Raw genomic sequence first — 112,510 nt, forward strand, 5'->3', positions numbered from 1 at the left:
ATGTATATGATAGATATGGAGGATGATTTATACTAGGTAATATCTATATATGATGTATATAAGGTGATATATGTATATGGTGGATATTATGTATCTGATGTGATATATGTATATGATAGATATGCAGGGTGAGGTATGCGAGGCAATATCTGCATATGATGTATCTGAGGTGATACATATACACCTTGGTCAGTATTTTGGTCTCCTCCCTGCTCCTGGCTGTAGAACCGGTGAGACCAGCTCAGGTGTCGCCTCCCCCGGTCCCTCCCCGCCTCCTCCCTCCTCACTCCGGTCCTCACTCTCCAATGTGACCGCGGAGCAGCAGCTGTCAGCGGCCGGAGCGGAGGTGAGGAGGGGGCAGTGTCCGGGGGCACTGTGGGTGCTGAGGGGGCTGTGTGCGGGAGGGCACTGTGAGTGCTGAGGGGGCTGTGTGCGGGGGGCACTTGGGGTGAGGAAGGAACTGTGTGCGGGGGCACTGGGGATGAAAGGGTGAGGAAAGTACTGTGTGCGGGGGCACTGGGGGGTGAGGAAGGGACAATGTGCGGGGGCACTGGGGGTGAGGAGAGTGCTTTGTGCGGGGGCACTGGGGGGTGAGGAAGGGACAGTGTGCGGGGGCACTGGGGGTGAGGAGAGTGCTGTGTGCGGGGGCACTGGGGGTGAGGAGAGTGCTGTGTGCGGGGGCACTGGGGGTGAGGAGAGTGCTGTGTGCGGGGGCACTGGGGGTGAGAAAGAGACAGTGTGTGGGGGCACTGGAGATGATGAGGGGGCTGTGTGCGGGGGCACTGGGGATGATGAGGGGGCTGTGTGCGGGGGCACTGGGGATGATGAGGGGGCTGTGTGCGGGGGCACTGGGGAGAGGAGGGGACTGTGTGCGGGGGCACTGGGGGTGAGGAGGGGGCTGTGTGCGGGGGCACTGGGGGTGAGGAGGGGGCTGTATGCGGGGGCACTGGAGGTGAGGAGGGGGCTGTGTGCGGGGGCACTGGGGGTGAGGAGGGGGCTGTGTGCGATGGTGAGGGGTGCTCTGCAGGTCAGGCAGTGACTGGTAGTTATTATATTAGGTACATTAGGGGGCGGCTGCAAGTGGTGAGGAAAGGGAACAAGAAGTATATAGGATTCATAAAGATGGGGCAGATATATGGGGTGCTGGGTGAAGGGTAATGGAGGCAGGCAATATATGGATAGTAAGTAGGGGGCAGGTATTATATGGGCAGTAGGTGATGGAGGCAGTATTATATGGGCAGTGGGTGATGGAGGCAGTATTATATGGGCAGTGGGTGATGGAGGCAGTATTATATGGGCAGTGGGTGATGGAGGCAGTATTATATGGGTAATGGGTGATGGAGGCAGTATTATATGGGCAATGGGTGATGGAGGCAGTATTATATGGGCAATGGGTGATGGAGGCAGTATTATATGGGCAGTGGGTGATGGAGGCAGTATTATATGGGCAGTGGGTGATGGAGGCAGTATTATATGGAAAGTGGGTGATGGAGGCAGTATTATATGGACTGTGGGTGATGGAGGCAGTATTATATGGGCAGTGGGTGATGGAGGCAGTATTATATGGAAAGTGGGTGATGGAGGCAGTATTATATGGACTGTGGGTGATGGAGGCAGTATTATATGGGCAATGGGTGATGGAGGCAGTATTACATGGGCAGTGGGTGATGGAGGCAGTATTATATGAGCAGTGGGTGATGGAGGCAGTATTATATGGAAAGTGGGTGATGGAGGCAGTATTATATGGGCAATGGGTGCTGGAGGCAGTATTATATGGGCAGTGTGGGATGGAGGCAGTATTATATGGGCAGTGGGTGATGGAGGCAGTATTATATGGGCAGTGTGGGAAGCAGGCAGTATTATATGGGCAGTGGGTGATGGAGGCAGTAGTATATGGGCAGTGGGTGATGGAGGCAGTATTATATAGGCAGTGGGTGATGGAGGCAGTAGTATATGGGCAGTGGGTGATGGAGGCAGTATTATATGGGCAGTGGGTGATGGAGGCAGTATTTTATGGGCAGTGGGTGATGGAGGCAGTATTATATGGGCAGTGGGTGATGGAGGCAGTATTATATGGGCAGTGTGTGATGGAGCAGTATTATATGGGCAGTGTGTGATGGAGGCAGTATTATATGGGCAGTGGGTGATGGAGGCAGTCTTGCATGGGCAGTGGGTGATATAGGCAGTATTATATGGGCAGTGTGGGATGAAGGCAGTATTATATGGGCAGAGGGTGATGGAGGCAGTATTATATGGGCAGTGGGTGATGGAGGCAGTATTATATGGGCAGTGGGTGATGGAGGCAGTATTATATGGGCAGTGGGTGATGGAGGCAGTATTATATGGGCAGTGGGTGATGGAGGCAGTATTACATGGGCAGTGAGTGATGGAGGCAGTATTATATGGGCAGTGGGTGATGGAGGCAGTATTACATGGGCAGGGTGATGGAGGCAGTATTATATGGGCAGTGGGTGATGGGGGCTGTATTATATGGGCAGTGGGTGATGGAGGCAGTATTACATGGGCAGTGAGTGATGGAGGCAGTATTATATGGGCAGTGGCTGATGGAGGCAGTATTATATGGGCAGAGGGTGATGGAGGCAGTCTTGCATGGGCAGTGGGTGATATAGGCAGTATTATATGGGCAGTGTGGGATGAAGGCAGTATTATATGGGCAGAGGGTGATGGAGGCAGTATTATATGGGCAGTGGGTGATGGAGGCAGTATTATATGGGCAGTGGGTGATGGAGGCAGTATTATATGGGCAGTGGGTGATGGAGGCAGTATTATATGGGCAGTGGGTGATGGAGGCAGTATTACATGGGCAGTGAGTGATGGAGGCAGTATTATATGGGCAGTGGGTGATGGAGGCAGTATTACATGGGCAGGGTGATGGAGGCAGTATTATATGGGCAGTGGGTGATGGGGGCTGTATTATATGGGCAGTGGCTGATGGAGGCAGTATTACATGGGCAGTGAGTGATGGAGGCAGTATTATATGGGCAGTGGCTGATGGAGGCAGTATTACATGGGCAGAGGGTGATGGATTGTACCTGGGGGGGACAATCTATGGAGGTTAATAATGTGTTTATAAACGACACATTACACATAGATGTAAGTATTGCGCACACCCCGCATACATGTAGGCACCTGCGCTCATCATCAGGCGTTCCCAAGCCATGCATCATTCATGAGTCTGATGGGGACTGATAGTGATGGAGGTAATGGGGTGTCAGCAGCGATGGGGCACACTGCCGATGCAGCAGAGCTGAGCTTGTCTGATGTAGCAGAGCTGTGTTTGTCCATGATAACAAATCTAGGCTTCTTACAAGTAGTAAGACTGATTATCCTACAGCTGAACGTTTCATATGTAGGAGAGCTGAGCTTGTACAATGTAGCAGAGCGGAAAGGATCAGATGTAGTAACACCTGCACATGTCAGCGAAACTATATACTAGATGTTTCTACAGATAAACCTTTCAGATATAGCAGAGCTGATCTTCTAGGATGTTGAAAAGCTTGAAATGGCAAATACGGAAGAGAGGACTTGTTAGATGTAGCAGAGCTGTGTTTGTCAATGGAGCTATACTCCTATAGCTGAGCTTCTCGTTAGAGCTGAGCTCATCTGATGTAGTGAAGTTGAGTTTTTCAGTGCAGCAGAGCTGAGTTTGACATACTCAACTCTGCTACAACTTACTAGTCCGCCTTTCAGAGTATCATATAAACAGGCAGCGTTGCTGTGCCGGGGTGGAGTAGTATCACTGTGCCGGATATGTAATAATAACAGCAGATTGGAGGTAATATATGTATATTTATTGGCTGGGACTATGTAAATCATTAGAACCAGCGGCTCCACTTGGGCTGCACTACACAGTCCTGCTGGCAGGGCCTTCTGAGACTTGTAGTTCTGCGGCAGCTGTACATCGTATTTCTGGGCAGTGCCCACACGTGACGCCCGCGTGCTGGAGGTATTACAGGTATGTGCAGCATTTGGGAGAGATGTTTTTGTTAGTGAGGTCAATGGTGGCATTCCTGCCATTCCCCGGTAATTGTCAGTAATCACTCTCTCCTTATCTCCCCTCCTTATCTCCCTGCTGCTCCTCTTCTATCTCCAGCAATATCTGCTGTTTCATTTGATATACAATTCAATGCAATCTATTGTTCCCTGTTATCAGCTACTTGAGGCTAGTCTTGTAGAGTGGATAAGGCTCCACATAAGTCTCCTTTTACAGGGAGCCAATATATTGAGCGTGGGATACAGAGTTCGCTAGAGCGGCCCGTAGATCGTTCAGACGTTCGCCGTAGCAGTGAATGTGAACTAATAAATGCCCGCTGTCACGCAGCGACCGCGCAAACGATTATTTTTATGCCTGCATAAGATAAACGAGAAGCGGATGCTCATTGGTCGTTCAATCACTGGCCGTTTACACTCAACGATTATTACTCCAATTCGCACGATCCAACGCTAATCGTGTTGTGTAAAAGGGCGCTGAGGCAAGATGGCCGTGGCGTAGAAGACGACAGATGTCTCCCTGTTAGTCTCCATCTCCATTTACTGAACGTTTGTCGCCTCTGTGTAAAAGCGCAGCAGTGATAGTCGTCCATATAAAGGTACTTTATGTCGGTTGGACTTGTTTCCTTTGTCTGCTCGGGCGGATTATTTGCAGTATGGGGATGGAGTATCATTACTACAATCATTGGTCCCCGTACAGCTATCATTGGTCAGCCACATATTTCCCCGTTTTCACGGAGAGATGTGCGGTTGACCAGCGAGCATTAGGCCTCATGCCCACGGCCGTGTTGGACTCCGCCAGCGGAATATCGCAGCAGAGTCTGACACAGCGCCCCCCAAAGACCCCATACTCACCTCTACGGATCCGCTGCGCAAATCCTGTCTGGCGCGCATGCGCAGTACACACGCCATTATGCTCTCATAAATTAACAAATCAGCTGGTAAATGAGCATTTGCTCGTTTGTCAGCTGATTGTGGGTATATTTACACAGTCCAATAAATTGACTAATTTTTGTCTGCCGCAGCCTCCTCAGCTTGGGAGTCAGTATAAATATGTGCCCTTCCATACTGTCTCCTGGCCCATGTGCTGTCATTCCTGTCACTGCTTAGGACTTGACTTCAAATGACTCAAAAAGACTAAGAGTTTTACCAGCATTTTCCTCTTAGAGCAGAAAAACACAAAAGGGGACCGCAGTGGGGTCTGCATAAACCCCTGTAACGTCATTCAACTAAATGGTTGTTACTACAGATTATTTATTGCATTAAAGTAACATTTCTGATCCTTCGTACGGAGGTTCTATAGCTCCAGGTAACATAACCAACAGTTGTTGCTATATTCTATGTACAGATCCCTGATATGTTGTCCGTAGTCTTCTATATGCCCATTAGAGGTAGTAGGGAAGAACAGGGCGCCTCATGGGATTTGTGTACAATCTACACCATGCCAAGAAGAGTGTGCCTAAATAATAACATAATGATAGCTCTGAGGATGACCTTGATTAATGATGATATAGCTCGTTTGATCGGTTCATCTACAACATCAATGAGTATAGACATTCCTCTGAGTCAGGGCATAGTTAGCTATTTGATTGATGAGATTACTACTGGGCTCCTGTGATGACTTAGGGCCCACTGGAATGTTTTACATGAGGAAGATCATGAGATAATGATGATATTGCACTAGATCACCATAATATCTATCAATAGTATAGAGCATTGTGGATTGGTAATACAAACTATGCCTGATATGCTTCATATCCTGCACTGTGTGCTTGCCTCCGCCATGTTTGGTGACCCTGAATGTCGGCTCCTCCGACCTCCTTTGTCTGGTGACTCCGACCGCCGTCTTTTTTATTCCCGTCAGATGCGACAAGGACTCCTGTCTCTGACACCCATGGGGGGCACACGCACGCCCTCCTCTTATTCGCTCATTAGTCGGCTGATCTTGGTCATATTCACACGGCCCGATGATCAGGCAAACAAAGGTTTGGGTGATAATTCTATCCCAATTATCAGGCCATGTAAAAAGCCCACAATGGTGGTTTTACACGGATCTGCCCATGGTAACGAGCGCCACCAGAAGGTAAGCATGTCGATTGGGGATTGGTGATTATGGTTACCCCGGAAGATAAATATATGATAGTAATTTGGCAACAGACCAGCGCTGCTACGATTGTTCATCTCAGTACACAGTGCGTTCGTCGCTGGCACAACTCCCCGTTTCCACATACAGTGCTGCCAATGAGACAACCTTCCCCGCGGTTACCCACTGGCAGCTTTCAAACCCGCCTTTGCCGTGCATCCTGTGGACTATATAGGTGTATGCTATGTAGTCCTCCCATTCTGTGCACACAGTGTAGTCTGCCGGAAGGGTTCAGCTAGGGGACTGCGGGAAGGGTAAGTATAAAACCTACATCCGCGGACTTGGCATGTCAGCTACTTTGAGCTAATAAGTTAAGCTCCTAGGAATCAAAGTAGTTTACAGATTCCCTATAGGGAACTTTTTCTGTGAATGGTGATTCTAGATGTGATACAGGCGGGCATGGAGGCTCTAGTACCCTGTTGTACCGCCTCTTGCTTGGATACTGGATGTGATACAGGCGGGCATGGAGACTCTAGTAGCCCGTTGGGCCACCTCTTGCTTGGATGCAAGATGTGATACAGGCAGGCATGGAGGCTCTAGTACCCCGTTGTACTGCCAATATCTTGGATACAAGATGTGATATGGGTGGGCATGGAGGCTCTAGTACCCCGTTGTACTGCCTCTAGCTTAGATACAAGATGTGATATGGGTGGGCATGGAGGCTCTAGTACCCTGTTGTACCACCGCTAGCTTGGATACAAGATGTGATACGGGTGGGCATGGAGGCTCTAGTACCCTGTTGTACCGCCTCTAGCTTGGATACAAGATGTGATACAGGCGGGCATGGAGGCTCTAGTACCCTGTTGTACCACTGCTAGCTTGGATACAAGATGTGATATGGGGGGCATGGAGGCATACACGTTCTGAATGGTATGCTGTGGCATATTGCTGCACATTTGTTCTAACTGAGCCTCTAGATCGTGAGAACTCGTAGGCTGTGGAAGTTGGCGTCCCAGATGGTTCTGTACTTGTTCTATCGGCAATAAATTTGGTGACTAGGAGGCCATGGAAGTGTGACAATGTTGTGGGGGCTTCCTGTGACCCCCTTGTCTGTGCGGCCGAGCATTATCCTGCTGGAAGCTGCCATGACAGGAGCACATGTGGTTGCAGGATGTCCTGAACACATCGCTGAGCTGTCATTGTCCCTCGTACCTCTACTAGGGGGGACCGACTGTCGTATGCGATGTCCCCCCAGACCATCACACTAGCAGGGGGCAGTGTGCCTCTCCAAAGCAAAGGCAGGATTGAGGCGCTCACCCCGAGGTCTCCAGACACGAACATGGCCGTCATCATCAGCGCCTAAACTAAACCTGGATTCACCGCTGCAAACGGAGATGATGATGGGTGTCAAAGACAGTACACATAATGGGTGCAATGAAACCAAATGTCCTTCAAACGGTTCCAACGGACACAGGGGTGTAATGGCGGCGCCCCCTGTCTCTGGATGATGGACAACAAAACAGTTGGAGCTGCTTGTGCTTGTTGGATGATCAGATGCTCCTCTCTACTGTTGGTCTGTCAGGGGTGCCCTGCGCCCGGTCACCTTGTGTGCCCCTATCCAATAGTAGCAAACATCTTAAGAGTCTGGTCAGAATGGTCTAGGTGTATATATTAGGTCAATACAGTTTTTTAAGCTTTCAACTTAAACAAGAATGTTTACCATTCACTGACAGCAAGCAGATTGCAAAAATAAGCATTATAATGGGATGAAGCTGGACTCGGTGGCTGCTGTCCTATGAGGCCATAAACGTAGGGCCTGAGAGATTCCTTTTATGGAAGAACTTGTGGCCTTGTCTGCTATATCCTTCTCAGCTTTAGGCTTCATTCCCACGAGCGCATATACGCCTGTGTTTTCACGCCCGACGAATATACACTTCCCATGTGAAGCATTGGTTTCCAATGCATTAGTTCACACGGACTATTATACGGCGTGTAAATACGTCAGCACTGTGAAAGATGGAACATAAGCGGCCGAAATACGTCCGGTGTATATACGGTGGCCAAAAAGATAGTTCTGGAACTATCTTCTGACCACTATACACTGGCAGGTCCCATAGACTCCTATGGGAGCAGGAAAAAAGAAGGGAGGGGGAGACATTTTTGCAGCGTCCAACACTGCGAAAAGCTTACAGGCTGTCTTTACACTGAATGATTATTAATCAGTTTCGCTCATTTAAATGATTTTTTAACGCTAGCCATTCTGTGTAAAAGGGCCTTTAGAGTCGGTATAAATGTGTGCCCTTCCATACAACTCCAGATTTATATATAAGTACAAACACCTGGTATTGTCTCCTGCCCCCATATGAACACGTTCCCGTCACTGCTTGGGACTTGACTTAAATTTGTCATTAAATAGTCAGAAAGGTTTTACCAGAATTCCCCTTTTAGAAAAATAAAACAAAAAAGGGGACCGCAGTGGGGTCTGACTAGACTCCTGTAATATCATTCATCAAAACAGTTGTTACTAGGACTACTTATTGCATTTTAAGTGACATTACAGATGCTTTCCACTGAGGTGCTATAGTCCCAGGTAACACAACCAACATGTGTTGCTATATTCTGCATTAGGGTCTATGTACAGATCCCTGATATGTTGTCTGTAGCCTTCTATATGCCCATACCTAGAGATAGTAGGGAAGAATAGGTTGTCTCATGGGATTTGTGCACAATCTACTCCACCCTAATAGTGCATAAATAGTAACATAATAATAGTTCTAAGGTTGACCTTGATTAATGATCTAACATCCGGTTTGATTGGTCCACTTAAAACATCAGTGAGTATAGACGAGGCATTCCTCTGAGTCAGGGCATTGTCATGTACTAATTGACCCCTGTGGCCCAATAGAATGTTTTACATGGGGAAGAAAATCACATAATGACTATATTCCACTAGGACACCATAATATTTAGCAATAATATACAGTATGGTTTGTTTATAGCACACATTATGCCTATATGTTTCATATTGTACACGTATGGTTGTTCCTGTCATGTTTGGTGACCCTGGAATACGTCTCCTCCTACCTCCTGTCTGATGCAGCAAAACTACTCAAGCATTATACCTGGAGTACGTTTGGTTTTGTGGCACCGGACGCTAACTGGCAGGGTAGCCATAATACAATACTGGAGGCATAGACACAGATGAAGTCGGCCGAGGTCAGGGCAAGCAGCAGACAGAAAAAGCAGGAGGTCAAATAAGCAAAGGTTAGGAGTGGAGAGGATGGGAAAGCTGAGAACAGGCATGGGTCAGACCTGAATACAGGACAATACAACATCTTTGCACACCAGACGGACTAATTGCTTAGACACCTCTAGTGGGAGAATACATATAAGTGCCGATAGCAATCTCAACGAGTATTGCCCCTGTGCTTTCACACAGGAGTAATAGTCGTTCCATGAATGGAGGTGGAGCGCGCCAGAGATCTCTTCCAGCTTTCTGCCTCCATTCACTGCAGGCAGTTATTCATAGATGAAGGACAGCCTGTTTACACAGACCGATAGTCACTTAGCTTTTAGGCGAGCTAATAACCAAGCGACTCCGACAGGTGAGCAATGTCTCGCTCAGTGTGCTGTCGGTGACCAGGTGTACACGGGCTACCGCTGAAAAACATGGTTTACAGCGATTATTCCACTCAAAATTGCTTCATGTAAAGGTACCTTCAAATAGGCAAAGACTTATTGGCCAGCAATGGAAAAGCTTGGTGTGCACTGGGTCCTTAAGAGGGGCAGCAGAGGCAGGAGGATGTGATGTCTGCCATATCTGACAGGAGAGCAAAGGCTGTGACCGCCCAACAGAGGAAGTGGGAGGAGTCGGCAACCGCGGTCTGTAAGTGTGACCGTTCCCAGTTCTACACTGGAATTATTGGGGCCCTGCATTCCCCATAGTGGTGTGAGCGATGGGAGTAGAGAGTACAGGTCCTCATGTTGCCCTTTTTAAAAAATTCCCATTTGCTACTTTGTGGCAAATAGTAATTTAATGGGAACCTGTCAGCAGAACCAGAAACATTAAGTTAGTATTAAGATTGTATAGATGCCCCTTAAATACTAAAATAGTTGGAAAATGAATCAGCACTAGAGATGAGCGAGCGTACTCGGTAAGGACAGATACTCGGGCGAGTATCATCCTTACAGAGTACCTGCCTGCTCGCCCGCAAAGATTTGGTAAGCGGGGACGGGAGGGAGATCTCTCTCTCCCCCCGCTCCTTCCTGCTCCCTCCCGCAACACAGCGCTCACCCACGCTGGCACCCGAATCTTTGCAGGCGAGCAGGCAGGTACTCGGTAAGGACGATACTCGCTCGTCTCTCATCAGCACTGTAAGGACATGTCACAAAAGTCATCATTTAAAGGGGACCCATCACCTTGAAAATGTGGTCAGCTCTGCAAGCATCATGCTACAGAGCAGGAGGAGGTGAGCAGATCGGTCTGTAGACTAACGGGGAAAGATTTACGCCATATTTATATGGGGGCTCACCATATTGGATAGTGAAAATTTCTGTGGTTTTTCATGGAAGTGGAATGCGTTGTTTTCGTGCTCCCATAGAAAATAATCACTTAAAAATAGGAAATGCTGCAATTTTTCATTGTAAGACTATTGGTCCCAGAGGAAAGTCACCCATGTTATTAACCCATTGAAATCAATGGGTTCTTTCAAGTCAGAACAGAGTTAAGATAACTTATTTATTAGTGTAAATCTCTGCTCTTTCTGGGCTTAGGAGTCCAGTGGGCGGTCCTATCAGTGATTGGCTGCCTGTATGACTTTGCATTCAGAGATAGCTGTCAGTCACTGATTAGGACCGCCCACTGGACTCCTAAGCCCAAAAGGAGCAGATGTTAGATCAACAAATGTCAAGTATTATTGAATCCTTCCCATAAACTATATATCCATCTCCTCAGCTCCTCCGGCTCTGTAACATCCCGCCTGCAGATCAGACCGCATATTCAACATGATGGTTCTCTTTAAAGAGGTGTGACAACTGAAGAGTCTAAATAGGCAAACCCTCCTGTATAACTGTAGCGTATTGTTTGTTTATGGGCACTGAGCGTTTGGAGTAACACAAAACTGCCTTACATAAAATCTGACCGCCATGCTGTAACTACCCACAAACACTGTCCCTATTGTCACTGAGCCACCTGATCCTGTCCCGGTGTCCCCTGCAAGGCATCCTCTATTGACATCTATGAAACTAAGTTGTCACAACCGGTAATTCAGAAAGCATTAAGGAACAATTCTTAGTTTACGGTCGGCTGGCTGCTCCTGATGGGAGTTGTAGTCCGCATGCTGATGAGCATGTGACCAGTGTTAAAGTAATGGGAGAGTTTTCTTCTCCTCTGCCCCAGAGTCGTCTCTTCTGTCAGGTTGGTAAAAAGTTTGTCCAGTCACTCCTTGGTAATATTTGTTACTGAGAAAGTTGGGGGAAAACCAGTGTGAAGAACCAGATCCAGCTATAGTCACCCGGATCTTACAAGCTGGGACTTGTAGTTCCTTTGCAGCAGGATTATAAACCAAGGCTTCAGAGGTATCATGGCATCAATAGAAGTATGGAAATATGGGCAACTCCATGAACCTCCTGCTGTGTGGTGGTACGTTGGTATTGTGCTGGGCAAGACATGGCACAGCTTCCCGGGCCTAGACCTGCGCTGTGCAGGTGTTCTTCACCCCCTCCCTCTACCTGCTCAGGTTACTCTCTCCTTACAATGGGCACACAGGTGACTGCTGGCACTTGTGTGCCTGTTTACAGCAGCGGGCAGGAATGTGCCTCCTACCGGATCTGCTCTCTGGTGTCAGGGTGGCATCGCTGCCAGCCACAGCCTCAGATATTTGGATGCTGCTGAAGGGTTAGGATTAGGCCAGGATTAGATTTGTGTTAGTTTTGCTGCCCTGTCAATTCTTTAATCTACAATTTCTGGTTTGTGCGTCTGGGGCGGTCAGCGGCGGGGAGGGGGGCTCCATACATCACCACATAGCTATGCTACCAGGCTGGGAATGCTCTGCAGAATCTGGGGTATTACAGGCGGTCGCCGGGGCTGTTATTGAAGAGAGAAGTCAGGGCCTGTGATGTCATCAGTGAATGGGGCATCTGCAGCAAAGCATCATGGGTGGGAATTTTAGGGACATGAAAAATTCATTTATTGGGGACTTTTTGAATTGACCGTCATTGTTATGTCTATAGATAAAGAATGTTTGCCGTGATGGATAAATATTATCTTATGGGACATTTTAAAATAAAAATTAAATACTCAGCTATCCCAGCGACTTCCTGTCCAGTGCTGCAGTCCCGATGCCCGCCTTATGGAACCCGGAAGAAGCGGCGGGCGGTCATGTGCCATTCATTGTAAGATAGGTATATCTCTTTAAGTGAAGCTGACGTAAAGGATCCGGCACCCTAGAAGATACAGTGTCGTGGTTTACATTGTAGTTGGCCCTGTTATAGGGACATTGTTACTGTCACCTTTATGGGGGCACTGTGACTGGCAAAGGGTCTATTATGGGGGTACTATGGATGTCACTGTAATAGATGTCACTATTATAGTACAGCTATCATCAATAATGTAAGCAGCAGTAGTTACACATAAACATGGCACCAACCAGTTGATGAGCGAGAAATTGCTTTCAGCTCACCTAAAAGTAGTCGCTGGTTGATTATCGTCTGGTGTAAACAGGTAATCGTTGTCTTTCGAGGATTACCTGACAACTCTGCAGGGAGGCGAGCCCTGGTCCGGTGTCCGCCTCCCATCGAACACTGAATGGTCCCGCCTTTTTTGAACATTTGTTCCTCCCACTTAACACTCATTGGTTCCTGAAAATACATAAGTAGGTGTTAGTGATCCTCGACTGAACAGTCCCTGCTGGTCTTCGAGAGAATGCTCGCTGCTGCGGTCAATGGCTGGTTTGGCCTTTGACGGAAGAGTCGGTGCTTCGGCCTCTTACGGCAGCCAGTGTTGACTCGAAGACCCTCGCATATATTTATGTGCATTCAGTGGACTCGGCAACCAATGAGAACCCATTGGGGAGGCGTTGCAATTTCAAATACATACTTACTAAAGAACTACATGCCCGTAACGAGTCGACTAACGATCTCCTTATTGCGCCTTTTGCTCCGGGGCCCCTACTTATGTCCTCACTTGAAGCCCCACATACAGTCTACAGAAAGCCTCCGGTAGGGGGAGAACATACAGACTCCATCATCATCTTACCCCGCTCAGATTTGCATGGCATCAGTGCCAACCACTGGAGCGGGTAGCTCTGTATAGATGCCCCTTTGCCTTACATTTCTGAGCGTCTTAGTAACATAGTATGTAAGGCCGAAATAAGACATAAGTCCATCTAGTTCCGCCTATTACCCCCCAATGTTGGGCATGTTAGTTGGCCTATATAAGTACAAATATGTGTTTGTTACATCTTGTGGTATAATGTGTGGGGCACAGTCACATGATCTGCATATCACACATTCCTGGAGGATATGGACCATGCAGAAACAAATGGCCTGCACACAGTTCAGCATTAACCCCTTTGGTGCCACACTCGGCTCTATTCTCCTAGCTGGTCATAGTCTGTAGTATTCCTTGTAGGGTCACCTTCATTTATGGGATTGTCCATGCGCCATCCGCCTTCATTTGCCCCTTGGACATGACACAGTTCTGCTCTGCAACATGCTGACTAAACCTAGAAATTTGTGGCTGTGGCACATGTGTAGAGATTGGGCATGCAATTCAGTGGCAGGAAAAGGGTTAAGATGGAAATATACCGAGTGGGCAAAAGAAGACAATGTGCTGATATTTGTAAGGAGCTCTTACCTAGCAAGTATTATGGGCACATCCCTGTCATTGGTGAAGGTCATAATGAGAACGCCTGGTACTGACAGAACTGCTAATACTATACAGGATAGCTGTCCGAGTGAAGGGACAGGAAGTGTTGTCATGGGCACACAGACAGCTTTTACAGGAGGACTGAAAAGTTAAACTCTATTAATTCAGCTCAAGAAGATATTTAGAAAGTGGGGGTCTTTTGGTTCTTCTACATCCCAAACGTATGCCTGACTGCTGTGGGATAAATATAATTACTCTGCTTGTAGCATATAGGATTTATAGGAAGGTATAAGAAGAGGATAATATTGTATGAACTCAATTCAAACCCAAAGCAGCAGAAAAATCATATCATCAGTGGCAACATAGATTTATGGGATTGGCAGGAGAGGGTTAACTGTATACAGGTTGTGTAGAAAGTGCATAGAGGGCAATATAGTAGCTGATAATCTGAAACTCAGGATCCGTCTGTGAAGACCTAGCCTGGAATAATCTGAGATTAGTTCTGGTCACAATCATATTATCCTCAGTGCAGTGATCATTACATGGTAATTATATGATAAAGACATATGGAACTGTACAGTGTATGACTACTATAATACTGCCACCTATGTACAAGAATATAACTACTATAATACTGCCCCCTATGTCCAAGAATATAACTACTATAATACTGCCACTATGTACAAGAATATAACTACTATAATACTGCCCCCTATGTACAAGAATATAACTACTATAATACTGCCTCCTATGTACAAGAATATAACTACTATAATACTACTCCCTATGTACAAGAATATAACTACTATAATACTGCCCCCTATGTACAAGAATATAACTACTATAATACTGCCCCCTATGTACAAGAATATAACTACTATAATACTACTACTATGTACAAGAATATAACTACTATAATACTGCCCCCTATGTACAAGAATATAACTACTCTAATACTGCCCCCTATGTACAAGAATATAACTACTATAATACTGCCCCCTATGTACAAGAATATAACTACTATAATACTGCCCCCAATGTACAAGAATACAACTACTATAATACTGCCCCCTATGTACAAGAATATAACTACTATAATACTGCCCCCTATGTACAAGAATATAACTACTATAATACTGCCCCCTATGTACAAGAATATGACTACTATAATACTGCTCCTATGTACAAGAATATAACTACTATAATACTGCCTCTATGTACAAGAATATAACTACTATAATACTGCCCCCTATGTACAAGAATATAACTACTATAATACTGCCCCCTATGTACAAGAATATAACTACTATAATACTGCCCTCTATGTACAAGAATATAACTACTATAATACTGCCCCCTATGTACAAGAATGTAGATCTATACAGGAGGATTCTGCTCTGGTTGTACCTTGTTAACCCTATTATTTCCCAGTTTCGGATGGGTGTAGCGGGGATGTATAACACTGATGGTTGGTAGTTATGACTGACAATGGTGTAATTATGTTTTCATCATACTGTCCTTCTCACCTCTACTGGTTACTGGTTCTCATGCATGTATGGAGTCAGTGTTGGGGTGGCGGAGGGTATGATCTGGTTAGATATAATTGTGCGTCGGTGCTCTGCCTGGGAGGGGTGATGATATGTATATGAATGTATAGACATTATATGTTCCTGTATTGACATTATAACTTCACGATGTGAGTCTGTTCAGTGTGGAGCGCTACAACCAGTGGCGATGATATGTACATCAATGGGCCATAGAGTTCCCCTCCTATGGTGGGCTTGTTGTTGGATAGTGCCCCCCTACGTTGTTATGCAGTGTGTTACCTAATAACCATCCTGACAAAAGACAGCCACTTACTGCCAGGGAAAGAGGCCACCAGTACATCCGCCAGCACTGATGTGTATACGCTCTCTGTATTACTTGTGCAGCGGGGTTATGGGTTTTGGTAAGCGCTCTGCCAGGAAGTGGTGAGGCTTCAGTACATTAATAATCTTCTGCTTCTTCTGCAGCATCAAGATGGGGGAGACGCAGATCTACAGCCAGCGCTTACATGGAATTACCGTAAGTAATGCTGTCTTGAAGAGCTTACAATCTATTGCACAGATATTCCCCGGTACAGTATAGGAAGGGAGGGAAACGTAACCTGGTCAGCAGAGCTGACACTCTAATATTCAGAAGGCCCAGAATATACCCAGCCAGCTGCTGAGCAACAGAAGTAATGATGTCAGGAGAAGGTGGACACTCTCCTGCAGAGCTGACACTCTAAGGGCTTTTACCCACTAGCATTTTTTTTCTTCAATGAATGGGTAAGTGCTGCCTGTAATTGGCTGAGCGCTCAGCCAATCAGCACAGCCCTTTCAGGAGGCGGGGATTTTTAAATCCCTGCTTGCTGAAAGAGCTTGACAGCAGTGTCAGGGAGCCAGCCGGAGGACGCGCCTGAGCAGCGGAGAGATGAGTATATCATTTTTTTTTTTTTTTCACCAGCTATTGACGATTTTCAGGGAAGGGCTTATATTTCAAGCCCTTTCCCGAAAATCATCGCTGCAGGGGTTGCCTACAATCCACTGCTTTTAATGGGGCTGGCAGCATTGAAAGCAATGGGATAGCATCCTGGACTTCTGCCACAGCTGTTACAGCTGTGGCAGAAGTCCGCAATATCCTCCCTATAGTTTCAATGGGGTTAGCGCTGCTGCCGCTGGCCCCATTGGGAACACTGAGCGATATCGCAGATTTCTTCTCTGCGATGCGAAGCTCTGCTGAAACATCGCAAATGAGTATGAAACCATTGAAAATGAGTGATTTAATAATCATCGCTGTCGCATCGCAGGGAAAAATATAGCTAGTGGGTAAAAGCCCTAACACTAGCTCACAGAGGCGGGTATATTACCTGCAGGAGAGGGAGGGGGGTATATTACCTGCAGGAGAGGGAGGGAGTATATTACCTGCAGGAGAGGGAGGGGGGTATATTACCTGCAGGAGAGGGAGGGAGTATATTACCTGCAGGAGAGGGAGGGGGGTATATTACCTGCAGGAGAGGGAGGGAGTATATTACCTGCATGAGAGGGAGGGGGGTATATTACCTGCAGGAGAGGGAGAGAATGTATTACCTGCAGGAGAGGGAGGGGGTATATTACCTGCAGGAGAGGGAGGAGGTATATTACCTGCAGGAGAGGGAGGGGGGTATATTACCTGCAGGAGAGGGAGGGGGTATATTACCTGCAGGAGAGGGAGAGAATGTATTACCTGCAGGAGAGGGAGGGGGTATATTACCTGCAGGAGAGGGAGGGGGTATATTACCTGCAGGAGAGGGAGGGGGTATATTACCTGCAGGAGAGGGAGGGAATATATTACCTGCCGGAGAGGGAGGGAGTATATTACCTGCAGGAGAGGGAGGGGGTATATTACCTGCAGGAGAGGGAGGGAGTATATTACCTGCAGGAGAGAGAGGGAGTATATTACCTGCAGGAGAAGGAGGGGGTATATTACCTGCAGGAGAGGGAGAAGGTATATTACCTGCAGGAGAGGGAGGGGGTGTATCACCTGCAGGAGAGGGAGGGGGGTATATTACCTGCAGGAGGAGGGGGTATATTACCTGCAGGAGAGGGAGGAGGTATATTACCTGCAGGAGAGGGAGGGGGGTATATTACCTGCAGGAGAGGGAGGGAGTATATTACCTGCAGGAGAGGGAGAAGGTATATTACCTGCAGGAGAGGGAGGGGGTGTATCACCTGCAGGAGAGGGAGGGAATATATTACCTGCAGGAGAGGGAGGGGGTAAATTACCTGCAGGAAAGGGAAGAGGTATATTCCCTGCAGGAGAGGGAAGGAATATATTACCTGCACGATGGGGAGGGGGTTGATTACCTGCAGGAGAGGGAAGAGGTATATTACTTGCAGGGAGGGAGGGGGTATATTACCTGCAGGAGAGGGAAGAGGTATATTACCTGCAGGAGTGGGAGGGGGTATATTACCTGCAGGAGTGGGAGGGGGTATATTACCTGCAGGAGAGGGAGGGGGTGTATTACCTGCAGGAGAGGGAGGGGGTGTATTACCTGCAGGAGAGGGAAGGGAATATATTACCTGCAGAAGAGGGAGGTGGTATATTGTCTGCAGGAGAGGGAGGGGGTTTATTACCAGCAGGAGAGGGAGGGAGTATATTACCTGCAGGAGAGGGAGGGAATATATTACCTGCCGGAGAGGGAAGAGGTATATTACCTGCAGGAGTGGGAGGGGGTATATTACCTGCAGGAGTGGGAGGGGGTATATTACCTGCAGGAGAGGGAGGGGGTGTATTACCTGCAGGAGAGGGAGGGGGTATATTACCTGCAGGAGAGGGAGGGGGTGTATTACCTGCAGGAGAGGGAAGGGAATATATTACCTGCAGAAGAGGGAGGTGGTATATTGTCTGCAGGAGAGGGAGGGGGTTTATTACCAGCAGGAGAGGGAGGGAGTATATTACCTGCAGGAGAGGGAGGGAATATATTACCTGCCGGAGAGGGAGGGGGTGTATTACCTGCAGGAGAGGGAGGGGGTGTATTACCTGCAGGAGAGGGAGGGGGTATATTACCTGCAGGAGAGGGAGGGGTATATTACCCGCAGGAGAGGGAGGGGGTATATTACCTGCAGGAGAGGGAGGGGTATATTACCCGCAGGAGAGGGAGGGGGTATATTACCTGCAGGAGAGGGAGGGGGTGTATTACCTGCAGGAGAGGGAGGGGGTATATTACCTGCAGGAGAGGGAGGGGTATATTACCTGCAGGAGAGGGAGGGGTATATTACCTGCAGGAGAAGGAGGGGTATATTACCTGCAGGAGAGGGAGGGGGTATATTACCTGCAGGAGAGGGAGGGGTATATTACCTGCAGGAGAGGGAGGGGGTATATTACCTGCAGGAGAGGGAGGGGTATATTACCTGCAGGAGAGGGAGGGGGTATATTACCTGCAGTTTCCAGGTCCCATTTTCGTCCGTAAAAGATGGCCAACACAATTTTCAGACTAGTATTGGATTACAGCAATGGCCAATCAGAGAGCAGCGCACAGTGTGCATTAGGTAGAAAATTCTGCAACATCTTGAAACATCTGGCAGCATGAAATACTAAAAACGGGGCTTGGAATTGGCAGATTGGTAGGGCGGCAGAGAAGAAAAACTGCAGGTACTATACCCCTAGCCCCCTCTCGACAAAATCTTGTCCCGAGACTGGAGGGTCACTTTAAGGGTTAACATCCCTGATTGAATAGATCAGTGTATGGATGTAACACCAGGAGGGGGCGCCATTCTGCATGTTTCAATGGGACCACGCTGGATGAAATGATATGATGTGAAAATACACAAGGGAGGGGTCCCCTCATCTGTACTCAGGTATCTGGGGACTTGGTAACCGAAATGATCCGTTCCTGAAGAGCCTACGATTGGATAGTACAATATACTAGAAAGCCATTCTGGTCTGCAGAGCTCACAGTCTACCGGTGTTCTGGAATGAAAATGTTGATGCAATCTATAGCATGTATAGAATGCAAGATATTGGAGCAATCTTGCCCACAGAGCTGACTCTCTAATAAAAGGAGATACTCATCTCACGCTTTCTGTTGCTGTGGTAGGAAAAGCGCAGGATTCTGGGTGAGGTGGACTACATTCAGAGGGAGCTGGAACTGCAGAAAGTGAAGCTGCAGCAACTTAAGGTAAGGAGGTCGCTATATGACACTCTGTTGCACTTCCTGTCACCACGCCCCGTATTGTTACTGAGGATAATGCTATACAAATAGGAAAGATTGGAACAGATGAAATTACCAGTCAGGTCCTCAATAAAGCATGCCACCATTTCTGCTCACTTTTCTGGAACAATGTCTTGCCATAGCAGCACTAGATGACTACCACATTTCCCCGATAATAAGACCTACCCTGGTAATAAGCCCTACCTCGGTTTTTGGAGAAGGCTTGAAATATAAGCCCTCTCCAGAAAATAAGCCCTAGCTAGCCTGCATTAAAAAAAATCAATACTCACCTGGTCCGCGGCGTCCCGATCATTCACAGCCATTCAGTGAATGACATCAATCTCGCCCACAGCCATTCACAAACATTCAGTGAATGACATTACTGAATGGCTGTGATTGGCTCATCGAGTGCTGGCTGTGATTGACTGGCGCTCGATCCAATCACAGCGCTCGCTTTGTTGGAGGCGGGGTATTCAAAGCCCCGGCACCAGAAAGAAGTTGAGATGTCAGCGCGGAGGACTCTGCAGCTTGCCGCAGCACTGCCGGAGACCATTGCGAGACATCGGGACGCTGCGGACCAGATGACTATAAGCCCCCACCCTCCTCCACCGCAAAAAATAAGACACCGTGCTTCTTTTGGGGAAAAAAAATTATAAGACAGTGTCTTATTTTTGGAGAAACACAGTATTGTTTATCACTGGCCGCGTCAGTAATGGCACCTTGTACAGCACATGACTGCTGACCAGTGATTCGGTGCAGTGGGCACATGCCAATGGGGTATATAATTGCTCTGGGATATTGAAAAAAGACCACCGCGGACTCATGGGCCATTTTTGCTGGAGCAGCCGGGGGTTTAACTGGTAAGTAATGTTGTATTTCCTGCGGCTGATTTAGTTGCTTAAACTCTTGAACAACACCTTAAAGGGGTTATCCAGGGAGGAAAACACTGTGTGACGTGGTGTGGAGTCTTCATCCGCTTTTATTGTTGGTGGCATTACTGCAGGGGGCCGGCTGTTCGGGTCATTTCAATAACTAAACCAGCCCCCTCTACTGCCGCAGCCGCTGCAGAGACTGAGAAAGGGGCTGGCTTAGTTATTGAAATGAGCCAGTGAGGCAGCCTCGACAATGACATCCCCATCCATGAGCGTTTCCTACCAAATGAACCAATGTTGGAACCGGGCCAGAAATGGAGGTGCTGGAACCACTGGACCCGGACTGGAGTGGAATAAGTACAACCCCAATTACACAAAAGTTGGAACGCTGTGTAAAATAAAAAGCAGAATGTAAAGATTTGGAAATGTCATGTAACCATATCTAATTCACAGTAGAACATAGACCACAAATCAGAGGGGAGGGGGACATTGTTCCATATCATTTTAAAAAAGTGACTCATTTAGAAATAGATGGCAGCAACACATCTCACAAAAGTTGTGCCAGGGCCGAGTCCACCATTGTGTAGCATCAGCTCTTCTGGGAAGTGAGGAGACCAATTGCTGGAGTTTTGGGAGAGGAATGTTGTCCCATTCTTGTCTGATGGAGGATTCTAGCAGCTCATCAGTTCTGGATCTTCTGGTTTCATAATGCACCAAATGTTTGCTCTTGGTGAATGGTCTGGACTGCCGGCGGCCGGTTCACCACCTGTCTCTTCTGTGAAGCCGTGCTGCTGTGATGGATGCAGTATGTGGTTTAGCATCGTCTTGCTGAAATATGTAAGGCCTTCTCTGATGGAGACGTTGTCTGGACGGAGCATATAATGTTCTACAACCTCCATATACTGCTCAGCATTGATAGTGTAAGCTGCCCATCCCATAGGCACTAATGCCACCCCATACCATCAGACATGCAGGCTAGTGAACTATGTGCTCATAACAAGCTGGTTGTTCCCTCTCCTTACGTCGGCAGGACACGGCGTCCGTGGTTTCCAGAAAGAGGTTCAAATTTTGATTCATCTGACCAAAGAAGAGTTGTCCATTTAGCCTCAGCCCATTTTCAATGCATTTTGGCCCAGAGAAGATGCTGTTTTTCTTCTGGATTGTGTTGATATATGGCTTCTTTTTCACATGATACGACTATAACTTGTATCTGTGAATTGCACGGCGAACTGTGTTCACAGACCATTATTTCTGGATGTATTCCTGAGTCCATGCAGTGATTTGCGTTACAGAATCATGCCTGTTTTTAATGCAGTGACGCCTGAGGGCTGGTAGATCTCCAGCAACCAATATTGACTGTCGGTCTTGTCCCTTGTGCACATGAATTTCTCCAGATTCTCTGCCTCTTTTGATATTATGACTGTAAATGCTGGGATGTTCAAAGTCTTCACAATTTTACATTGAGAAACATTTTTCTGAAATTGTTCCACAATGTTTAGATGCAGTTTCTCACAGATTGGTGAACCTCTGACCATCTTTGCTTCTGAGAGACTCTGCCTCTCTAACATGCTTTTTTTATACACAGTCATGTGACTTAGCAGAAAAGTGACTCCAGCTTTTTCCATTTGTACCACTTACTTTTCTAGCCTTTTGTTACCCCTGTCCCAACTTTTGTGAGATGTGTTGCTGCCGTCAGTTTCTAAGTTATTTTATTTTAAGTGAAATGGAAAAATGTCTCACTTCTCCCTTCTGATGTGTTCTATTGTGAATAAAATGTGGTTACATGAGATTCCAAATCATTGCATTCCTTTTTTATTTACATTAATTAAAATTTTACACAGCGTCTCAACTTTTTGGGAATTGGTGTTGCATAAGTTCTTCTCAGGACAATTGACATGATGAAAAAGTGATAATTCTTCTATCTGTTATGAAATTGTAAGCATCTATGACACAAAACCCATATTGTGGATCTTTTTTTCTCTTGTTTTTGTTCAGAGGAAGTCTCTGCGGGATCGATGGCTCATGGATGGCATGGTCCCTGCTCCAGGTGCAGAAACAGAAAATCCTCTGAGTGAGACAGAAGATAAAATAAAGAAGCTGGAAGATGAGCTGGAGGGGTGAGTCAACGGTGGCCATAGAAAATTACCATAAAGTAAACTTTAGTGAAGTAAGCTCAAGCGTTTTTAATGACCGTGTCCTTTTCTTCTAGCCTCCAGTTACAGCTGCTTTATTTGGAAAACCCAGAAATGAAAATCCAAAACCTGAAGAAGCAGCAGGTAGTGTCACTAATTTCTTGAATACTTTTGAACAGTAATCTGTGTTGTCCCATAGGACATCTGAGAAGTGATCTTATATGGCTTGATTCTAATTACTGTGTTATATTTGTATAATTTTAGGGGTCAAACCTGCAGGAACCAATTGTAAATGGTGACCAAAGCCAGCAGACCTCTGACCTGAAAGCCCCGACCCCTGATGAGAGAGAAATTAAAAACGATATACAAGTAGTCAAACAAGAAAAAAACTTACAGTCTAATGGAGAAGATGAAAAACAGGGAGAAGCTGTCGACCCAACACAGCTAGATCCTACACCAAGTAAGAATGTGGTGGTAAGACATCCCATACCAGCTCCTCGCGGCATAAGAATTTCAGGAAATTATCTGATGGAGAAGAACCAAGACCAAATATCTCCAGATCAGAAACCTGATATTGTAGACCAAAGAAACGAAGAAGAACATGACAAGGACATTCAGAATTTAAATCGTAGTCTAGAACCTCAGGATGATGGCTCTGTAATTCTTGGTCCAAGTGAGGAACAAAAAGGTTTAAATCGTAGTCTAGAACCTCAGGATGACGGCTCTGTAAATCTTGGTCCAAGTGAGGAACAAAAAGATGAAAGCCCTGACCAGGAACTTGTGTCTACAGACCAAGATGTTTTAAACCAGGATTCCGAATTTGTAGACAAAAGACTGGAGATTGAGGAGGAAAACGTGGAGCATCTCACTAAGAGACTGGAACACGTGGATCTTAGCTTCAATGCAGAAGGTCCTAACGTGGATGACTCACAACTAAGTGTAGCAAATGAAGACGGAAGGAATGACTTGGACAATGAATATGACATGGTCAAAGTAATACTGTTTGGTGGAAGTGAAGAACATGAGAGTGAGATACAACCATCTCCAGTTATGGGGAAACAGTGTGAGGACCAAGATGAACCATTTGTGAAGGCCAACTTGGGCGACAATAGCCAAGATGTAGAAGAGAAGTCAGTGTTGGTATCAATTATTCAAGATCAGAATGAAGAGATTACAATACCAGTTGGAAATCAAGAGCAAAATGAAGAATATACACTCCCAAGATGCCAAGTGGTACCTGTTGACCCTGTGCCTGTATTGATAGGTCATGACAGAGACCAAGATTTGGAGTCAACCTCATTTCCTGTACACCAAAGCCCAGTACTATTGTCCTCCGACCAGGAACACAGTACACCACTGCCATGTAATGACCCAGATCCCAACATATCACTGCCATGTGAGGACCTAGTTAGTCAAGTTCAGATATCCCAGGTAGTAGTCATATCAATCCCGGAACACACATCTTCTGGAGAACTAGTCCAGCCTTCTTCCAACTCTCAACAGGGTCCATCAACCGACCACCTTCACCAACCTAGGACAACTGAAGCAAGCACTCCGGCAGAAGGCCAGCCCCTCTTGCACAAACCACCAGGGACTGACGCCCAAGCAGGTGAACGTGCGACTAACACAGCAGAGACACGGGATAAGAACCCACCTGTGAAAAAGAAGAGTTGTCAGTGCTGTGTGGTCATGTGAGAGATTGGACACTAACAAAAAGAAATCAAGAGTTCCCAGCGCAACATCATCTCTGTGGTTTGATATGAAAATTTGTGTAACATAGGTCATCAGAGAAGAAACAATTTGTAGTAAATTCTTGGCAGTAGCATCAGGGCTATGACTACCCAATCATGAATTAAGAGAATATATTGTATATAAGTGTATACGACACCCGACAACAGGGCATGCAGCCATTTTGTAGGCTTGGACCATTACTCCTGCAAGAAAGGGTAAGTCACCCACAAAATGGCTGCTGCTTCCACTGTGCCGAGGCAACGGCTGCACTTTAAGTATTTTAATGAGATTTTTTTATTGCACAAAAGTAGATAAAGAAAAGGATATATGTTAAAAATTGTATGAATTTATTATGAATTAAACAAAACCTGTATTTTTCAATCAGAACCTCGTGTGACACTTCCTTTTTGCTGTGGTGCAGTGTGAAATGTATCGTCTTGCATCTCCCTCTCCCCTCTCACAGTATTCAGTCTCACAGACACAGAATAAGAGAAACTGCAGCTGCATCTCCCTCCTTCCTTCTAAACCGTGCTTCATACTAGATTATATTGTTGGGTTACTGAGGAGGTTTCAGCACATTTTTAAAGAGCCAACTGACCAGGAAAGGGGGGGCTAGAGGCTGCTGGAAGGTGAGCAAGATGCCACTTTCTCATTTAACCCTTTCCAATCCACTGTCTGACCTCTGAAGACATTATGATTTAAGGCTGTACAGCTCCGATGCTGGAAGACGTCCGTCGGGGTTCTCTTACTGTATATTGCCAGCCTCTCTGCTGTCAGAGCCTATCCAACGTGTCACCTTATGGCAGTACTGGCTTTAGCCAGCATATAGCGCTATTGTATAACGGAAGAAAAAGAGTAAGCCCACTAGGAAAACCAGGATAGAAATTGGATTGGGAAGGGTTAATAAGTAGTACTCTGGCATTTTAAATTCTGTCTTTACACCGTGAAATCTGTTAACTGAAAAAAGTTGTAAAGGTTTAGAAAAGCATGGCCGTCTTCTGCAAAAAAAACCCAGCAACTTAGTTCCAGTTACTTCACTGGAGCTGAGCTACAATCGTGTCCATCGTCAGCTCTATGCTACCTGTGTGGTCAAACAAGGTGCCGACCACCAGCTTGTAGAGGACGCATAAGGTAGATATAGGTTGAGGACAATCGTCTCCCTTAGGCCAGTTTCAAACAACCGAGACACAAATATGAACCCCATTCATTTGAACGGATTCTTACACATGAGCGATGTTTTCCTACATTGCACGGCGATGCTATGCGGGAAACACATTGCAGCATGTTCTATCTTCCTGGAATATCGCCCATCGTCTTCAGTGGGGCTGACGGCAGTAGCGTCGGCCCCATTGAAAGCAATGAGAGAACTCAGCGATCCTTTCATTCCCGACGTGGAAATCCCTTCAGCCTCTGCAGGGGAATCCCTTTATGCCCGGCAGGGGAATCCCTTCGTCCCCGCTGGGATGAAGGGACTCCCTGTAGCGATGCAAGGCTGTTTTCACATTGTGGAAAATACGATATCGGGCCGTGATTCTTTGCCCAATATCGCCCTCGCCCATGTGAAACTAGCCTTAGGTCCGTCCGGCCAGACAATCTTCCTTCATGCAGTGGCGTCTTGTGAAGCTACATGAATCATCCTTCTCCAGGCTCTGTCTCCTTGCTTCTAGTGTTCTGAAGCACTGTTGTCAGCCCGTTGGTGCCCCAGCAACACAATTGCTTGGTTCTGCCACTGTATGTTATGAGCTTGATTCTGTGTCAATGTTAGGGGCTTGGTTTTGATATTGTGCCTATATACCAAGGCTGGTTCTGGTGCTATATTTATGTACTGAGCTTGGTTCTGGTATTGTGTCTATGTACTTAGTTTTGTCGTGGTGCTATATTTATGCTATGAGCCTGATTCTGGGCTTGATTCTAGTGCTGTATTGATGAACTGTGATTGGTTCTGGTGCTGCATTTATTTTATGAGCTTGGTTCTGGTATAATATTTTCACTCAGCTGTTCTAGTGTGGGTATACTGCTAACTTGTTTTCTGCAGAAGCAGAGTACAGGCAGACTTAATTTTAGTGCAATAATATATATATACATAGCGTTTTTCTTATGGGGCGAGAAAGGCCAAGAAAAATAAAGTGCAGGGTGCTGCCTAACCTGAGGACAGCACTGGCTACAATATGAGATACAACCCATGTAAAAGGGCAGCCATGTTTCTGTCGTGCCAGACAATACCTTCCAATGCATGTAGTATGAAGTTTAAAGAGGAGGACTTGTGACAGCCTGAAGCAGAAAAGATAATTTACTGATTTGCAAATTACAATATTCATCTAGAAACTTGTCCCAAAATGCAATTAAGAAAACTTTTTGCTGTCATTTGAAGTATTTTAGGTTTTCATACACATCTAATGCTAGGAAAGTGAGATGAGCAAATTTAGAGATATTAGTCAATTTAACGAGCATCTTCCTGTTATAGACCTCTACAAGGTCACATGACAGGATGCCCATGCAGAGGTAGTCCATAAGCATGAACACAGAAGTCCTGTAGTGCTTGAGTCTACACTCTACACATAGCAGGTGCCTTCAGGACCGTAGAGGTATTAGGATTTGATGTGGAGTAACAGCAGCTAGAGCGGTTACAACTACAGATGGGGTCCAATCTCCGTAGCCCCAACTGCTGCAGACAATGAGGTCCCCCTAATAGTTGTTCTTCGCTGTGTGCCGTGTGCAAGAAACGCGTGTGAGCATGCAGCTAGTACGCAATGACGTGTACTTGCTGCATGCTGCCAATCACCTTGCACTATATTGGCGTGTAAGCACGTGTAATACGCTCCAAGACAGAACGTGCTGTGATTTTTTGCTTCACGTATTTTGTGCAATTTGTGTAGCAGCCACATGGCAGCGCAAGCGAGATAGGTAAAGCGTATTACGTGCGCGAAACCTGCACGCATAGTACACTGTGACCATATGCTCATGTGAGCCCGGACTTAGGTAAAGCTGACACTGTGATTATGTCCTGGCTAGCGGCTGGCTATGTCTAGTGACAGGCTTTGGGGAATGGAAGAATCGTAGTCTCATCCTCCACTCCTAAATATTATGTCCACTTTCATAAGCAATTATTTTTTATTCCTCCCATGCATCTAAAATGAGAAATACAACTTTTCATTATATCTTAATTTATTATTTCCTACCATTTAGTGTCTGCAGCTGCTATACAAATCAATGTGTCTCCATGGTAACAGACTACAAACAAACCCAGTGTAGTGTAATCCTTCTGGCTTACTTCCTTTCATCTGTCTCCTACTTTTAATGTGCATTTGATAGGTAGGCAAGAAGTAGAGGAGAGATATAAGAGAGTATAACTGCCGGACCAGACTACGCAGGGTAGTTTTGTAGTCTGTTACCATGGAGACACATAGGTCTGCATAGGAGCTGTAGACACAAAACAGTAGGAAATATTGAGTGAATACTATTTGCAAATTTGCTTTGCTGTTCATGCACTGGAACAATAAAACCATTTGTTATAAAGGTGGGAGTCCCTCTTAGCATTACATGGGGTAAACGTTTGATCTGGAGTGTTGAGTTTACTAATACATTTCTTGAACTAATGTTACATGAATTCATTGAATATTTTCGGTCAGCTGGCAGCCAGGATCACACAGTGAGTGCGATGCGCCAGTTGTGCCATCTGAAGATAACAGTTTTAATTGAGTTTGTCAAAGGAAATCTCTGCTTTATGGAATATTAAAGGAAGGAAACTGCCGCCCTTGGTTGTTTGTGGTCCGGACAACAGTGCTTGCTGAGGACTTTGTCCCCGATGTTAATGAGGCTGGTCCCCGGATAGGGAGCAGTTCTGGTAACAGTGACTCAAATCAACAATTAAGCAGTAAAGAAGGTTAAAACTTGGGAAAAGTAGATTTTACCAAATACCTATTTTATTTTTCTGACTCCTATTATGTCTCGGAATCAAGCAACAATATCTATATACAATGTAATGCGTGTTGTCCTGTGCTCCCTGCTGCCCCCTGCTGCGTATTACAGTCAGTTGTGTTAGGCATCGGTCTCATCAGTGACAAAGACACCATTTAGAGCCTCCATCGCTGATTTCTGCAAAAATTCTAGGCAAAATAGTGCGGCATGTAGCGCTATTTGTATGTGAAAGGGTAAGAGTGCATAACGAAAGACAAAACCCATTATAGTCAATGGATTCCATCCAGCAGATGACAAAGTAGAGGTGACAGCAGCGGTCCGGTCTTGTCGTGTCGGAGGTCCCTAGTTTCCTTCACATGTATCCCCTTATGATGCATATCTAAAATTTTCTAAAATTTACAAGACATGAGGGTTGGCATAATTCATGTAATACTCCAGTATTGGGGCAGCAACATAGTAATAAAGAGATAGGTAATGTTTTATTGACATAGGATGCCAACCTTAAAATATGTATATAATGTACAAGAGATGTTGGTAGTTGCTGCTGAATGATATGCACAGAGTTGATCACACTGAGCATTGTGGGATACCGCGCATGCGCACCAGTTATACATGTACGCATAGTTGGAAGGGGCAAGTGCCATAATAGCCCAGGGTCCAGGTGGACATAACTACAGTTATGTTGTATGCCATTTTAACGTTTTGAGGAATAAAGGAGATATTTTAATCGCACTGTGCATGTTGTCACTCTACTTTGTCATCTACTGGAACAAGTGGGTCTTATTTGGATCAGACCTGGTATGGTGACTCTGCATCTTTACCTGTCCAGCCATATTCTGGTGAAAAATTGTGCTGCTGGCATCTTTCCTTTTTTGCATTTACTCGATTCCATCCAACGTCATATGGATATAATAATAATAAACTTTATATAACATCAACAGTTTGGATCAGGCACAGGAATATAACTTCTATAATACTGCTCCTATGTACAATAATATATCTACTATAATACTGCCTCATATGTACAAAAATATAACTACTATATTACTGCCCCCTATGTATAAGAATATAACTTCTATAATACTGCTCCTATGTACAAGAATATAACTACTATAATACTGCTCCCTATGTACAAGAATATAACTACTATAATACTGCTCCTATGTACAATAATATATCTACTATAATACTGCCCCCTATGTACAAGAATATAACTACTATAATACTGCTCCTATGTACAATAATATATCTACTATAATACTGCCTCATATGTACAAAAATATAACTACTATATTACTGCCCCCTATGTACAAGAATATAACTACTATAATACTACCTCCTATGTACAAGAATATAACTACTATAATACTGCCCCTATGTACAAGAATATACTATAATACTGCTGCCATGTACAAGAATATAACTACTATAATACTGCCTTCTATGTACAATAATATATCTACTATAATACTGCCTTCTATGTACAAGAATATAACTACTATAATACTGCCCCCTATGTACAAGAATATAACTATTATAATACTGCCCCTATGTACAAGAATATAACTACTATAATACGGCCTCATATGTACAAAAATATAACTACTATATTACTGCCCCCTATGTACAAGAATATAACTACTATAATACTGCCTCCCATGTACTAGAATATAGCTACTATAATACTGCCCCCTATGTACAAGAATATAACTACTATAATACTGCCTCTATGTACAAGAATATACTAAAATACTGCTGCCATGTACAAGAATATAACTACTATAATACTGCCTCCTATGTACAAGAATATAACTACTATAATACTGCCTCCTATGTACAAGAATATAACTACTATAATACTGCCCCCTATGTACAAGAATATAACTACTATAATACTGCCTCTATGTACAAGAATATACTAAAATACTGCTGCCATGTACAAGAATATAACTACTATATTACTGCCCCCTATGTACAAGAATATAACTACTATAATACTGCCCGCTATGAACAAGAATATAACTATTATAATACTGCCTGCTATGTACAAGAATATAACTACTATAATACTGCCCCCTATGTACAAGAATATAACTACTATAATACTGCCCCCTATGTACAAGAATATATCTACTATAATACTGCCCCCTATGTACAAGAATATAACTACTATAATACTGCTCCTATGTACAATAATATGTCTACTATAATACTGCTCCTATGTACAAGAATATAACTACTATAATACTGCCCCCTATGTACAAGAATATAACTACTATAATACTGCCCCCTATGTGCAAGAATATATCTACTATAATACTGCCCCCTATGTACAAGAATATAACTACTATAATACTGCCTCCTATGTACAAGAATATAACTACTATAATACTGCCCCCATGTACAAGAATATAACTATTATAATACTGCCTGCTATGTACAAGAATATAACTACTATAACACTGCCCCTATGTACAAGAATATAACTACTATAATACAGCCCCTATGTACAAGAATATAACTACTATAATACTGCCTCCTACGTACAAGAATATAACTACTATAATACTGCCCCCTATGTACAAGAATGTATATACTATAATACTGCCCCCTAGGTACAAGAATATAACTACTATAATACTGCCCCCTATGTACAAGAATATAACTACTATAATACTGCCCCCTATGTACAAGAATATAACTACTATAATACTGCCTCCTATGTACAAGAATGTATATACTATAATACTGCTCCTATGTACAAGAATATAACTACTATAATACTGCCTGCTATGTACAAGAATATAACTACTATAATAATGCCCCCATGTACAAGAATATAACTACTATAATACTGCCCCCTATGTACAGGAATATAACTACTATAATACTGCCCCCTATGTACAGGAATATAACTACTATAATACTGCCCCCTATGTACAAGAATATAACTACTATAATACTGCTCCTATGTACAAGAATATAACTACTATAATACTGCCTGCTATGTACAAGAATAGAACTCCTATAATACTGCCCCTATGTACAAGAATGTATATACTATAATACTGCTCCTATGTACAAGAATATAACTACTATAATACTGCCTGCTATGTACAAGAATATAACTACTATAATAATGCCCCCATGTACAAGAATATAACTACTATAATACTGGCCCCTATGTACAGGAATATAACTACTATAATACTGCCCCCTATGTACAAGAATATAACTACTATAATACTGCCCCCTATGTACAAGAATATAACTACTATAATACTGCCCCCTATGTACAAGAATATAACTTCTATAATACTGCTCCTATTTACAATAATATATCTACTATAATACTGCCTCATATGTACAAAAATATAACTACTATATTACTGCCCCCTATGTACAAGAATATAACTACTATAATACTACCTCCTATGTACAAGAATATAACTACTATAATACTGCCCCTATGTACAAGAATATACTATAATACTGCTGCCATGTACAAGAATATAACTACTATAATACTGCCTTCTATGTACAATAATATATCTACTATAATACTGCCTTCTATGTACAAGAATATAACTACTATAATACTGCCCCCTATGTACAAGAATATAACTATTATAATACTGCCCCTATGTACAAGAATATAACTACTATAATACGGCCTCATATGTACAAAAATATAACTACTATAATACTGCCTGCTATGTACAAGAATATAACTACTATAATAATGCCCCCATGTACAAGAATATAACTACTATAATACTGCCCCCTATGTACAGGAATATAACTACTATAATACTGCCCCCTATGTACAGGAATATAACTACTATAATACTGCCCCCTATGTACAAGAAAATAACTACTATAATACTGCCTCCCATGTACTAGAATATAACTACTATAATACTGCCCCCTATGTACAAGAATATAACTACTATAATACTGCCTCTATGTACAAGAATATACTAAAATACTGCTGCCATGTACAAGAATATAACTACTATAATACTGCCTCCTATGTACAAGAATATAACTACTATAATACTGCCTCCTATGTACAAGAATATAACTACTATAATACTGCCTCCTATGTACAAGAATATAACTACTATAATACTGCCTCTATGTACAAGAATATACTAAAATACTGCTGCCATGTACAAGAATATAACTACTATATTACTGCCCCCTATGTACAAGAATATAACTACTATAATACTGCCCGCTATGAACAAGAATATAACTATTATAATACTGCCTGCTATGTACAAGAATATAACTACTATAATACTGCCCCCTATGTACAAGAATATAACTACTATAATACTGCCCCCTATGTACAAGAATATATCTACTATAATACTGCCCCCTATGTACAAGAATATATCTACTATAATACTGCCCCCTATGTACAAGAATATAACTACTATAATACTGCTCCTATGTACAATAATATGTCTACTATAATACTGCTCCTATGTACAAGAATATAACTACTATAATACTGCCCCTATGTACAAGAATATAACTACTATAATACTGCCCCCTATGTGCAAGAATATATCTACTATAATACTGCCCCCTATGTACAAGAATATAACTACTATAATACTGCCTCCTATGTACAAGAATATAACTACTATAATACTGCCCCCATGTACAAGAATATAACTATTATAATACTGCCTGCTATGTACAAGAATATAACTACTATAATACTGCCCCTATGTACAAGAATATAACTACTATAATACAGCCCCTATGTACAAGAATATAACTACTATAATACTGCCTCCTACGTACAAGAATATAACTACTATAATACTGCCCCCTATGTACAAGAATGTATATACTATAATACTGCCCCTATGTACAAGAATGTATATACTATAATACTGCTCCTATGTACAAGAATATAACTACTATAATACTGCCTGCTATGTACAAGAATATAACTACTATAATAATGCCCCCATGTACAAGAATATAACTACTATAATACTGCCCCCTATGTACAGGAATATAACTACTATAATACTGCCCCCTATGTACAGGAATATAACTACTATAATACTGCCCCCTATGTACAAGAATATAACTACTATAATACTGCTCCTATGTACAAGAATATAACTACTATAATACTGCCTGCTATGTACAAGAATATAACTCCTATAATACTGCCCCTATGTACAAGAATGTATATACTATAATACTGCTCCTATGTACAAGAATATAACTACTATAATACTGCCTGCTATGTACAAGAATATAACTACTATAATAATGCCCCCATGTACAAGAATATAACTACTATAATACTGTCCCCTATGTACAGGAATATAACTACTATAATACTGCCCCCTATGTACAGGAATATAACTACTATAATACTGCCCCCTATGTACAAGAATATAACTACTATAATACTGCCCCCTATGTACAAGAATATAACTACTATAATACTGCCCCCTATGTACAAGAATATAACTACTATAATACTGCCCCCTATGTACAAGAATATAACTACTATAATACGGCCCCCTATGTACAAGAATATAACTACTATAATACTGCCCCCTGTGTACAAGAATATAACAACTATAATACTGCCTCCTGTGTACAAGAATATAACTACTATAATACTGCCTCCTATGTACAAGAATATAACTACTATAATACTGCCCCCTGTGTACAAGAATATAACTACTATAATACTGCCTCCTGTGTACAAGAATATAACTACTATAATACTGCCTCCTATGTACAAGAATATAACTACTATAATACTGCCCCCTATGTACAAGAATATAACTACTATAATACTGCCCTCTATGTACAAGAATATAACTACTATAATACTGCCCCCTATGTACAAGAATATAACTACTATAATACTGCCCTCTATGTACAAGAATATAACTACTATAATACTGCCTCCTATGTACAAGAATATAACTACTATAATACTGCCTCCTATGTACAAGAATATAACTACTATAATACTGCCCCCTATGTACAAGAATATAACTACTATAATACTGCCCTCTATGTACAAGAATATAACTACTATAATACTGCCTCCTATGTACAAGAATATAACTACTATAATACTGCCTCCTATGTACAAGAATATAACTACTATAATACTGCCCCCTATGTACAAGAATATAACTACTATAATACTGCCTCCTATGTACAAGAACATAACTACTATAATACTGCTCCTATGTACAAGAATATAACTACTATAATACTGCCTCCTATGTACAAGAATATAACTACTATAGTACTGCTCCCTATATACAAGAATATAACTACTATAATACTGCCCCCTATGTACAAGAACATAACTACTATAATACTGCTCCTATGTACAAGAATATAACTACTATAATACTGCCTCCTGTGTACAAGAATATAACTACTATAATACTGCCCCCTATGTACAAGAATATAACTACTATAATACTGCTCCTATGTACAATAATATGTCTACTATAATACTGCTCCTATGTACAAGAATATAACTACTATAATACTGCCCCTATGTACAAGAATATAACTACTATAATACTGCCCCCTATGTGCAAGAATATATCTACTATAATACTGCCCCCTATGTACAAGAATATAACTACTATAATACTGCCTCCTATGTACAAGAATATAACTACTATAATACTGCCCCCATGTACAAGAATATAACTATTATAATACTGCCTGCTATGTACAAGAATATAACTACTATAATACTGCCCCTATGTACAAGAATATAACTACTATAATACAGCCCCTATGTACAAGAATATAACTACTATAATACTGCCTCCTACGTACAAGAATATAACTACTATAATACTGCCCCCTATGTACAAGAATGTATATACTATAATACTGCCCCTATGTACAAGAATGTATATACTATAATACTGCTCCTATGTACAAGAATATAACTACTATAATACTGCCTGCTATGTACAAGAATATAACTACTATAATAATGCCCCCATGTACAAGAATATAACTACTATAATACTGCCCCCTATGTACAGGAATATAACTACTATAATACTGCCCCCTATGTACAGGAATATAACTACTATAATACTGCCCCCTATGTACAAGAATATAACTACTATAATACTGCTCCTATGTACAAGAATATAACTACTATAATACTGCCTGCTATGTACAAGAATATAACTCCTATAATACTGCCCCTATGTACAAGAATGTATATACTATAATACTGCTCCTATGTACAAGAATATAACTACTATAATACTGCCTGCTATGTACAAGAATATAACTACTATAATAATGCCCCCATGTACAAGAATATAACTACTATAATACTGTCCCCTATGTACAGGAATATAACTACTATAATACTGCCCCCTATGTACAGGAATATAACTACTATAATACTGCCCCCTATGTACAAGAATATAACTACTATAATACTGCCCCCTATGTACAAGAATATAACTACTATAATACTGCCCCCTATGTACAAGAATATAACTACTATAATACTGCCCCCTATGTACAAGAATATAACTACTATAATACGGCCCCCTATGTACAAGAATATAACTACTATAATACTGCCCCCTGTGTACAAGAATATAACAACTATAATACTGCCTCCTGTGTACAAGAATATAACTACTATAATACTGCCTCCTATGTACAAGAATATAACTACTATAATACTGCCCCCTGTGTACAAGAATATAACTACTATAATACTGCCTCCTGTGTACAAGAATATAACTACTATAATACTGCCTCCTATGTACAAGAATATAACTACTATAATACTGCCCCCTATGTACAAGAATATAACTACTATAATACTGCCCTCTATGTACAAGAATATAACTACTATAATACTGCCCCCTATGTACAAGAATATAACTACTATAATACTGCCCTCTATGTACAAGAATATAACTACTATAATACTGCCTCCTATGTACAAGAATATAACTACTATAATACTGCCTCCTATGTACAAGAATATAACTACTATAATACTGCCCCCTATGTACAAGAATATAACTACTATAATACTGCCCTCTATGTACAAGAATATAACTACTATAATACTGCCTCCTATGTACAAGAATATAACTACTATAATACTGCCTCCTATGTACAAGAATATAACTACTATAATACTGCCCCCTATGTACAAGAATATAACTACTATAATACTGCCTCCTATGTACAAGAACATAACTACTATAATACTGCTCCTATGTACAAGAATATAACTACTATAATACTGCCTCCTATGTACAAGAATATAACTACTATAGTACTGCTCCCTATATACAAGAATATAACTACTATAATACTGCCCCCTATGTACAAGAACATAACTACTATAATACTGCTCCTATGTACAAGAATATAACTACTATAATACTGCCTCCTGTGTACAAGAATATAACTACTATAATACTGCCTCCTATGTACAAGAATATAACTACTATAATACTGCCCCCTGTGTACAAGAATATAACTACTATAATACTGCCTCCTGTGTACAAGAATATAACTACTATAATACTGCCTCCTATGTACAAGAATATAACTACTATAATACTGCCCCTATGTACAAGAATATAACTACTATAATACTGCCCCCTATGTACAAGAATATAACTACTATAATACTGCCTCCTATGTACAAGAATATAACTACTATAATTTTTGAGATGTGGCTTTAGGTTGAGCATTGGGTAGTAGTGATGGATCTGTCAGCCTCCTTACAGTACAGACCTGTAGAATGTGCCGTCATCATAGTATTATGCTATGTAAGTTTGGCATTGATGCTGCTTCTGCATTCCGCACACCACGCTTCCGCAGGATGTGACATCATTCATGTTATTTATGTTAGTCGTCTATATAATTTGTTGGCTGCATGATGTCAGTCAATCTGCAGGATTTGGTCCCTTGACCTCACGGGGAGGTTGTGGTGCTGTATAGCCTGCGGCGGTACGTCATATGTGGGTTGTGCTGTAAACATTATGCAGTTCAGCACAGACCTATGGAGGTTTTATCCGCACAACATTCACCTGACTTTAGATGCCGCAGTTCAGAAAGAAGTTGTTATGGAGCGCAGTACCAATGGAGCCGCAATGGTCAAGTAATACCAGACACGGCCCATGGGCCAGAGTGGTGTTTGTGATATAGGGACTGGTAGGCTGTCAGCTATTTTGCGTGCGTGTCAGGTCTTGGGCCTATCTCAGCTTCCATTTTATATTAACCCATTCAGGCCTGGCTATAGTGTCATCCATTGTGTGTGTAGTTAGATTGCTTGTGTAATCCTTCAGATGCCCTTCCCCCCATTTACTCACTTCTTCCCGTTGATATTCACATTTAGAAAGGCCATTGTCTCACCTTTCCCTGGACAGGAGCTGTGATGTGAGTAAATAACCCCTTTCTTCTCCCACCCGAACCTGTTGCTGTAGAATGAACATGAGTAAACCACATTGTGTGACCATGTACTTGTTAATGAAGTCTAAGGAAAATCATTCAGCTAACAGCTGGCTTCTCACAGACACTCCGGAGCTGAAATTCAGATTAGGGAAAAATCTTTTAATAAAGATTACTGGTTGTGTGACGTTCTGTGACACTTAATACGAATTATATTATATATTCCCGATCGGATGATCTCTTGCGGAAATATGGCCGAAAAATTTAATTGGGTTTCCATCAAAGTGGGCTCCGCATACATTTAACACAGCGCTTGGTGATGTCGAAAGAAGGCCGAAGAATGTGTGGTCCGAGGAGACCTTAAAGCAGAGGGTTTTCCTCTCCCATGTATCAGACTTCAGAGATATGCCTTGGCATAAGGCTGCTCGCGTTTGCTTCAGTAACTCTGCACGAATCAGAATCTTGGGCCGGATATCCCATATCTGGTATCTTTCATTTATTTTTCTCCTTGTTTTATTTTAAAATACTGTCTTGTTGTGTATGCCTGTATATATATATTTGCACTGCTAGTTTTCTTTAGAATAAATTTGCAATTTATTAGTTAAACCTTGTCCATTTTAAAACGAACCATAAACTCTGAAGATTGTGTTCATAATTCATAGTCTCTGTTCCAGCTTACCTTTCGAAGTTGGTGGTGGCAGCGTGTATATATGAGCGGCATTGTGGAGTGCTGGAGTGCGTTAGGCCGGATCAGGAGTGATTTGTGCTTTCGGTTTGCATGTGGCAGGACCCCGTGAAAGCTGGTTACAAATCCACCTGTAGTCTGGTGACTCTGAGTGATCGGACTCACGGTTAGCGCGATCTCTCTCTCTCCTCCCGATCCGTGACAGTGCTGTTTTTTGCTGATATTCCTGTAATCTTATCTGATAACATTATGGAGGAAATTTAGCTAAGCCCAACATTTCTTGCAGTGGGTTTACTACAATTACCCCAGGCGCGCAATGCGCTGAATATATAAAGAGGCGTAAGCCTTTTCATGTATTTGGCGCATTCCCTGGCCGCTCTGTGCACTTAGACAGAAATGTACACCAGGTCTGGTATATCATATGGTGGAAAAATGGAGTAAAGCGCCCAGCGATCGTACCAGTTGAAGGGACTTAAAACTTCTAGTTGGTTTTGTCATTATTTGTTATGTAATGGATGTAGTCAATTGTTCTCTGTAATCAGTCATCGATCTTGTAACTGATGCCCAATACCACAATGGCAGGAGACTCACAGTGCTGCCCCCGGAGTGCACAGATGACAAGTCCTCCAGGTCTGTATATCCACTATACGTCTCTGATCCCCATTCCTACACCAGTAGTGGTAAGTAACCCCTTCCTGGTCCTCGTTTGGACCCTACGTACATTGCTGCAAATCTGTAAAGCGACCTTCCGGTTTTGTTAAACAATGTTGTCCTGAGAGCGCCAAGGACAGTTATGGTTCCTGCTGTTAGTGTTTTGTGCTGATCCACCGGTTCTGGGTTTCATTTTCTGCTGTCTGAAACAATCTTCAAACTACCTCTTCTCCACAGTGCAGTGGTAGGGGTAGACTACCAATGTGCTATACCTGCTCTCTGATAGGTCAGCACTGCTCACTTGATCAGTGCTGACCAATCACAGGGCAGTGCACAGTGTGCATAGCATAGATAGAAAACTGCAGTGGCCATGTTCGTGCCAGGACAGAATGTTGCCCTTAAATTGAAGGGTAGTTTAAGTATGCCAACATAGGGTAGGGTGTTATGTGTTGTTTGCAGCAGGGCTCACTCAGCCCAAGCCCCCTGGATCCTCATCCTTAGTGATTTTGCATCTTTTTCTGGTTTCAGCAAATGTTGGATTCTGCGCATCAGCCATATAATGGTAGTGTAGTAATTCTGAGCCACACAGAGCTCCAATCATGTCCGGCACCGGTTACACTATCTCCAGACTGAACCCTTCCATTGTACTTCTACTATCCAGCCCGACTTTCCATCATCTATGCAGAAATCCTCATAGGAATGGAAAGTGGTAAAGTACCATATGGGTGAGACCTCCTTGTTCTCCGCTTCGCATAACTTCCATCCCTATCAGTCTTTTAAACTGAATAGAAAACCGCCGCTGTTGGCGTAAACGTTACACCGTTGTTCATTGCCCACAGATCTAGTAAAACAGAAGTCGCTCTCCTGAAGTTAGAGCCAGAGACACTTTCAATTCTTATATAAATTATTATTGTATCCAGTATTATCCAAAAAGTAATAAATGAGCAAATCAGTGCACCATATTGTCCTCACGGGGACGGGCGGCCATTGTCCTATACTTCGGGTCAATACTATGCAAACTGGATGAGAAGTCTGTATCTTACAGTGCAAACCACAGTGAGCACCACATGGATAGAGCCTACATCCCATACACCACAGATCTTGTAGGACGGGTCAAACAAATTACTTCACCATATCTGAGAGCTTATAGGACAAGCGAAAGATCCATCCCTGGTAATGTATCCTGTCCATAGATAAGGAAGATTCTCCCTTATTGTAAATAGCACCTCCACTCTACAGATGTTACCTGTGCTAGTGGTCACACCAAGTGTGGGTGACCATCGTATCTAACTCAAGGTGACGAGCTACCGACTAGGGCGATTGGGATGTAGTCATTGGAATAGGATTAGTCAATTACTGTTCAGACCAAAGATGGCAGAAAAACCTTAATCTTGTACCTACTGCTTCAAAAAAAAAAATTGAGCAGCCCACAAAATGTCCAAATAGGGTCAGACAGCCTCCCGAAAGACCTAAACGGGATCACACTTGTGCAACAGAAGCCAAAGTAGTATCAGACTAGACAACCAAAAGCCCAAACAGGGTTACATTGGTCCACCAGAGAATCCTCCAAGTCCAGCTGTGGATAACAGAGAGGACCAACCGTTGGGTTTATCACTTTTTTGGGTTCACAAATAACCTCTTGGTTTTGGCTTTTGACTTGGCGAGTTTAGGAGGCCAATATTGCCCATTCCATCCAGAGCAGATATCTTAAGCTTCCTTTCATCTTTGGCAGTTTAAAATGTTCTTCAACCAAAACCCATTACCTCCTCTGCGGTTGGCATGAAGTGTCTTTCATACCCAGAAGTAATGACAGGAGCCTTTATCAGTACAGGCGATGGTGCTGGTGATGGTGTTGGTGGTGACGGTGTTGGTGGCCGAGGTGGAGGCTCCATCTCTTCCACTACTGCAATGAGTGGGTTGAGGGAAACCTGTAATATAGGCATATATATGATATTAGATGGAAAATCTCTAATGGTTAATGATATAAACCTACACAGATGTGGCAATAATGTTTAGATTTACATTCACATTTGACCCAAACCAGCAAGAAAATTCCACCTTAAGTAATGCACTCCCATGTTATAGACCTTTCCAGGACGGAGGAGCTGGGGAGCCCTGTGAGTGTCCAAACCCCTTGGGCAATGTTTGGAGGTTTTTAATCTCGCAATTCCAATGTCTGACCTTTGGGGGCACTGCTCAAAGATTTCTCAGGATATCTAATTTCATTGGTTCTTACCGGAATCTCTGAGCAGCAGCACAGTAGTTTGCAGACTCTACATGCCCCCTGCATTCTAGAACTGGTCCAGCTTCTTTAGGATATACCTCAAGATTATTTAAGTGAAGTACTGTTTAAGGTGGACTTATTTCTTTAGCTGCCGGTGATAGTGGCATACACCATCTGGACTCATCTGATGCCTTGTGCCCCTTGCCTGAAGCCGGTCATTCGGGGAGTAATATCTATCCAGTCCTCTTCTTTTCTTCTGGGGATATTATAATGACCCGGTGAATGGGGAAGATGGGGGTCGATAAGATTGTCTATACTTGATTTTTATGACCAGTTCAATTGATTCCCCTCTCCATTAAATAAGTGCCACCCATGGCAGGCCTTACCTACGGGCGACCCTTGCAGTCGTGCAGAACGCCGGCCACTAATTTGTAGGAGGAGCACCAGATCAATGTAGGCTGGGGCAGTCATCCTCCTCAGGCACGCCCTGCCAGATGATCTTCTTTCTGTGTGGCAGCATCTTGTAGAGCTACAGGAATCATTCTCCTCCATGCTCTGTCTCCTCCCCTCTGATTATCCAAGGCGCTGCCATTTGGCATCTTTACAACACAGTTGCTTAGTTCTGCTACTGTACTTATGTTTCAAGTTTGTTTCTGGTGTTGTTTTTATGTACTGAGCTTGGTTCTGGGGCTATACTTGTTAGGAGTTTGTTTCTGGTGCTGTATTTGTGTCATGATCTTGATTCTGGTGCTGAGCTTGGTTCTGGTAAATTATTTATTTACTGAGCTGTTTTGGGGTCAGTTGCCATTTTCATGCTTCCTGCACAAGCAGAATACAGGCAAACTGCCTGTAAATGTAATATATTGTTTTTTTTCTATATCAGTGGGCAGTGGATGGGGTGCCAACAAAATTTCTGCACAGGGTGCCATCTAACCTAAGGCCAACACTGGTGCCACCATCTTATCACAGGGGTGAAAGCCCACATTCTGGCACCATCTTCCATGTATGAAGTTATATACATATAGAAGTGCATGAAACATGGCGACTACACCTCTCTGCTTCTATCATCGCTATTGACTTCAGAGCTGCAGCGTTACAATCCATCATCGCAAGGACTTGATTCCAGGGAGTTAGAGAGGACAAATAGTTTTGACTGTTTCCTAAACAAGCGGAGAACGTCACCGTCCCCTCCCTTCCCTCCACATCCTCAAAGTCTGCATTTTGTCAATCCTGTCTGACACTTGCTGGGACAATAAAACGCGTGAGTCAGCATTACATATGAGGGAAGTGGGTGGATAATGGCAGACGTCTGCTTATTTGCTGTCTCCCAGCACGGCCAGCTGAGTAGCCAACACTCCCCATACAGAACCCACATCAGCTGATGATGCAGAACCCGTGGTGTCCTGTGAGTTTAAAGCACCGCCATTTAAACATTAACTTTGGCAGGGAGCCCTTTGTCATTTATTTAGTGTATGTCAGTACTCTACCTAGCTGTTCCAGCCCAGTGTAGGAGGGGGCGCTATTCTAGTCTATATATCGGTACTCTACCTAGCTGTTCCAGCCCAGTGTAGGAGGGGGCGCTATTCTAGTCTATATATCAGTACTCTACCTAGCTGTTCCAGCCCAGTGTAGGAGGGGGCGCTATTCTAGTCTATATATCAGTACTCTACCTAGCTGTTTCAGTCAAGTGTAGGAGGGGGCGCTATTCTAGTCTATATATCAGTACTCTACCTAGCTGTTCCAGTGAAGTGTAGGAGGGGGCGCTATTCTAGTCTATATATCAGTACTCTACATAGCTGTTCCAGTGAAGTGTAGGAGGGGGCGCTATTCTAGTCTATATATCAGTACTCTACATAGCTGTTCCAGTGAAGTGTAGGAGGGGGCGCTATTCTAGTCTATATATCAGTACTCTACATAGCTGTTCCAGTGAAGTGTAGGAGGGGGCGCTATTCTAGTCTATATATCAGTACTCTACATAGCTGTTCCAGTGAAGTGTAGGAGGGGGCGCTATTCTAGTCTATATATCAGTACTCTACATAGCTGTTCCAGTGAAGTGTAGGAGGGGCACTATTCTAGTCTGTATATAACAGCAGGGCTGTCCAGCCTGTTGCAGTATGTATTGTCACATAGGCAGAACCAACCACTGAATGGTCATTGAACTCCGAGTGCCAACAGTGAAGGCAAGCATTATTTTTATACAAATGGCCAATACTATTCTCTCTCCACAAATGCACCCTATGGGAGCCCTAGGCGTGAAGTGTTATCACTTGTGAAGTCATCACTTGTGAAGTCGTCTTTACATCCACCATTATTTGCTAATATACTGTATCTTTATGCCAGTCGGAGCTTTGCTTTACTGATACATAGGGTCAAATCCACTGCATAGACAACGGAGGAGTTTATTATTGCCTTTGGGGCAGTGTTCCGGCTAAAAAAAAACGTTGCAAAGTTGCATGACGCATTTGTTCAAAAATGCAAAAACTTTTTTCTCCGCACTTCATTTTAAAAATTGGCAATTGCTTAGCAAAAGGGTTGGGGTCTCTTACAACCCGGCATATTGACTATAATGTACATCAGAAATTGTCACAAATCTACTCCAGATTATAGACAGAAATTGAATTTTGTGGTACACAGATGGCTAAAATTTGGCACACCTTACTCTAGCAAAGCTTTTGATTAACAATGGTGTATCAAACCAAACACTAGTCTTAATAAATCCCCCCTTCCCCATAGACATTCATGATACAATTCTGACTGCCTGCAGCCACCACTAGAGGGAGCTTCCAGTATATGTTTTTATTCTGAAGTTCAGTTGTATAAACAGTATAAAATTAGTGTAGCGATTTCAGGCACTAGGGTGGAGCCTCTGGTGTAGTAGCCGCAGAACTGGAGAGTAGTCAGGGAAGAGCCAAGAGTCAGCAACGGGAGGAATCAGTTCAATAGCAGAGGAGCAGGCAGAAGTAGAGCTTGATTAAGGCTTGGAGCACAATAATCACGCAAGGTACTGGAGGAAGTTCCAGGCTTTTATAGGAAGTCCAATTAACAAGTAGAGTGGAGCCAAAATCAGGGGTACAAGAATAAGGCTAAGTTTCAGTAAGGGAACTGTCCAAGGGCTGGATAGCTCAGTGGAGAAAGCTGCCAAGCAGAGAGCAGGAGATCCTGGGTTCGCGTGCTGGCAATTAGTGGCACGCTCCACTGATTGTAAACTGGCCCCATCCCAAATTCTATGGAGTAGAAAACTAGGGAGATGGGCACTGTGTGCTCTCTGCACAGCATAACTACTCCCTCCCACAATACACTACAGCTCCATTATGTTCTACTCAATAGTGTTCAACCGGTGGCTGGAAGTTCAAGAGTGGGGGTCCAGCAAATGGTTCATCGGGTGGGATAGGAACAGGTCACTATTACTCAATGTGGCAATAGAATGGGGCACTGTTAATCAATGGGGCCACAATGGGTTCACTATGATTTAATGGAGCCACAAAGGCAGTATGACTTAATAGGGACACAGAGAGGACATTAATACTTAATGGGGCGATGAAAGGAACATTATGACATAATGCAAGACAAATAGTATATAGAGAGCGCCTCAGGGATCTGGTACCAACGGTGTGCATTTCTCGAGATGCAGTATAGGGGTGGCAATGAAAAGCCGCATTATTTCCACAGGGTCTTCACATGGGTCACTCCAATCCTCTTGACATCAAAAGGAGAGCTGCAGAAACACTGGGGGTTCTTAAAATAAGAGCTCCCCCAGATAGAAAATAACACAGACATAGTACCCCTTCTGTGACCCCATTATTACTATGAGTTTTGCACTCTCCCCATCCTGCTACAGAGTAGGGTGGGCAGAGAGGAGTCATGACTGTAAGAAGTGTTCATGGTGGTCTTGGACCAAATAGAGAAGAAAAACAAGTTGGATATCACTAGCCAGAGAAGACGTCACCTGTGATCACTGGAGGTAACTGGACTGTAATCCTGATCGCTGTGTATAGCTGCTCTCTCACTTTTATATGGTGACTGCATTATTTAGAGTTATACTAGAGCATAAATATTTTCTTATATATATATTTTGGGTGGAGAGGAGCCAAAGCCATAACTTGCTATGGGACACAGTGGGTTTTAGGAACGCTTCTATACTATTTACAATAAGCACCAAAGCTCCCTCTAGTGGTGGCTGCAGGAAGACAGGTTTCATCATTTAACTATACCAGAATAGGATATTGAACTCTGTCAGAAAAATGGAGCTCTGACCTCTATAATGTTATATTTAGGCCCTGTTCAAACTAGCTTCAGGACTCCCATCCATAATGCAACCGTGACACGTAAGATGGATCCATCTTCAAACCGTTCCAAACTAATTGACCTAAAATGGGGTTTTTAAGCTATTTGTTGAGTTTACATTATTTTTGATGGTAAGAATAATGCTAAGAGCACAAAATTTGAGATGAAGATTACACATTTTATGTCATAGATGTTACTCTACCTGCTGGGGTTGCCACGTGTTGCCACTGGAGGCCTTAAAGAGTTTCTTAAATTTGTCTTCAGGTTTGGGGATTTTTGGCCAAACTTGAATTTTACAGTCACAGAAACACAGAACTGCTCCACCGACAAAGAGTATGTGGCCGACCACGGCTACTATGAGCCACACACGGTGACGATCTCCTGGTTTTGGAAATGTAAAGGACATGCTCAGGTGTGAGGACGCAATGTCAAATAACAGATACTGAATCAGCAGAGAACTTTTTGTGTATCAACCTGTTTGGAAAGTCTTGTGGGGACTTCGTTCTCCTTCTCCTGCTTTAGTAGATGCCGTCATCCAGATGGTGTATAAAGTGCCAGACAGCAGTCCTGAAAGGGTCTTGTTCCCACTCCCATTAGATACTAAGACAAACCATTCATAGTATTACATGCAGTCATAAAGTGACAAGATCAGTGCAAATATATAATAAAGAGGGTTGTGTTATAAACGAGTTGGTAAGAGTTAGAAGTAGCAGTGATGGTAACCACCTACGGTGTTATTTATGCAATAGAGATTAGAAACATGAAGGGAACCTGTGAGGTGTTAATGCTGATGGCCTCTGTATATGAAAGGGAACAATAATGGGCACCTACATGACGCCAACCATATCTCTTAATATCTTTTGTTATTATAATTTGGTATAAGTGATGTAAAATAAAAGTGAGAAGTACCCATGTAGTAGTGTTGGTTGGAGATTATGGCTATGGATGGTGATAATACTTAATATAAAGAACAGTAGAGATGAGCGAGCATACTCGCTAAGGGCAATTACTCGATCGAGCATTGCCCTTAGCCTGCTCGGAAGAAAAGATTTGGCTGCCGGCGGGGGAGAGCGTGGAGGAACGGAGGGGAGATCTCTCTCCCCCCCCCCTTCCCAGCTCACTGCCGCAACTCACCTCTCACCTGCGCTGGCAGCCGTTCCTTTTCTTCCGAGCGGGGAAATACTTGCTAAGGACAATGCTCGATCGAGTAATTGTCCTTAGCAAGTATGCTCGCTCATCTCTAAAAAACAGTAATAGGTACCCGTGCGATTCCAATACTTAGGCTGGGTTCACACGGGGAATTTCTGTGCGATTCTGCTTGAGGCCGCTAATCCCGTGAGTCGCCAGCGATGTGGATGAGATTTGTCCAAAATCTCGTCCACACTGGGCGGTGAATCCAACGTAGCAAAGCCAGCAGAAGTCGTCGCTGCCGCACAGATTCCCGGGACACAGCATATCCATTCTTTTTTTTTCTGCTGCGGCCATGCTCTGCTCTATTGGAGAGCCAGCCGCAACAGAAAAGCATGCGTCAAAACCGCAAGATTTCCGCCGAGAATAAGACCCATGTGACCCTAGCCTTACTGGGTGTATTAGAGGATTCGTGAAGAAACAGCGAGAGCTACTTGAGTGTCTCTAATACTGACTGAGCCTTCATAGCATGAGAAGAAACACTGATGGGTGCCTATATAGCACTAATACTGACTGTGCATATACAGAGTGAGAAGGTGCAGTGATGGAGGCCAATATGGACTACCTTTATTCAGAGTGAGAAAACACATAAATGGCTACTGCCTGGAGTTAATACTGTCTGTATAGTTTGGGATGAAAAACAGATGAGTGCCTATACTGACTGGGTATAGAAAGTAAGAAGGTGCAGTGATGGGTGCCCACATGGTGCCAATACTATCTTTATACAGAATTAGAAAAATAAGTAATGGATACTTGTGTGGCGTTACTAATGTGTATATATAATGTGAGAATGAACAGCAGTGAGTACCTACATAGAATACTGACTGTATGAACATGGAAGAAGATATATAATGGATGCCAATGTGGTGCCAATATTGGATACTTCTATACAGAATGAATAGGCACAGTGATTGGTAATTATGGAATGCCAATCCTGGTTATAGTTGCATGTGGTGAAAAGGTACAATAAAAGATGGCCACATGGTGCTAATTTTAGTAGCTTTTGTACACAGTATGAAAGGTACAGTAATGGGTGCCCATTTGGTGCCAATATTAGTTGCCTTTATAAAGGGTAGAGGAAACACTGATGCACACTTTGTGGTGTTAATACTATCTATATAATATGAGAAGAAACAGTTATGATGACGATGAGGATGATGATGATGATGGTGATGATGATTACCTCTGTAATGGTCACAGCGATCAGTGCTTTTTACGTAAATTGTATGATGTGTAATGATTCCTCTCCTGTGCTGTCTTGGTATCTCCTCCCATGAGATGAGGACATTTCCCACAGAAAGAATGTAACTGGTAAAATTTGGTGCAGCGGAAGGAACTGTCAGCGAGAATAGAGAAGAAAGATTATATCATACATGATCCCTTAGCGGAAACCTTTCAGTCATGTACTGAGATCTCTCAATGTCCCGAGACTGAACTTGCATTGATATCAAAATGTAGAGACTATACTATACTGCCACCTGTTGTTCATTACACATAGTGCATATATATATATATATATATATATATATATATATATATATATATGTTACAACAGCGCCACCTGCAGTATGTTGCAAGTATTAGCTTGTCTTTTATATGTATTTTTGCTCTCTTATTATGCAAATTGCATTGAAAACAGCAAAAAAACAACTTTGTTCTGTACCTGCATGTTGGGGATTTAGTCACAACTATGGGAATTACATGCATTCATTTCCTTATTTCACTTTCTAAACTATGTTTAGGTGGAAACAACATTGAATTAGTGGCTAATTGAGCATGACTTTTTCTTCAAGATCTGAGAATGGGTTTTGGTGACATAATACAGCAGGGAGCAGAGCCCAAGTTTTAGCCCTGGAGTGAAGTTGCTGCAGAGCCCAATGTTTGGAGGAGCCTGAGCAACAGTGGATGAAGGCTCAGGAGTGAACTGAAGGGGTCCAAAGATGGCGCATCTCTATTTGCTTTTTGCTCTGTTCTGAGCTTCACAATCAGGGCATACCCCAGCAGATTCCCTTGGCATATGCACTGGTACATAAAACAATCTCCACTTATGCCAGTTTGCCATAAGTTGGACCATATATTCCTATGCAAAAGGAGAATGTGCTGTATTGTACTGCAACCGGGCTCCTAAGCCTGCAGGCCCAGCTTGCCATGCTGGCGCTGGGTGGTTTGGTACCTTCATACCTTTATACCGTTCCTTTGCAGGCAGCGCACTGAGGGTAAGGCTATGGCTGATACATCTGCCGCCAGAAAATACCAGCCCAGGTAAAAGTGACCAAACAACAACATTTCCACATTAGATATCGAAACATTGGATGAATGTGAACACTGCTTATTATAAATCTCATTACACCATTGTACAACAGTAACCATACAAATATCACTGACACCCGTGTCAACTGTCTATGGATGTTGGTGGTTGTGGCTCATCCACCTCCCTGGGTTGGATTCTAACACTTGGTAATGAAACATTTATGTAATCAATTATGTTATTTGCATTGAACCGAGAGGTGGAAGTACCTGGCGCATTCGTATCAGGCACTTGTTCACCTTGGCAGTGCAACACCTCAACTAGGAGGCGCTCACGCCGAGCCCTCAGCCAAATCCGAGTGCTGCTGTGGAGTGTGCTCAGCAAAGCAGAGGGTAGTTGGGCGAGAGGATATTAAATCCAATATTGTGGAGCTTCCCTCGAAGATTTCTGACCATGTCCACCAGGAGTGCAGCGCCCCCACGGAATCGAGTCTAATGAGGGACTGCGTACTGTGTGATATAGCCCAAACCAGCGCTGAATAAACACAAAACCCAGGAAACCCGGCCATTAATCAGCCAAGCAATACCGCTGTACGGCTGTAGAAGTTGTTCTCAATAAAGAACTGTTGGTTGAGCAACATGTGGCAATGTTTATTTAGCACTGTACCACCGCTGCTTACTCCAACAGTCACCCATTACCACCCCTGCTTAGTCCAACAGTCACCCATTACCACTCCTGCTTAGTTCAAAAGTCACCCATTACTACCCCTGCTTAGTCCAACAGTCACCCATTACCACCCCTGCTTAGTCCAACAGTCACCCATTACCACCCCTGCTTAGTCCAACAGTCACCCATTATCACCCCTGCTTAGTCCAACAGTCACCCATTATCACCCCTGCTTAGTCCAACAGTCACCCATTACCACCCCTGCTTAGTCCTACAGTCACCCATTACCACCGCTGCTTAGTCTAATAGCCACCCATTACCACCGCTGCTTAATCCAACAGTCACCCATTACCACCCCTGCTTAGTCCAACAGTCACCCATTACAACCCCTGCTCAGTCCTACAGTCACCCATTACCACCCCTGCTCAGTCCTACAGTCACCCATTACCACCGCTGCTTATTCCTACAGGGGTGGTAATGGGTGACTGTAGGACAAACTTTATGACTGAGAGTTTCACTAGAGGATGCAGAACTGCCATAATACCACAGCAGCAGCCAAATCTGACTTTTGTGACCCATTCACTGAGCCTGTCCTGGCATATATACTATATCTCTGCATATACTACTTGCTTACCTTCTTCTCGGCTATAGGCCTCAGTAGAGAAGGTCCTGATGCAGCTACTGTTGTAGAGGACATACACAGAGATGTAATAGGGGACCACTGGAGTGAATTCATCTGCAGGGAGAGATTATGAAGTCCTGATGAACAGCTTCATGACTTTTAAGTATACTGAATAGCAAAATGTTATTAGGTCAGAAAAAACAGGCAACAGTTAAAAAATGAAAGTATAATAATAATATGTATGTAATAAACTCTAATCCCATATTATTAGCAGAAGCACAAACCTATCAATATACAGAGGGTGGACAAAAATATTGAACACCGTATGAAATGCATGAGATTTTAATCATTAGCACTGAACTGCTTGGCTGAGAGTTTTCCCGCCAAATTTGTGTTTACTTCACCTCCTGCCCTGCTCTGGGTGGTTTTGGGAACCAGCTGGTAACAGCAGCCCAGTGGCTCAAACCCCTGACCTTGAATCCTTGTTGCTCAGTTAGATGTTCACTTCTGCCCAGCAGCATCTATGTCACTTAAAATCCGTCACTACGTGTCTTATTGAAATATGATTAATAATCCCATGTAACTTAAGGCATGTATTTTGCACAGTGTTTCCATATTTTTGTCCAACCCAGTAGGTAAAAAAGAAAAAAAAAACATGCAGTGTTCTGCTCCATCCAGTGCCTTAATACCACAATACAATGCCCAAATAATACCACAACACAGTGCCCAAATAATAACCACTATACAGTGTACAAATACCACTACACTATGCCCAAATAATACTACACAGTGCCCAAATAATGCCACTATACAGTATACAAATACCAATACACTATGCCCAAATAATACCAGTACACAATGCCCAAATAATACTACACAGAGCTGAAATAACAACCACTATACAGTGTAGAAATACCACTACAAAGGGCTTAAATAATACCACAACGTAGTGCCAAATACCACTACACTACACACAAATAATGCCACTATACAGTGTACAAATACTACTACACTACGCACAAATACTACACAGTGCCCAAATCATGCCACTATACAATGCCCAAATAATACCACAACACAGTACCCAAATATCACAACACAGTGCCCAAATAATAACCACTATACAGTGTACAAATACCACTACACTATACCAAAATAATACCACTGCACTATGCCTAAATAATACTACACAGTGCCCATATAAAACCACTATACAATGCCCAAAGACCATAACACAGTGTACAAATACTACCACACTATGCCCAAATAATGCCACTAAACAGTGTACAAATACCACTAAACTATGCCCAAATAATACTACACAGTGCCCAAATAATGCCACTATACAGTGTACAAATACGATTACACTACACCCAAATACTACACTATGCCCAAATAATGCCACTATACAGTGTACAAATACCACTACACTATGCCCAAATACTACTGTGACCAAATAATGCCACAGTACATAAATACAGCACCAGAACCAAGCTCTGTACATAAATACAGCACCAGAACCAAGCTCAGTACAGTAACAGTGTTGCGGTAAGCGCTGATGGGCTGACAGTGGTGACACTTCAGAACATGAGAGTGAGGAGACAGAGCCGGGAGGATTTATGTAGAAGATGCTGCTGCATGGAGAAAAAAAAACATCATTTAGCGGTGCGGCCTTGAGGGGGCAGTTGCCCTCAGCCTAAATCCACCTAGTGCCAAGCTGGTGACTGACGCCCTGTGTGAACACAAAGGATGCATGCAACGAAGGCAGGCTATGGGCGAGACCCTCACCTGGGAGCATTAAGGTCTCACTGACTGTCGGGCTTCTGGCCCAGTTAACCTCCATGTTCCTGTCGTTTCTCCACTCCACCAGGAAGCTCGGGGCGCCGTCAGACTTCATCTGTACTTTACACAAAACATTCATTCTTCCATCTGAGTCTCCCCAGATTGTGCAGTCAAAAGCACTTGTGTTTAGCACCTCTGTAAGAAAAAGAGTGACATCAATGAGCAAAGCAGGACTTATTACAGAACGATGCCCAGCGACAGGAGGCATGACAGGATGCCCAGCGACAGGGGGATTCACAGCAACAGGAGGCATTACAGGACGATGCCCAGTGACAGGAGTCATTACAGGACGATGCCCAGTGATAGGAGTCATTACAGGACGATGCCCAGTGATAGGAGTCATTACAGGACCATGCCCAGCAACAGGAGGCATTACAGGACGATGCCCAGCGACAGGAGGATTCACAGCGACAGGAGGCATTACAGAACGATGCCCAGCGACAGGAGGATTCACAGCAACAGGAGGCATTACAGGACGATGCCCAGTGACAGGAGTCATTACAGGACAATGCCCAGCGACAGGAGGCTTCACAGCGACAGGAGGCATTACAGGATGATGCCCAGCGACAGGAGGATTGGATTCACAGTGACAGGAGGCATTACAGGACGATGCCCAGCGACAGGAAGATTCACAGCGACAGGAGGCATTACAGGACATTGCCCAGTGATAGGAGTCATTACAGGACGATGCCCAGCGACAGGAAGATTCACAGCGACAGGAGGCATTACAGGACATTGCCCAGTGATAGGAGTCATTACAGGACGATGCCCAGTGACAGGAGTCATTACAGGACGATGCCCAGCGACAGGAGGCATTACAGGACGATGCCCAGCGACAGGACGATTAGATTCACAGTGACAGGAGGCATTACAGGACGATGCCCAGCGACAGGAGGCATTATAGGACGATGCCCAGTGACAGGAGGCATTACAAGATGATGCCCAGCGACAGGAGGCATTATAGGACGATGCCCAGCGACAGGAGGCATTACAGGACGATGCCCAGCGACAGGAGGCTTCACAGTGACAGGAGGCATTACAGGACGATGCCTAGCGACAGGAGGCTTCACAGTGACAGGAGGCATTACAGGACAATGCCCAGCAACAGGAGGCATTATAGGACGATGCCCATCGAAAGGAGGCTTCACGAGAGGATTCACAGCGACAGGAGGCATTACAGGGCAGGTGAAGCGGGAAGGAAGACGATATTACGTTACCTGTACAAAGTGGGGTCACACATGCAGGGGGTCCGAGGCCTTTGGAAGTCCTGGCACTGACGCACACTTGTGTGGACTCGGCAGGGACTGTCATGCTACAACAAGGAACCTCCGGGATCGTCTTCTCAACCCCATCAACATACGTCACCAGATAATGGAGGATGATGCCCCTAGCAAAGCGATGGTCCAGCGGCTGCAGCAACAGACAGAGGAGCCTTAGTATCTAGAGCCAGTGTGACCTTCGCTGATAGACTAATACTTCTTCCACAATGCAGCGCAGCAGAATGCAGCACCTTACAGAACCTGTCAGGAAGGGGATGGTTTCTCCTTAGGGAGAGCACCTAGACTTATAAGGCCATGCATGCTCTTCTGGGAAATTTATGCAAATAGAGGATGGAACAATGCCTCTGCAGCGCCACCTACTGGAAGGCAGCATTCCTGCAAGGCAGTGTCAGACCTATGATATTGGAGATGTGTCTGACAGCACACGGCTGGAAAAAATCTGAATGCAGCTCTGGATGTGACTGGAGGGCAGGATGTAATGTAACACAACCTCTATGGGTGGAGCTTGTTAACAAACAAAATGTCATTTCTCCGATAAAATCCATATTTCTTAGAGAAACTCTAAATCCTTTCCTCTTCTAATTTTCTTCTTCTTTCATATCTAAAGCTAGATGCAGAACTCTTCTGATTTCTTGTACATACGGAGCAGGGCATTGTGGGAGCTCTGATGGTATAGTTACAGCTGTTAGGTCACATGTCTGACAAAGGGGTGGGGCTAAACTGACGGCTGTTTACAAGGACAACCGGCAGCATTTTAAATAGTTTTACCTTCCACATTACTAGAAGGGCAGATCCATTCTGTGAACGTCTCCAGACATCTGGGCTTCCATTAGGAGCTAAGAGAAGGGAAGAAGAGAAGAAGTGAAAGATGTGAGGAGGTTTAGCTTATAGACTGGAGCAGAGATGACTTATGAAGTTTGAAGTGGTCCTCAGATTCCTGTTAAAGGGGTTTTCCTCAGTATAGGTCATCAATAGCTAACCACCGGGAAGCCGCTCTCAGGATCCCCAGCGATCAGTTGATCACCCGGCCCACTGTCAGTGGAGGGGGCCGGATGTCGTCTCGAGAACGAGAGCGGACGGACCATAGCTGGCTTCATCCCCATTAAATCAATGTTAGCTGAAGCCTCCTATTACACTTCCGCCTCTGACACCGGGGTCAGATGCAGGAGTATAATAGGAGGCTTCATCTCCCATTGATTTCAATGGGAGCAAAGCCAGCTATGGCACTTCTGCTCCCGATGACGATGTCTGACCCCGCCGCACTGACCACGGGCTGGGTAATCAGCTGACTGACGGATCCCTGGTGATCTACTTATTGAAGAATTATCCTGAGGATAGGTCATCAATAGTTTTTGCCCGGAAAACCCCTTTTGTGATGGGATCCAATCTAATATCTATGGTGGCTTCCAGAGAAACCCCCAACTTCTGCCAGTGTGCGGACATAAAGGCCGGACTAGTTTTTAAAGTATCTTATCCTACTGTTTCCTATGAAATAAGCAGCACTGAGTATATTAGGCAGATGCTTATCCCAAACCCCTTTGGAAATGATATATCAAAGATAAATGGGTGAACTGAGGCTGATCGGCCAACAATCTAATGCCTGCCATAGCCAAGGAGCTGGAGGGAACGACATGAGATATGCGAAATAGTGATGCATGAAGGGCGGTAGGCAGCAAAATGAGGCGACGGCGCAGGACGGTCAGAAGGTTTTGAAGAAAGACCATTACACCCATCTTACCCATTTCATAACTCATTAAGGCATGAGTCTCGCTCCATAGGCTTCCTCTCTTCGTATTCTTCCCATCTGGTATATATCGGATCTGGAATTCATACTTGGTGTACGGCTCCGGGTCGTCCAGCACGTAAGTATTTATCTCCAGGTCACTGTCATTTACCTGTAATTTCCGGATCAAAACAGTAAGATGGATTCAATATTCTACTGTTCTGCCATCACGGATGTCATGTAATGGAGGCACTGAAACCGTAGATATGACATGTGACAAACTACAGATGGGACCGGCTATCAGCCTTGTCCAAGGTGTCACCATTACTTACTTTTTCTGACTCTAAGATGCAGTCAAGTTTAAAGGGCAAAAAACAAATTCAGACGAGTTTCAGATTTCCCTGGTGGTCTACATTAGTGGGTGGGTTAATGACTGCTTTCTTCATGGTTGAGGGTGACAGTGGGTTAATGCCTGCTTCCCTGGCAGTCCAGAGTATTGGATAGTTTAATGCCAGCTACCCTGGTGGTCGAGGGTCATGCAATAGTTAATGCATACTTCCCTTTTAGTCCACGGTCGTAAAAAGTTTATGACAGTTTCCCTGGTGGTCCAGGGTAGTGAGGTGATTAATGTCCGTTTCTCTGGTACTCCAGGGTTGGGAAGGGTTTAATTCCAGCTTCCCTGGTGGTGCAGGGTAGTGGAATAGTAAAAGCATGCTTCCCTAGTCCTCCTGGGTAGTGAAGAGCTTAATCCCAGCTTCCCTGGTGGTCCAGTGTAATGGAGTGGTTAATGACCATGGTCCAAGGTAGAACAAGGTTATTGTCAGTTATTGAACTAATGTCAGCTTTCCTGAAGGTCCAGGATAGTGCAGCAGTTAATGCATGCTTCCCTGAGGGTCCTGGGTAGTGAAACGGTTAATGCATGCTTCCCTGGAGGTCCAGGGTAGTGGAGTGGTTAATGCATGCTTCCCTAGAGGTCCAGGGTAGTGGAGTGGTTAATGCATGCTTCCCTGATGGTGTAGGATAGTGGTTGGTTTAATACCCACTTCCCTTGTGGTCCAGGGTAGTGGAGGGGTTAGTGATAAATTTTTTGATGGTCTACTGTGGTAGAGGAAAGGCCCATTTACACAGGTGAATGATCAGGCAAGAACGCTTCTAGGAATATTCTTTTGCCCAATGGTGGGGCCTTGTGAAGGTGCTGCTGATCACCCAACAAACGGGTAGACACTTATGTAGTACAAAAGCATCATCACTGTTTACGGCCCACTTTCTGTATGCAAGGGGGTTCTGCCTCCAACAATGATGAAGTTCTATGGTGGACACATGAATGATTGTTCCTCACCTAGCAGTCTGAATTGGCACACGTGAAGGCCATGTAGATGCGAGCCGATCTCTTTTATCGGTGCTTCGTATTTTAATGTGAATAGACCTCAGGAAGCAGAGGTGTAGCTTGAACCTTCTACACTTTAATGCAAAGTCTGTGCTAGGGTCTCCCAAGCATCACCTACCATATATAGTACTGGGGTCATTAAGCCTCATCAGGCATCAGGGCTATGTTACTAACGTAATAGCAAGAAATCACAAGAAGTCTTATTTTTGAAGGTCCTTAATATGATCTTACCCAGAACCTAGGAATATCCACTGATCACATATCAGTTGTGATGGCAATCTTAGTTAATATGAATACTGTATACTGTTTATATACTGCAACGAATAGCACCATTATGTGCGGTACAATATCCCTGACCAAGCCAATGTCCATAATGCTATATAACCGGTCTCCAGTGTAGCCACATAATGCCCCATATTACTACTGACCTCAGTCCAACTGTCCACTCCCAGTATGCGATACCGCAACTTCACCGGTGTATGGACCCAGTTCTCGTCGTCTGGGTGTGTCCAGCTAATCTCTAATGATTCCGTTCCCAGAATGGAAGAATTAAGCAGAGGCGGTCTGATGAAGACTGTGAAAAATTACAGAATTTAATGAGTGAATATTCCTACTTTGTCATTTAGCTTCAGAAAAGTAGTTTACCTGTCAAATATAGAATTTAACGATGATATTCCTGGCCCACACTTGTATTACAGTTCAGAGCTGCATTTACAATTCTGCAGCCTGAAATTTCCCAAACATCCCCTGCTGGTTCAGTGTCTGTATTCTGGGAAGTGTCGGTCATAAACAATCCAGTATACCAGTATGCATTACTGTATACTCACTGTTGTGTCCATCATGGCTGTAGGAGAAGTTCTCCGTCTCCTCCTTGTCTCCTGCAGTAATTGTGATATTATACCAGTTGTTCAGCACCAGGTCCTTTCGGGGGATTACCCACCAGTTTATATCATGAGTGCCATTAAGAAGACAGCGAGGTTCATCCTGCCTGGAGGAAGCAATGATGGAATGGATTATAATATCAAAAACACTTTTCCATCTTCCTATGTCTTCACCATACTTACTTTGTGAGATCCTGCAGGAACAGAGATACAGATTGCTCAGAAGAGACATCAGCTTTCCATGAACAGTTCAAGTTTCCAAACTTATCTTGCATTACAAGGCAGATGGAGCAATGCTGTAAGAGTCCTGTTTAGGGAATAGAATGCATCATTAACAAAATAATTTTGTAACAACATCATCATCTCTATAGGCCTCTTCCATGCAAAATGTAATACTGCCCCCCCATGTACAAGAATATAACTACTATAATATTGCTCCTATGTACAAGAATAAACTATTATAATACTGCCCCCTATGTACAAGAATATAACTCCTATAATACTGCCCCCTATGTACAAGAATATAACTCCGATAATACTGCCCCCTATGTACAAAAATATAACTACTATAATACTGCCCCCTATGTACAGGAATATAACTACTATAATACTGCCTCCTATGTACAAGAATATAACTACTATAATACTGCCCCCTATGTACAAGAATATAACTACTCTAATACTGCCCCCTATGTACAAGAGTATAACTACTATAATACTGCCCTCTATGTACAAGAATATAACTACTATAGTACTGCCTCCTATGTACAAGAATATAACTACTATAATACTGCCTCCTATGTACAGGAATATAACTACTATAATACTGCCTCCTATGTACAGGAATAGAAATACTATAATACTGCCACCTATGTACAAGAATATAACTAATAGTAATACTGCCCCCTATATACAAGAATATAACTACTATAATACTGCCCCCTATGTACAAGCATATAACTACTATAATACTGCCCCATATGTACAAGAATATAACTACTATAATACTGCCCCGTGCGTACAAGAATATAACTACTATAATACTGCCCTCTATGTACAAGAATATAACTACTATAATACTGCCCCCGATGTACAAGAATATAACTGCTATAATACTGCTCCTATGTACAAGAATAAACTATTATAATACTGCCCCCTAAGTACAAGAATATAACTCCTATAATACTGCCCCCTATGTACAAGAATATAACTCCGATAATACTGCCCCCTATGTACAAAAATATAACTACTATAATACTGCCTCCTATGTACAAGAATATAACTACTATAATACTGCCCCCTATGTACAAGAATATAACTACTCTAATACTGCCCCCTATGTACAAGAGTATAACTACTATAATACTGCCCTCTATGTACAAGAATATAACTACTATAGTACTGCCTCCTATGTACAAGAATATAACTACTATAATACTGCCTCCTATGTACAGGAATATAACTACTATAATACTGCCTCCTATGTACAGGAATAGAAATACTATAATACTGCCACCTATGTACAAGAATATAACTAATAGTAATACTGCCCCCTATGTACAAGAATATAACTACTATAATACTGCTCTCTATGTACAAGAATATAACTGCTATAATACTGCCTCCTATGTACAAGAATATAACTTATAGTAATACTGCCCCCTATGTACAAGAATATAACTACTATAATACTGCCCCTATGTACAAGAATATAACTGCTATAATACTGCCTCCTATGTACAAGAATATAACTACTATAATACTGCCCCTATGTACAAGAATATAACTACTATAATGCTGCCCCTATGTACAAGAATATAACTACTATAATGCTGCCCCCTACGTACAAGAATATAACCACTGTAATGCTGCCCCCTATGTACAAGAATATAACTACTATAATACTGCCTCCTATGTACAAGAATATAACTACTATAATACTGCCTCCTATGTACAAGAATATAACTACTATAATACTGCCTGCTATGTACAAGAATATAACTACTATAATACTGCCCCCTATGTACAAGAATATAACTACTATAATACTGCCCCCTATGTACAAGAATATAACTACTATAATACTGCCTCCTATGTACAAGGATATACCTACTATAATACTGCTCCCTATGTACAAGAATATAACTACTATAATACTGCTCTCTATGTACAAGAATATAACTAATATAATACTGCTCGCTATGTTCGAGAATATAACTACTGTAATACTGCCCCCTATGTACAAGAATATAACTACTATAATACTGCCTCCTATGTACAAGAATATAACTACTATAATACTGCCCCTATGTAGAAGAATATAACTACTATAATACTGCCCCCTATGTACAAAAATATAACTACTATAATACTGCCCCCTATGTACAAGAATATAACTACTATAATACTACCCCCTATGTACAAGAATATAACTACTATAATACTGCCTCCTATGTACAAGAATATAACTACTATAATACTGCCCCCTATGTACAAGAATATAACTACTATAATACTGCCCCCTATGTACAATAATATAACTACTATAATACTGCCTCCTATGTACAAGGATATAACTACTGTAATACTGCCCCCTATGTACAAGAATATACCTACTATAATACTGCCCCTATGTACAAGAATATAACTACTATAATACTGCCCCCTATGTACAAGAATATACCTATTATAATACTGCTCCCCTATGTACAAGAATATAACTAATATAATACTGCCCCCTATGTACAAGAATATAACTACTATAATACTGCCCCTATGTACAAGAATATAACTACTATAATACTGTCCCCTATGTACAAGAATATAACTACTATAATACTGCCTCCTATGTACAAGAATATAACTACTATAATACTGCCCCCTATGTACAAGAATATAACTACTATAATACTGCCCCCTATGTACAATAATATAACTACTATAATACTGCCTCCTATGTACAAGGATATAACTACTGTAATACTGCCCCCTATGTACAAGAATATACCTACTATAATACTGCCCCTATGTACAAGAATATAACTACTATAATACTGCCCCCTATGTACAAGAATATACCTATTATAATACTGCTCCCCTATGTACAAGAATATAACTAATATAATACTGCTCGCTATGTTCAAGAATATAACTACTATAATACTGCTCCTATGTACAAGAATATAACTACTATAATACTGCCCCCTATGTACAGGAATATAACTACTATAATGATCTTTTTATTTAAAACTTGCAACAAAATTATTACAATATACTAACTATAAACACATAAGAGTCAACAACGAAAACAGAACAACAAAACAGAAAAACAGAACAAAATAAACTTCAGCACACCCGCACAGAAGTTGGTACCCGGATTCTCCTCCAGTTTATACTATGTACATTGTTTCTGTTCTTAGTCTTTACACTGTTCCCATTTATAGAGCAGACTCTCAAAACTCATTTAAGTCACTGGTCTTTCTTGCTTTTCCTCCTCCATCCGCTGCTGTCACCTGCAGAGCCCCATCTTTTGGTGGACACTGATGGTTGAGGTTCCTCTTCCTGAAGGTCGTCATCAGAGTTATGTAAAGAGATGCATTCTTTTTCCGACTTCTCTGATTCTTCTCGCAGCACTCCATACTGTCCGGAGGTTATGGCCGGCACCGGCTGATCCGGGGTTTTCTTTGCTGCGGTGACTTTTCTAGCAGGATCTGCAGTTTTGTTCTTTCTTTTAACCGCCTGGAACCCCTCTTCATCCACAGAGGGGCGCCTGGGCCTTGCGGCTCGGTCGGAGGGTTCTGCAGCCTTACATGGCTGCTGTTCAGGTGATTTAGCAACAGGTTTACTGGATATTTTCTTCCTTTCATGAGGTTTATCTTTAATAGCTGGTGCTTGTAGTACAACAGGGGATATTTCACTTCTTACAGCAAGGACTTTTCTTTTTCCATCAGATGCATTCTCGGTGGCTGGTACTTGTACTGTAGTGGGAGGACCATCCATCTCTCCCTTTGCTGGTACTTGTAGTGCAGCAGGTGAGTTATCAGTCTCTAAAGCAGGGTCGCTGGTACTTGGCACTACATTAGTATTAGGACTGTTGGATTCTGGGGCTGTATCTGCTCTTGCGGCGACGTCCTCTTTACCTTCCTCCATGGGCTCTATGCCGATATCATCACCTCCTTTATTGTGTTCTGCATGTGGACACTCCCGGAATGTATGACCTGCTCCTAAACACAGGTTACAGATGACGGGACCTCTACAATCGCTTTTTGAATGTCCAAACTCTCCACATAATGAACACTTGACTCGAGAGCAGTTAAAAGCGAGGTGTCTGCCCGCACACCTATGACATAGACGAGGCTGACCAGGGTAATAGCATATTCCTCTCTCTGAGCCTAGATAGAAGGAGTGCGGTAGATGTCTGGTCACACCATTGGCTCGCTCTAATTGGATCTTTACAGTGTATCCACCATTCCAGATTCCCTCCTCATCATAGATTTTTTCTGGATAGTTCATGATCATACATTGCCTACTCAGCCAGTGCTCCAGATCTGCCAGCGCCACCACCTCAGACTGGAACAATATGGTGGCCCTCACCACCTGAGGCTTGGACAGCTGGATCACCTGGAGATACTCCCAGATTGACTGTCCCCTTGTGTCATTATATATACTCCAAAATGCATCCAAGTCATATTGCAGCTTAAAGCTGATGTCGTAGATCCTGCTGGAGGGGATATGGATCAGAGCGTACACCTCAGAGGCTTTAAACTTCATAAAGTCTTTTAGGAGACTCTTCCCAATGTACAGTCTGGAGGGAATGTTCTCCTCTGGCCCCGTGTACTTAATCCTGACAGCGTTTCTCCTCTGTGGTGGAGGGGGAGCTGAATTTGTGACATTGGAGAATAGTCTGCTGAATTGTGGACGGTCAGCAGAGGGATGAGTGCCTGACCTTTCCTCATCAGCAGGCTTACTGACTCCTGATTGATCTGCAGACACACCTGCGGTGGTTTCACACTGTCCTGCAGACACACCTGCGGTGGTATGAGACTGTCCTGCAGATTGCTGTATACACTCCTCTGCAGATGGCTGAGAACCTTCACTAATCTCCACCATATCTACTCCGGACAATGCAGTTGTCTCTTCACTCATGACACTGCATGGTGTTTCATTTACAATGTCAGTACCTGAAGCATACACCAGATTACTACTTGCATTCATTTCATCAGCACTGCAAACAGAGTCCTTTGCAATTAACCCCTTATTGGCTGTCACATTTTGCTCCTCAGTATTAGCAGCATTTTCAGAGTCTGATAGCTCAGCTCCCATACTCAGTGACCCTCCAGGCGCTGCACCCGCACATCTCAGAGGGGTTCCCTGCTCCACCATACTATACACAACATTATAGTCAGTACCTTTTTCCTCAATGACTTTTTTAATCTTCATGTTTTGCACTCTGGCCTCCCTCTTCATGTTTTGCACTCTGGCCTCCCTCTTTTTCTCCATTGCCCAGTTTTCTACTTTAGGTATTGCATTTGCTTCTTTGTCTAGTCGCTCCTTTAATATAGCGAGCTCACGTGTGCAATTATCCAGGCACTCACACTTCATCAGCTTTGTCTTTGCATCCGTCTCTATCTTAATCTCTTCTCTTAACTTCAAAATTTGTCTTTCCAGTTTAAATAAACTTTTCTTAGTCACTTTCATACTCAATCCAAATGCTTTACATGATTCAGTAATCTCACCAGCCACCATTTCCTGGTTACCACTTTCTTGATCTCCATGCTGCAAGCCACACTCCAGGCTCTGGGCTCTCCCAGGATCGTCAGCCCAGCTGCACTCACTTCCTCCTGGGTCAGAGGCCATGCCTCCTCCCTACTGGGAGCTCACAAGCACATGTCTATCCTCTCCTATGGACAAGAATATAACTACTATAATACTGCCCCCTATGTACAAGAATATAACTACTATAATACTGCCTCCTATGTACCAGAATATAACTACTATAGTACTGCCTCCTATGTACAAGAATATAACTACTATAATACTGCCTCCTATGTACAAGAATATAACTACTATAATACTGATCCCTATGTACAAGAATATAACTACTATAATACTGCTCTCTATGTACAAGAATATAACTACTATAATACTGCTCTCTATGTACAAGAATATAACTACTATAATACTGCCTCCTATGTACAGGAATATAACTACTATAATACTGCCTCCTATGTACAGGAATATAACTACTATAATACTACCCCCTATGTACAAGAATATAACTACTATAATACTGCCTCCCATATACAAGAATATAACTACTATAGTACTGCCTCCTATGTACAAGAATATAACTACTATAATACTGCCTCCTATGTACAAGAATATAACTACTATAATACTGCTCCCTATGTACAAGAATATAACTACTATAATACTGCCTCCTATGTACAGGAATATAACTACTATAATACTGCCCCCTATGTACAAGAATATAACTACTATAATACTACCCCCTATGTACAAGAATATAACTACTATAATACTGCCTTCTATGTACAAGAATATAACTACTATAATACTGCCCCCTATGTACAAGAATATAACTACTATAATACTGCCCCCTATGTACAATAATATAACTACTATAATACTGCCTCCTATGTACAAGGATATAACTACTGTAATACTGCCTCCTATGTACAAGGATATAACTACTGTAATACTGCCCCCTATGTACAAGAATATACCTACTATAATACTGCCCCTATGTACAAGGATATAACTACTGTAATACTGCCCCCTATGTACAAGAATATACCTACTATAATACTGCCTCCTATGTACAAGAATATAACTACTATAATACTGCCTCCTATGTACAGGAATATAACTACTATAATACTGCCTCCTATGTACAAGGATATACCTACTATAATACTGCCCCTATGTACAAGAATATAACTACTATAATACTGCCCCCTATGTACAAGAATATAACTAATATAATACTGCTCGCTATGTTCGAGAATATAACTACTATAATACTGCCTCCTATGTACAAGAATATAACTACTATAATACTGCCTCCTATGTACAAGAATATAACTACTATAATACTGCCCCTATGTACAAGAATATAACTACTATAATGCTGCCTCCTACGTACAAGAATATAACTACTGTAATGCTGCCCCCTATGTACAAGAGTATAACTACTATAATACTGTCTCCTATGTACAAGAATATAACTACTATAATACTGCCCCTATGTACAAGAATATAACTACTATAATGCTGCCCCCTACGTACAAGAATATAACTACTGTAATACTGCCCCCTATGTACAAGAATATAACTACTATAATACTGCCTCCTATGTACAGGAATAGAAATACTATAATACTGCCCCCTATGTACAAGAATATAACTAATAGTAATACTGCCCCCTATGTACAAGAATATAACTACTGTAATACTGCCCCTATGTACAAGAATATAACTACTATAATACTGCCCCTATGTACAAGAATATAACTACTATAATGCTGCCTCCTACGTACAAGAATATAACTACTGTAATGCTGCCCCCTATGTACAAGAGTATAACTACTATAATACTGTCTCCTATGTACAAGAATATAACTACTATAATACTGCCCCTATGTACAAGAATATAACTACTATAATGCTGCCCCCTACGTACAAGAATATAACTACTGTAATACTGCCCCCTATGTACAAGAATATAACTACTATAATACTGCCTCCTATGTACAGGAATAGAAATACTATAATACTGCCCCCTATGTACAAGAATATAACTAATAGTAATACTGCCCCCTATGTACAAGAATATAACTACTGTAATACTGCCCCTATGTACAAGAATATAACTACTATAATACTGCCCCTATGTACAAGAAAATAAATACTATAATACTGCCCCTATGTACAAGAATATAACTACTATAATGCTGCCTCCTACGTACAAGAATATAACTACTGTAATACTGCCCCCTATGTACAAGAGTATAACTACTATAATACTGCCTCCTATGTACAAGAATATAACTACTATAATACTGCCCCTATGTACAAGAATATAACTACTATAATGCTGCCCCCTACGTCCAAGAATATAACTACTGTAATACTGCCCCCTATGTACAAGAATATAACTACTATAATACTGCCTCCTATGTACAAGAATATAACTACTATAATACTGCCCCTATGTAGAAGAATATAACTACTATAATACTGCCCCCTATGTACAAAAATATAACTACTATAATACTGCCCCCTATGTACAAGAATATAACTACTATAATACTACCCCCTATGTACAAGAATATAACTACTATAATACTGCCTCCTATGTACAAGAATATAACTACTATAATACTGCCCCCTATGTACAAGAATATAACTACTATAATACTGCCCCCTATGTACAAGAATATAACTATTATAATACTGCCTCCTATGTACAAGGATATAACTACTGTAATACTGCCCCCTATGTACAAGAATATACCTACTATAATACTGCCCCTATGTACAAGAATATAACTACTATAATACTGCTCCCCTATGTACAAGAATATAACTAATATAATACTGCTCGCTATGTTCAAGAATATAACTACTATAATACTGCCTCCTATGTACAAGAATATAACTACTATAGTACTGCCTCCTATGTACAAGAATATAACTACTATAATACTGCCTCCTATGTACAAGAATATAACTACTATAATACTGCTCCCTATGTACAAGAATATAACTACTATAATACTGCCTCCTATGTACAGGAATATAACTACTATAATACTGCCCCCTATGTACAAGAATATAACTACTATAATACTACCCCCTATGTACAAGAATATAACTACTATAATACTGCCTCCTATGTACAAGAATATAACTACTATAATACTGCCCCCTATGTACAAGAATATAACTACTATAATACTGCCCCCTATGTACAATAATATAACTACTATAATACTGCCTCCTATGTACAAGGATATAACTACTGTAATACTGCCCCCTATGTACAAGAATATACCTACTATAATACTGCCCCTATGTACAAGGATATAACTACTGTAATACTGCCCCCTATGTACAAGAATATACCTACTATAATACTGCCCCTATGTACAAGAATATAACTACTATAATACTGCCCCCTATGTACAAGAATATACCTATTATAATACTGCTCCCCTATGTACAAGAATATAACTAATATAATACTGCTCGCTATGTTCAAGAATATAACTACTATAATACTGCTCCTATGTACAAGAATATAACTACTATAATACTGCCCCCTATGTACAGGAATATAACTACTATAATACTACCCCCTATGTACAAGAATATAACTTCTATAATACTGCCTCCTATGTACAAGAATATAACTACTATAGTACTGCCTCCTATGTACAAGAATATAACTACTATAATACTGCCTCCTATGTACAAGAATATAACTACTATAATACTGATCCCTATGTACAAGAATATAACTACTATAATACTGCTCTCTATGTACAAGAATATAACTACTATAATACTGCCTCCTATGTACAGGAATATAACTACTATAATACTGCCTCCTATGTACAGGAATATAACTACTATAATACTACCCCCTATGTACAAGAATATAACTACTATAATACTGCCTCCCATGTACAAGAATATAACTACTATAGTACTGCCTCCTATGTACAAGAATATAACTACTATAATACTGCCTCCTATGTACAAGAATATAACTACTATAATACTGCTCCCTATGTACAAGAATATAACTACTATAATACTGCTCTCTATGTACAAGAATATAACTACTATAATACTGCCTCCTATGTACAGGAATATAACTACTATAATACTGCCTCCTATGTACAGGAAAAGAAATACTATAATACTGCCCCCTATGTACAAGAATATAACTACTGTAATACTGCTCCTATGTACAAGAATATAACTACTATAATACTGCCTCCTATGTAGAAGAATATAACTACTATAATGCTGCCCCCTATGTACAAGAATATAACTACTATAATACTGCCTCCTATGTAGAAGAATATAACTACTATAATACTGCCCCCTATGTACAAGAATATAACTACTATAATACTGCTCCCTATGTACAAGAATATAACTACTATAATGCTGCCCCCTATGTACAAGAATATAACTACTATAATACTGCCCACTATGTACAAGAATATAACTACTATAATACTGCCTCCTATGTAGAAGAATATAACTACTATAATACTGCCCCATATGTACAAGCATATAACTACTATAATGCTGCTCCCTATGTACAAGAATATAACTATTTATAATGCTGCCCCCTTTGTACAAGAATATAGCTACTATAATACTGCTCCCCCATGTACAAGAATATAACTACTATAATACTGCCCCTATGTACAAGAATATAACTACTATAATACTGCCCCCTATATACAAGAATATAACTACTATAATACTGCCCCTATGTAGAAGAATATAACTACTGTAATACTGCCTCCTATGTACAATAATATAACTACTATAATACTGCCTCCTATGTACAAATATATAACTACTATAATACTGCCCCTATGTAGAAGAATGGAACTACTATAATACTGTCCCCTATGTACAAGAAGATAACTACTATAATACTGCCCCCTATGTACAAGAATACAACTACTATAATACTGCCCCCTATGTACAAGAATATAACTACTATAATACTGCCTCCTATGTACAAGAATATAACTACTATAATACTGCCCCCTATGTACAAGAATATACCTACTATAATACTGCTCCCTATGTACAAGAATATAACTACTATAATACTGCCTCCTACGTACAAGAATATAACTACTGTAATACTGCTCCTATGTACAAGAATATAACTACTATAATACTGCTCCTATGTACAAGAATATAACTACTATAATACTGCCCCCTATATACAAGAATATAACTACTGTAATACTGCTCCTATGTACAAGAATATAACTACTATAATACTGCTCCTATGTACAAGAATATAACTACTATAATACTGCCCACTATGTACAAGAATATAACTACTATAATACTGCCTCCTATGTAGAAGAATATAACTACTATAATACTGCCCCATATGTACAAGCATATAACTACTATAATGCTGCCCCCTATGTACAAGAATATAACTATTTATAATGCTGCCCCCTTTGTACAAGAATATAGCTACTATAATACTGCTCCCCCATGTACAAGAATATAACTACTATAATACTGCCCCCTATGTACAAGAATATAACTACTATAATACTGCCCTCTATGTACAAGAATATAACTACTATAATACTGCCCCCTATGTACAAGAATATAACTAATAATAATACTGCCCCCTATGTAGAAGAATATAACTACTATAATACTGCCCCCTATGTACAAGAATATAACTACTATAATACTGCCCCTATGTACAAGGATATACCTACTATAATACTGCCCCCTATGTACAAGAATATAACTACTATAATACTGCCCCTATGTAGAAGAATATAACTACTATAATACTGCCCCTATGTAGAAGAATATAACTACTATAATACTGACCCCTATGTACAAGAATATACGTACTATAATACTGCCTCCTATGTACAAGAATATAACTACTATAATACTGCCCCCTATATACAAGAATATAACTACTATAATACTGCCCCTATGTAGAAGAATATAACTACTGTAATACTGCCCCCTATGTACAAGAATATAACTACTATAATACTGCCTCCTATGTACAAATATATAACTACTATAATACTGCCCCTATGTAGAAGAATGGAACTACTATAATACTGTCCCCTATGTACAAGAAGATAACTACTATAATACTGCCCCCTATGTACAAGAATACAACTACTATAATACTGCCCCCTATGTACAAGAATATAACTACTATAATACTGCCTCCCATGTACAATATAACTACTATAATACTGCCCCCTATGTACAAGAATATACCTACTATAATACTGCTCCAATGTACAAGAATATAACTACTATAATACTGCCCCCTATGTACAAGAATATAACTACTATAATACTGCCTCCTACGTACAAGAATATAACTACTGTAATACTGCTCCTATGTACAAGAATATAACTACTATAATACTGCTCCTATGTACAAGAATATAACTACTATAATACTGCCCCCTATGTACAAGAATATAACTACTATAATACTGCCCCCTATGTACAAGAATATAACTACTATAATACTGCCCCTATGTACAAGAATATAACTACTATAATACTGCTCCTATGTACAAGAATATAACTACTATAATACTGCCCCTATGTAGAAGAATGGAACTACTATAATACTGCCTCCTAATTAAAATATTTCCTGGTAAACAACATTTCAGCGAAGTTTTTTTATATAGAGTTGGCCACGGAAAAGAAGCCCCACTCGTATGAAAGCTATCTAAAAGAAAAGGAGAGGGGGACGACTACACACACACACACTTGTTGTTTTCAGGTAATCTATTTATTACCCCCTACTAAGCTGGGTACTTACTCTACTGACCTCAGAAGGATGGAAGGCTGAGTTGATCTTTAGCCAGCTACCTGAACCAAACAGGGATTGAACCTGCAACCTTCAGGTTGTGTGCAAGAGTTTAGGAGTGTATTCTGTTGCCTTAACACTCTGCGCTAGTATTTTTGTTGCTTGCAGCAACCAATCACAGCACAACTTTTATTTTACCTCAGCAGTATAGGAAATGAAAGCTGCGCTGTGATTGGTTGCTATTGGCAACACAGACTGATTGCCTTTTAGACGGCTTCCATAAGAGAGCAGTGCCGGGTTACTTTTCTGTGGCTGACCCCGTAGAAGCTATGGTGAAGATGATGTGTGAGGACAACATGTAGTTACATAATGCATCCACACGAGGGCAGTGTTGTTCTGATAACCTACGGCACCACGTGTATATATATATTAGATAGTTCCTGATCGCATGTATATATTATATACCTTTGATGTGTCATAGTTTCCAGGTCACTTCACCCCTGACTGTAAGACTCAGTAAATATTTCCGTGCCCCGCGCCCGTACGCCGTCACTTTCAGTAACTCCCCCTCCGGGCACTTTCATCTCTTACTTCTACATCTAACCACAAATAGTTACGAAGTGCGATGAGCGACTAACCACAAGAGCGGACGGAGCCGAGGAAAGCCTCAGAAGACAACCTCACTGTTTATGTAAGAGATGTACACCATCTTAGGCCGTATTTACACAGGCGAGTGCCCTATCATTCTGAGACAGTTGGGTGTTGTACACTTAAATCTGCGATTTCTATACGAGTGCGATACGCTTTTGTGAGAAAAATGGCAGTGCGGTACGTGTGATTTTTACGCACGTGAAAATTGCATGTTTGAATAGGAAAAATGGCGGCGAGCGTATTTGTGGATCTGTTAACCTTTTCCAATCCAATTTGTATCTGGTTTTCCTAGGGGGCTTACTCTTTTTCTGCTGTTATACAATGGCGCTATCTGCTGGCTAAAGCCAGTACTGCAGGAGGTGACACGTTGGATAGGCTCCGACAGCAGAGCAGCTGGCAATATACAGTAAGAGAACCCCGACGGACGTCTTCCAACATCGGAGCTGTACAGCCTTAAATCATAATGTCTTCAGAGGTCAGACAGTGGATTGGAAAGGGTTAAAGTTCTCAGAATGTTCTCCTGAGCCGCAAAGGATTTACTGGTAGGTTCATATGCATGAAGACGGTAGTTGTGAATACAGTGAGCGCGGCAGGCGGACACTCAGTTTGCTCCGAATTAAATCTTGTTATTTGTATAGCGCTAACTTATTCCACCACCAAGCTCATACTGACCTCAGAAAGCTGAGACAACCTTGAGCTGGTTACCTGACCCATGCAGGGATTGAACCCACAACCTTCAGGTTGTGAGCCAGAGCCTTTCTGCTACCTTAACACTCTGCACCACACAAGACTTAGCCGTTTCTACTTGCAGAGATCGTTCCCAGAAAGTGAATGGAAATGAAAGTGTTAAAAATATGAATTCCTGTTAAATTCCAGATGGAAGAACCGTGGGGACGCCAATGTCGGCGTAGGGCAGTCGTAGATGGATGCATGGAGTCAGATGGAGTTCTTTAAGAAGCGAAGGCATGCAGAACAGAGTTGATCTGGTTTCCGTTCCCCCACTCTATATTAAGCAGCAGGGGGCGACACTAGCTCTTCACAGGGCAGTATGAAAGCTGTGCTCCATTTAGAATCACGGTGGAAATGATATGACGAAAGCACTGAGAGATATATGTCCAAACTGATATTATATACGTGGTCATGAACCAACCTCAGGATCGGGAGGGGTCCCTATTTATTTGCCTGTGGGATAAACAAAGGGGCGGAGTCAAATGAATTTTGCATTTTTCGCCTTAAAATGCTCCTCATGGGGGTAAGAACCTTGTGCAGACATGCTATAGGTTGTGTCCCTGCAGTGCTTACAACACTCTCCAATAGAAGAGGGGCACAGCTCACCTCCTTCTCCTCCCTGCACAATAACCTCTGTACAGAGCATGCTCACTACACTTTTCCATAGAAGTCAATAGGTGATGAACATACTATAGCTCTCCTTTTCCCCCTTCGTACCTTATGACTACTGCATGACCAGTACAATACCCCACAGAGGTCATAAGTGATAGGCACAGCTCACCTCCTCCCCTTACACCTGCACAGAGCATGCTCACTACACTTTCCTGTATAAGTCATCCCTAGACAGAGGTTTCCCATGGTGGCTGCTGTGAAGCAAAACTACGGAAACATTCCTCATTCTACTTCCCACAGCGGAAATCTTCGTTACGCAGTCTATTATTTATGGCTTTGTTACCATAACTTGGTTTTATTAGTTGGGTAATAAAAGCAAGAATTCTGTGAATCACTGAATGAAGTTGGGAAATACTGACTAATCAGCTAGTTTCTGAGCTCCTGCTACCCATAATCCTCTCTGCCTCTCAACCTCTATGGAGTTATGCAGAGACACTGAATGGCCCCTTTATTCGAGACCCCCGGCCCGCTCACAATTGGCACCTCCCTGTATGTAAATTCTCCCCATGACCCCGGAGAGCAGCATAAAATCACGTGACCAGTTTTCCGTGGATCAGTTTCAGTGTGAATCCACATTAGATGGGAGAATCCAGCGATCTGAGTGATTCTAACGAGGCCGGTCATCGGTGCTAGAGTAGCAGGGGTCAGGATCTCACTGACAACCACATGGGGTTTTCTCATGCAGCGGTGTGAAGAATATACCAAGAATGGCGTGATCGAGAGGGTCCTATGGACAGAAACAACTCATCACTGAAAGGGGTCAAAGGGGCGGGCTGGATGTGCAGGAGCGGTGAGTGGTGCAGGTAGCCAATCGGGAGCTAGGGGTGTGACAGGGGCGTTCCTGCATCCACGCCCAGTCAAACCCCTCTCAGCTTCCTGGCAGTGACAAGATACAATAATACCCAATTCATTGATACGACCATCCAGCTTCTCACACCCCAATAATGCGCCCCTCTCAGACTTTGATAACGGGGTTACATCTCTTCTCTGCGTTGTAGAGGCATCTAGTGGTCAACAAGCTCCACACAAGCGGAAGAAGAGGTCACTACACGCAAGGAGCCTCCGAGAGCCTCTTATAGGCCAAGGGGGGAACCACTTTTAGGACCTCCGGTGACAAGACCGTCCATCTAATCACCACAACTCTCATCATTTAGATAGCTGGCTGAGATGGAACTGCAGGACGGGTTCTGCAGCAAAACGATTAAAGGACAACCCCTGTCTATATGATGGCACAAGGATGCAAAATATGGAAGTCTCTGCTTTTGGAAACTCTCCATTAATTACAGAGTCTGATCTGGGAGCCAGTGCAAAATGTGTAGCATGACCCCGTAGCTACCATGTGTCATTTACAATGATGGTGGTTCTTCTTGTGGTCAAGAGGCCTTTGGGCCCCATCAGGCTCCAGAGCCGGGGTCCGACTGCTACTTCTGCACCCACTATAGATTTACCCCTGGATCAAAGACGTCTTGGCAGCAAAATCTGCATTCTTCGGGAGAAATCGCCAGAATGGTCTGGCCCGAATGGAGAAGAGTAAATTGAGTCTCTGGATAAATATTTACTCTGCTTTATCTGTTTCTTTGAAATGTTTTTAAATCTCTTTAATTAAAAAAGTTGTTTTTTAAACGATTCTAGGGGTTACAGTAAAGTTTATATTGTCTCCTTGTCCTGTGTATGGAATAAACCAAACCTGGAGGTGTCCTACACTCCAAGGAATCGGGATCAATGTGTGAACCTTTCTAAGTGACCTTGGTAACTGAGGAGGTCTGATGATCCTTGTGGACTCCTCACAGAGGTGCTATTCTCTTTTTTCCGTCCCTACATAACATCCACTCGTACACCAAGAGCGCAGAATTCTTTCATAACCTTGTCTTTTCCCGTTTCTGCGACGAGGTACCGGCGTGCCCTGGGCTCTTTCTTTGACGCTCTCCCTGCGTATGTGGATCCCCGCATGGATTAGGTTGTAGCAGATCAGTACTACATCGAAAACAAACAAACTTTCTCTTTGTTATTTCTACTTTTACGGATCCGGTTTCCTTTTTTTGGACCCAGCAAGCCAAAATGAAGAGGAATGAGTGGCACACCCTTCCTGAGAGGATTGTGAAATTCCTCCATAACGACCTAAGAAACAGTACTCATCATTTGATTACAAACCTACCCACCATTTCGAGGATCCCAGGAAATGGGAAATCTCTAACCCTGATATTACATCTTCTTCAAACAAAGATTGAAGTGAAAGACTGTATGGAGTCTCTATGGCACCATACTTTGGACTGGTTGTTTGACAGCAGCCTGGCATCACAAGGCCTAAGGATCTCCATCCAGTCGGCATTTTCAGGAGAATGGCATTTAATGTTGGGGACCTTTTCCATTCTAAGGGTGCCTACCCACTTGCGTTGCCGATTTTCGCGCGTGAAAAACGCGGCGTTTTCGCATGTTTTTTGCGCGTTTTTTGCAGCCCTTCATTGACAATCATGGGTGCATTAAGAGAAAAATAAGGAGACATATGCAACTGACAGTTCCTATGTGAAAAAACCCCGCGAAACCGAAAAAAACCCCCAGATGGACAAGAACACATTCTATACTAATTGCTCTTGAGAAAAAACGCAAAACATCGCAGGAAAAAAAATCGCAAGTGGGTAGGAACCCTAAGATTCGAGAAACTTTACCCTAACATATTCTGCTAAATCTTTTCTCTCACCCTCTTCCTTACCCCCTGCCTATCCTTCACAAACTCCTCTTAGTAAATTGACCATTTCTCCAACAGTCAGTATACCCGCCTCGGGTATCCCATCCATATTGGGAAACTGTCAGCCACAACCTAACAATATCTCAGAAGTAATTCTTAGCTCCACACTTAAGACTCTCCCAACTGAAGATACCTATAGCACTTCCAGTCTTCCCTACAAATCCGAACAACATAATCTACTGAGTACCTGGAACCATAGAGGACGAAATTCCATCCACATCTTCAACCATCACCTGTGGGCCTGTTTTTTTTTTAGGACAAAGCACGTGCAATCCTCATCTTTCCACCAACGACCACCTTCACCAGGAAGCCACGACCATCCCTCTGCCAGGGAAACATTTAATAAAAAAACCCTCCAGTAACAAAGCCCCCCACACTCCCCCACTCCAAAATCACTCAATTCTATAAGCCAGTATTAACAACTCCCAAAAACATAGAAGGAGGGACAATCGATAAAAAAAGCCAAACAAAACAACCCTTGGAAACAGTAAGCAATCAGGAAGCCACAAAATATGGCATCTTCAAGTTATCTAATTACATTTAAAGAAAGTAACAAAGTGGAATGTGGTGGATCTACTACTAGGGGAGCCTTTTGTCACCAATCTAAAAACTGCCGAGCCAATGTTATCCTGTTGAACATATGGGATCTTACATTGAACTTTCTATGGCAAAGTGATGAACCCCCGGTACGCCCCAATATAGCCGGGATAGGTTCAATGAAAAGTAATTTATCAGAGTATGCAAATCACCAATTCAAATGTTTTGACTCCTACTTACTGCCTACCTGAAGGACACAGGACATCCTTTAAGTCTTATTAAGGGCACAACATGGAAGAATTCCTATATCTGGGCCTCCCTAATCTCTATATACCAACATCCCTCATGATAAAGGAATCCTGGCAATCCAACACTTCTTTGACCAGGATCCCCAATGCCCATCCATCACAGAAGCTTTATTTTAGATGCCATTTATCTTATTTTAGCGATTAACTGTTTTACTTACAATAACAGCTTCTACTTGCAAACTAAAGGGACCGCGATGGGGACAAGATTCGTGCCAACTATGTGAATCTCTGGAGACGGACCTTCGTAATTTATATTTCGGGTATTAACACTAATATATGGGTTTCTAGGCAATATCGATGCCAACCAAATGGTCTTTTTAGATTTACAACTTTTTATATCCAACAAATTCTAATAAAGACCTATTCAAAACTGTTGATGCAAACAGCTATTTAGATTTCACAAGCTGCCATGCCAAGAAATGGAAACTAAAGATCCCCTATGAGCAATTTTGTTGAATCAGGAGAAATTCCACAATTGAATCAGATTTTATTGAGCAATCAAATATCCTCATAAATTGCTTCAGACAGAAGGGATTACTGGAGACACCAGTGGTTTCAGCCATGCAAAGAGCACAGCAAGGATGTAAAGAATGGTCGTGCCAAACTTCAAGATAGTACGACACCGGGAAGTTACATAACATAGAGGTGCACTTACTTTTGCACTTAGCATTGAATAATCAAGTCCTTTACTTTTCCTATTTAGAACCTAAAAAATGGCCGTGCCAAATTTCACGTTTGTACGACATCAGGAAGTTAGAGAATTAGTGGCGAGTCAGTCAGTCAGTGAGGGCTTTTGCTTTTATATATATATATAGATAGTCCCCGACTTGCGAACATTCGAGTTACGAATTTCGCTAGATACGAACTACCTGTCCTGCACAGTGTGATGTAATGCTATGGCCTTACATCATACTGTGCAGGGACCGGGCAGGCTTCTATCAAGCCTGATAGAAGCCTGTCCGGTCAGATCGCGGCTGCTAGGCAGCCGGGGACCTCCTGAAAGGCCCTAGGGCTGTCTATGCAGAGCGCCTATCAAGCCGTGCGCTTGATGGGCACTCTGCATAGGCAGCCCTGGGGCCTTTCAGGAGGTCCCCGGCTGCCTAGCAACCACACAGCGTCCCGCGATCTCATCGTGGGACGCTGTGCGGGCCCCCTGAACGTCGGGTGCAGGCTGTTTCTTACAGCGGGTACCCGGCGGCAGCAGTTCCGACGAGCCGCGCCGCTCGTCAGAACTGTTAACACTTTAAATACCGGTCAGAGTGGTATTTAAAGTGTTAGCAGTTCAGACGAGTGGCGCGGCTCGTCGGAACTGCTGCCGCCGGGTGCCCGCTGTAAGAACAGCCGGCACCCGACGTTGTATGGAGTGGGATCCACCCGCGATCCTGCTCCATACAAGCATTTGTTCGACTTGCGAACAGGCTCCTGGAACGGAACCTGTTCGCAAGTCGGGGACCATCTGTATATGAAAGTAAAAACTATATAATAAAAGACTTTTTGAACTGCAGCCCAAACTGCATTGTGTGTTTACCGGAATGTGGATTAAAATATGTTGGCCGCCCACTAACTACCCTAAGGATACCAACCTATAAACACCGCCCATATATTCCAAAAGGTTTTCAACACCAAAACGTCTCCTGACACTTCTCTACCCATAAAGACGCCTCACTTGTGCGCCTGATACCATTAGAAAAATCCCCTATAGAGAACTCACACAACTGCGTACTAAGGAGATGTTTTGGATCGTCTACTTCGACACCCTGCCACCAAAAGGACTGACTTCGAGCAAATCACACAAATTAAAGATTCTCCCATCTTTTTTCCCAAACATCTCTCTTTTTTTAAACTTTCGGAAATATTTTTAATTACAATTCAAATAAGGAAAAAAAAAACAATAATAAAATAATACGGAGATAAATGCATCTTGGAGAGATACAATGACGCTCTTCCAGAGCTTCTCATTTGCAGACATAGCTTGCATTGACCCTTTGGGAAGTAACATATGATATTACACATATTGGTCTCTTGTACGATTTCCTTATTATGGTTTCTCAGCATTTTCAATCCTCCCATTATCTTTGTATAAATCCATTTGTTTCAAATTAGGCAAAAAAAACTAATAAAATGTAAAAAAGGAAATAACCAGGAGGGGCTACTTTTAATACTACCGTCTCTCTCCTCCTACTGTCCCCGTCCAGACCCTATCCTATGTCTCATATTCCATTCCGGTCCGTCCCGTTATTCTGCCCTCTGATACTTTTTAGTCTTCCCAGAGAGTCTCCAGCCTCCTCTATTAGGCACCAGGTTGTATACTGGAAGGGCGTCACTATCTTCCTAATTTTTTGGTCGGTGTGGTGTGACTGGAGGAGAATCTGCCACTCCTTCCATGCTTAATAGGTGTTTAAAGGGGTTGTCCCGCGCCGAACGGGTTGTTTTTTTTTTCAATAGCCCCCCCGTTTGGCGCGAGACAAACCCGATGCAGGGGTAAAAAAACAAAACGTCCAGTACTTACCCAAATCCCCGCGCTCCCGCGACTTCTTACTTACCTTAGTAAGATGGCCGCCGGGATCTTCACCCACGATGCACCGCGGGTCTTCTCCCATGGTGCACCGTGGGCTCTGTGCGCTCCATTGCCGATTCCAGCCTCCTGATTGGCTGGAATCGGCACACGTGACGGGGCGGAGCTACGAGGAGCCGCTCTCCGGCACGAGCGGCCCCATTCGGAAGGGAGAAGACCGGACTGCGCAAGCGCGTCTAATCGGGCAATTAGACGCTGAAATTAGACGGCACCATGGAGACGAGGACGCTAGCAACGGAACAGGTAAGTGAATAACTTCTGTATGGCTCATAATTAATGCACAATGTACATTACAAAGTGCATTAATATGGCCATACAGAAGTGTATACCCCAACTTGCTTTCGCGGGACAACCCCTTTAAGTTGGGCTACCAGCTCTGTTAGTCCTGGGATTGTTTGCAGAAGCCAATGTTTGATCAGAAGTCTTTTCGCTACTAGAAGAACTATGTGGATGAATCAGGGGAATGTTAGAGGAGTAGATCCATCCGGCCCTGCTCTCTCGTCATTGTGGAAGATTACCGTTTGTATCTCCCTGGGTGTTACTATTCTCCATTGATCCTGTATATACTTGATGAGTTTCTTCCAGAAGTCCTGCACCTGAGCACAACCCCATATGCCATGAAGTAGGTCTGTGGCTGGTGCTCCACATGTTGGGCACTGTGTGATGCGCTCTGGGAATGAAGGAGATGCTGGTATATCAAAGCCATATACGGCATGATGCAGGATTTAGAAGAAAGTTTCTCTCCAGGTCTCACTGATCAAGCAGGCTCTGATTTTGGACCAACCCTTCAGTATGTTTTCTCCCATATCCGTGTCTTGTGTTATTTTTTCCCATCTGGAAAATATTTTGCGTTTTTCGATTTTCATTACTTTGTTTTTTATTGTAGTGAAGATAATGAGGATCTTCCTGTTGGCTGAGCGATTATGGAATCAAAGTCTGTTTTGCCCGCCTCTCTACTGAGATCTCAAAACCTAGTCTTGCAAAACTGAAGTGCCTGCGCAATCTGAAGGAATTGTGTCCCTGGTATGTTATACTTGGTCTTGAGCTCGGATGGATGGAGCCATCTGCTTTCTCTCTCATGCATGAAGTGCTGGGCTACTGCTAAACCTTTTTCTTGCCACTCTTTAAAGACTCTGTCATCATGCCCTCTGGGCAATTCTGGATGGCCCATCAGTGGCATAGACTTGGACAACAAGTAGGGAAGTCCAAAGCGTTTCCTAGCTTCCTTCCATGTCACTATCGTGTCTCTTAGTAGTACGGATCACTTAATTGCTAGTGGAAGGTTGGAGAAACGTGTGCAAACATGCTGTAAGATTCCAAGGGGCGGCTAGGCTCGATTCCATGAGTCTGTTGGAGTGTACATCTGTGCCTCTCATCCAATCTACTATATGTCTTGTTAGGCACGCTAGATTGGAGCTTCTGACCTGGGTCTCCCATTTTTATGACTCCTCGTGTTTTACCCACATATTTTTATTCTTAAATAATTTAGAACTTTATATAATTTACATTATTATTATCTAACTCCAATGTTTTTAGTCTTTTCTCCAGTTTGACATTCATCACGTTATAATCAGCATATGCATTTAGTGACCATCGCTTCCCCACATAACACATGATAATTTTATATATTTTTTTTTTCCATTTCAATTTTGGTTTTATTCTTTTTGCGGGACCATTTCTGCTTTTATAGAATGTTATATTCTTCTACATACAGATTCCTATTTGTTGGTTATATGACAATTTTACACAAGTGTTTCTTATGTTTTTTTTCTATAGTATCTTGTATTATTTTATATCAGAAGGATTCCAGATTTAATTAAAACTTTTATTACATCATTTTATGTTGTTTGTTCTTTTATCCTCATTATTCTAACATCTTTGTATAATTATTTTAGTTATCACTTACTGATTTGTTATTCTTCTAGTCCCCTTTTTACGTCTAAATGTAATGCACTCTTTTGGGGGTCCCCCCCCCCTCTCTCTATCTCCCTCCCTCTCTCTTTCCCTCTCCCTCTCTCTCCCTTTCTCTCTCTCTCCCTCTCTTTCTCTCCCTCTGTCTCTCTCCCTCTGTCTCTCTCTCCCTCTCTCTCTCTCTCCCTCTCTCTCTCTCCCTCTCTCTCTCTCCCTCTCTCTCTCTCCCTCCCTCTCTCTCCCTCCCTCTCTCTCTTTCTCTCCCTCTGTCTCTCTCCCTATCTCTCTCTCTCCCGCTCTCTCTCTCCCTATCTCTCTCTCCCTCTCTCTCTCTCCCCCTCTCTCTCTCCCCCTCTCTCTCTCCCTCTCCCTATCTCTCTCTCTCTCCCGCTCTCTCTCTCCCTCTCTCCCTATCTCTCTCCCCCCCTCTCTCTCTCCCCCCCCCTCTCCCCCTCTCTCTCTCCCCCTCTCTCTCTATATCTATTATACGGTTATTTTTCTAAAGCAACTATAAAACTCTGAACAGATTCTAATAACCTTGGAACCGTAAGATATAATTATATTATAGTGTTATTGATAAGTAATTTCCAGATCTGGCCGTACATATTAACATGGATGGCGGGGTGGCCGGGCACGGGCATGCAGCGGCCCGCCAACATGCATGTGTGGTGGGGCGTCAGTGTGCAGAGCTGTGATTGTGCAATGCGGACAACCTACTGTCTGTGGTCGCTTGGCGGCATGTGCTGTTGAGTGCACAAACCTGCGTCTGGCTGCCGACAAGAACACATTTCCGGTCGTTTTGCTTTAAGTATGCTCTCGCGCTGGTCACACGTCTCACTATGCTACATGCTTCATAAAGGAGGCTATTTTGTATGTACGTCCTCTGAAACGCGTTGCTTTACTTTTCCTGTTTCTAGTGTCTCCTTGTCCTGTATATGGAATAAAAACTCGGCGGTCTCCTCCTCTCCGAGCATCGTGATCCGGGGGTGACAATATATAACTTGGATAATTGAGGAGGTCCGATGGTCCTTGCAGCTTCTCTTTTTTCCTTCCCTACATATCATCCACTTGTATACCAAGAGCGCAGGATTCTTTTAGAACCTTGTCTTTTCCCGTAAATCCGTATGGCCAGAGTCAAGCGGGCCATTGGGATCGGCTGACTGGGGGGTATATCACCTGATTAGTACTGCGTGAGGAGATATGAGGGAGTATAAGAATAAGAACTTACCATAAATGCAGCTGAGATTCAGAACAAAGAGTCCTCTGAGAAGAGTTTTGACCCAACGGCAGTCAGACATTCCACCCTGAAAGAGAGAGCAAGATGTAATATTATTTGGCACCATATACACTAAATGGACATTTTATTAGACCTCTATATAGTAACTCGTTGGACCTCCTTTGGCTTTCAGAAATGCAGCAGTTCGTTGTGAATCCAGGTATATCAATGGACCCAAGGTGTGCCAGGAAAACCTTCCGCACGCCACTACTCCAGCACCCTGACAAAAAGGGGTCATAGATCCATGCTGCCCGCATCAAATTCTGACCTCCCATCAGCACGGTGCAACAGGAATCTGGATACATCTGACCAGGGGATGTTTTTCCGCTGCTCAGCGATACAATTTTTGCACTCCTTTTTCCCCTGGAGTCGCACCTTTCTTTTTCTCTTTAGACACAATGGCGCAGGAACTGGCCGTCTGCCGTTATAGCCTATCCGTGCTAAGGAATGGCGAGTTGTGGCTTCTGATGTGTTAGTTGGAGAACCAGGATTCTATTCGGCTGCTCTTGACTGTTCAGTAGCTATTTATCAGAATGATTCCTGACATCCTCCTCTGACCCCTTTCAGTGATGAATTATTTCCGTCCGTAGGATCCGTTTTCAGTGGATGTTTTATCTTGATCACGCCATTCTTAGTATACCCTCCACACCCCGGCTAGTCTAGCACCGATGGCCGGCCTCGTTGGAAGTCGCTCAGATCGCTGGATTTTCCCATCTAATGTGGATTCACACCGAAACTGATCCACGGAAAACTTGTCCCGTGATTTTATTCTGCACTCCGCGGTCACAAAAGAATTACCATACAGCGAAGCGCCAATCGTGAAAGGGCCGAGTGTCTAATAAAGGAGCCAATCAGTTTATATTGCCACGGGTCTGAATATAACATACACCCATAATCTGCTGAAAGGAAGCTCTGCACTGGTGTAGGTCCCTGGTGGGCTGCAGGGCACCTGATGACATCTTCTAGAGTTGGGTTTTCAGATCTGACATATGGACGAGAAAGCCTGGATCAGGGACCCCCAATTTATCCCCACATACCCCAGATATGTTATAGCTGACGCTTTTTTTAAAGAGAGGTCACACCTGTGTAACTGCTTCTCGTATTCCCATAAGGATCACAGGGGATCGGTCCATGAGTTCTCGCCTGCAGACCACCCAGGGGTTTAGCTTCAGAAATATACGGGGGTCCAGGCTGAACACCTTCATGACTCTACGGAGCAGCTGTGTACCTCTGAAGGGCTGCACTGACCAGACTTAGTATCTCCATGAAGGCAGTAAAGCCAATAATTAGCCACTGTGCGGACACTTGTGTCAGATGTGTCCTCTAAAGCACCCGGGACATAATCTCCAGTAGTGAGGTAGCCGAGGCCAGAAGCCACATCACTAGCCGTGACCATTAGAATGTATCCTCCTCCCCAGGAGCACCTATAGCATGTTGTTACAGAAATGCACAATAACCTCCCCCTATAGCTCCATATATACTATCCTATATCATCCTCTATTACTCCATATATCTTCTCCTGTGTCTCCCCCTATTATGCTATATATATTTCCCTATATCCCCTCCTATTACTCTATATGTCCTCCCCCTATATCTCTATTACTCCTATATCTCCTGGGTACACCTCCATATACAGGAGGGCACTTACCTCTATGGAGGACGGTGCTGTACATCTCCCTCCTGGGCTGCAGACGGCCGGCTCTGTGTTTCCGTCTGTCTCTTCCTCTGTCTCGGGGTCAGTGAGGACGGGGCTCCTTCATGACCCTCCTGAGCCGGCAGTTCTCTCAGTGTCTCTCCGGGGTCCGCCGTGTTTCCTCCTCCGGACATGAATATTCATGGCGCCACATGTTGTTCTGCTCCTCCTGCCACTTCCTGGCCGTGAGGTAACAACCCACCCGTCACTGCCAGCTCTCTGTACTGCTGTGTGGGGCTGTCACCATCACTGTCAGCTCTCTGTACCGCTGTGTGGGGCTGTCACCATCACTGTCACCTCTCTGTACCGCTGTGTGGGGCTGTCACCATCACTGTCAGCTCTCTGTACCGCTGTGTGGGGCTGTCACCATCACTGTCAGCTCTCTGTACCGCTGTGTGGGGCTGTCACCATCACTGTCAGCTCTCTGTACCGCTGTGTGGGGCTGCCACCATCACTGTCAGCACTGTACCACTGTGTGGGGCTGTCACCATCACTGTCACCTCCCTGTATTGCTGTGTGCGGCTGTCACCTCTCTGTACTGCTGTGTGGGGCTGTCACCATCACTGTCACCTCTCTGTACCGCTGTGTGGGGCTGTCACCATCACTGTCACCTCTGTACCGCTGTGTGGGGCTGTCACCATCACTGTCACCTCTGTACTGCTGTGTGGGGCTGTCACCATCACTGTCACCTCTCTGTACCGCTGTGTGGGGCTGTCACCATCACGGTCACCTCTCTGTACTGCTGTGTGGGGCTGTCACCCTCACTGTCACCTCTGTACTGCTGTGTGGGGCTGTCACCATCACTGTCACCTCTCTGTACCGCTGTGTGGGGCTGTCACCATCACGGTCACCTCTCTGTACTGCTGTGTGGGGCTGTCACCATCACTGTCACCTCTCTGTACCGCTGTGTGGGGCTGTCACCATCACGGTCACCTCTCTGTACTGATGTATGGTGCTGTCACCATCACTGTCACCTCCCTGTATTGCTGTGTGGGGCTATCACCATCACTGTCACCTCTCTGTACTGCTGTGTTGGGCTGTCACCATCACTGTCACCTCTCTGTACCGCTGTGTGGTGCTGTCACCATCACTGTCAGCTCTTTGTACTGCTGTGTGGGGCTGTCACCATCACTGTCACCCCTCTGCACTGCTGTGTGGGGCTGCCACCTCTCTGTACTGATGTGCGGGGCTGTCACCATCCCCGTCACCTCTCTGTACTGATGTGTGGTGCTGTCACCATCACTGCCAGCTCTCTGTACTGCTGTGTGGGGCTGTCACCATCACTGTCACCTCTCTGTACTGCTGTGTGCGGCTGTCACCATCACTGTCACCTCCCTGTACTGCTGTGTGCAGCTGTCACCATTACTATCACCTCTCTGTGCCGCTGTGTGCGGCTGTCACCATCACTGTCACCTCTCTGTACTGCTATGTGGGGCTGTCACCATCACTGTCACCTCTCTGTACTGCTGTGTGGGGCTGTCATCATCACTGTCACCTCTCTGTACTGCTGTGTGGGGCTGTCACCATCACTGTCAGCTCTTTGTACTGCTGTGTGGGGCTGTCACCATCACTGTCACCCCTCTACACTGCTGTGTGGGGCTGCTACCTCTCTGTACTGATGTGTGGTGCTGTCACCATCACGGTCACCTCTCTGTACTGATGTATGGTGCTGTCACCATCACTGTCACCTCTCTGTACTGCTGTGTGCGGCTGTCACCATCACTGTCACCTCTCTGTACTGCTGTGTGGGGCTGTCACCTCTCTGTACCGCTGCGTGGGGCTGTCACCATCACTGTCACCTCCCTGTACTGCTGTGTGGGGCTGTCACCATCACTGTCACCTCCCTGTATTGCTGTGTGGGGCTGTCACCATCACTGTCAGCTCTCTGTACCGCTGTGTGGGGCTGTCACCATCACTTTCAGCTCTCTGCAGTGCTGTGTGGTGCTGTGACCATCACTGTCACCTCTCTGTACTGCTGTGTGGTGCTGTCACCATCACTGTCACCTCTCTGTACTGATGTGTGCGGCTGTCACCATCACTGTCACCTCTCTGTACTGCTGTGTGGGGCTGTCACCATCACTCTCACCTCTCTGTACCGCTGTGTGGGGCTGTCACCATCACTGTCACCTCTCTGTACTGCTGTGTGGTGCTGTCACCATCACTGTCACCGCTCTGTACTGCTGTGTGGGGCTGTCACCATCACTGTCAGCTCTCTTTACTGCTGTGTGGGGCTGTCACCATCACTGTCACCTCTCTGTACCGCTATATGGGGCTGTCACCATCACCCTCACCTCTCTGTACTACTGTGTGGGGCTTTCACCATCACTGTCACCTCCCTGTACTGCTGTGTGGGGCTGTCACCATCACTGTCACCTCTCTGCACTGCTGTGTGGGGCTGTCACCATCACTGTCACCTCCCTGTACTGCTGTGTGGGGCTGTCACCATCACTGTCACCTCTCTGCACTGCTGTGTGGGGCTGTCACCATCACTGTCACCTCTCTGTACTGCTGTGTGGGGCTGCCACCATCACTGTCACCTCTCTGTACCGCTGTGTGGTGCTGTCACCATCACTGTCACCTCTCTGTACTGCTGTGTGCAGCTGTCACCATCACTGTCACATCTCTGTACTGCTGTGTGCGGCTGTCACCATCACTGTCACCTCTCTGTACTGCTGTGTGCGGCTGTCACCATCACTGTCACCTCTCTGTACTGCTGTGTGGGGCTGTCATCATCACTGTCACCTCTCTGTACTGCTGTGTGGGGCTGTCACCATCACTGTCAGCTCTTTGTACTGCTGTGTGGGGCTGTCACCATCACTGTCACCCCTCTACACTGCTGTGTGGGGCTGCTACCTCTCTGTACTGATGTGTGGTGCTGTCACCATCACGGTCACCTCTCTGTACTGATGTATGGTGCTGTCACCATCACTGTCACCTCTCTGTACTGCTGTGTGCGGCTGTCACCATCACTGTCACCTCTCTGTACTGCTGTGTGGGGCTGTCACCTCTCTGTACCGCTGCGTGGGGCTGTCACCATCACTGTCACCTCCCTGTACTGCTGTGTGGGGCTGTCACCATCACTGTCACCTCCCTGTATTGCTGTGTGGGGCTGTCACCATCACTGTCAGCTCTCTGTACCGCTGTGTGGGGCTGTCACCATCACTTTCAGCTCTCTGCAGTGCTGTGTGGTGCTGTGACCATCACTGTCACCTCTCTGTACTGCTGTGTGGTGCTGTCACCATCACTGTCACCTCTCTGTACTGATGTGTGCGGCTGTCACCATCACTGTCACCTCTCTGTACTGCTGTGTGGGGCTGTCACCATCACTCTCACCTCTCTGTACCGCTGTGTGGGGCTGTCACCATCACTGTCACCTCTCTGTACTGCTGTGTGGTGCTGTCACCATCACTGTCACCGCTCTGTACTGCTGTGTGGGGCTGTCACCATCACTGTCAGCTCTCTTTACTGCTGTGTGGGGCTGTCACCATCACTGTCACCTCTCTGTACCGCTATATGGGGCTGTCACCATCACCCTCACCTCTCTGTACTACTGTGTGGGGCTTTCACCATCACTGTCACCTCCCTGTACTGCTGTGTGGGGCTGTCACCATCACTGTCACCTCTCTGCACTGCTGTGTGGGGCTGTCACCATCACTGTCACCTCCCTGTACTGCTGTGTGGGGCTGTCACCATCACTGTCACCTCTCTGCACTGCTGTGTGGGGCTGTCACCATCACTGTCACCTCTCTGTACTGCTGTGTGGGGCTGCCACCATCACTGTCACCTCTCTGTACCGCTGTGTGGTGCTGTCACCATCACTGTCACCTCTCTGTACTGCTGTGTGCAGCTGTCACCATCACTGTCACATCTCTGTACTGCTGTGTGCGGCTGTCACCATCACTGTCACCTCTCTGTACTGCTGTGTGCGGCTGTCACCATCACTGTCAGCTCTCTGTACCGCTGTGTGGGGCTGTCACCGTCACTCTCACCTCTCTGTACCACTGTGTGGGGCTGTCACCATCACTGTCACCGCTCTGTACTGCTGTGTGGAGCTGTCACCATCACTGTCAGCTCTCTGTACTGCTGTGTGGGGCTGTCACCATCACTCTCACCTCTCTGTACCACTGTGTGGGGCTGTCACCATCACTGTCAGCTCTCTGCACTGCTGTGTGGGGCTGTCACCATCACTGTCACCTCTGTACCGCTGTGTGGGGCTGTCACCATCACTGTCAGCTCTCTGTACTGCTGTGTGGGGCTGTTACCATCACTGTCAGCTCTCTGTACTGCTGTGTGGGGCTGTCACCATCACTGTCAGCTCTCTGTACTGCTGTGTGGGGCTGTTACCATCACTGTCAGCTCTCTGTACTGCTGTGTGGGGCTGTCACCATCACTGTCACCTCTCTGTACTGCTGTGTGCAGCTGTCACCATCACTGTCACCTCTCTGTACTGCTGTGTGGGGCTGTCACCATCACTGTCACCTCTCTGTACTGCTGTGTGCAGCTGTCACCATCACTGTCACCTCTCTGTACTGCTGTGTGGGGCTGTCACCATCACTGTCAGCTCTCTGTACCGCTGTGTGGGGCTGTCACCATCACTGTCACCTCTGTGTACTGCTGTGTGGGGCTGTCACCATCACTGTCACCTCTCTGTACTGCTGTGTGGGGCTGTCACCATCACTGTCACCTCTCTGTACCGCTGTGTGGGGCTGTCACCATCACTGTCAGCTCTCTGTACTGCTGTGTGGGGCTGTCACCATCACTGTCAGCTCTCTGTACTGCTGTGTGGTGCTGTCACCATCACTGTCACCTCTCTGTACCGCTGTGTGGGGCTGTCACCATCACTGTCACCTCTCTGTACTCTTGTGGCATAACCTTTTTATTTTCCCATCAGCTTGGCCCATATTAGGGCTTCTTCTTTGTGGGACATGCTTTGTTTTCTAATGGCGCCATGTCTTGGACCATATAATGCTTTGAAATGTTTTGTTAATAAATTTAAGTTAAGTGAAACAGTAAAAAAATAAGTAAAAAATAAAAAATCGCATTTGTTCCATTTTTCTGGGGTTTTTGGTGTCATCGTGTTCCTGATGTGGTAAAAATAAATTAGCTAGGATTTATTTTTAGTGCGATTACAACAATACCGTGTTCGTAGATTTTTAACATTTCTCCCATATCTTATATGATGGATTACATTGTACCATTAAAAAATAGCACTCATTCTGCTGCACAAGAAGCCCGCGGCGGCCATGGCAACGGAAACAGAAGAGTTACAGCTCTTAGAACCTGAGGGTGACGAAATGTAGCACTTGCCAATATGTAACATTATATCACACCCTGATAACAGTAACTTCGGCTGTTGCTCTTGTGCCTGTGGGTGTCTGATATGAACTGCAGGGCCGAATATAAAGGGGTGGATACTTTGATAAGTCTACATTTCCTGGAATTGTGATAAGAGACTTCATGAGCAGCGCTGCCAATATTCATCTACAGGTGCAATGGGGAGGTTTAATAGGTGGAGAGAACCGAAATAAAAGAAAAAAATGTTTGTGGAATATACGGCGCACCTGCAGTTTACACTTGGATTCTCCCCCCCCCCTCCCCCCATGGTGGCAACTCAGCCTAAATGTGTCCCTAACTGAGTATTACACCTCTTTTTAGGGATGTTTCAAACAGGTTGAAATATTCTGCGACAGCGTTATGTAATATGTCCTCCTGCGGAATATTCAGCCCCAAATTCCACACTAATAACTGCAGATTTTGATACAAAATTTAGGGACAGATATTTCGATATTCTGTCCTTTGTGAAAGGTCCCTTAAACTAAATGTCATAAAAACTTCATCCCAATGCAGTGTGAAAATACAGTAAGTTAACACCTGGCATTGCTTTGGGGGTATTGCTGGTTTTCGGTAGCAGGCACAGGGTATATATAATGATGTTGCTTTTCAAGTATTGCCTTGTATATAGCTGACGCCCCAAATCTGTTACCAGCCTCTTGGAGGTCCCATGGTGAAGAATTTGATGGGTGCTGCCATCCCTCTTCTGGGACCGGGACCACCTGACCCCCTATAGCAGCCACATGTAGGAGAGATGGTTGCACATGTATGTGGCCCTTTCCACTGAAGACTGTGGAAGTTATGAAGACAGCTGAGCTAGTGAAGACCATAAATATTGTAACAGAATCACAAGTTATCCCCTAACGGCGGGGTCTCACCACTGAGAGCGCCATCCATTCCACAAAGGGGGGGGTCTCATGTCCGGTATTATTGTATCTTGTCACCACCTAAATTAGTAATGAAGACAAGATTGACAGGGGGCTGACGCCCCCTGTACCTTATTGGCTGGAGAGCTGCCTGCCCTGCAGGTCCTGGCAGGCCACTAGGTTTCTCCGACGCGGCGGCAGGAGATGCTGAGGATCCGCAGCCAGCGCCGGCAGGGGATAACAGCAGCAAGCATGCGAGCGGTGGCAGCCCCAGATCCAGAGGATCCAGAGGCAGCAGTGGCAGGGGATGACAACGGCTTTCAGACAGCGTGCGAGCGGTGGCGCCGGCGCTGGCAGGACATCCAGAAGCAGAGGCGACAGGCGCAATCCTGGGAGAGGTGGCGGTGAGGCACAGCCCTGTTGAATTCCGCAACTGCAGCGGCAATGGACGTAGCGACAGCGGCAGGACACACGGAGCAGTGAGGGACCGGAGGCACTGACTGACAGTGGACGGATGCCTTCAGTGCCGGCAGGATCACATATTCAGCGGAGGTGGCGGCTAACGGTTGGACCGGGGACGGCTGCTCCAGGAAAGGTAAATGCTGCAGCTTCTGTATAGACTTGTGCCCTGGCCCGGAGGGTTAGGGGTTCGTTTTCTCCTTAGGCTTACATTATTAACTGTAAATGCTTCCATGTTACAGCTATAACATGGAAGTATTAACAGGTAATCTAAGCCTAACAGGAAAACGAACCCCTAACCCTCCGGGCCATGGCAAAAGTCTATACAGACGCTGCTGCTAGGACCTTACAGAATTCAGCCAATGGGAAGCTAGGGGTGTCACAAGGGTGTTCCTCCATGCTAGGCCCGTCAAATGCCTAGCTTCCAAAGGTGACAAGATACAATAATACCCCCATGTCCCCCTCTGCCTATCACTGCTGGGTTACTTCACCCCCTGCAGCGTATCAGAATGAATGGAGCTCTGGCCAAGCATGCACAGCGCAGCTCCATTCATATCAATGGGGCTGATGGAAATACCTGAGTGCTTGCTGCTCAGCTATCTTCAGGCCCATTAAAAATTAATAGAGCAGCAGCGCACTCGCTCGACGGGTGCCCCATTCAGTCTCCCCATCACTGTGGGAGGTGCAGTGAGCTCAAAGTTAGGAGGACGGAACACATAGGACCTTGTTCTCAGGTTCGGTGGGGATCTTAGTGGTAAGACTCCACAGTTAAGTAAGTTATTCCCTTGGTACAATCCCTTTATCGTCAGCCAAATTAGCCAATTTCTGCTGATAATCTAATGTGTGTGGCGGTATCCATCTTTTTCCTGACTGCAGATATTGGGGGGATACGGATCAGGCTGATGGATTTCGGCATGCACAATGCTTAGGTTCCATGGGGAGATTAACTGTTGCCAGAGATGTCACTTTCCACAGATTTCAGCATCGCTATCAGGTTGGTAATTTGGGAAAGCCCTTCTTTAAATGCCAACTCCCAATTATGAAGTCATCTTTTGGAGTAAGGGGGTGTTTCGCCCTGTGGGACCCTCTGAACGCCTCTCTTTGCATCAGAAGTTTGCTGGGAAGACTGGTGCAATTGTACAGGAATTAATAGCTGCTGCGGGGCTCCTTGCCTAGTTTCTGGAGGTGTTCCCCTGCGGACTGGACCTAAGGGGACTATACAACTGTGATCTTAAGAACAAGGGATGCAATTGGGGGGCTGAAAGATTCTCCAACACATGTCTACATTAGAGAGCCTGCGTCTTCTCAGCAATCAGAAGTACAAAATTGGATCCTGTGAAGACTTCTGAGAAACTATTCTGGATGTAGAGGAGTCTGTGTTACCCCTGCTGGCATTTATGGGTCTCTCGTTTACATAGAAGGCATATAGTTAGGCCCCCAAGAAGTAAAGTGGATGTGGATGAACCCTCGACTTCTCTTTAGTGGAACATCCTAAACGAATGTCTTTGTCTGGAAACAGATGTGTTTTATGCAGTTGAGTAATAGTTGTGGGAACAGGAAGACTGATGATGTAACTCTGAGTGCTTTCCAGAAGCCACAGCTCAGCCGTCAGGAATCAGCAGCAGTCAGGAGACGCCGCCAAAAAACCAGGAAATGTAAATAGGAGGGAATGGAGACGGAAAGCAGCTCTACAGTCCGAGAGCCCAACAAAGAGTTATCATAGCTCAGCTTCCTAGATCCTTGTGAGGCTTATCCATGGGATATTTGGGTTAACAGCAGTGACCCCAGAATTTATAGTATTTAGGAAAACCATGTGAAGGTCCCTCAGATACAAAACCATAGCCTAAAGGTGCTGGGCCCCAATGCGAAATCTAGAACAAGGCCCCCCAACCAGGGGTGTAGCTAAAGGCTCATGGGCCCGGATGCAAAAGTTTATCTTGGGGCCACCCACCTTCTCTTAACTCCTTAACTCAGAGGTGTAACTTGAAGCTCCTCGTTCCCAATGCAAAACCTGTAACAGGACTCTCAACTATAATGCTTTATTCATAGTACTGGGCTCCCTATATGGAGAAGAGAGGCCTTATGGGCCCCCTAAGGCCCCTGAGCCCGGGTGCAACCGCACCCCCTGCATCCCCTATAGTTACGCCAGTGCCCCCAACTATAATGCATCATTTATAGTACCAGTCTCCTCCTATGAGCCAGAGAGATCATTTGTCCTCCCTAAGGCTCCAGGGCTCAGTTGCAACTGCATCTTATACACCCAAATAGTAGCAGTAGACTTTGCCTTCTGCTGGATCAACATTGGGGGGTAATAGGCTGAACTGGATGGACATTTTTCAGCCTTACATACTACCATATGTTACTATGTAATACACTTTAAAATCCTGCACTGGTCGAATCCAGGATCCCCTCTGCGGTATTAGTGTATCTTGACACCACCAGAAGCAAGGGGTTTGACAGGAGGAACACCCCTCTCACACCCCCAGCTCCCGATAGGGTGAAGGTACAAAGGTCCTAGCTGCACACTGCACATTGCTTAATGTCTGGCCGGCATTCTTACCCTCATGGTTACTTTGGTTCTTAGCCTTACATTATGAGCTGCCAATGCTGGCATGTAACCGCTGTTGCATGGCAGCATTCACATGTTATAATGTAAGGCTAAGAAGCGAAGTAACCGTGAGGCTGCGGGACAGCCGTAAAGCAATGTGCAGCGATAACTGTACGCGTACCGCCCGTTCCCAGCTCCCAGGTGGCTCCGCCTCACTCAGCATTAGCCGGTAGATGTTGCTGCATCTGTGCTGGCTGACGTCCGGTCCCCGTTGTTGTTGCTGGGCCTGCATGTGTGGTCCGGCTCCATCGGGGCAGGCTGCCGCACTGCGCCTCTGTGTTCCCTCACGGCCGCTACCCTGCTCAGTGCTCACACTTAGGTCCGCCGCAGTGAGAGACGGCGCTTGTATCAGCTGTCTTGCGCCTCTCTGATTTCTTCCGGATGGTGGCTCGGTGGTGATGAGCGCTCAACGCTCCTAAGGCACCGGCACTCGGCAACTGGCCTCACATTTATTCTGGCTGGCGCCTCGGTGCTCATGAGCGATCACCCCTCCTAAGGCACTTGGGCTCAGCAGAGAGCTGGCAACGGTGCAGCAAGTGCAGGCAGCAGAGGCTACAGCAGGACCACTGAGCACAGCAGCGCAGAGAACAGAACAGCTGCTGCCACATGAGGGGCAGAAACGGAACATCAGGAGCGCCGAGCACTGGGAACGACCGGGGAGCCAGCAAGTCGAGACATAACAGTTACACTGGACTGCCAGGACCTGTAGGCAAGCCTTATTTTGCAGCCAATCAGGAAGCAGGGGCGTCCCCCGCGTCCCCCCCCCCCCCCCCCCCCCCCCCACTCGACTCCACCAGGACTTAGCTTGGTGGGTGTTAATAAATTAAATTACCTGAAAGAGCTGCGGAATAAGTTGGCGCTATACAAATAACAGGATTTATTTTATTTAAGCTAGAGCAAACTGAATGTCCGCCTGCCGCGCTCACTGCATCCACAACTATCATCTTCATGCATATGAACCTACCAGTAAATCCTTTGGGGCTCAGGAGAACACTCCGAAAACTTTAAGAGATGAATGTATGTGCAAATACACATAGGAAAGTGGCAGGAAATCAGAGCAAATGTAACCATTTTTTATAAATATGGGGATCCATAAAAGTGAAAAACCTGGTGATGGCACCAGATGACAGCTAAACTAGTTCCTGCGCCAGAGCTGTATACCTTCCAGTTGTCAGAGGAAGAGGTCTTTACCTAGAAATGCATCATATTGATGGATAGAATAAAAGAGAAGCTAAGTCCACCTTTTGTCTTTAAATCATATCTTTTACTTTTAAGATGTTGCACCTTCACCCATGCCTTTTACCCTCATAGACCATCATAACATTAAACTAAGCCATGGATGTCAAAACCTGGGCTGGCAGCACCTCTGCATTCAGTCCCATATGGCACACTAGCGGTTCACTGAGCCCACCTGTATCCTAACTCACAGACCTGTATCCTAAATCACACACTTGTAGCCTACCTCACACACCTGTAGCCTAACTCACACACCTGTAGCCTACCTCACACACCTTCTTTATTGCTAGTCATGCCCTCAGCATTTTTCATCCAGTACTAGCCTCCTAAAAGTAGACTGCGGCACACCAGGAGCTGATGGCGAGGTTGATGGGTCAGTCTTGGCTTACAGAGGGCTGACTTGTAGAGTGACTTACTATTTTTATGACTAGATGTAAGAATGTCAGTATTTACAGCCAAAGATTGTATTTCACTGGAGCCCAAGACCTACAGTATCCTACCAAAAACAACCTGAACAAGAATCAAAAGTAGTATTTATTCCCTTATGTTAATACATAGTGGGGCTCCTTTGGTCCTAATGGCATTGGATACTCTCTGTGGAATACTTTTTTCTAACGTCTGATACACGTTAGATGGTATTAACTTCCATTCATCCAGAATGGTATGATAGTGTACTTGCAAAATTAAGGCTGGGAGTGAGGCATTTTAGCACTAGCTATCTTAAGACGTCTGGGTTGCTGGGCTTTTTTCTGAAGAATTGGGCTAAAAGCAATGTGTATAGTCTGCTGGAGTGAAGTAAGTGATCAATGTCAGAAAGAGTGAGGAAAAGCAATTCTGGGAGGAGCCCCATAATGATATTGCAGAAGTGAGATTTGATCTGATTTAGATGTCAAAAACTCCTAGGAGACTTTTTTTTCCATTTATTTTTTTATTTCCAAGGCAAAATAGCCCATAGGTTGTCACAGCTCCATATATAGTGGAATAGTATACAAATAACACAGCAGATGGCAAATATATAGATGTCACATATGTGATTGAACAGGGCATACGAAGGGTACCAAATAGTACATTGATCATTCTGTACACACATCCCTTATGTAACATGTGATCCGGCCCTCACTAGTCTGGGATACCTCCAAGATAGGGGATAGTTCAACCTCAGCAAAGGGAGCTAATCTGACTTTTACTACATCCCCATTTGCAGCATGTGTTGGACAAGCCAAGTGCCGCCTCCCTTCCTCTCCTTTCCACAGCCCTTACAGGGTCTTCTGATACTCCATGCCTGCTCCCTGTTGGGTCTCTCCAGGGTTGAGGTGATCCATAGTCCATGATTTCACCATTATGGGGTTGTAAATTGGTAGCCCACTCGTTAAATACTTCTTCTTCATCTGATTCTCTATCTGCGGGTACTAAGTTCCCAAAAAGATCTGTGCGGTCACCTGAAAAAAACCAAATACACTTATTATACAGGCATAGAAAACATTTCTGGAACCTAATTAGACAATGTTAATGTAGTCATGTCTCTCTATCATGGTGACCCTAGACACAGACGTTTGGCCACTATCAGAGGAAGGTGGGATGAGGTACATCTCTGGTGGCAACTCAGAAACAAACTAGGATCAACAGCAATATGAATTATATACCATCTTCTGAAAGTTTCTATTTACATGCAGATCTCGTTCGCAGATAGTTCCCTTCACGCATGTGATTTCCTGTGGGTACTATTATTTACACCCTCTCACCTCAAACATGTTAATTGCAGGGCCAGGGCTGGGTTTGTGGTGGTCTATGGACTAAACATTGTCTCAGCCTCCACATTTCCATTTGCAAGAAGCACAGAAACAGAGAATATGCCCAATAGCAATTTAATAATAGATGGTGGGGCAATTGCCCCTTTAGTCTATCATTTAATTCAGCCTGGGACAGTGCCATACCTTTGGTGATCAAAACATAAGTTGACCTATCCTAGCACTGCTTTTTTTTATAATACAGTGGTAGTAATTTCCCACTGCAGAAAACTAAATCTTATAAAAGGTCAGGAACTTGGGCAGACAGGGCAAGTATGATGTTGATCATGGTGACACCTCATGTGATCATACGGAAGAAAATGGACAAAGGCTACTTCTTCAGACCACAAATAACAGAGGAGAATGTCTGATGAGGGCTGCTTCTTTGGATCCACTAAAATAGAGAGAAGTCTGATAGCTGGAAATGGAGAGGCTATTGGTTGAGGGCTGCTTCTTTTGATCACAGGGAATAGAGAGGCTTTCGGGTGAGGGCTGCCTCTTCTGATCACATGGAATGGAGAGGCTCTCAGTTGAGGGCTGCCTCTTCTAATCACAGGAAATGGAGAGGCTGCCGGTTTAGGGCTGCTTCTTCTGATCACAGGAAATGGAGAGGCTGTCGGTTTAGGGCTGCTTCTTCTGATCACAGGAAATGGAGAGGCTGTCGGTTTAGGGCTGCTTCTTCTGATCACAGGGAATGGAAAAGGCTGTTGGTTGAGGGCTACCTCTTCTGATCACAGGGAATGGAGAGGCTGTTGGTTGAGGGCTGCTTCTTCTGATCACAGGGAAAGGAGAGGCTGTTGGATGAGGGCTGCTACTTCTGATCACAGGTAATAGAAAAGCTGTCGGTTGAGGGCTGCTTTCTCTGATCACAGGGAATGGAGAGGCTGTTGGTTTAGGGCTGCTTTGTCTGATCACATAGAATAGAGAGACTGTTAGATGAGGGCTGCTACTTCTGATTACAGGTAATAGAGAAGCTGTTGGTTGAGGGCTGCTTCTTCTGATCACAGGGAATGGAGAGGCTGTCGGATGAGGGCTGCTACTTCTGTTCACAGGTAATAGAGAGGCTGTCGGTTGAGGGCTCCTTCTTCTGATCACAGGAAATAGAGAGCCTGCTGGTTTAGGCTGCTTCTTCTGAACACAGGGAATGGAAAGGCTGTTCGTTGAGGGTTGCTTCTTCTGATCACAGGGAATGGAGAGGCTGTCGGTTGAGGGCTGCTTCTTCTGATCACAGGGAATGGAGAGGCTGTCGGTTGAGGGCTGCTTCTTCTGATCACAGGGAATGGAGAGGCTGTCGGTTGAGGGTTGCTTCTAATCACCAATAATGGAGACATATGAGCGTTGCTTCTTCTGATCACCATATCGGATAGGCTGTCAGTTGAGGGCCGCTTCTTCTGATTATGAATAATAAAAAGGTTTCTTCTTCGATATCACTAAAACAGAGAGACGTCTTCTGATGTCTGGAATTGAAAACCTTGTCAAATGCCCGATCTTTTTGTTTCCAGGAGACAAGCTGCTGCCAGAGGTGTCTGGCAGCGTCAGTATTAATCTGCACATTCAAACCACATACGCAATCAGCCAAGCTGAGTGTGCATGTGTAGAGGGGTATGGGCGAGATAGCTCCTACCAGGGTAAAAAGAACATGAGGTATGATAGAAGTGATACTTTTTTGCATATAATCTGCTAGTCAATCGGGTCAGATCAGCAGGAAATGTGAATTGTCTTATTAGTGGCTCTTGTGGTTTAGGCTCTTATAGAGGTGATATCACAGCAGGTGGCTCAGGCCGCATGAAAGCAAAGAACTCATTGTGCTAGCAATACATCACGAAATGTTCATTAGAACACAGAAAATGTGCAGCAGAGCTACGGAAGAATTAAATGTGAATTATGCTGCAAGTTTTTAACTCTTGAAGACAAAGACAATTTTAGTTGGCACAACGCCATTGTATAATGAAGCTTCAGCTAATATTCACTAGTTTTTACTACACATTTCCCCTGCAGAGGCTAGAATACATACAAACAAATTTCTGTCCAGGTTCCAGAGGGTAAAGTTTTATTATCCGCCATCGGTCTCTCTACTGTTGTCCCACAGATCCACCAGTTTCGGACTCCATTTTTGGTCAACCAATATGGCAGCTGTAATTTTCTTACTGTACATTGGTAGGGCATTAGACTAGCGATGCACCACTCCTGCTGTGTGATTGGCCAATGCTAGCCAATTAGAGACTAGTGCAAAGTGCCTTGGACTAGCGATGCACGGTGTGCATTAGGTAGTTAGAAGACTGCAGCGGCCAACTTAGAAGGCAGAAGGGGTACTGAAACTAGTGGATTCGAGGGACAACACACAGAGGGCCTGCAGGTTATATAACATCTGCATCCAGTTCTGAGACAAAATGTTGCTCTGACATTGAAGGGTTGCTTTAACGAATACCTCCTATGCATGAATTGAGACCTCCACTAATGATTAAGAGGAAGTGGCGTGGGCATGAAAAATAAAGTCTATGTCCTTCCCATCAACATTAGCTCAGAGATCTCCATGCTAAAAGCCAAAGGGGCACAGCACGCCATGAAGGGTCTCTTCATTCTGGCAGTAATAGGGGTCTCAGGTCTGGGTGTCCAAACTGAAAGGTAACATGAGTTTGGACCACCACCAGTGCCCTGAAGTAATGGGCCTTGTCAGGTTAGTTTACATCATCTACATCAACCAACCTCATATACTGAGTGTATATATACTGGTTATCTCCGTAATTAGAGGTGGGGTGGAGAAGGAAACTGGCAGCATCCAAGGTATGAACTCAGAACTTTGCACCCACGATGAGAGTCATACCTGTAGACCATGTATGAGAGTCATACCTGTAGATGTAATGGTTATTTCCCTTTTTCCCATTTGTGGGACTGAGCTATAATTCCCTGGCATAGGACCAAACCTGATGCTTCTCTGATACAAGCTGGTTCTAACTTGTATATTCCAAGAAAGATTTATGCAAGTGGAAAACCGCACTATAGAGAAGCACATGGCTCTACATCCACCACCATATAACACTGCTGAACACCACAATCTAGTAATCTCCAGGACGGCGTGCGGATAAGCCTTTGTATCTAAACCTATTATGGAACATATCATCTGCTAAGCCACCATAAACCTATCATGTAGCATACTGTCTGCTGAGCCTATTAATTCTATCATGGTTAGGGGTATGTCTTATCACAATGTATGGTTTTAACTTCATTATTCCAGCGACCCCCAAGTAGTAATTGTGCCCCCTCAATGGACCCAATAGAGATAGTGCCCCCAATAATAAGTGCCCCCCTTAGTAATAATGCCCCCTTAGTGGTCTCAATAACATTGACCCCCTTAGTGGCCTTTGTAATAATAGTACCCTTTCAGTGATCCCAGTAATAATAGTGGCCCCAGTAGTAATAGTATCCCCCTTAGTTCCCATTAAATGGACAATAAGGGCTCTGTGCGGAAAGCCTTCAAATGAAATTTGTGCACTTCAGTAAGCCACAATGATAGTTTCTCAGTATAAAGGGATCCTTAATCCAATAAGGACCACATGCCGTAAATATACAGCGCTCGGTCCTGGGCTTTAATCCTGCGCCTCAGTAAAAATACAGCATGGGTTTAAAGTTCCTGCTTTTGCAATCTAGCAGAAGCAGGTCGGTTGTCAGAGACAGCCGAGAACTGGACTGTGAAGACGGAGAGGGTTTTTAGTCGCTTCTGCCTTCTCTCTTGCAGGCTACATAATGCTCAACAAACACTAGAGAATAGAGGAAGTGGAAGTGTCATTTCTGCTATTCAACCTGGAGATCACGTGATCGCTGGTGACCTCGGCATGGCAGGGCTGCGGAGTCTTAGTAGACTGCAGCCAAAATTTGCTTGTGCATACTGTCACACTAAGGGAATATTTTTGTCTGTAACTAGAGCACCCATTGATGTCCCAGCTACAGTGGAAAAGTGTGAAATAAGGAAAAAAATGAGTGCGAATGACCCCCAGAGGTCTTATATGATGTCATGGCGGGCACAGATGTTAAAGAGAATTGTTACAAAAGTAAGTAAAGATCTCTCTCACTCTCTCCCCTGCCGCCCCTCTGAGCACGCTCGGACAAGAACGCAGTTACTCAAAAAGATCGAGCCTCGCTCGAGTAACTGACTTATCCGAAGGTGCTCACATATATATATATATACACATATATATATATACACACACACACACACACACACACACACACACACACACACACACACACACACTTAAAATTCAGGAAACGACTCACCGTCCCACGCCAAACTAAACCATCAACATGATTGTCCGGTAATTAGAAACTATGCAAATTACATCTTATAATTAATCTTTTTTTTTTTTTAAACTTTTTGTACAAAATTAGACCTAATAAAAACGAGAAGAAAAAAATTGTGACAAAAAGATATTTAAAAATTGCTCTGTATGTCACAGGAAAAAAAGAAACGCAGAAAAAGTTGATTTGTCTGGTCCTTTGGGACTGAACACCCTGGTCCTTAAGGGGTTAATCATATAATAACGTTTCGGAAATCTGCAAAGCCCCGCATTGCTCTTACCCCTATTGTTTTCATAGGGTGAACATATAGTGTGGCGCTGTACAGAAATGCTCGTCATTTCAGGTCTCTGATGGACCAATCTCACGTCCTCTCAGACACTTACACAATAGGACTAATTTCATAGGAAGCCAATCAGGATGTTTTTAGTTTTTGGAAGGAAACTTATACAAACACTGGGAGAACATACAAAGTCATTATATATATATATATATATATATATATATATATATATATATATATATATATATATAATCCTTGGTCGAACCCAGGATCCCAGTGTGGAAAGATAAAAGTGCTAAATATCATTATATAACATCCTATGTGCTGGTGAACTACTGTATCTAAGCCTATTGTGTGTATAGGTGTCTGCTGAAGTATCTAAGCCTATCATGTGTTATACTGTCTTGGAGAGCCACAAAGCACCACATGACGTACATATACATTTATATACCATTTACGCACATGTATTCTACGCACCTGTTTGGATGACCTCGTTTCGCCTCCACCGGGACCCTCCACATGTGAAGATGACAGCCCGTATGAATTCTCTTCCACAAAGCTTCACCCCGATTGTGGGTACTCTGACGCTGCCGTGGGCACTGCCGTGCATGGCCAACAGCCACAGAAGTGTCAAGAGAGCTGGTGCCAGTCGCTGCATTGTGCTGGACGGGTGACAGGAATGAAGGAGAACATCTCCGGCACTGCTAGCGCCCCTCTTATAAGGAGGCGGTGTGGACCTCAGCAAGAGATAAGGTCCTTCGCTCTGCGACCCCCTCCTCAGACCAGCTCTGAAGGCAGAGATAACCTTTCCACAGCATAATCAACCAGGAATTATTCAAAGCTCGTCAGTAAAAGAAAATCACTCTAATTTACTACTTGACAAGTCTGCTGGCCACCATTACACACTGTACATTGGAGATTACATAGGCACCTTCCTGTGATGTCACTTCTTATCGATTCCCAATGACCGACATCATAGAAGCCTATTTATGAAAAGGCAAACTTGCCCGATGCACATAAAGTGTAACTGCCCTTTACATGCTACTGTTCACCCCAGAAATACTTCATGTCATACTTACATATATAAGCATGTAGTCTTCTATAACTTTAACTTGGGATGCGGATATCTTTGCATCCCCAGCCATCTTTTGAGCGATAATCTTCGCATCCCCAGCCATAATCTTCACATCCCCAGCCAATCTTTGCATCCCCAGCCAATCTTCGCATCCCCAGCTAGCTTTCGAGCAATAATTGTCGTGTGTAAATGTGTGCCCATCGTGCACTTTTCGTCCATCGCTGAGTTCAGCTCAGCTTAAAATCCATCGGGACTGATAAGACGGACCACAACGCTGAGCTCTCTGTGGGCAGCGCTGATAACATTCTTTCAGCAGCTGTCCTGCTGGAGAACAATAACCATGTATTTAGAGAACAGACCATTGGCTGATCTCTAAATACATGCAAATGAAGCTAGTTAGCTGATTAGCCTATTGGTAGCTAATGCAAAATGATTGCTCAAAGCTGTCAATTTCTGACAAATTCTGGGTGATCATCTGTGTGTGTAAATGCACTTTCAGTCGCAGATGAGAGCAGCAGTATTCGGAGACAGAAGTCTGAGAGAACACCTACAGTGGAACTGTATTGTTGGAGAAGTGTGCTTCCTAAAAATATCCCCAACGGGGAAGAACCATCTCACTGCAAGCAAAGTCCGAAGCACAAATTTACAGAGAGTACCACACACCTAGATGAAATGCTGGCGATTCCCCTGCCCTCCCTCTTTGAGTAGGCTGTGCTCTCTAAGCCCTCAGTGGACCGACTTCTCGAAACTGGGGACAGTTCTATGGCATCTCCTTAAAGGGAGTCTGTCAGCTCCAAAATGCTGTCCTAACTGCAGGCAGCATGCTATAGAGCAGGAGCTGAGCAGATCGATATATAGTGTTATGGGAAAAGATTCAGTATAACTTGTGTTTTATTCATTTATACCCCTGCACATTCTGAGCTGAACAGTCCAATGGGTGGAGCAATCAGTGATTGGCAGCCTCCCCTCTATATACAGTCATACACAGCTATCAACCACTGATAGGACTGCCTATTAGACTGTTCAGCTCAGAATGTGCAGGGATATAAATGTATAAAACACAAGTTATACTAAATTTTTTCCCATTAAAAGTATATCTTAATCTGCCCACTCTCAGGAAACTAAACCCAAAATGTGAGTACTTACACGGAGACAAAATACTGTAAAAGTCAATGGCTGATAATGGGCAACACTCATCAAAAGTCCTACTATCTACCCTACTTGAGCATGGGACCCCTGTAGAAACTCAGGATTTCCATTGGGTGGTAAAAAAAAAACCTGCTCAGTCAGGACTCTTATCTCCATGGCAAATGAAGGAACTGACCAAAGGGTCATAGAAAACTGGTGCCTTCATGTTCTGTAAGTTCATCTACTTTACTCCAGATCTCTCCTGTCTTTGGTTTCTGGTGCACCAAGAGTCTGAATCTACCATTGTCAGCCATATTGTTCACAAAGCTGCTTTTTCTGTCACCCGGATTTTCTCCCTACTTGGTCTCCCAAGGTAGACAAATACACTAAAGTACCATCCCTCTCACTATAAAGAGAAACTCTTGCCTGGATTTATGCCAGTGAAGTGTGAAAAGCGGACTGAATGTTTATTCGTCGTATGGGTCAGGTGGCCCAGAATCTTTACCCTCATTTATAGCCAATAAGGTCACACATCTAATTAGGGTTTTACATTTCTCTTAATCAAGTTGAAAATCAAGGAGTGTTTAAAAGTGATATTCAATAGTGAAAGATGGAGGACATAGCCAGCTTCTCCTCCTTCTTGGAATCAAGTCGCTGTAGCCTAAAACCTATAACTACTTAAAGGGATATTCCTAACTTAGACGGTCACGGAAAGGAGAGGAGAGGGGACGATACCTATCGATCTCGCCTCTGTCCCCGACTACTCACGGATCGACCATTCCGAGCACACTTGCCACTACCAACGGTCATGGCAGATCCTCGATCAATCACTCTAGCAAGATTGCAAGTTTGGAGTCGTTAGAATAGAGGCTGATTTGTATCCCGAGCTTTTGCAAGCATGCAAAGTGAAAGCACAAATTACCACCTGGTCCGGTCTAAAGCACTCCAGCGCTCTACAATGCCACGCATAATACACAATGCTGCCACCACCAGCTGTTAAGAAAAGCTGGGACCTAGACTTCTGAATTATGAACACAATCTTTGAAGTTATGATTTGTTTTAAAACGGACAAGGATTAACTAATAACTTGTAGATTTATTCTAGAAAAAGACTTGCAGAACACACACACACACTATATATATATATATATATATACATATACACACACACACACACACACACACACACATATATATACACACACACACACACACACGTACAAAAGTATACCAAAAAGAGGTTACATGGGAGTAAAAGGATATGTAGATATATACACAAGATAGTAGTTTTAAAATAAACAGGAAAAAATAAAAGAAAGCTACCAGATTTTGAGATACACGGCCCAAGGGTCTGATTGGCGGAGTTCCTAGAAGGAAAAGCGGAACAGTCCATATGCAGCAGCATATCTCTGTGGTCTGACAATTTGGGCCTGTGGAGTCCCAAATTATAAGAGGGTTCCCCCAAACACACCTTCTCCCCGCCTCCTCTGAGGTCATTTGGAGAGAAGTGGATGGGATTCTTACGAGCTCTGGAAAATCATAATTCCCTATTTCAGTCATATCTCGGCGGGAGGCCCTCCGATCGGAAATCTAGACCCCAGCGCATTTCTAGTCATAATTTTATCTATTCATTAATACCAAGTGTGACAGATAATTTACGCCCAAGTACGCAGATATGCTGTTCGTGGGTGATACGGAGCTCGTACCGCAACGTGTGGATGCGTTTTGTTCAGCTGGCCAGATTCTGAAAATATAATTCATGAGGTTTTTGTGTTGGGATGTCGCATGCTACAAAACACATGTTTGAAGTAACCCATAAGAAAACATGGGCTTCACTTTGTCACCCGTGTGAACGAGGCCTAAAACTATATATCCATCCGCTCGGCTCTCCTGCTCTATACCATCATGCCTGCAGTTTGGATAGCATGTTCCAGCTGCCAGATTTGCTTTAAATTATACTTCTCCCATTCCTGGGTGCCGCTGCAGACAATGTATGCTGAGGGGCTCTGAATACGGGTCGTTTGTCTGGGATCTGTATAAAGGGCTAGGGACTAGATCTTTATTTAGGAGGTCCGGTGCTTGGTCTATAGGCATCATCTGTGGGGTGTGCTGAAGGCATCATATATACTATAGTATTTGGGATTCAGATGCCATAGTTTAAAGCATAAATGGGATGTAATGTGCAGTGCAATAATTATGTCACTTTTTGTTGTCCCCTTCAAAAAAGGGGACTTGATGTCTTTCTGGAGAGGAAGGATATTATAGGCTATAAATCGAAGATTATTTGTTAATCCGGGTATATAGGCAGGTAGGAACTATTAGGGGTTGATCCAGGGAACAGTCTGATTGCAATTAGGGAGTCGGGAAGGAATTTTTTCCCCAAAAGGGCTAATTGGCTTCTGCTCTTGGGGTTTTTTGCCTTCCTCTGGATCAACAAAACAGGAGGCTAGACAGGCTGGACTAGATGGACATTGTCTTTATTCAGCCTTATGAACTATGTTACTGTCAAGTTGTCGATTATGATGTACATTGGCCAAAACTTCTGATTGTGGTGCCTTTTTGTGTTCTATCATCTTAAGCAGAAGCTATGAGGTGTCAGTGACAACCGGTGGCACACATGAGCGGCAGGAATGGAACATTATATAGTAAACTAGCTGATTACCTGGTGTTGCCTGTGTATTTTATTTTTATAGACACAAAAACCAACACAGATTTCTTTTTGGATGGCTTTCATAAGAGTGGGTGCTGGGCTCATTTCTGTGTGGTACATAGTAGCTCAGTGCTGGTGGGAAGCTGTGTGGTAGTTGGAGCAGAGGAGGAGGTTGTCTGTGTAAGATCTAATTATATGAAGAGGAGGTCTGTGTAATATATCAGTATTTGAGGAGGAGGATGTCGTCTGCGTAATAGATTAGTGTATGATGAGGAGGATGTTGTCTATGTTAGATAAGACTGTTAAATAAAAATCATCTCAAGTGCAATGCCCGCATTCCCCCTGGGGTAGCGAAGCTGTCTTATCCCCCCCCCCCCCTTCCCCAAATTTGTCCCCAAGGGATGAGTTATATATGTACCAATTTTGGTTGAAATTGCTCCAGGCGTGAGTTATGGTGGCACATACATACATGCTATATATATATATTTGTCCTGGAAATACACAGCCCCAGAAAGAAGTGAAGGCTAAGAGCTACCGTACAGCATCAGAGACCTTTCTCGTCACGATGCTCCGTCCCTGAGACAAAGTTCTTGGGGAATATTTACTGCTTCTACTGCAATGTGCGTTATATTCTCCAAGACGGCACACAAGATGCTGCTTCCTCCTTCTTAGTAAACACACTGCGACAGAAACAATACAAGGCGGTGTGATGGACCTCTCTGTGTGCACCCATTAGAACGTACTCATCTATATGCATGTGAACTTTATTAATCAGCATTTCATTATCCCCGCAGCCGGTGACACAGGTTCCTTTGTGTGGTATAATGTCACCGAGCGGCTGATAACATCGTACAGTCGCAGATAGCGGCCTTGTCTCGCTTCTTGCTGCCCTAACATTTTCGCAACAAAAACTAAGCGTGTCACCTCTGAAATCAGATCTTTGACACCCATTTGTGGGGGTTTGTGACCGTGGCGGGAGCGTTAACATGGGTTCATGGAGTGATCCACAGGAATATTAGGAAGTTTTCCCGCAGAATACAAAGTAACTTAATATTTTTCAGCACAGATGGAGATTAAATGGAGTTGTGATGTTATTGAGCCCAAATTTTGCAGTCCATGGTGCTTTATTTTCAAGGACTGACAGAGTAAACCATGTCTCTGCGTTATATCTGTTCCAGAATCTATTACTAAATCTGGCAATACATATTAGATGGAAGTTGGCTGAACCCGTTGCCTAGCCAGCTATCTGATGTGTATGGGCGTGTTATGTCTCTCCTCAGATTGTACTGTAGATCTTGAGGGATCAAGCATGTTGGCTTCACATAGGAGATACACTTCCAGTGTCCTTGGCAAGTGCTGCCCCCTTATACCGTGCAGAGAAAGTTCTTGAAATATACTAGGTACCAAGTTGAGATTGCAGTGTGTGCTGAGGTGTTGTGGGGTTTAGAAGAAGGCCAAGCATGAAAGTCTGCAGAAGTCACAGTCGTTTGCGAGAGGAATAGCAGGTTTTGCTCAGGATGAAGAGAGGACTGGGAGGCTGCTTGAAGTTAGAGTAGTGCCCCTAGTTTCTTAAGGAGTCACAAGCCCAGCTATGATGAGCTGCAGGAGTGAGAGAGAACATATTAGATGAGCAACAATCTTCAGTAGGACACTGGGATCATCATCTGGAGTTCCAGGACTCTAGGTTGCAGAACATTTCGTAAGTGAGGCCAGCCTCAGTCAACACTGGTGTACACACCAGTAAGTACGAGCTAACTTGCCACCAGGCCTGCTGCATACTAGAAAGTGCTTGAGTACTAAATTCATGCATATGAGGTATCACATTTCTACTGGATGAGACTGAACTGTGCTTGGATCCTGGACACAAAATTGCACGTGAAACTTAACTAAGAGCTTTTGGATACTGCAGGACACAGAGGAGTGTCCTGGTGTCAGGGACTTTTGTGCAGAAAGCTGCAGTTTTGTTATCAAAGGACTAATGTTCGCGTTCAAATTACTGCATTTGTGTTGCGAGTCACAAGTTGACATAGAAGTCTTGTTACATTGTGAATTATACCAGACATGTATCGTTACTTTCCAGGACTATAGAATAGCGATCATCGTTCTTAGTTAGTGATAGTCAGAATTGCATGCGGTGCCCTGAAAATTTTTGGATTCTTAAACTGCTTCTTAGGTTGCATAACATTGTTCTTTTCTAGATGCTTGTTTAAAATAATAACGCTGTCGTAGGCGTCACATCTTGTAACCAATATCGCACATCACCTCCCGCAATACCAGAGTTATCAGACAGGGGCTTTTAGCCCTTTGCCTATTGCAAACATCTATGTGTTTAGCATGTGTATGGAGGACTTGGGAGGTATTACTATTAGCCAAGATTGGCCAAGCAACATAACTCATCTCAAAGTGCTTCATAGAATTGGAAAGATAAGATAGAGCCTGGAAGATAGATTTTGACCTGACATCTTGAGTTGGACAAGACTCTGGCTGTACAGATATTGAGGTCAATTTCCAATGCCAGACTTTACAGGTCACAGCTAGCTTACATTTATGGCCGGCTTCAGATTCTAGAATGGAAGTGACAGTAACAATAACTCCACACTGACATGACAAAAGTCATGGGACAGTAAATAATATCACATGCACATGCATACACAAAGGATATACAGAAAAAGGAATATAAGAGTATACAGGCATACACAACAAGACAGTATTTTAAAAATAAAACAAGGAGAAAAATAAAAAAAGATATCCGGTCCAAGGTTCTGATTTGTGCAGAGTCATTGAAGCAAATGGGAACAGCCTTACGCCGAGGCGTATCTCTGAAGTCTGACAATCATTCTTTCTGATGCCTCAGTTTTTAAAGTTTCCCTCAGGACACACCTTCCACTACCCTCTCTGATGTTATTCAGGCTGCTTGGGGTGGGGGCATGCATCCCTTGTGAAAAAAAAAAAAAAAAAAAATCATAATTCCCCATTTTTCTGCAAGCGCTCCTCCGATTTGGAATTTGTGCCTGGCATATTTCCAGTCGTAATTTTATCTATTCAGCGACACCAAGCATGACACGTAAATTATGCCCAGATACGCCATTTAGGGATGTTCTGGGCCACGTACCCCAGGGTGTTTAGGTGCGTTCCGTTTAGTGGCCCGTACGATTCTGAAACTATAATTTATATCGGGCTAAGACCATGACACAACTAGTAACGCTTATTAAAAGATTTTTCTCTAATGTCAATCTCGTCTCCGGTATGTCTACGAGAAGCCATATTCTATGTGAATGATTTTTCTAAGATGTGGCTTACTTATGCTAATTCTACACCAACAGATACAGGTGGGAATAGAGAGAAAGGGGTTATTTACACACAACGCAGTTCTTGTCCAGGGAAAGGCGAGACAATGGCCTTCCTAAATGTGAATATCAACAGGCAGGAGTAAGTAGATGGGTGGAAGGGCATCTAAAGAATTACACAATCTAACTACACAAAATGGATCAGAATATAGCTAGGCCGGATTGAGCTAATATAAAACGGAAGCTGAGATAGGCCTAAGGCCTGACACACAAAAAATGGCTGACGGCCTACCGATCTCTATATCACACTATCTTCTACGTGTCTCCAGCTCTGGTCTATCTTCTGGCTAGGATTGTCTCATGTATCTTGACTTTGCTCTCTTCTGCTAAATCCAGTTAGTTATAGTCTGGTTCTTGGTAACCACTCAAACTATGTTCCCAACTGAGGCTTCAGTCCTCCTATTTCAGTCCTAGTATCTGCCACGAATTTGAGACTATTCTAAAGGATCACAACTCCTATGTAGTAAATACTTTCTTGTGCTATATAGCTTTCTTAGCTTTTGTGTCTCAGCCAAAGGATAGACTTAGAACCTCCACTCAACCTTGGCATGGCACAGAGGATCTACTATACAAGTAATTCGTGTTCCCAAAAGATGGCCAAGAAGACCAAATGGAGATAATTTCTTTGCGGACCATTAATGCCTTTTCATGACACGAAAAAGTAAGACTGATAGCAATTGATGGCAGATTTATCAAAAAGTGAATCTACCATGTTAGACTTATTCAGTTCTTGTTGGTTACTGTAGTTGGATATTCATTCATGATGAATGGTTTGCATGTCATCAATGGAAGCCGAGACTTGGCCACAGAGTGATCGGTGATTTGTTGTCTTAACTTATGGCACTGCCAACCAAAATGACAAGTCATTCATTCAGAAAACGACTGTCTGAAATCCCTAATGAATGGCCAGCTTTAATCTGGTTCAAAAACAGCAGAGGAATGACTTTACGCTTCTCCTGTAGGTAAATGAAGGCCATAAATATTAGTAGGTCGAGAAGAACTGGTTTCCATGTCTAATCTGGAGAGCACTAATTAGAACAGCAGTGTAAAGAACAATAGCAGATCCCGATAAGACTATCTACAACGGTCCAGGCCCCTATTCACATGGAGAACATGTGGTCAGACTTATACTGATATTCGTCAAGCATTACAGTCCAAGTCTACTCTTTCCAGAGGGACGCAGATTTCCAGGTGAATTCACATATTGTTGTTTCCTCTGGAAAAAAATATTCCAATTGTCGAGATGTGTAAATGACAAAAAAAACCCATCAGATCAGGGAAAGAATTGATCTGCTCAACCAAATCTTCTTCTCTAAATTTACATGAGATATTTCTAATGTCTGACCTGCTTAGGTTTAAAACACAGCAGGTGAAGTGTAAAGTATAGGAGAAGAACAAAGTGGCAGCCGGAGCTTCTAATGAGACAAGAGTTGGATTTCAGGTTACCTCAGACTCCAATAAACAACGTAGCTAAGCTGGAGTCATTGATCATAGCCATGAAAAGCTAAAAATGGCCGCCATGAGTATCCAAGTACCTTTGTACGTGAGTTTGTATTTTGGCAAAGACATCTGCTAATGTAACATCGGTAATGGCAGCAATCTTCCCCCGTATTGCGTCTTTGAGGGTGTCATCCATAAACAATGTCATAGATGTTTCTTCAAATCCGGAAGAACTTTTGGACTATGGCCACACAATAAGAGTGCAGGTTTTCTTTTTTAGTTATTCTTTAAAATGTGGAATAAGGAATACCAATTTCTTGTGAAAGTTTTCTGAAGGATTTTATTGCCAATGCCAGTAACCCTTCACATCCTGCACCATGTGATCAGACATCTTCTGGCCTCTTTCAGGGTGAGTCAAAACACTAGTCATACATTTTTTCACCATTTTGTGATGTGATTTTTTTTCTGTGCACTTCTTTCACCATATTTATACCGAAATACCCTTTGATGTTGTTTAAATGAATTCGTTTGCCAGTATTCCCGAACACTAAACACGCTGTTCTGCAGAGTACATGGCTGTGGCACACTGAGCCAAATGCCTGTTTGGCAGTTGTCTCGACATCACGTTGAGAGGTGTAATGGTTCCATAGACCTCTTCATTCACATCAATTTCACAAGGAACAAGGCAAAAATGAAAATGTTATTGAGGAATGTTTTGAGTTTCTGAGCAAGAGAATGACCCTGTATAAGGTATTTAGGCAGGGAAGATCCTGTCGTAGACAGCAGTGCAGCCCGTTGTCACCAAGAAGGTGGCCATAGACATCAGATTTAGATCAGCTGAAGCTGGCGATTTCGGCAGGTCTGTCTGATCATCGCATGTGTACGAGGGCCTTCCAACAGGCTCTTAAGGCCCTTTTCATTGCAAGATAAATTGGAAGAAGCATGTAATCAGCGGTGAAGTAATGATCGTATATCGTTTGCCTGGCATGCGTTTACACTGAACAATAATTGGGTAGTTTTGAATATTCATTGGATCATACCGCCTTTAGTCAGCCCTTCTGCCAGTGCTTTCTATTCTGGAAATCATTAAAAGACCACTTCGGGAAAAAACTTATTTTCCATGCCTGCCCCCCTAACCTGATTGCCTGTCACACTCTGGAGGGCTCCCCTGATTCGTAGCCACTTCTATGTCTGTCTGTTGCTTGTGAAACACCATCTTGAGTGAGATTTTTTACTTTCAAATCAATCCCATGATGCATCAGCCCAGCCTTAGTAAAGACTATATCATTTTTGGTTGCAGCTTGCAGTTGAAAAAAAATCCCCGTGCTCCGGAACATTAAAGGATCAGCCGTAGACCCGTTAGTCATATAGGACTATATGCTTGAAAAAGGCAACTTGAGTTTGCCGAAACGTGTTGCATTACTAAATTAATCACACGGACCGAGGGGTCTACGGCTGATCCTTCTGTGTTCCGTAGTGCAGGGATTTTTTTCAACTGCAAGTCGTATCTATCCCAGCCCCATAGTGGTCTGTATCCCCAGGACGACTCTCCAGGAATCTGGATTTGGAACCGGAGGTGGATGATAGGAGATCATGGATACTAGGTGCCGGTGGATTCTCCAATCAGAGAAATCCACTGAGCACCAGATGAGTGCATAATTATTCATGCACCATATACCATTTATTTCTGAATGAGGCGCCAACAAGTGTATATATTTTTGGTCGCAGGGGTGGACAGTTTAATTATTATTACCTTTTATGTTCACCTAAACAAGCTACAGGCCATAATAATACAGTCAGAAAGATGAGCTGTGATCTCCTCTATTATAACTGTCATAGGAGCTGTGTGATCATCATCACTAACTGGAACGACTGTGTGCTCTGCAGGTAGTTGCAGTGGCAGATCCATGTAATAGCATCACATACAGAAATTGACAAGAAAACAAATCCATATCTGGTGTTGAGTGATTAGTGTATAAATAGTGTTGAGCGTGTGTGCGTTTTCTATGAATGTGGCTTAGTTGTTAGCATGATTTCCTTTTAGTTCTGGGGTCCTAGGTTCAAGTCCCATGAGGTAGAATATCTGCATGGACTTTGACAAGCTCCATTCAGGTGTTGCCCCTGGCCAAATTCAAACCTACAACTCCAGCACTGCCAAGTAGCAGTACTAATAACTGAGTTATCACATCTTTCCTTTCTACTTTAGAGCAGGAGGGGAACAAGAACAACATAAAGAGAATGTAAAAACAACATCCAGATGTTATCCTTGGACTTATTTGAACCTACAACTCCGGCACCACAATGCAGCAGCAGAAACAACTGAGCCAGCACACTTCTTATCTTCTCCCTACTTTAGGGAAAAAGATGAAGAATAATAATAATAAAACACAAAGAACATACTAATTCCATGCCAATGTTGTTCATAATCAGACGTGAACCTCGGCCACCAGAGCTACAAGGCAACAGTGCTAGCCACCAAACTTCTTCCTTCCGGAGGAGGAAGAGAAAGAAGGAAATAGGATCTTCTTATTCTCCTTCATCTATTTCTTCCTTTTTTTCCTCCAGTTTCTCCTTTGTATACTTTTTCTCCTTCTCCACTGGCAAGGACATGAACAGTCTATAATTTTTGGGGTAGGTTAATTTTAGCAGTGAGATAGAATATCCAAAAAAAATCCAGAAAATCACATTGTCTAAATTATATATATTTATTTGGATTTTGCACACAGAAATAAGTATTTGATCCCTCTGGCAAACAAGACTTAATACTTGGTGGCAAAACCCTTTTTGCCAAGCTCAGCAGTCAGACGGTTTTTGGAGTTGACGATGAGGTTTGCACACG

General features: G+C 43.7%; 3 protein-coding genes across 3 annotated transcripts; 1 reads left to right on the forward strand and 2 right to left on the reverse strand.

Moving 5' to 3' along the window:
* Positions 1 to 267: 267 nt before the first annotated feature.
* On the forward strand, positions 268 to 24,796 carry PALM3 (paralemmin 3). Its single transcript, XM_066593723.1, has 6 exons — positions 268 to 346; positions 15,974 to 16,025; positions 19,561 to 19,641; positions 22,542 to 22,663; positions 22,756 to 22,822; positions 22,943 to 24,796. The coding sequence occupies exons 2-6, from the start codon at positions 15,981 to 15,983 to the stop codon at positions 24,371 to 24,373; spliced, it is 1,746 nt and encodes a 581-aa protein (XP_066449820.1). The 5' UTR covers positions 268 to 346; positions 15,974 to 15,980; the 3' UTR covers positions 24,374 to 24,796.
* Positions 24,797 to 40,014: 15,218 nt separating this feature from the next.
* IL27RA (interleukin 27 receptor subunit alpha) lies at positions 40,015 to 83,345 on the reverse strand. The gene is made up of 14 exons (XM_066593724.1): positions 83,125 to 83,345; positions 81,429 to 81,504; positions 57,657 to 57,780; positions 57,420 to 57,580; positions 57,021 to 57,166; positions 55,221 to 55,377; positions 54,251 to 54,318; positions 53,420 to 53,612; positions 52,149 to 52,337; positions 50,373 to 50,474; positions 48,008 to 48,160; positions 46,111 to 46,236; positions 45,839 to 46,017; positions 40,015 to 41,056 (listed from the first exon to the last, which is right to left on the reverse strand). The coding sequence occupies exons 2-14, from the start codon at positions 81,496 to 81,498 to the stop codon at positions 40,874 to 40,876; spliced, it is 1,851 nt and encodes a 616-aa protein (XP_066449821.1). The 5' UTR covers positions 81,499 to 81,504; positions 83,125 to 83,345; the 3' UTR covers positions 40,015 to 40,873.
* Positions 83,346 to 94,609: 11,264 nt separating this feature from the next.
* On the reverse strand, positions 94,610 to 100,701 carry RLN3 (relaxin 3). Its single transcript, XM_066590075.1, has 2 exons — positions 100,510 to 100,701; positions 94,610 to 95,108 (listed from the first exon to the last, which is right to left on the reverse strand). Exons 1-2 carry the CDS (start codon positions 100,688 to 100,690, stop codon positions 94,828 to 94,830), a joined length of 462 nt encoding a protein of 153 aa, XP_066446172.1. The 5' UTR covers positions 100,691 to 100,701; the 3' UTR covers positions 94,610 to 94,827.
* Between the last annotated feature and the right edge of the window lie 11,809 nt (positions 100,702 to 112,510).

The sequence above is a fragment of the Eleutherodactylus coqui genome, chromosome 2 (genome assembly GCF_035609145.1).
Source record: "Eleutherodactylus coqui strain aEleCoq1 chromosome 2, aEleCoq1.hap1, whole genome shotgun sequence".
NCBI lineage: Eukaryota > Metazoa > Chordata > Amphibia > Anura > Eleutherodactylidae > Eleutherodactylus > Eleutherodactylus coqui.

Coding starts and splice junctions, on each gene's coding strand:
- PALM3 (XM_066593723.1), top strand. CDS start 15,981: ATGGGGGAGACGCAGATCTACAGCCAGCGCTTACATGGAATTACC. Junction 22,664..22,755: donor CTGGAAGATGAGCTGGAGGG/GTGAGTCAACGG, acceptor CTTTTCTTCTAG/CCTCCAGTTACAGCTGCTTT. Junction 22,823..22,942: donor AAAACCTGAAGAAGCAGCAG/GTAGTGTCACTA, acceptor GTATAATTTTAG/GGGTCAAACCTGCAGGAACC.
- IL27RA (XM_066593724.1), bottom strand. CDS start 81,498: ATGTCTGACTGCCGTTGGGTCAAAACTCTTCTCAGAGGACTCTTTGTT. Junction 57,167..57,419: donor CAGCCATGATGGACACAACA/GTGAGTATACAG, acceptor AATTTTTCACAG/TCTTCATCAGACCGCCTCTG. Junction 52,338..53,419: donor TGTGACCCCACTTTGTACAG/GTAACGTAATAT, acceptor TTTTTCTTACAG/AGGTGCTAAACACAAGTGCT.
- RLN3 (XM_066590075.1), bottom strand. CDS start 100,690: ATGCAGCGACTGGCACCAGCTCTCTTGACACTTCTGTGGCTGTTGGCC. Junction 95,109..100,509: donor AAACGAGGTCATCCAAACAG/GTGCGTAGAATA, acceptor GGTTTTTTTCAG/GTGACCGCACAGATCTTTTT.